This window comes from Lytechinus variegatus, chromosome 1 (genome assembly GCF_018143015.1).
Source record: "Lytechinus variegatus isolate NC3 chromosome 1, Lvar_3.0, whole genome shotgun sequence".
Taxonomy (NCBI): Eukaryota; Metazoa; Echinodermata; class Echinoidea; order Temnopleuroida; family Toxopneustidae; genus Lytechinus; species Lytechinus variegatus.
This window is the reverse complement of record NC_054740.1, coordinates 51,998,536-52,142,714: the sequence shown is the minus strand read 5'-3', so window position 1 is coordinate 52,142,714 and position 144,179 is coordinate 51,998,536. Positions and strand designations below refer to the sequence as shown.

Genomic DNA, 144,179 nt, shown 5'->3' with positions numbered 1-144,179 from the left:
CTTCTAAAAGATGTCGACATGACGAGATCCGGGATCTTGTCATCTCTTCTAAAAGATGTTGACATGATGAGATCCTGGATCTTGTCATCTGATCATCTATTCTACAAGATGTTGACATGATGAGATCCGGGATCTTGTCATCTCATCATCTCTTCTACAAGATCATGAAGATGTTGATATGATGAGATCCGGGATCTTGTCATCTCTTCTAAAAGATGTTGACATGATGAGATCCGGGATCTTGTCATCTCATCATCTCTTCTAAAAGATGTTGACATGATGAGATCCGGTATCTTGTCATCTCACCATCTCTTTTACAAGATGTCAACATGATGAGATCCAAGAACTCGTCATCTGATCTTTTGCTATCAAGATGTCGACTTCCCAAGATAATTATCTCAACATCTCGGTGGCACTTTTAAGCTTCCATACATTGAACACACACTTCGTTTCCTATCATATCCACGTCTCAATCATGATCCATGTTGCCGTTTAAAGGACAAGTTTACATCAACAAAAAGTTGATTTGAATAAAGAGATAAAAATTCAACAAGCATTGAACGCTGAAAAAATTACGTCATTTTTAAGTTTCGCTTAATTTCACAAAAAAGGTTATGTGCACATCCTGGTCGGTATGCAAATGGGAAACTGATGCTGTCATCCACTCACTATTTCTTTTGTATTTTACATGATTAGATGAATACATGAAATAGGCTCCTCATTATCAAGTGAAACAAAGATTAATTCTACCTGACATGTGGAATTAGCATTATGATTCAGTCAAGTTGGCCCTCATTGTCAAATCTACCAAACATGAAATATTGTATAATTCAAACAATAAAAAAACAAAAGGAATAGTAAGACTCATTTGCATGTCACTGAGATGTGTGTACGTGTATAAACCGTGACTGTTTTGTGGGAAATAAGCGGAGCTTTATAATATCATAACTTTCTTATTTTAAATCCGATTTTGATGAAATTTTCAGCATTATGCTAGTTTGATTTCCTCTATTAATTCAAATCCACATTTTTCTGGGTTGGACTTGACCTTTAAGTTTGGAAACCGACATTGACAGTCGCTCACTCCTGCATGAGCCAGTCTTTCAAACCGGAAGGTCAACCTTTCGTTCTTCAAGACCACGTTATCTTGGACATCATGACCGAACTCTATGCAAGTAGGCATTATTAATCTTTGACAATTGAATATAGTGAAATTTGATTAATTTTATCCTTGTTATTTTTCTATACATTGATCAATTTGATATTTGTTATTTGGATGGGATACCTGACTGATCTGATATGCAATTAACTTGATATTCGGTGTACAACCAATTTAATATGTGATGTGTAATATTGGATTGATTGGATGTAATGTGTTCAACGTGATATAATGTATAATGTTCCATAAGATAAGTCACTGAATAAAAAGGGAAATGTATAGCTGTTTACAAGTATATTTTAGTGACCTATAATTGTCTTTTGTTGAAGTTCTTGGCTGAAACCTGACAATGTACAATTCTTGCTCTATGGTACATTGTTTTAAATACCTACCTACATACATATAATACATTATTGTGACTTCACATTTAATCTCATTCTTCTGTTACTTCCCTCCTCCCGGGAGTTATCGTCTTGATATGTATTTTTTCTTCCAATTATTCGTTTCTTACCTGTGGCCCATACATTATCTTGACTGAGGAAAAAAAAAGAATTCGAACTACAAGTGCTTCACAATATGATTAACATTGTCATTATATATTGGTACCAAACAGCAATCTCGTACAAGTTTCATTTGATTGTAAGTATTCTTAAAATAATGAACAAAATATCATTCTGATCCAAGTTTAGTTTTTATCTAAAATGACCATTTACCTAGACCCAGTAACCTTAAAGTATACTCAACAAATATTCCGAATCCGATACCTGTTAATACTTATATACCACTTCAACCTAATATATAGACTAACAATTTATTACCTTTGAACATTAATAATCTTTACTTTTGGTAAAGCTAATCAAGTTAATATAAGTTTATTGACCTCAAAATGACCTCTGACCTTCATCTAACGGCATGAAATTTTGTTCAGCTATTTTCCGATAGGCCTACTTGGTGGTTTTATACAAAATCATTCTTTGAAAATTCAAAATCATAACCTTGGTTAAGTTTTAGAATTCAATAACCACAACATGATTGTTGAGTATTCAACCTTCTCCCTACACTATGAGTATCCCCTGCAGAATGAAGGCATGGGACTGTGCTCCATCGCACATTTTTTTTTGCATAGGATGGGTTGCCTAATATTGAAAAGGTGGTTTTAATCGTGGAGTAATCGTAGTGGATCGTATCGGGTCGTATCATATCGGTCGTGGCAATCGTATTAACCGTAGAACTTTTTTTGAATGGTTCAAAATACACAATTCCCTAATTCCTCTTTTATATTGATGTCACATTCTTATCATTGTAATGATCTTAGCCCTCTGATATCTTATAGTGTTAGACACACGTTGATACCTTTTTGTCATCGTTTCACTCAACGCCATAAGCATAATGTAATTCATTGCTCTCATTTTAGAGTTCATTTTATCCGTAAATAAATTATACTATTAGTAGTTTCATAATTAGTAACTGTTCCCTTTTGATAACTTGAATATTTCAGTTTCATTCATATTATCATTTAGGTAAAATATTGTTTATTTATGTTACGAAGCATTGTTATCTTTGACTCAGATTTTGACTTTATTTTCAAACATGATAAGATAATTTTGGTTGTTCTCAATGTTTTCAGCAGGTCATTGATGAGAAACAGTTTTATGCTGATCTTTTGTGCCTGTCTAAATATGTTCAAATAAATAAATACAAATTTTCGCGATCAGATACGAAAGGGTTATCGTAATGATCGTGTGGTTCATTAAGGAGGTGCCGTGGCCGAGTGGTCTAAGGCGCCTGGCTTTACATGAAAGAGTCCGGGGTTCGATCCCCGGCTGCAGCACCTATGCCCGTGAGCAAGGTATTTAATCTGCAATGCTCTTTTATCCTGCTTTCAAATAAAATGGAAATGCTATATGCATTATTGGTAACTAGGTGTGAAATTGTTTTTAAAAAAAAATAATAAAAAAAAAATAAATAAAGGATCGGACGACATAGTGAACGGAGTATTACAAAGCACCTTAGGCTTCACTATATCTGGCTCAGAAGCAAAACAGGGAGGACCGAGGAGTCAATATTGGTTCAGAAATGCTGTTGGAAAATTTAAATTTTTAGACTTGAATTTAGGGCAAATTTTCCTTTTCAAAGCATCAAGAACTTCACTGCTGACAAATGAGGCCGTCCTGATTATTTCCTGCCTTTCACGGTCACAGACATCAAACTGTAAGTAGAAATGATTTTGATTACTTTTCATTTTTTGTATTTTCGTTTGTGTCATTTAGAAAGTCAAAGTCATTAAAGGACCATCAAATTTATATACAAAGAAAAGAGTATTATAAACTATCTCCACTTTAATAAATCTCATGTTCATGATGTGTACAAGACTACTTTTTATATGATTAATTGTGACGAAGAAGTTTAATTCTTCCAGGACACAGATTTTATTAACTTTGACTCTCTGAAATAGGAAAATATCTAATTAAAGCAAATGCTATAAATAAGGAAAGGTTAATTTTCTTGTTACATGTAAAACACTTTAAGGACCAATCATGTTTATTAATCAGTTGTGAAATTATAGAACAGTTTATTAAAATTAATCTTAGGAATTATAGATATGAATATTGTGAAGATTTCAAAATATTATTACTACTTAGATTTTCTATACTTTGGGTAATGTTTATTTTTAAATGGGTTCCAAATGCCGTTCCATTGGCCGTTCCGGACCCATTTTCCGGCTCCGGTTTCACCACATTAATGACCGTCAAATCCCGCTATTGACAAGACTTCTTATGAGAGTCAGAGAGGGAAGACAGATCACCTTCGCTCTCGCTCAGACGGTCCTCGAAAGGTTTCATAGAATAACAATTCATCAGTGTCACTGAACATTGAAGTGGAGTGATTGCTTTACAGAGTAAAGTGGGTTACTTTGTATTGTTTGTTCAAAGACTTAAATTTTATATTTCATTATTAGCCATTGATTGATCATTCTGCAAGAACCTGAATCAGCTGTAATGAATGTATTTTCATTGTTCATTTAATTATGTTATGTCCTCTTACTTGAGTAACTCAGGTTGGACAATTAGTTGCGAGAAATTATTATGTCCTCTTGGGTTTACTTGGATGTGACAATGATCAAACATGATCAAGTTCATGGACTCTAAATGACCTTTGACCTTGATCATATTATAACCTGGAACTAATGCCAAGTAATTCGTTATCATTACTTTATTACTAATGTCCTAGTTTCATGAAATAAATTCAGCAATGTTTTTAATGACATTCCAAATACGTCACCTTTGTAGAGATCTCGGTGACGTCATCCATTCGGAGAAAAGTGGAGCCTGTCTCGCTTCTGCTTTTAATACGAACGATATTGAAAAAAAAAACGACAGAGAGGGAACGGGTATGGAGAGACAAAATAGTGGGGGAGGGGTAATAAACTGCCACTTTATCATTCATTATCATCATTCATTCAATTCTCATAAAAACATGAAGAAAATATTCACTGATGATATACTGTGTATATATATATATGTATGTATGTATATGTCCCGGGGGGGGGGGGCACTTCCATTCAACACGAGTGGATACCATGCGCGACCATGGGGTCTCGAAAAGCACCCTAAACACGAATTTTCCATATACTGAAAATGCGCACCACTTAACAAGTATTGGAAACAAAACGATACTCTTGGCAAGTATTCCCTGAAATGAACCCCTAACCAAGTACAGCCATGTTTAATTGTTATGTCACGGTTTCTCTGGTCGTCGGTTTTTTGGTTTAGTCCAGTACGACCCCACCTTCCACATCTCGCTCAAATCGGACTCTAAACACATAGTGTTGGGGCAAAAGGACATCCTTTATTAAACATTTTAATTTTGTTTTATCATCCCAACAAATTTGACCCTAAGCACGTAACTTTCCTAGCGAAATAGATAATTTTCCATTATTTTATTATTATTATTATTGTGTTTTTGACACCCTTATCACGTTACGTATACGTAATGTGCCCTATGTGGAAAAAGACATCCTTTTTACGTCTTTGTTTGGTCGCGCATGGTATCCACTCGTCAAGTCCCCCCCCCCCCCCCCGTATAATCCACCTGCATGTCAAAATGTCATTAGTCGTGACGACGTGCTGCTTTTGCAACTACGCCAGCTACGACGAAGGTCTGAGGTAACTTGCAGCCCCGCAAGTCAAAGAAGTTCACCCTGACAAAAGTTTGTTGTAAAAATAACAGAGAAAAATAAATACTGGTCAAGATTGAAAGGAAATCTATCGAAGTTTAAAAAATATTTCAGTTCTTTGATTTTCAATTTTTGATTTGTTACGCCATATACGAACAGCTGCCCCACTATAGAAATGCATAATTTTTAACAAATATGTATTGTTTCATGATGCCTGATATTTTTTTTCTTTCAGGAGCGGGTGTGAAATCATTTGTCTGTTGATATAATGAACGTACCGCGCAAAACATTTTCATTTTTATATGTAGAAAACGACATTTCATTGATTTTTTTTTAAATTCATGATCCATGTGAAGCTGCTCGCATAAGACGTTACAAAAAAAATAAATCCTAATAACTATAAATCTTTAATGGATTTTCCTCAAACTTTCGCCAATATTTTTGTTCATCTTTTTTCTGCTTATTTTACAATAAAGCTTTTATCAGGGTGAACTTCCCCTTTGAAATATTAACACAGATATAAAAAAACAAGAGATAAAATTTCATGACTGTAGAAAAAAAAACTTTCTCATACCATCATACAAATCAGATGACCAGAGGCCCATTTCCTGCAGACTTGTTAAAATAAAAAATTTAACAATTTCTATAATAGTTTGCTGACAGCCAATCATATTGAATGATTTCACTTGCTTTGAACTGTTAGTGGAAAGTTGTTTTATGAAACGGTCCCAATAGGCCCTACTAGTTTTGTGTTCTCTGACCTATAAGTATTATTACGAAATTTATAAAGGGGTTTATATACATGTAGTTAACAGCTGTAACATAAGCCCGCACACTGTAAAGCTCTGATGTTGATTTAACACCAACCCAGAATCTATATATGTCCACACCAGAGAAGTGTTAAACGACATAATTATGTTTCCTTTTGATCTAACACCAGAAACACCATTTAGTATTAAAACAGCATCGGTTTGATTCCAAACTGGTGTTGTTTCAATGTGGGTATATAGATTCCGGGTTCAAGGGTGTTAAACCAACACCAGTTTTTGCAGTTCACAGATCTCACCGAAATCACACTGTTCGTTTCCTCCTCTCTCTCTCTCTCACAGACTCTGTATAAATCTCTAAGTTCTCGCTAACCCCTTCGACTAAATTCTCTTCACGTCAAATATGCAAATCTTTTATGTCTGCACGTGTCTGTGTTTTCTCACATTATGTTTTTAGACACAATCCAACTACACTCAATTGAAATGAACATGTCCCGAAAAAACTCTCCCCAAATGCGAGTTACGACTCCTTTTATAGAGAGCTAGATCGAGCAAAGCATCCTTGAGCTAGTTTCTATCCTTCTCCCATGAACAAAATTCGTTCTCGGCCTAGATGGCCGCCCGGGGGGGGGGGCACTCGACCAAAAAAGTGGTAGGGGTGTTCCGCGGGCGAGACAAAAAAAGGGGGCCTTGGAGCGGGCTTATTGTAGAAAGGAGGGTCCTCGGAACGGGCTTCTGAACTACAATTTTGTGAAAACGGGGGTCCTTGGAACGGATCGCCAGCGTGTGAGTACGTGCATATGCACCCCTATGGAACGGACATCTGTGTATGATGCAGCCGCAGCGCGGCCTCCACCGGGTGCGCTCGGGCAGAGACGATGGTCGGACAGCGCTCGGCGGCCGCTTTTCACCAAAATTGCAGCAGATCAATGCAACGAAAAATATGCGAAGCTTTGGAGCGGATTTCTCTCTTCTTCTTTCTCGATAAGAACAAAATGCTATGCCTTGGAGCGGCTTTCTTTGTTTTTTTTTCTCGATAAGACAAAAATGCTATGCCTTGGAACGGAAATTTGGGTGTAAAAATGGGGGTCCCCTCCGCGGCACATACCCACTATGCATTATATACTGAGTGCCCCCCCCCCCCGGGGATGGCCGTGACTGTGTTTAGGAGCGAGCGAGACCCTGGACTCATGCAAAACCATGGTCCATGGCAAAACAGAACTGTCCTCGGCGTGAGGTCAGGCGAGGTCACACGCGACAGAGATCTGTCATCGCTGGGCGAGGTCACACGCGACTGAGAGACTATCCTCGCCATTACGTAAGCGAAGGACAGTCGCCCTTGACGAGCGAGGCCCAGGTTAGTGTCTGACCTCAGCTGGGAATGCTGAAAGGACGCTCAGGCAGAAGCTCGAAAAGGCTTTGCTCTCAATGAATACCGAGAATGTTGACATTATAGTACAAATATGAATGGGGTCCGACCACTTGACCGAAGGTCCGCGAGGCCGAGGGTCCGCTAGACCGAGGGTCCGCGAGACCGAGGGTCCGCTAGACCGAGGGTCCGCGAGACCGAGGGTCCGCGAGACCGAAGGCCCGCGAGACCGACTTTTTTCCCATCATCGGTTGCCGCGGTCGAGTGGTTTAAAACGCCTCGTTGCAGCGGCGTAACAGGTGCCTGTTATCGGGGAGGGGGGGTCAAATAATTCCCTGTAACTAAATAGAATCAGTGGCGTTGCTAGGATTTCATTTTAGGGGGCGGTGGTGAGCACGCGAATCGTGCGAAACACGTACTGCGCGCACGAAACGTCTCTCTAGGGGGTGTAGGGAGGGGGTGTTTCTGCTACTTACAGTATAAACTAACGATGCCTTATTTCACTGACACTACTTAATCATTAACTCTACTCATTTAACGTTTTTTATGGTAATTCTGCTTCATGATCTTGTGCATTTAATGTTTAACAAGAAAACTGGAAATATTATGGAAATATACAAACACCTGGAACATTGAACCTTCATTATGGGCAATCCTATCTTAGCTTTTTTTATTTAAACAGAATAATAAGAAGAACAAGAAGGTGAAAGTTCTAAAGAAAAGAACGTACATTAATACCTGTCCTCGGGAAAATGGTCCTTCGGAGGAGTTTTCATTGGGGAGTTATCATGGGGGAGTCGCCCTCCGGAGAAGTAGTCCTCTGGGGGAGTTCTACTAAAACCCATTTTTTATTGGTGTTGTTACTATTTTTGTTATGATGTCAGCAGCTGCAGCAGTAGTAGAAGTAGAAGTCGTAGTAGTAGTAGTTGTTGTAGTAGGAGTCGTATTCACATTCGTAGAAGTAGTAGTAGTAGTAGTAGTATAGTAGTAGTAGTAGTAGTAGTAGTAGTAGTAGTAGTAGCAGTTATATTATTACCGTTGTTTTTATCATCATAATTATTATTATTAAATTGTTAATATTATTCGGCATTTTGTTTTGCTTTGTTTCATTTTGTCTCCTTTATTTTATTCAGCACTTTAGTTTATTCAATCAATTTTTAAAACCGACACTCCAAATATATGGATGAATATTTTTCTAATACCAGACAACGTTTTATAAACAGTCCTCTTTGTTAAAGTTATGTATACTATGGTATGATTTCGTTAGACGATAAAGTAAGAGAGGGGATGGGGTGTCCAATTTCGTATTATTATGAAAATCATTTTTGCAAACTATTCCCAGTCTAATAATACTAATTGATATGAAAAAAGGAATCTATTAATGAATAGTTGAATAAATGAATGAATAACAAAAATGAACAATTATATGTATTAATTGATAACAACTTTGTAGCCAAAAGAAGCCACCCCCCCCCAAAAAAAAGGGGGGGGGGAACGTGAGCGAGAAAATAAAAAGGTATAGGAGAACGTAAGACGAGCGAGAGCAGACAAGGAACAATTCGAAGAAAACGTCAGAGCTTCCATGCTTCGCGCGGGAAGGGGGGAAACTCCCCTTAAAATATGGATCGCCTTTCGCGCGCTCATTATTAAGTAATTCTCACACTTCGCGTGCTCATCACCGCCCCCTAACATGCCTAAAATGAAATCCTAGCAAAGCCACTGATTCTGGACTTAGTTACCGGGATTTTTTTTTACACTGCCCCCCCCCCCTCTGATAACAGGCACCTGTTACGCCGCTGCAACGAGGCGCCTTAAACCACTCGACCGTGGCAACAGATGAAGGGGGGGGGGGGGAAAGTCGGTCTCGCGGACCCTCGGTCTCGCGGACCCTCGGTCTATTCAATTCAATTCTTTTTTATTTCATTTCCATTCAAAACATAATACAAAGTAATATAAAACAATACAAATCAAATACAATTTTACAGAAGGGCATTCTTACTTCGTAAAAAAAACAGTATAATATAGAGCATAAATGGATATGGAAATGAGGGGGATCCACTAAAAAGCAAAGCTTGTAAAATTGTGGATCCCCCTTGGAAAAGAAGAAATTATAGTCGACTTACTATATGCGTACATGCATGTATTACAGGAAAGAAAAAGAGAAAAAGAAATCATATTGACGGAAACATAAAAACTGAACAAATGCAAACCTTTTCACACAAAGAGGTCTTCGTTGCAAAGGATATGTTGCGCAAGACAGGAAAAAAAAACAGAGAGAGGTGATGACAAGACGTAGAAGACAAGACAAAACAAGAGACAGGACAGTACAAGACAACTAGTTTTTAAAAAGGAGTAAAACTAAGAATGGGAAAGGGCTGACCATGAACCAGCTTGATCTGGTGAAATAACAAAGGATATGAATGGACAATATAGATGAAAAAAGATAAATAAAAGTGAAAAATGTAAGGATTATAATCAAGATAATGAAGTGTTAGTTCCGTTGAGAAGAATTATAGGAATTAAGCAGGATACGTTTGAGTTTACGTTTGAATGAATTCAAGGAGACACTGTCTTTAACATTATTAGCGAGTGAGTTCCAGAATTTAGGACCGTTGAATAGGAATGTATTTTTGGCCAGTAAAGTTCTGTAAAGTGGGATGTGAAGTTCGTCAGAGTGTCTCGTGGGGTAGTTATGATAAAATTGATTTTTAGGGAACATGGCATCAAAAATATGGGGAAGTGCATTATTATTATAACTATACATGAAGTGCCCTAACTGTAGTAAATACAGGTCTTTGACTTTCAACAGTTTACTTTCTAGAAAAAGTGGGTCCGTATGAGAACGGAAACATGTACTATGAATAATACGAAGTGCTTTCTTTTGCAAAAGCAACAATTTATCTAATAAATATTGATGGGTATCACCCCAAATAAGAATCCCATAGTTCAAATAAGGCAAGATTAAGGATGAGTAGAGCATGATTAATGATGTGGAGGGAATGCAAAATTTTAGCCTATTAATAACACCAATATTTCGTGAAATTATTTTGGATATATTTTCAATATGATTTTTCCAAGAAAGTTTACTGTCAACTGTTATTCCAAGAAATTTGGTGTAAGGTACCATTTCTAATGGGGTATTATCAAATATAATGTTCATCGGTAACTTGTCTATGGAATTACTAAATAACATGTATTTTGTTTTGTTAAGGTTCAAAGATAATCGATTGGCTCTTATCCACTCAGTAACATTAATAAGTTCAGAATTAATAACATCAACTAAAGTTTGTGGATTCTGATGAGAAAAAAATAAGGTCGAATCATCTGCAAACAAGAAAAGGGATAATATTTTGGATGATCTACAGAAATCATTTATATAAATTGTGAAAAGAAGTGGGCCCAATAAGCTACCCTGGGGGACTCCACAGTTAACATATTTCAAATTGGAGTTATGATCTTTAACAAACACGTATTGTTGTCTGTTAAGTAGGTAGCTCCTGAACCACTCCAAGGCCTTCCCTCGCACACCATAGTGAGATATTTTTTTAAGTAGGATTTCATGATTAATGGTATCGAAGGCCTTGGAGTAGTCCAGGAAAATACCCACAAGGTGACTAGATTTGTCTAGAGCATTGACTACTTTGTTGACAAAATTCATCAGGGCATGAGTGGTGTTGTGCTTGTCGCGAAACCCAAATTGAACATCAGATAAAATATTATGCATTGACAAAAAATTTTCTGTTCTGACGTATACTATTCTTTCAAGGATCTTAGAAAATGTGGACAAAAGAGAAATAGGTCGGTAATTACCGACATCCAACTTATCACCTTTTTTAAATAAAGGAATTACCTTGGCTATCTTCATTTGATTTGGTACTGTACCATTTTCTAAGGAAAGGTTGAATATATGCACCAGCGGGGAAACAATAGAATTTATTACGGATTTTAAAATAAAATTATTAATTTCATCAAAGCCAGGGCTTTTTTTATTTTTCAAACCAGATACTATATCAATAACTTCTTGATTATATGTTGGAGCAAAAAATATTGAATTTGGATTAGGCGGGCCGAGAAAGTCCGAAAAACTTTTCGTCGCGGGAGGAATATCTTTAGCTAGATTTACGCCAATGGAAGAGAAATGGTTATTAAAAATATTTGAAAGGTTGTCACCATCATCAACAATGACATTATTAAATCTAATTTTGGAAATACTTGATTTATTATTGGAGAGATTCATGGTCTGTTTTAGAACCTTCCATGTGTTTTGCATGTCGTGTTTATATAGAGCCAACTGCCTCGCAAAGTAATTTTTCTTTTCAATGCGTAATATTTTAGTAAGTGTATTCTTATAAGATGTGTATTTTATTTTTGATTGTTCTGTACCTTTCATTTTGAATTTATAAAATAAGTTATTTTTTCTATTAATCGAACGTAAGATAGATGGCGATATCCATGGTGACTTAGAAATCGTTTTGTATGTATTACGCTTATCTTTTTTTAAGGGTATATGCAGGTCTAATTTCTCATTTATTATATTCATAAAAAGGTTAAAGGACGCATTAACATCTACAGAATTGTATACAACTGACCAGTCGACATTATCCAAAGAAGCACCTAGACTGGCTGTATTTTCGTGCGTAGGTCTACGTCTTCGTTGTTGGGAGTGTATCGGTCTTATTGGTCGTCTTAATGAAAAATGAGTAAGAATCGGGAAATGGTCCGTCATGTCAGAAAGTATTATAAAAGAATCGGGAGGAGGGAGAATGTTGCAGAAAATATTGTCAATAAGTGTAGCAGTTTCATTAACTACACGAGTTGGTTTAGAAATCAGAGGCAAGAAGGAGGCCGAAAAAAAAGTTTCAAGAAAATCTTGAGATATATTGTTGTGTTTCAATAAATCAATGTTAAAATCACCTATAAATATTACATCCTTATTAACGAGAGCTGGATTATTTGTTGTTTGGGAAAGGTAAGTTAGAAAGTCATTTGTATTTGAGTTTGGGGGTCTATAAACTACACCAATAATCATATTTTTACTACCAGGAATATTAATTTCAATAAATAGAGATTCTACAGTGGCGTTCATGGAGTTAAGATAATCACAAACCGTATACTCGTAGTCATGTGAAATATAGAACGCTACCCCACCCCCAGGTCTGTCTTCTCGGTTATTCATTACGAAATCATATCCGTTAAGAGAAAATTGATGGTTAGAATCACACGATATCCATGTCTCAGTAAGGCCAATTAAAGAAAAGGGGCATTTTTTAGAATTTGAAGTGTTATTCAAAAGTAACTGAAGTTCATCAAAATGTTTATTTAAACTTCTTATATTAGCATGCATTATGCTGAATGTATCGTCGTTAAAATTTTTTGTAAGATTATTTACCTGATGTTGCGTAATATACTCAGAAGAAGGATTTTGCAATATGTTATGATCCTGTTCAAAATCGAGATCTAATTCTTCCGAAGCTAAATTTATATTATTAGTAACAAAATTATCATAAAATGAAGGATTCATTGGGTTGTTAAGTACAGTATCCTGAAGTCTCAGTTCGCTGAAGAGGTCATCATTATCCAATGATGTAAATGGAAACTGAGGTGTATTGTCTATATATGCTAAGAAGTCAGTACATATCCGAAAGTGTTGTGTTATGTCCAATAAAGTGTCGGTCAAGGTCATATAAGAGGCAGTAAAGCAAAGTAACAAAGTGAGGGGAGAAGGCAAAGAACACAAAACACATATAGAACATGAAGAAGGACGAGGAGGCGCAACACAAAGGATTCTTACGCAAAAACGAGAACGTAGGGCAAAGACCTCTAAGTGTGAACGATGCAAAGTCAGTGAGAACGGAACGATTATCGAAACAGACATTGGCGGAGGAGATAAAGTGAGAAGCTCCAAAATAAAATTTCAATTTCGGCTGACATGATTACTCAAGTTTTAAATCATAATGAGGGGGTCATTATTCTCATCTTAATGAATGAAAAATGGGACAAGTTTAATTTCATTATTGGAATAGCTCCATCATAAAACCTGTCCAATCGGTTATCAAGTCAAAATCAATAGCGATAGCAAAGTTTTCTCTCATTTTGATGAAGAAAAACTAAAAAAATAATTGTATTTCATATGATTAGCATAGCAAATAATGGTGAATAAAAGGGTGTTGTAATAAATTAAAAATAAGGATTAAAACAAATTAAATAGCCATGCATTGTAATAACAGTTACTGTACCATTAAACAACATCACCATTTGGATGATATTGAAGAAAAAATAGATAAATAAATATGATGAAATAAAGGAAGCATGCATGACATGACCAGAGGCGGGCTGTCACCAATGTATTACTCCCATTCCTGACAGTATGATAAACCTCACAAACTACATCACTCTAAAAAATGGAATGTTAATTAACATTTTGAAAGGTTGGAGGAGTGACAACCTTTTCTAAATGTTGTATTTACCACTTTAAATGGTTCTACCCAACATTTAAAATGTTGGATTTAGCTTTATACAAAGTTGGATGTAACATTTGGAAAAGGTTGTCACTCCTCCAACCTTTCAAATGTTGATTTAACATTCATTTTTTTAGAGTGATCCATAACGGGCGCCATTATAGGCAGCTACGCCATACCAAGTTCAATCTCTTGGCCTTTTTGTGAAAGGAGTCGGGGCCGTAGTCTTCAGGTACAGAGTCTTATCGAAACTTTGATCAACAAGGGGGGGGGCTTCACACAAGACTTACAAAGTGCGACTTGCCGTTTCAATTTATGTACACAAAATCATCGTCATAGAGTTTAGACTGCATATCCAGACAAATTTCCGTTAGTTTGTTTCTATTTGCGTCATGATTAAAATACATAACAATATACATGTAAAGAGACACAAAGAGTAACATATACACACATTATGAAACAAATTCTAATTATTGATAAAAAAGAAGAAAAAAGTTTTAAACACTGATGCCGAGGAAGTTAAAAGATAAAAGACCAAACAAAAGACGATCGGGTAACCCCTATGCAGCTTCACCAATAATGTGCAGCTTTAGTCTTCCATGGGGACCAGACAAAAGTGAGAGAGAGTAATAGTGAGAGGAATATGAGAACAGAACAGAAAATAAAAAAAAGGAAAAGAAGGAAGAAAGAAAAGAAAAGTTAGAAAAGAAAGAAAGAAGGAAAATACACAGTTTGCTTACTCCCATCCAACTATAACCCCCCCCCCCCGTTAAAATCAAGGTCCCAAATGTGGCAACGCTAATTTAAAAGAACATAAGCATGATAAGGTCATACAATTACGAATATAGTGCCCCTATACATATAGCAAAATGTGCGTTTGCAGTAATTAGTTCTGGGGTTGGGTAGGCACAATATTATTGTGTCGAAAATGGTAAGGTCTTGATGTGTAAAATACATATTTTGTTACATAATTGGAAGCCAAATCATGGAGGACCTTAATCATCATTTTTGTGAAAGTTTTGCCCAGACCTTAGGGTTTGCCATTCCTTTGCCTCATGAATTAAATCAGTAGAAAAAATGCGACCGATTATTAATAACAGGGAATATTCTACCAGCTCTGTTTTGCAACTTCTGTAGCTGATATGCATATTTGTCATAGGAAGATTGCCATATTACATCAGCATAATCCAAGTTGGGAAGTATAACACTCTGAAAGGTAATTCTAATTTTCCTATTGATACATTTTCTTAATCTAACATGTCTAAGGAGAAACGAAATCATCCGACCCGCATTTTCACTTAAGTGATTAACCTGAACATCCTTTTTCAGTTCTGAATCAATATGCACACAAAAGTATTTCAGCGAAGATATACTTGTTTAATGGCATAACCATCTAATCTGAGATCTAGTCCATTGTGTTTTTCAAGCATAATGTGTCTAATTCGGAAAGCATGCACATTGTTTTATCATAATTAATTTAAAGTTTATTCGTATCCATCTATCTACAATTAGCAACTACGCTCTAATTTACGTTGATTGAACTATTGGGATCTTAAGTGAATTACAGCGTCATCTGCATAAAGATGACTTGAAACAGAGGTCAAATCATTTATAAAATTATAAAAAGCAGCGGACCTAGAATTGATCCTTGTGGAACACCTGAACCTGCCTGATTGGCAATTCTTCAGTTGCAGTTATGAACACGTCACAATTTTTCGAGAAAGGTAGCTTTGTAACCAAATCAAATTCCTTTAGTTTAAGTTAAGTTTTTCGCGCAGACATTGAATGTTAACCATATCAAAAGCTCTTTGGAGGTCAACAAAGACCGCATCCGTGTATTTTCCATCACCAAGGTTTCTTAACCAATCATTCGTGACTTTGATTAGGGTAGGTGAGGTAGAATGTTAAGGACGGAAGCCTGATAACGTTATTGAAATCTAAATGTTGTAAGAGCGGTTTATGGATTAATCTTTGAAGAACCTTTGATAAGCAAGAAAGAATAGGAATCGGTATACAAATATTTTGGATTTGATCGATCACCCTTTTTTGTGTAACGGAATAACCAATAGCAATTTTCCATTTCTTTGAAGGACACCTCGGAAGATGAATTTATTCATAAGATAGCTGACTGGACGTATAATTTATGGACATCTTTCGAATGTGAATGGGTATTCCGTCTAAACCCATGGATTTCTTATTTTTCAGTAGTAGTACTTCTTTCAGTATATCACTTTGACTTACAGTACATGTTCAACTGTCATACCAGTAACATTTTCATCACGTACTATATAAATCATATTCTGTCGAAGAGGCCAGGTTCAGCCTATTACCTATATCTAAAAATATATTGAATAAGCGGGATGGCCAACATTTGTAATGCAAAAATGCCGTTAAATCACAAGTGTACCCCCCCCCCTTGAGAGTCAAGATTTATTTTTCAATTAATATTTTTTTTGCTCGTCAAATTTGTCCTCGGGAAAATGTGCCCCCTTATGGAAATCCTGGATTCGCCCCTGATATAGATGAATCCGTTATTTTAATCCACAGTATATTAAGACTAACCACCCTTTCAGATGCCCAAAAACCCAAGATAATCCCCTTTGCCGGTAAATACCGTGTCTTTCCTCACAGTTTAAGTAACCAAATCGTCAATCTCGTTTAATTCATCACCCCCTCCTTAGTTATTTTTTAAAAATCTTTCTGTTATCCTTCTGTTCTGTACTTTTTGTTACCCTTTATTTACTTTGTTGCTATCACGATTTGTTTTTTGTATGTTTTTGTTCTATTTTGTTTTGTTTCAAAATATATCGGCCTGATGAAGGCCCTACTGGCCGAAAGCTAGCATTAAATGAGATTTATTGAAAGCTACGTCTAGCGTCAATGCCTGTATTATTTTACGCACTATATACAGTGCATCCCACCAAAAACGAAACCGAGATTTATCGATGATTTATCATAACTTACTCACAAATACAATAGACAAATGATCTACCATGGTCAAGCTTAGAATCTCCTCTTTCACCTGAAATTACTTAGATTATTTATTATTTACGCATGAGTGAGCAAAAGCAATTTGAAAAGGGGATACCAAAAAGTCACTTGGCGGGCTGTATCTGGGTTTCAAAAAGAAAACCACATTTTCAAAAAGTTCAATATCTGCTCTTTAATTTGATACCTCTATTACAGAAAATGGTCAAAAAATTAGAAAGTTCTGGTAATTTGAAACAAGGCTTGATTTTCAATAATTTCATAAAAATGAAGAGTTTTACAAGGCTAGCGTTCAAACTCATTCGACACTGGGTCATTCTCAAAAAAATGATACAATTCACAAAAAAAAGTGTCTCGACTATCATATGGCCGCTAGCTTCACAACCCTGAACATTTTCTACAAAATTTTTATCAAGAAAATGACAATAATAGACTAGTTTCACAAAGCATATGCGACCAGTGACTTGTAAAGCTCTAATTTTATTACAAAAGCCTTTTATTTTTGCTTTTTGTTAGAATAGACACTGTCTCGGGTCAGTTATAGATTTTACTATCATTCTCTTTTATAAGTACTCTGTATTTCCTACCTACATTGATGTCTGGTGAGGGCAGCATGGTGTAAACGTCTGACATACTGCGCTTATCCTAGTATTTGATGATCACTTTGTGATTAATTTCACTTTTAACTTTGTCCCAAATATATTTTAACCTCCGTAACGAATACTGCCACAAGTTCCTCCTCCCTTTCAAACTGAATTATATCATATGATAATGTGTCTGCAAGTAGAGTGATAATCAATAATAAATAATTGATATGGAATTATCATATGTGTTTCCTGTTTTACACGAAAATATAGGACTATTCTTACAAAATGAAATGTATGACTAAACAGATTTAACATCCGTAACGCACCTTAAGAAGATATGCACCTTAGTTCTGTTGAGGAGTCAGTATTATATAGAATAAGAGACATCTTTCATAATAAATACAGTTTGCAAAGTTAGGGCTGCTACATAAGGACCATGCACGTTGGACCTTAAAGCATAAAGACATTAACTTCCGTAACGCATTAACTTCCGTAACATTTTTTCTTGAATATGCTACAAATTTTTACTATATTGAATCACTCCGGATCATACAGATATAAATCATATAAGGTACCCTCCACCTACTTACCCATAAAAATGATAGCTATTCATCCTTGTAAAATTATTATTACACACCTTATTTTCGACATCACTTTGTAAAGAGGAAAATTGCCAGCAAAAACAATTTCCCGCGAATTATTTACGATATTTAATGTTTTTTGGAATTTTAAATAATTCGTACTACAAATTTGGAATATTGGCATCTTCTTTAGAACTTAACAATTTTAACTTCCTTTGCTATATAAAGTGCATTAACTTCCGTAACAATAATTGTTACGGAAGTTAATACACTTCTTCGATGTACTTTGCTGAGATTGATAGTACGATTCTAGTTCCAGAACATGTAACAAGGCTTTGTCTAATGCTGAAGTCGGCAGAAACAGTGGAAAGAAAGGGAATAAGGAGAAACAATAAAACTTTCATGGACAAGGAAACAGAAAGGAAAACTATTTGCAATGACTCATGAGCAATGATGAGGAGGGTTATTTCACCGATCAAAAATGTGAGCGCAAAGCGCGAGCTAAAACTTGTGTATAGTCTAACCTGAAAACTTGAGATTCTAAGCATTTTTTATAAAAATGATCAGGAGGATATCTGAATAAACTATTAATGTGAGTACAAAGTGCTAGCTGATTTTTTTTTAGTATTCTGACTGAAACCTTGACATTCTAAACAATGTTTGTACCAATTACAAGGATGGGTATCTTAATTGATGCAACTGTAAATTTGTTATGTTTTGATCTGAAAACAATCATTTTGGACGTTTTAATTTGAGAACAAGATATATATCCAATAAACAATTATTGAAAAGATAAAACGCCCGCTTTTTGAAGTTTAGAACCCAAAACGGGACATTCTATTAACTTTTTGTAATCATAAAAAGGATGGGTGTCTTGCTAAGGAACTGATGCGCAGCGAGTGCAAAGCGCTAGCTGAAAATGTGTCATTCCAATATAAAACAGACATTTTAAGCACGCTTTCAAATAAAGAGGATATAAATTGAATAAAAAAATAATTTCATGCAATAGAATACAAAAGAACAAGTGGGGGTTACATGTATGTACACCATCAATCAACTCTTTTAATATTCATGAAGATATGCATAGACCAAACTGTTCCCCTAAAATAATGCAAATCTTTAAAATGGCATAACTTCGTTATTCCTTGTTCGATTTTGATCATATTTGCAGTATTTTATTTTTTCAGATTATCATCTGTTCAGAACATATTTTTTGAGCCTAGATGACCCCTTTAATGCGCATGAAAAGAGCTGAAATATTTGATATAGGTCTACCTACATGAAAACGTAGAAAGGGGTATTCAAACACTCAAGGTTTGTTGGAATTTATTAATGAAATACGTATTTCGATAATCAAACATTTTGGCTATTCATCATTTTTGTAAATCATTTTTGGAACAGGATGCGTAATTGGGTATCTCGATGAAACAAAATAATGAAACAAAAATCGCGATTAGATCATACAGATTCCATTAATAATTTATGTATTTCTGATATTTTAGCCTCTTGTTTCATTCACCTCACTTTATTATTATTCGTTTCCCCATGTCCTTTTAAACGTTTTTTTTTCTCTCTCTCTCTATCTTTTTTGGCTATTGGCAAGCGGCGGGATTCCTCGTAACCCAGAGAACTCATCCTGGTTACAGGACTATACGATTGTTATATTTTGTTTATTGCCAGAAACTTTTAAGAACTTTTAAGATGAACTGCAATTCTGTGGCCCTGTTATTCGGTTTTCTCATTCCAACTTTGAACAAGAACGACAATAAGATTACAGTTTCCGTTTCATGTTATGTTTTCACATTTTTAGGGGGTGGCAAATTAAGCTATGCGCTCCACATTTATCTTTATTCAAAAAAGGTAATACCTAAATATGGATTTTCCTAAGCTAACAATAAATATTGCATTTTGTAACTTGATTTAACTTCCGTAACGAAGATTGACAAGGGTAAAAGCCACTCGATGATTTGATGGTAAAGTATCTTGGGATTCCCAGAATTGGTCATGCATTTCTTAGGATCTTGCTTAGGATTACTTGAGGCCAGAAACTTCTAAGATGAACTACAATTCTGTGGCCCGGTTATTCGGTTTTCTCATTTTAACTGTGACCAAGAACGACAACAAAAATGACAGTTGTCCGTTTCCTGTTCTATTTTTAACTTTTTATATTGGGGGGGGGGAATTAAGAAATGCGTTCCACATTAATCTTTAAAAAAATGATATACGAATACCTTGATATGGATGTTCCTAAGCTAACAAAATAAGTATTGCAACTTGTAACTTAATTTTAACTTCCGTAACGAAGATTGACAGAGTTAAATGCCATCGAGAGAATTTAATGGTAGACTATCTTTGGATTCCCAGCATTGGTCATGCATTGCTTAGGATCTCAGGTTATGGATGAAACTTATTTTAAGGTTGTCTCATTCAAATTATGAACATTATACTGAACGAAAGATGTGCAATGATTTTTATAGTACTTTTTGTTATATGTTATTTGGTAAAATCCTGCTTCTGAAAAACAATATTGAATATTTTTCCATTTTGCAAACATTTTGGCTTGAGAGATAAAATTGTTGATACCACACTGAAACTAAATTGTGTGCATTTCAATTCCAATCATTTCAAAAGTGGTTTAATCGAGTAACATAAGTGGGCAATGCTAACGATTAACCTCCGTAACGTTGATATACAGTACTCGAGTTAATCCGGTCAGTACTTCAAATTGACGCAACAGCGACTTGCCCCTTTTCTGTTGCCACTTTCTCATACATGGTACTTTCACAATATGCATCTTTCAACCCATTCTGTAGACTTCATTTTTACGATTTTTCCCCCATCAATCGGTGCATTTTTCTGAGAATGACCCCACTCCGTTTTGTTGACGATCAGCCACGCATTAAGTCTTTTGTTACCGTGCGATAGCTTCTGTGGGAAACCGGTGAAAAAACGTTTATTTAATGAAATTATGGAAATACAAGCATTGTTTTGAGGGATCATTACTTTTTAAAATCTTGACCATTTTTAGTGATTAAGGTATCAAATAAAAGAGCAGATAATGAACCTTTTAGTCATGTGACTTTCTTTTTGAAATTTAGATACCCCCGCCAAATGAGTTTTGGCATCCTTTCTTTGAATTGTTTTTGCTCATTCATGCATGAATGAAGAATAATGTAAGTAGTATCAGATGAAAGAGGGGATTCTAAGCTTTACGTTGGTAGGTCATTTGTCTATTTTATTAAATCTCGGTTTCGTTTTTTTGTGGGACGCAAAAATCTATGATTTTATTTTATTTTATTTCTACGGCATTTACTATACCTTTTATGATTATTTTATTCCATATGCCGAAGCAGACTATTTATATATATATATATATATATATATATATATATATATATATGTATATATATATATATATATATATATATATATATATATATATATATATATAAATATTTATATATAAATATATATATATATATAAATATAAGATTGTACATATATATATATACATATATATATATATATATTTATATATATCTATTTGTGGCCTTCGGTCGGCATTAAAAACACACAATATACTAAAAACAAAGTAACAGGACATTATGAGATACAGAAAAAAGGAATATATTTATATATATATATATATATATATATACACACCCCCAAATTCCACATGGAATGGCTGTATTGAATAAAATCATCCTTTATCAGTTGGAGTAGTTCTTTTACATGATAAATGATATACCCGTTATCTAACGACGTGATTTTTTTTTTCATAATTACTAATTCTTCCATGCCTTAGTCATTACCACGGTTGTATACCATTGAGGGCGCTTTTCAAAACACTAGGGTGTGGGGGGATGAAAGGAAAATCTATATATATTTATGATCAAGAATTGTGACTCTATCCTTTTATACACAATCATACTGGTATCAAACACTCGTGAGATTCCTCAACAGGAAAAAGAAAAGGCTATGGAATCGCCAAATTCGATGCAGTTAAAAAGTAATAAAAATGATATAAACATGATAAACGCACTCCGCACACACTCTTTACATAAGTCCCATATCTACCACCAATTACTCTTGGAGTACAGTCCTCTACAGTCGTTGATTAGACCTATTGTCCCGGTTCGGTTTAACCGAAGGAAGACTTGGTACTCGCTTGGCATGTTGTGCACATTCTCAGTGTGGTTCATATCTATCACTTCATAGTAATGGTGCTGGATGGTCCGGTTGTTCGGATCCCGTGGTAACGGATAGAACCCGAACATGTATATCTTGTGACAAAACTGGGTAGCGGCCGAGTAGAGCGCCAGACCGGATGACGGAAATTCGATTTTGAATGCTCTGAGAGTGAGAGGTAGAGGGTTTAGGGAAAAAAGAAAAATAGAAAAATCAGAATTTTAGAAGTCAACTGATCACTTTTTACTATGACGTTAGAGTTTTAAAAATTTACCTGAAAAGGTTAAACAGTAAGGCCCCAACTCCATAGAAGAGAGACCTTTTAAAAACCAAAAGTTGGCAAGGTCTTACAGCAGTCTTCAAGATCACTGAAATTGTCATCTCTGTGGAATGCCTCAGTAAGACCACTCAAACAACTCCGAAATAATGTCTTAGGCCCCCATTCCACAGAACGGAGACCATTGAAAGACTTAAAATTTGTGAGGTCTTACAACGGTCTTCAAGATGAAAGTGAAATTTTTCATCTGTGTGGAATGGCTCAGAAAGACCCCTCAAAGAACTCTGAAAGACTGATGGATATTAGTCTTAGACTATAGTCCTATAGAGATCTTTCAATGGTCTTACGGAGATCTTTTATGCAACAAGTTATCTTACAGAAATCTTTCCATGGACATTGCCTGGTCTTTCAATGATCTTTGAATGATCTTTCAATGATCTCTCAGGAGTCTTACAGTGATCTCCGCAAAAATCTTAAGAGAATTCCGAAAGATCCTTGAAAGACTATTAAGACCTTTGAAAGTTCATCGACCGCTGAAAGACTGCTGAAAGACCACTGAAAGACCATATTACTATAAGACTGTTGTAAGACTGTTTTGAACCGTTTCAAAAAGTTTTGGAGCCCATGAAGATCACGAAGACCACTGAAAGATTGGTCAGGAATACCATTGTAGGTTCATTGAGAGACCTCTGAAAGATCAACCAGAATTCATGGTCTTTCAAAGGTCTTTCAGTTGTCTTGTTCTCTGTGGAATGGGGGTTTTACTGGGCTTAGACTAAGTCCTATAAAATCTTTCAGTGGTCTTTCAGAGATCTTTTATGCAAGAAGTGATCTTTCATAATTGTTTCTATGGACTTTTCTTGGTCTTTCATTGACCTTTGAATGATCTCTAATGGGTCTCCGCAAACATCTTGAGATCATGGAAAGACTAGTAAGAACTTTGAAAGTTCATGAAGAGACCGCTATACTGCTGGAAGACCACCAAAAAGACCATTTTCCCAAAAGACCGTCTGAACCGTTTCAAGAAGGTTTAAAGATCATGGAGACCACAAAGACCACTGAAAGATCATTATTAAGAAAGGCCTTAGAGATCTTTGAAAGTTCATTTACAGACCTTGAAAGGTCAAGCAAGTTTCATTGTCTTACAGCGATATTTTACTATAAGATGTCTTGCTCTCTGTGAAATGGGGGTTTAAGGCAGGGGCGGATCCTATCCAGCTTACGCCAATAAGTGGGGGGGGGGGGTATTTTCATCAGCATTTTCCGATTCGATCGTTAAAATCTTATTTTTGTAATTGGTTTTTGAGTTGGTAGTCATAAACACTAAGTAATTCTTGGGGATAATTCCCATGAACAGGTATCCCAAATGGCCTAAATAAACATTTTGAGCGCGATTTTTTTTTATATTTCATTATTTAGATATGACAAGTGGAATGCCTCTGGCCGTCTCACCTGCATCACGCGATTCAAAATAACAGCAGTGCTGACTTTGAAAACTACTATAACACTTACTATATACACTTACAGAGATAGGATGGTAATTCAACAAATACCCTCAATGTGGCCAAAATTCATTGACCTCACATGACCTTTGACCTTGGTCATGTGACCTGAAACTTGCACAGGATATTCAGTGATACTTGACTACTCTTATGTCCAAGTTTCAAAAGTCAGATCAATAAACTTGCAAAGTTATGATGGTAATTCAACAGATACCCCCATTATGGCCAAAGTTCATTGATCTTTGACCTTGGTCATGTGACCTAAAATGCGCACAGGATGTTCAGTGATACTTGATTACTCTTATGTCCAAGTTTTATGAACTAGAACAACATACTTTCAAAGTTATGATGGTAATTCAACAAAAAAAACAATTCAGCCAAAGTTCATTGACCCTAAATGACCTTTGACCTTGATCATGTGACGTGATACTTGCACAGGATGTTCAGTGATACTTGATTACTATTATGTCAAAGTTTCATGAATCAGATCCAAAAACTTTTAAAGTTTTGATTGTAATTCAACAGATACCCCCCAAATCGGCCAAAGTTCATTGACCCTAAATGACCTTTGACCTTGGTCATGTGACATGAAACTCACGCAGGATGTTTGATGATACATGATTGACCTTATGTCCAAGTGTAATGAACTAGGTTCATACATATTCTAAGTTATGATGACATTTCAAAAACTTAACCTCAGGTTAAGATTTTGATGTTGATTCCCCCAACATGGTCTAAGTTCATTGACCCTAAATGACCTTTGACCTAAGTCATGTGATATGAAACTCTAATAGGATGTTCAGTAATACTTGATTAACCTTATGGCCAAGTTTCATGAACTAAGTCCATATACTTTTTTAAGTTATGATGTCATTTCAAAAACTTAACCTTAGGTTAAGATTTGATGTTGACGCCACCGCCGTCGGAAAAGCGGCGCCCATTGTCTCACTCTGCTATGCAGGTGAGACAAAAATGAAACATTTTGAGCAAGAAACCAGAAATGAGCAAAATGCATATCTTACCAAACAATTTGAGCGCGAAACGCAAACTGATATTTTCTTATACTGTTAAACTGATCCGATAGGAACCCAACCCAACCCAAGACTGAAAATAAGCAGTGAATAATGAAGAAGGATACTAAACTTACCACGTCTCCCCAAAATAAAAAAATAATAGAAAAATGCAATCACGATCGAGGCGCTCGCTGAAAATTTGAACATTTTGAGCAAGATTTAAAGCAGATATGAACCAGTAACCGTAATAGCAGCACCACTGTAAGTCCCTAACTACTCGAATCTGGCCAGGTTCCTAACCCATAATGCAACGTTTAACCAGTGTAGTCTTGTACTCTCAAACCCGAATTGATATTATTATTATTTTTAGAGTTTAAAAACCGGAACTATTTCTGCAACCGATCTTGAGAACCTACTTTGTTGCAGGTCCCATGAGGCTTCTCGGGCTGTAAGCAAAATGGATGTCAATGTTGTATTTCGGTTTGAGTACACCGAGCAACCTCCTGAACGCGGCAATGTTTCCAATCTTTTTGAAGTACCATAAAGTCGTACCGTTGGCTCGCTTTAATCTATCCAACAAGTCATCGCAATCGAGAGCCTCTCTGGGAGTCCCGTACTTCTCTTCCCGCTTCTGTAGACAAACTTGGTCCGTGGTATTGCACTTCGCTTCAGGTGGGTAATAGGTGTCCGTACAAGTTAACAGCCGCTCAAGCTGGTCCCAGTTAAAGGTATCCAAGTCTACTTTGGAACCGACGTCACGTTTGAATTCACCTCCGCAAGGAGCTAGGTTCATACGGATGACGAATTTGAACCTGTCGATCACGTCACCGCATCTACTGTCCAATAGGATACCCGAGTTGCCGACCAGGGCGCATTGATATTGTTTTGAAATGGTATGTGTTTGGTTGCGAGCTTTCAGTTCCTTTTCTGTGTGTGAAACACTTATTTTCCTCCATGATATATCTGATCGGAAAACTTGTACGGCTTCCCATCGCTTCATGTAAGCAGAAACATTCCGCCTGGCAAAGTGAAAAATAGAGACAAATATTCTGACGATTCATAGAAAAAATATATATTTCCTGTAAAGAAATCATTTCAAAAATTTATATTATAGTTTAGAGAGATTATCACTTTTAATTCCTCCCTAATATAATTTTCTGATATTTTCTCTTTTTGACGGTAGAACACATTATCAAACAGTGTGTCGTCTTTTTTAAAAGAAAATCTATTTTCTTTTTTAAATTATTCATTCTTTATTTAAATTATTCATCAAAAGGACTTTGAAATGTCCATTTCTATTGTCACAATGGAGAATATTACTGTTACTTTTACATGTTTCGGGCAGGATTATTATTTTCTATTTTGTTTCATTCAATGATGGTTTGGAGCTGAATCCCTGATTTAAGAGAAAAAAAATCGAGGTAGATGCAATTTAATCAACATACTAGTACGTAGAATACCACTGGTAGTATCGCATGTATTACATGACTGTATTAAAGCATCTGTCATGTCTGTACTGACTTTGAAAACAATAATTTTTCACAAAGGAAGGAAAACATATTCATTTGATAATAAAATATGTTAATTCTTAATCAATTTAACAGATCTCAAATGACCTGTGACCTTGACACAGGAAACTGAAGAGCCTCTAATTTGCGATACATCGAAGTCATTATTATGATCATACCCAAGTTTAATAGAATACATGTTTATAATATCAACATTATCTTGAAAATTCGAATACTTAACTTTTGGTTACTTTTCTAAGTGGATATCAGATTATCAAGCACCTAATGACCGTTGACCTTCGACTAGTGCCTGAAAACTTCACTCATATTAACAGATACTTGATAACCATTAAATGTAAATTTTAAATGTAAATTTTGTTTGCAATAGAGATTTTGTGTTTTCAATATTGAGATGAATTCAAAACGCAACATTGTCAAAGTTCATCGACTCTAAAAGACACTTGACCTTGCTCATCTAAATGATCAGTTACTGTGATACTTGATAACCCTTATGTTCAAGTGTCATGTTCTTGTGCTCTCAACGATGACATTTAAAAAAATCATCTTTGGTAAATATTGCAATGTTGATGTCGTATATTGGCCCAAAATGACATTTGACCTTAATCATGTGACCTTAAACTCATGCAAAATGACCGATGTGACTTGATTACCCTTATGTAAATAGCCCCACATTTACTTTCAAAGTTGTGATAAAATCTTTTAAAAAAATGGAACGCCTCCGGCAGACTCGCCTTCATTACGCGATTTGATATAGCAGTAATGACTTTAAAACAGCTATTGAATAATAATTCACAACATTCATAATAAAATACTATATCCATAGACCAAAAATGACCTTTGACCATGATCATGTGACCTTAGACTGTGCAAAACAATCATTCATAATCGATTGCCCAGGGCATACCCTTATATCTATGTTTCATGAACTAGATCCATAAACTTCCTAAGTTCTGATGCCAATTCAACAAATAGTAAATACCCCCAGCACGGCCAAAGTTCATTGACCTTAAATGACCTTTGATCTTGGTCATCTGACCTAAAACGCGCACAAGATATTACATAATTGCTCTTATATCCAAATTTCATGAAATGGGTCCATAAATTTTCGAAGTTATGATGACAATTCCACAAAACCCCAACATTGCCAAAGTTCGTTGACCATATTGAATATATTAAACAGAGATATTACCAGCGGATTGTTAATATCTGATATATCGGATCATTTGCCGGTTTTTTCATTTTGCGATAATGATATTCCAAAAGAAAAAATACTCAAATCGACAATGTATAGAAATGAATCTCAAAATAACATTGAATCGTTTAAAAGGGATCTTGCAATTGAAGAATGGTTGGATGTATTTCATGAGTCTAATCCAAACATTGCTTACACAAATTTTAACAATAAATTGCAGACATTTTACGAGAAAAATTTTCCCTTGACATCACAGGTCAAAAGAAACAAGGCAAAAATGCCATGGATTTCTAAAGGAATTTTAAGATCCATACGTACCCGAAATAAACTTTACAAGGCATTTTTAAAGAACCCTTCTATTCAAAGCAAAAATAAATACAAAACTTATAGAAATAGACTAACCAATACAATTCGAGCTTCTCGCAAATTATATTATTCCGAGAAGCTTTACAAAGTCAAATCAAACATGAAAGCAACATGGGAGATTATAAATGATTTGATTGGCAAGAAACCCAAAACATTACCCAAAGATAATTTCACAGCTCATAATCTTGCAATAAATTCAGAAGATGTAGCTGATACCTTTAATTCTTTTTTTGTTAACTTAGGACCCTCCTTGGCAAACAAACTTGACAGAACTGATGAAAATTTTGGAAAATTTCTTCCCACACCCATTAACTCTTCTTTATTCTTTAACCCAACAAATGTTCAGGAATTAATTGAAATAACAAAAAATCTAAAATCAAGCAAATCACAGGGGATTGACAGAATTAGTACTTCCCTTCTTAAGCAGATCATACACTATATTGCCTCTCCTTTGTGTCATATTTTCAATCTCTCAATTAGCACTGGAATATGTCCTGATTCCCTAAAAATTGCAAAGATAAATCCTGTTTTTAAAAAAGACAATCCGCATGAAATAACAAATTACAGGCCTATTTCTATTCTTCCCAGCATTTCCAAAATATTAGAGAAGATTATTTACAATAGACTTTATAAGTTTCTAGATACTTTTCATTTTCTAAATTCTAACCAATATGGATTCAGGAAAGGACATTCGACTGATCAGGCGTTAATACAAATATATGATAAAATTACAAATGCAATGGCAAATAAAGAACATATAATAGGCGTATTCATGGACTTAAGCAAAGCCTTTGACACTCTTGACCACCAGATATTACTTACAAAACTTGAAAATTATGGAATTCGCGGAATTACACTATCTTGGTTTAAGAGTTATTTGTCCAATAGAAAACAATATGTAATTCACAATAATATTTCTTCTGATTTTCAGTTTATACAATGCGGAGTTCCACAAGGATCAATCCTAGGCCCCTTGCTCTTTTTAATATATATTAATGATTTGACTTCTGTAACACCTTTATTATCATATGTATTATTTGCAGATGACACCAACATTTTTTGTTCACATAATAGCTTAGAAACTTTAGTAAATATAATTAACCGTGAGTTACCAAAACTATCTTTGTGGTTTAAGTGTAATAAGCTTTCACTCAATATAGACAAAACAAACTTTATATATTTCAAGCATACAAACTTACATGGTAACGAATTTCCTTATAATATAAACATAGACAATATTCCTCTCAAAAGGAAAAGAGAAACAAAGTTTTTAGGTGTCACAATAGATGAAAATTTAAATTGGAATGAACATGTACGTTGTATAACTACTAGTATTTCTAGAAACGTTGGTATACTTTACAAAATGAAGAATATAATTCCACATACAACTCTTGTCATACTATACAATTCATTAATATTGCCTTATATATCGTATTGCAACATAGTTTGGGCAACATGTGCAAAAACTAAAATTAATACAATATACTTATTACAGAAAAAAGCAATTCGAATCTGTACTGATTCTCAATATTTATCACACACAAATCCATTATTCCATAAACTAAAGACTCTAACAGTATTTGACATAAATACTCTTCAAAGCTTACTACTTATGTTTAAGTACGTAAATAACATGCTCCCACCGTCATTCCACAATTTTTATACTCTGAATACATCTATTCATTCATACCCTACCCGTAACTCTTCAAATTTCCATTTAATTAACCCCAAATTGCTTATTGCGCAGAGATCCATAAGACACCATGGTCCAGATTTGTGGAACTCTCTACCAGAGCCTGTCAAACAATGTTCGTCTCTTCACTCATTTAAGGCAAACGTTAAATCTATGTTATTATCAGAATACTTGAAGTAAAATTTCTGTGTCGTATCCTTTTTATCGTGAATTTATTCCTCCTTCGTTTTATTCATTACCAATATCTTCATCTTGACCATCATCATCTCCATGGCCTTCATCATCATCATCAACATCATCATCATATCACCACCATCACCCTCAGCTATTTGAAAGAATATGCCCATTCTGCTTTATCAATGTTATAAATGTATTAATTTCAATTAGTATAAGTTTGGGATTGTCATTTTTTTTCAAGCAATCTGCTTATGATGACAATCCTTCTCCTGCAAATTGTTAACATCATATAGTCAATCATTTTTGTCTGGAATTATCTTTTTAGTAATCTTTATTTACAATTTATGCCAAAAATGCTAACATATTATGTTTATTATGTTATGAAAAATGTATTATACAAATGTTATGGATGCAGAAGAAAACAATAAATCAAATCAAATCAAATCAAATCATAAGTGACCTTTGACCTTGGTCATGTGATCTGAAACTCGAGCAGGGTGTTCAGTAATACTTGATAACCCTTATCAGGCGCGTATCCAGGATTTTGGCGCCCCTGTGAACGAAGTTTCGTAATATAGTTCCGTCCCCCACCAGACAATATAGGTGCTAAGCTTAAATGCATGTTAAATCATCTTACTGCATAATCACGTAAAAAAAACAATCGAAGATCACTTTTTTTTAACGTGTTCATGAAAAAAAAATATCCATGAATAAATCGTAATGCCACTTTTTGAAAAGAATAAATGCGATCAGAAAACAGAATTTTAACACTTTGGGGTTTCAATTTAGTTTAACTCATCATATTGGTAAGCCCTACTAAAATTATGTATGCGGGAGCTGTAATTTCTTTAAAAGGGGCGGATCCACTTTTCGCCCAGATGGAGGGTGGATATTTTCATTTATAGGGCGATCGGACATTCTAAGCACTTTTTGCAACCGTGAACATCATGGGTATACGTATATCTCAACAATATCGATGCGAGTGCGAAACGCGAGCTGAGAAGTTTTGATATTCTGGAAAATGATTTAGAAAATTCATAAGAATAGGATGTGTATCTATCTCAATATTTTATGCGAGCGCAAAGCGTGAGCTGACAAGGTTTTGAATTTCCGAGCCAAAACTGGACATTCTAAGCACCTTTTTAAACCTTGAACAGGATGGGTATCTGTTTCAACAATCGTGAGTTAAAAGCGCGAGTTGAAAAAAATTATTCTGACCTAAAATTTTGACATTCTAAGCTTTTTTGGTAATAATGAACACGATGGTCATCTAACTTAACAATTGATGCGAGCGCGAAGTGCGAGCTGAAAATTTTTAATTTTCTGCCTTAAAATTTGGACATCCTAAGGACTTTCTGTAATCATAAACAGAGTGGGTATCTAACTAATCGATGCAAGCATGAAGTGCGAACTGAAAATTTTGGATATTCCGACTCAAACTTTGTCCTTTTAGCACATTTTGGGACTATGAGCTAGATGAGTTTCTATCTAAACAACTATTGATGCGAGTAAGAAGCGCGAGCTGAAAATTATTTATATTCTGATTTAAAATTTGGACATTCGAGTAAGCATTTTTGGTAACTATGAACAGGATGAATATCTAACAAAACAGTTTATGCGAGCGCGAAGCGCAAGCTGAAAATGTTTGATCAATCGACCCAAATTTGGAAATTCCAAGCACTTTATCTAACCATGAAAATGATCGTCACCCTTCTTAACAATTGATGCGAGCGAGATGAAAATTATTGATATTCTTACCTAAAATTTTGATTTCTAAGAACTTTTGGTAATCATGATCAGGATGGGCATATAACTTTAAGAATTTGATACGAGCAAACATTAGTTTGACGACCCCCCCCCCATGTGAAACATGAATTTGGCTCTCCTGGTCAAACATCAAATTAGAGCCCCAAACGTCGAACATACATTAGGCGCCCCCCCCTTGGTTGAACATCAAATAGGTGCCCCCTATGTCCAACATCAATTAGGTGCCATTAGGTAAAAAATAAATTCGCCCCCTCCTACGTTGATCAATTCGGCGCCCCCAATATCGAACTTCAATTCGGCGCCCCTTAATTCGAAGATCGATTCGGCGCCCCTTTGTCAAATTTCAATTCGGCGCCCCGCTAAAACGAACATCAATACGACGCCCCGAGATCGGAAATCAATTCGGAGCCCCCTCCCCTAGGTTGAATATCAGTACGGAGCCCCTATGTCGAACATCAATTTGGTGCCCCTAGGTCGAAAATCAATTCGACTCTCCCTATATATGTAGAATATCAATATGGCGCCCCTAGGTCAAAAAATCAGCGCCCCTTCCCTCTTCTTTTTTTGTTGTCCTTCTCTCTATCTTTCCCCGGTATTTTTTTTTCTTTCCTCCTTTTTTCTTTCCCTCTCTTTTCTTCCTCTTTTTGGCGCCCCTATTTTTGCCTCCCCGGGGGCCCCCAAAACCCCCGCCACCGAATACGCGCATGCTCATGTCCAAAATTAATGAACAAGGTCCACATACTTTCATAAGATATGATGACATTGGTTAAGATTGGTTAAGATTTCAATGTTGACGGGCGCGGCGCCTATATTTAACTATGCTATGCAGGCGAGAAAAAAAACAACAACTAGCCTTGAATAAGATATCAATGTTGGTGCGTCACTGTCGAAAAATCAAGCGAGAAAAAAAACCCAGCAATGATAGACCACATGTAATCGTAACCGAATATTCACTTTCAATGTTCCTCGTTAGTTTATATTTTGTTCAATTAATTTCATTTTTACAAATTTACGAATTTTGATTTATTTCATTAAGAAGCATTAAAATGGAGAGGAAGAATGTGGCATAGGCCTGGATGTAGAAATATAAATGTAGAAATATATAACTTACTGAATTTCCCGCATGGAACTTCTGTTGAATCTTCGACCGTCTTCAAAACCGTAAGTTACAGCTGGGCGGAGATTTACTTTTTTTGTAAAAGAATGAAAGACAAAATGAAAGAAAATTAATGTATCATTTCTTTTTTCACAACAAAGAAAAACGCATCCCATTCAGCACACAATTCAATTCAATTCAATTCAATTCAATCTTTATTTCGCAAAATAGGATAAAAATACAAAGAAACATCAAATAATGTGATTAGATAATATAATACATTGCGTGGCTTTCCATGAAGGTTATCAGAAACCTGTAAGGCTGGATCGCCAAAACATAGTAAAAAGACAACAATATTAATGAAAAAGAAAAACCAGAATATCATATCATTGTAGTGAATACAATGTAGGAAAAGGGACAGAGAAAAACAACAAAAAATACAAAAAGACACGAATCAAAGGGGGGGGGGGGGGTAGATAGGGTACAAGTAGTGCATTGCCATATCAACTGCGAAAATTAATAATCATTCACTAGAAATTTTTTGTACTGTTTTCTAAAGGAAGATATAAATTGTGAATTAGATATTATTTGGGGAATCTCATTCCATTGTTTGGGACCTACATAACTTAATGATTTAGCTTCGTGACACAAGGAAGGGGCGGTGCCAATCCCCCTTGACAAAAAATGAATGGTGTTGATACTCTAATTTGATGAGAGCTATCTTCTTTTTTTAAAAGTATTTTAATGTGCCCTCTTTTTCAAGAGAGGACGCAAAAAACTCTTTTCATGTATTTGTATGTCAAGGAATTATGGGGGGTGTTTCACAAAGATTTAAGCATGACTTAGGTCGCACTTAAATGTCGACGCGTACATGATATGCAACGCACAATCTTATTGATCAATACGCAGTAGTGCGCGTCCTCTTGGCATGATCTGACCAATGCTGCCATGCCTTTTATACTGCGCGCAACTAGACATTTAAGTGCGATTCTAAGTCATACTTAAATCTTTGTGAAACACCCCCCTGTTTGGTAATGCCTAAATGCGACTAACATTTAGTATATCATGAAATCCTGGATCCTCCCTACCAGTTTAAGCGTTATACTATTCAAAATTCATTGTACTTTAGTCCATAATTCTAGGACATCTCTCGGAGGACAATCCCCGAGGACAGCTCCCACCTGACAACTCCCCCGAGGGACAGCTCCTCTGGAGGAAAACTCTTTAAATAACCAATTCCAACAATCTCTTTTGAGTATTATAAGATCAAATTCAATTTTTATAACTGGACGGAGATTTACTTTTTTGTAAAAGAATGAAAGACAAAATGAAAGCAATGTATCATTTCTTTTTACACACACACACACACGCACACACATTCCATTCTCAGCACACACGGAAGGGGCGGTGCCAATAGAAATATTCAATAAAATCCTTGGATCAAACTCATCCCATCCGCAGGACATCTCCTCGGAGGACGGGTTCTCCCAAGAACATGCAAGTCCAACGGAGGATAGATCCCCTGGAGGACAACTTCCCTCGCGGATAACCGTCTCCCAGAGTGCAACTCCCCTAACTCTAAACGCTTTTAAGGACAAGATTGCTGATCAATGTTAATTTTATGCTAAACTTTTGGGGGTTTTTTTTCATAAAACTGGATTTTTTTTCATCTACCGCCCCCGAGTTGCCATTGTAATTTATATGTCTCGAATATCAATACATGGAATTGCTAAAAATACACGGATTCAAACTAGATTTTGGTTCTCACGAACATTCCCAAGTATATAGGCCTACGCTTTTTATTGTGAGTGCTTCGCCTCCTTGGTACACAACAAAGTCGCTTCATATTTCCGTAGTGTAGGCCTATGTATTTAGCACAACAAGGGGCCTACACAGAATAAGATGCACCGATGCGACGAATACAAGTTAATTAATTCTTTATAAACCAATTAAGGTAGCATGCTTGGTCGTACGCAGCGGATTTCCCCGAGAAATTTTGAAAACTTAAGAAATCCTTCAAATTCAATTTATCAAAATCGCCCTGATCGCTCCCTCAATTGAGTTTCTAAAAAAATATATAAAACGCGCATCCTGCAAGCCCCCTCCCGCACAAAAGGAGCGAAAATTCTGCTTAAAGCTATATAATTTCATGAACGATTATTTATTGAATGGATTGCCACTTCGGCATGCCACCACTTCCCTCGTAATAAAGGATTTGAATAATACATATCTGCATGCATGGGCGGAAACTTGGGCGGAAATCTCTCCCCAAAGGTAGGGGGACCGTGGCGGATCCAGGACTTTCCAAAAGAGGGGCGCATTCCCCCGTCCCGGTGGTAGGCGGGGGACGCGTCCCCCCTGTAATTTCCGCCCATGCATTATTACATCTGCATGGTTTACGATAAAACTGTCTCCTTTAATAGAATATACCGTAAACCTTGAAGTTTATCTCGCAAACCTACCTCTGAAATTTGGTATCAAGATGTTCTCCTCATTTTTAAAGCTGATAATCGTTAACAAGAACATTCCAAGAACGCCAAGCATACAATTCTGAGGTAGTCTCTGAAGAGAAAGCGACTGAATCAAAATCTCAAACACCATTATGAATCATTGCCATTTAATAAAATTGCGGTCCTTTTCAGATATTGCCCAGATTCATTATGAGATGGAAGATAAGCTGATCGAGAATCGATGTCATACAAGGGGTTTGTGATTTGTCCAGGCATTTGCGACATCTCGGCTCCATTGTTATCGTGCAAATATCACGTCGGGCGAGGCATAGAGATGTACATGTAATGCATCTCTGTACGTGCGGAGCTAGCTAGAGGTCAATTTCATGGTCATGCATAATTATGGTTCATGTTTGGTCGAGCCACGCGCACGCTGATGTACGATCATGGACCTACAGTACTATGTACATGCATGTATTAAATTTTGTGCGTGGGATGTTCGGTTGGGACATTTTGACGTTTCTTGTATCGGTCAAATGAGGGCGCTTATCACACTCTCTCCTTTTCACTGGGAGTTAAATTTCAATAAAAACTTATACACAGCATCATATTTTGTAATGACAAACTTTTCCATTTTGGTATAATACATTCCAATACTTGCTCTTTCTGTAGAAAAGAGATAGAAACATATTATAATGTATTTCATAAATGTGCTGGAGTGTGTAAAATTTGGACTGAAATAGGAAACAAATTACACCTTTTAAAATTCCTTGATATACAATGGCTTGAAGTATTGGTGTTAGAGACAATATAAAACACAATGCTCTATTAAATCATGTAATAATTTTGGTCAAAAATATTATTTAACAATAACTGTAAACTGGGAAGGATCCCTACATGTAAATAAATATGCAGTGCCACTAAAAAGTTAAAAACAGATCGAATATGAAAATGCAAAAAGAAAGGATAAATTGACTCTACACCATATAAAATGGGAAAAAAATCCCAATTGTCGGTTCGAGTCAATTACACTCAGGTGTTTATTTTATTCATTTATTTTTTTTCTTACTTCAGACTCTTTCTCCCACTGATCCATATACCCATCAATTTTAATCAGTATGTAAAAAAAATAAATATACCATTATCTATATACAAAGCTTATGTTGTATAAAATTGTTTATAATATAGTATTGGAATAATAGTCATTCAAAACTATAAAATATATCATGATGCCATTATGAGATAAAGGAGATATATTTCAGTTTGACTGCTCTCCTTTCACATTTTTTGTTTTTTATTTTGTTGTTTGTTTTTTGTGTGTTTAAAATATAAAGTCATTATTCAGATTCAGTTGCACACTTATTCTTTTTTTGTATTGTCTTACAAAATATGAAGATATAAATATAGTTATACACTTTTTATTATGGCATAGCCTATTCACATCTTTATTAAACAAAGTATTATATATATCAATTCAATTATTTTGCTTAGAATTAAAAAAAATCTTTGTTTGGATTTTTTCATCATTATTATACAGTATATAAACAAGTGAGAATAACTGTTTTCTCTGTTTGTATTATGGGTTGTGAGAATCTTTGTTTAAAAAAAATGTTTATCATTATGTATAATATTTCATTTGTTATATTGCTGTATACATTTACTTCACTCTATTTTGTATATTTTCTTATTACCCTTGTATGTATGAAAGATGTGATATCTAAATAAAGGCTAAAAGCATTTTAAAAAACCCTAATGATTCGGGTCAAACATGATTTACAGTAACCGTAAACTGAGGAGTGTCTGTTCATGTAAAGAAATACACAATGCCATTGAAAGGTCAAAACATATTGAATATGAAAATGCAAAAAGACTCTGCACCATACACAATGGGGGATATATATACATACATGTATTTATACATGTATATATATATATATATATATATATATATATATATATATATATATATATATATATATATATATATATATATATATATATATATATGTATATATATATATATGTATATGTATGGTCCATAGGGGGTATCGTACGTCTGAAAAGGGGGAAGTTTTCAGTTCCTTAGTATTAGTCTCTTCAGTGGCGTACCGTGGGTCACGGTATTGGGGGGGGGGGGGCACCAGCAAAAAATCCGAGTCACTTAGAAAGAGCGCTCAGTTGCCAGGTACTGACCTAATAGAGGCATTTTTCACTAAGACCGTACGTATATCACTTACTAAATGATGCGAGCGCGAAGCCCGAGCTGAAAATTGTTGATGTTGACTAATTGACATTTTAAGGACTGATTTAGGAATTCATGAAGGGCAGACATCTTACCAATCTCACCAATCAATAAATGCGAACGTTAGCACGGACAGGAAATGTTTTATATCAAGACCTCAAATAGGGCAGTCACTTTTAAGTAGTCATAAAAAAGAAGCAAATGTCACTACATGAAATAATGATAACTTGAATTGCGAGGAAATATATTTGGTGTACAGTATATTGATTTGAAAACGGGAGGTTTTAGTAGAACAGGTTTATATATTTCTTTAAACAGTCTATGCGAGCACCAGGAACAATAAAGTCATAGGCGCTGACCAAATGATGTTTCATATAAAGTTCTGAAAAAATGCTTCTTTTGTAATATAGCATAATTATTATATAATATAACATTAATAATGAACATAATTTCTTCTTCCCTACACTACGTTTCTCCTCCCTTTTCCCTCTTTTTCTCCCTTTCCCCGTTTTTTTTGGCCAGCCGATGGGGGGGGGGGGCACGTGCCCCCCATGCCCTATGTAGTTACGCCACTGAGTATCTTAGTATTTATCTTGAATGTCCAGAATGCTCAATTTTCAGGACAAAATACATGAAATTCCAAAAAAAATTACCTCGCGCTTCGCGTTCGCAATATTTAAATAGGGCTTAAGAGATTATTGCACATTTATGTTGTTTTATAAGAGTAAAGCTAAGAATTGAAAGTTATAGACAAGGGCGTTTTGCTCCTTACCCCATTTTTCACGATCAAAAAAAAAAGAAAGGAAAGGAAAGGGATAAGGGTAAAATATGATATTATTCTCTAAATATTGTGTTAAAATCTGTCACAAACTTGGATTTTTGTAATAAAAATGTCAAAATTTTTGCTCGCTCGCTTTTATCAACTTCTTATTAATTTTACGCGATACGCCGTATCGAACCCTCTCATTTCTTTTTTGTTCATTACGCCACTGGGACAACTCTTTCAAAGAAACGAACAAAAAATCAACTTTGAGTGGCCGATCGGGGAAAATATGGGTGAAAAAATATTGCCCCCCCCTGGATCCGCCCCTGGGTGGGCTGATACGTCCCCACTTATTTTGTCTTGTGTTATTACATGAAATCATATCTCACTTGTTCATACCTCTCTGTGTATATGTATGCCTCCCTTGTAACAAATTAAGTTGCACCAATGATTATCTTATGCATCAAATTAGTTGTCAATCCATTTTTTTTAATTCTCAGTGGGCAAAAGTTGAATAAATATGATTTCATAATTATGATAAAATACAAAAGCACAAGTGGGGATAGTACATCATCAGCTTGCATAATGAATATTCATGAAAACATACATAGATATCGATGAAATTTCCAGTACTTTGTTTATCTGATTTTTCTCTATCTGCTCAACCCATACAGCCTGAACCCATATACTGTCAGCAAGGAATTCCCCTTTAAAGGACAAGTCCACCCTAACAAGAAGTTGATTTGAATAAAAAGAGAAAAATCCAACAAGCATAACACTGAAAATTTCATATAATTCGGATGTAAAATAAGAAAGTTATGACATTTTTAAGTTTCTCTTCTTTTCACAAAACAGTTACATACACAACCTGGCTTGTATGCAAATGAGGAGACTATCATCCACTCACTATTTCTTTTGTATTTTATTACATGAAATATGAAATATTCTAATTTGCTCCTCATTGTCAAGCGATACAATGATAAATTCCTTCCTGAACTTGTGGTAATATATTGTACTATATGGCTCAGTCACGTTGGTCCTTATTGTCAAACTTATACAAAATGAAATTTTGTATAATTCAAACAATAAAAAAACAAAAGAAATAGTAAATGACGGACAATCATCGACTCTCTCATTTGCATGTCGCTGAGTTGTGCTTATCACTATTTTGTGAAAAATAAGCGAACTTTAAAATGTCATAACTTTCTTATTTTACATCCGATTTTGATGAAATTTTCAGCACTAGGGTAGTTTGATTTCTCTCTATCTATTCAAGTCAGCATTTTCCCTGGGTGGACTTGACCTTTAAGTTCATGAGGCCGGCATAGGACCAGACACCCCTATACCCGGCCTTTCAGGGTGCCCCGGCCCCGTGGCACACAACAAGGTGGCTTTTGAACTTTTGTAGCGGCAACAAATTTAGTACTTTCTAATGCGACGAATGAAAGTTGACTTGATCATAATTCAATCTTCAGAAAAACAAGCAATTTATTGAAATGTAGATAACCAGTTCAATTGGAATAGGTGACGTCCTTTAAACGAAGAACAACAAAAACAAAACGCATATCTGGAGTAGGATACGATAACACCTCCAAAAGATCTATAAAAAAACTGAATTTAAACAATCTCCTTGGAAAAAGAAAATCTTCAGCTGACACTAACCTCTGTAATTTCTTGTGATGTTATCCTCAATGTTGAAAATAAAAACAATCATGAAGAATATTCCAGTGACAAGAAAGCTAAACATGCAATTCTGGAGATTCCTTGGCCTTTGAATGAATAGGCCTATAACAGGCATTGTGATTTATTCTGGAATCGCTGTCTTTTACAAAATATTTCACAGCGCCTTCACGGTTTGATAATCGATGTCATTTAGTTCTGTGACATTAGCCGAGGCATTGCGTGATATAATATAATTTTTTTTCTCCCCTAACACAAGTCATGTTCTACCCTTGTCGGTTATCATAGGTCGAGGCCCCTCAGTGCAAAGACCATCATCAGAACATAGCTAGTGAGATAATTAAATGCGCAATTAATGTATGCGCGAATTATTGATTCTCGTCATAAATCCGATAATGAAAATCAGTTTCTGTCTTCGAGGCACGGGGGAGGGGGGGGGGCAATTGACTCCTATATGATTTTCATGTAGTGAAATATAAAAAAGGAGGAAAATGAGACCAAAAAAAGAAGTAAGGGTAGATAGATATAATATGACACTCGCGTAAAGTATATTATCTATTGCAACTAAGTAGCCCGTGGGCCGCATCGCCCGTATACATAGGCTTATATTGAGTGGATTTTTTTTGCTTCTTCCAGTAAATACAAATAATTTAATAAATAATACATCAAGGTAGCAGTAAAATTATGTAATTCATAAACATATACATACATTCATGAATCAGTTCAATTATTATTGATCCATTCATTTTTTCCGATTCACCGAAAGGAACATGATATATAGAGAAAAACAAGAACACAAAACTAACAATCCAAGGGAATAATCCTTGTCCTTCAGCTCTCCCCCCCCTCCCCTCCCCTGCCACACCATAGCCGCATCCCTATCCCTATGACCCAGACAAACCCCGAAAGTACACAAGGAACTCACAGAAGAAAAATAAAATAACAAACATTAGAATCTGCAAAAAACCAAGGACACAACACAACCCTATCTTAATAGGCATATAAAGTTACTAACTTATTTGAATGGAGAGAGGAGAAGAGAGAAAGAGAGGAATAAATGAACAAAAAACCCACTCCGCCGTTCATTCGGAATCCAAAGCCTTTTTTTCAGGTATAAATTTAAAGATAGTGAAAATGAAAATGAAATGAAAATGAAAGTTAAATTTTGTTTGCTGTTACAGCAGGCAGTCCGGTGTAGTGCTGAATTTTACATGTGTTTGCAACTTTTGAATAATTATTCACAAAAACATCATTCATATGAAAATAATTTATTATGTTCAATGACCCTAAATGACCTTTGACGTTGGTCATGTTACCTGAAACTCATACAGCATGTACAGGGTGTTCGATGAATTATTGCTCTTGTATCCATGTTTCATTAATCAGATCCATAAACTTTCAAAGTTTTTATGGCAATTCAACAAATATCCCCAACATGGCCAAAGTTCATGGACCCTAAAAAAATACACTTTAAACTTGGTCATGTGGCCTAAAAGTGATACTCGCACAGGATGTTTGGTAGTACTTAATAGCGCTCGTGTTATTTGATCATTATGCCTACATATCCGTTTAATGTCAGTTTCGTGCGCTGAGCCCCCCCCCCCCCCACTAGGAGAAAACCGAGGAAGTAGTTCGACCCACAAAACTTGAAACGACCGCCCAAACGTACGCTGATTATACCAACGCCAAACGGAACCCTCGATTTTGGAAAGTTTCATTTCCCAGCCTTATCCCCATCAATGATACAAACTTAAAAGCAAATAGTATTAATTATAATAATACGGTAATAATAATGATGATGATTCTGATAATAAAAGCAATAGATAACCTTTCTTATACCTTTCTTTTATGAATAATACATATAACAATGATACTATCAGATAGTTTTAGTGAAGAAAATTAAATCATCATGGTTTTAACCATTGATCATCCCCACCATCACCGTAATTATCATCACCATTATCGCCACCATCATTTTGATCATTTATTTACCATCATCAACTTCATAATTATCACCATTATTATCACCATCATCACAATCATCACCACCAACACCATCATTCTAAACACACCACTATCATCATCATCATTACCACCACAACCATCATCACAATCACCAACACCAACACCACCACCACCATCATTTTAACCACCACCATCATCACTGCAACTACCAGCAACAACCACTATCATCATCATCATCATCATCATCACTGCAATTACCACTATCATCATCATCATCACTGCAACTACCACTATCATCATCATCATCATCATCATCATCACCACTATCAACTACCACTATCATCATTATCATCATCATCATATTTAATTGCATTTCAAAAAATTAAAAAAATCAACCTTGCCATGGGACAAAACAACCAATTCACATAAAGTTAAATTTAGTACTCTGTATTTATTTCACTCTTTGAATAATGATAACATCAATCTCATTAGAAAATATCATAGTAAACATTTCTATTTACATTTTTCATTAAATGTACAAACTGTTATTCACAAATTGATGTGCAATAATTATTAAAGATGACATGTTTCCACTGATTCAATATTTCAAGAAAAAGTCTTCTCATGAACGAGTTTCTTTTCAAAATTGTTCAATTAAAAAAGGTATAAAATACAAAGGACTTAGAAAGAGGCCAAATGAGGACCTAGGTAAAGTACACTTCCTCTTTTACATTTGGGTCATTTATCCACTTGAAATTAAATAATTACTAGTAGATTACCATTACACATAGGCAAAGCATGGTTCACAGGAAATAATGAATTTTGAATTAGGAGTGTATATATGTAAAATCATTGCACAATAATATACCAATGGACCTAGTAGGTCGATGCTATAGCACAGTATATCAGTTTTTATTCATAAGTTATTACCTCCCCCACCCCATGTTATTATGTTGGAAATGAGAATTAATGAAATGAAATAAAATTAATAATGTAAACATTTTTAACATAATTTTCAACACAGTATATAGTATAGCAACAAGAATGTTAATACTTGCAGAGGAATGGGGGTGTGTGTATGGGGGGGGGGGGCGGGGGTGGTGGGGTGTAGATGTATATACATGTGTACTGTGAGGGGGGGGGTAAAGGTAAAGATAAAGAGGGTAGAAATGGGCGGAGATGACGAAGAATGGGGTTACACCTCCTAATTACGAAGGTTCGTAATTCTGAAATACGTAAATTGTCTATACCTCGATGTTCGTTAATCCAAAAACGTAAAAGGGTTTGTTAATTCGAACATTCGTGGCGTTACTCCGAAGGTTCGTTATTCCGAAGGTTTGATAATCTGAAAACGAAATAAGGTTCGATGTTCCGAAGGTTCGTTAATCCGAAAACGAAATAAGGTTCGTTGTTCCGAAGGTTCATTAATCCGAAAACGAAATAAGGTTCCTTGTTCCGAAGGTTCGTAAGTCAAAAAACAAAATAAAGTTCATTAATCATTTAGTTTTCGGACTAACGAACCTCATTTCGTTTGCGGATAACGAACCTTTGGAATTACGAACCTCACTTTGTTTTCAGACTAACAAACCTTCGGAATTACGAACCTCATTTCGTTTTCGGACTAACGGACCTTAGGAATGACGAACCTTCGGAAATACGAACCTTCGGAATATCCAAACCTTCAGAATAACGAAGCTTCAGAATTACGAATGTATGCGGAAGAATGGTAGATAAATAAAACAGTACATATCAAGATATAAGATAAAACAAAAGTAAAATAAATCAGAATGATTATCACAAGGAAAAAAAAGATGCAATAGGAGAAGAGAATAATTATCTCTAAGCATTACACCCTAATCTTGGAATGATTGAATTGCAATAAGAAACAGGAAAAAAATATGAAGCATAAACACACATACAAAAAAACACAAATTTGAGAATATCCATGTAAATGTAAATGATTTCATTGTCCTATATATACAAAACTATCCTTCATTGATTATATAGCATTATTATATTATCCATAATAAATAATACCTATGTGATATTCATAGGCCTTGTGCCAATTTTTTTTCATCCCTCTTTTTTTCTCTTCATATCACAGAGCCATTTCATTGTCAGTGGTGGTATTCAAAAATATAAATATGAATCATATTGCAAATTGATCATCTATGATTAATGCTTGCTGCACCCAACAGTAAGAAGAGAGGTCTCTTCAGTTCATAGATTAAAGGTGGTATCACTATTCTTTTTAAAGGACAAGTCCACCCCAACAAAAACTTGATTTGAATAAAAAAGGAAAAATTCAACAAGCACATAACACTGAAAATTTCATCAAAATCGGATGTAAAATAAGAAAGTAATGGCATTTTAAAGTTTGGCTTCTTTTCATAAAACAGTTATATGCACATCTCGGTCGGTATGCAAATGAGGGAACTGATGACATCACTCACTCACTATTTCTTTTGTATTTTATTATATGGTATACTTTTATTTTCTCGTCATTGTCATGTGAAATGAAGTTTCATTCCTCCCTGAACACGTGGAATTCCATTATTTTAACATTTTGTGGTTCAGGCAAGGAGGTACTAATCGTCAAATTAGTAAATATTGAAATATTGTATGATTCAAACAATAAAAAAACACAAGAACATCATCGACTCTCTCATTTGGATGTAAATGGCTCATTCATATAACTATTTTTAAAAAATAAGCGAAACTTTGAAATGTCATAACTTTCTTATTTTACATTCGATTTTGATGAAATTTTCAGCACTGTGCTTGTTTGATTTTGCTATATTGATTCAAATCAACATTTTTCTGAGGTGGACTTGACCTTTAGATAGGCACTATTAAATGGGCCACACTCTGTAAATTTGTACTAGTTGTCATATATTTATAAATTACTGGTGGTCCAGCAAAGTACACGTGATACTGACACTACAAATAGCTAAACATGTTTCAAAATAAACATTATACATCAAACAATCGTCTCTGATTTTTGGTGTAGGATTTCAGGTGCACTTAAACTTCCTTGAGCAATTGAAATAATGTTCATTAGCTTTGCTTGAATGAGATAGCTCTATGTACAGTTTACATTATGTACCAGTGACTGTAAGTTGTCACGTGTCTCATCTTGGTCTCTCTTTAAATGGAGAGGTGTCAGTCTCAGAGGCCAAAACGCCAACTGAAAAATACTCCTCAATTTTGACAAGTTAATCTTGGAGTTTAACCAAAAAAAATATCTGTTGGGTCTTATTAAGATGCATCTCGGTTTTATGGAATCTATTGCAGGTTAAGTTTTGGTCTCAAAAACATTGCAAATTTGCCGCACTGAATTAAAGGTTTGTTTCTTTCAACAAGAAGAACAAAGTGATTTGCTTACCGGTAGTTAAAGGGGAAGTTCACCCTGAAGAAAACTTTGTTGTAAAAATAGCAGAAAAAATAGTAAAAAATATTGATGAAGGTTTGAGGAAAATCCGTTAAAGTGTAAGAAAGTTATTAGAGTTCAAAATTTTGGATTTGTGACGTCATAAACGAGCAGCTGCCCCATGTGTTATGTAATATAAAATGTATGAATTTCAAATTTTGTATGGTTCCTGATGACTTAATTTTGTTTTCTTTTCATGATCGGGTGTGAAACGATTTGTCTGTTGATATACAAAAGTTACAGTGAAAACCATTTTCAATTTTCTGAGAAAATGACATTTCATTGATTTTTTACCATTCGCTATGTAAGAATGCTGCTCGCATATGACGTCACAAATCAAATACTTGAAATTCTAATAACTTTTTAATTATTTGATGAATTTTTCCCAAACCTTCGGCAATATTTTTTATTATTTTTTCTGCTATTTTTACAATAAACTTTTTGTCAGGGTGAACTTCCCCTTTAAAATGACTCTATCAATTTTACATTTGAAAGATAAGTATGCAGTTACATGTTCAAGTTTTTATTTTCATTTCCATTACTACCATGATAAACAAATACAAATTGAACATATATCATAAACATAAACAAATACAAATGAAATATGATAACAATGATTACAAATCAACTACGAATTCCAAAACGTTTGCAAAATAGTTTTAACAAAATCTAATATGGAAATGAGGGGATCCACTAAAAAAAGCATTGCTTGTAAAGCGTAGATCCCCCAAATAATATATCAAACAATGGAAAATTTGGGACTTATTTGCAAGTGTATGTGTAAGAAAATGCAATAAGTTAGAATATAATAATGGGAATAATATTAAGATGACGAGTAATAGCGAGAAATGATTGTCTTGGGATGTATAATTGTCTTGGGATCATCAATTGTACTCAAAGGTGTGCTTTTGAAACAAGAATTGCAAATTGATTTTCTTATCACTTTTTCAATTGACTGTCTTGGATTCATATGTAATTTGGTCTTGGTCTCTCTCTCTCTAGTCCAAGACCTTCTTAGTCTTGGACCTAGCACTGACATTCACATCTCTTTGTACATGTAGCTAAATTGCATACTGTCCATAATTGTTTGCTGACTGTAATTACAACAAACAAAATGTCAGAAAAACCATAACTCATTGTGACATCATTTTGTAAATATATTTTTTAACAAAGCATGATTTGACAAGAAAAACAAAAATTCAGGTCCCTTGTTAAAAAACAAAAAAATTAAAGAAATCAAAATGAGTAAAATAAAGACTTAATATATATGATGTGAGCTGTAGCCTACAAATATGACATGAAAACACACACACACAACAGTGAATACATGTAAGCATGAATTAGGAGATGAAATAGAAGAGCTTCAATTAATTATATCTATTTGCTGATTTTTTTTCTCACCTCTACATTAGAGACTGTGCTCTTATAGCCCTTTCCAAATTTCCTGACTTTCTAATTTCAAGAGTAAAAGAAAAAATATATGACTCCTTGATCATGATACACTGTAAAAATGGTGTTTATAATTCATACAACATTGTTTACTATAAGAACCGTACAGCAGTTGTTTAACAGCTTAAACCATGCTTAATTCATTTTAGAATTCCGTATTAAAATCAAACATTATTGGTTAAGATTGTAAACACTTGTTTAAACTGAACAAAAACTGTAAGGCTCACAGTTATAGACAGCATTTTATAAAATTCTCAGCAGCATTTTACTGTGTACAATTTCTTCAATGAATGAGAGCTTAATATCTACTGAGATTCATCCCAAAATCAAATTCATTTTCAGTCCAGTGCTGTGTTTATAATGAAGACAAACTTTGATCCCACATCAAAACCAAAAGGTCAATACCAAACCCATTATGGGCAGGCAAGAGACATCTGGGATAATCGGTACAAGAGGCGTTTAGAGACCTGGTCTGGTATTGACTTTCACTTGGATATTAAAGCCAAATGCTTAAAGTTGCATTCAGATCTCATCTAAATATTTCACTTTATCAAGCCAGATTTATAAAAAAAGCAAAATACTTACTAATAACCATGAAGCTTAAGCAAAAAAATGTGCAATGTATGTAATCCATGTATCCATCTTTGCCCAGTATGTATAACCGCACTTTTTAAAATTTGCACGCAAGCCGGGCTTAAGCCAGGTTGGCGGCTGACTTAGACTTAGGCAAAATACTTAGTTAGCCCACAAATACAATTGAATACGAAAGAAAGAAGAATAAGTATTTTACTTGAGCAAAAACAAAATATTGTGTACAATTCAAATTCCCGCTAAAGTTTCAAATTGAATAACGGCCCTGGACATTGCCAGTGTAGTAGAAGCGACATATGATTATAAAAGCAGAATTTTAATTTTAACAAAGCTGGCCTACAATATGAGCATTTATGTTGTGTATCACATCTGTCTCAAAATTCTCCACTAGAATTGGTCAAGGACTATTCTATATGTTAAATCATTTCAACATGAAAAAAAACCTTGGAAAAACCCATGGGGATTGCAGAATTCAGTAGTGAAATTGTCAATATCATCTATATTTTTAAGACATTGGCTCAGACTTTATGATTAACGTAACTATTATGAAAAATATTTTCAATGGACATTTACAATATGAGACATTTAAATTAGACCTCCTGTATTCAATTACAGCTTACTATGAGTTTCACAACTTGTAGTAAAAATATATTCAAAGTCAATAAGGAAATAAAATCTACAGTAACATGTAATACAATATCAAAAATAGACTGGATAACTGGTTCTATCAGTATCATTTGCATAACAACTAGGATGTGCATAAACTTTTTTGTGGATTCAAGCAACGCTTTATTCATGACTTTCTTATTTTGTGTCTGATTTTGCTGAAATTTTTGAAGTGAAAATTGGTGTTACATATGCAAATAATTTTTTTATGAATAAATCTGCATATTTCATTTAAAAAAAATTGTTGGAATTTTTCATACTGGCTTTATAGTGGCTTGTAGTTTATGTGGTAAAGAACACGTTTGCCAAATTTCAGCGCAATCGGTGACCAAGATCAGAAGGAGGTCCGTCATCCCCCCCCCCTCAGTTCTCAATACATCTCAAATAGTCCAGTCCTTTTAGGGTTAAGCTGAGATCTTTCTTTTAATCAACTTTTTGTTTGGATGGACCTGCCCTTTAATAGATGGTAAGAGGCTGCAAAGCATATTGTTTTCATTTGAATTATGAGCTTTGTATGCATACCCGGTATATGTTATTTGTATGAATATTTCTGAAAAGGAAATTACAAGTGGGGCCAAGCAACATTGACAAGTGGATGATATTTATGATATACAATTACTTAAATTTACAGACTCTCACACACAAGTTTATTGTAACTGTGGAAAAATATGAAGAATTTAGAGAAGACAGGATCTTTGATTATAATAGATCAAAAACTCCACCTCTATTAGTTAATACTATTATAATATGATGACAAAATTTTCATGCAAAATAGCATACACTGAACAATAATCTCTCGATTACAAACCAGAAATGCATATTTATATTTAAAAAATGATTTTATATTTCTATCATCTATGCATAAACTCACTATATTGTTTTGGCTTATTTGGCGGAGGACCTCGTCACATGATAGTCATGAAAAGGGAATGGAATGTTATTGAAATGTGATTGATAGACAACGAGACAATCACAATGAATTTGTGAACAATATAAAAAAAATGGATGAATATTACATTAAGGGTCAGGTTTGAAAGAATATTGAGCCACCAGCAGAAAATGTGTTGCAGTGTTTATATATAGCCTTAGAGTACAGAGGGGAAACTATATCAAAACAAAAATAATACTTGAAACCTTTCTCACAATTGCTCAATTAGCAAAGAACACTAAATACATTGCACGATTGAGAAGTGAACACTTCATCCCAAGTGATATACTTTCCAATTATCAGTCATTACTGACATCATTTGAAGTGTGACTGAGATTTGGCCTTGATACACTTCTCTCTCTCAATGACATAAAGACCTTGAGAGTGTTCCATCAACATTTGCCAATTTCATTAGCTCAGGAATATGACTATGAAATGCTGTCCTGGTAAGGGCTTAACGATTTTTAGATCACAGCTCTCCCTTTAAAGGGTTCAACTCCGATGTACATGCTATTTTAATCAAACCACAACCTTCCTTCTCTCACTACTGTATAAATGTGCAGCTTGCACGTGAAATCAATTTCATGTTTTGTTACCCTTCTTTTATTTTCCTTGAACAGGAGTGACTTAACAGGAAGTTTTAAAGTTGTGTGCAGTTCAGGAGTAGTCTCAAAGCACAGACTCAAATTTGACACTTTCACCAAATATACCAAGTCTAGAGTGAAGACTACATGTAAACACCAAGCTCTCTGTCAGTGTCAACTAACAGCCAGCCACAGTACATACTTAAAGGACAAGTCCACCCCAACAAAAACTTGATTTGAATAAAAAGAGAAAAATTCATCAAGAATAACACTGAAAATTTCATCAAAATCGGATGTAAAATAAGAAAGTTACGGCATTTTAAAGTTTCGCTTCATTTCACAAAACCGTTATATGCACATCTCGGTCGGTATGCAAATGAGGAACTGATGACATCACTCACTCACTATTTCTTTTGTATTTTATTATATGGTATACTTTTATTTTCTCGTCATTGTCATGTGAAATGAAGTTTCATTCCTCCCTGAACACGTGGAATTCCATTATTTTAACATTTTGTGATTCAGGCAAGGTCCTAATCGTCAAATTCGTAAAAATTGAAATATTGTATAACTCAAACAATAAAAATCAAAAGACATAGTGAGTGACATCATTGACTCTCTCATTTAGATGTAACTGGCTCGTTCATATAACTATTTTGTTAAAAATAAGCGAAACTTTGAAATGTCATAGCTTTCTTATTTTACATCCGATTTTGATGGAATTTTCAGCATTGTGCTTGTCTGATTTTCCTCTATTGATTCAAATCAACATTTTTCTGAGGTGGACTTGACCTTTAAATGTAGTCTCACTACTTCAGACTCTGCATTATGCACTATGCGAATCGTGAAAACCAATGTGCCTGTGCCCGCAGACTAGTTCAGGGGGAGTGGTTTCATGAAGCAAACAGTCAGAGATTTTTTTCTTTTTAACTATCTTGTTCTGAACCAATCATACGCAAGGATTTGCAGTAGCTTCTAACACTCGAATCACAGACGTTTTGTTTCATGAAACATTCACCTTTAAGTTTTCAATGAACTAAAAACTGAGATGCTGAATATTTGCTCTAGGTTTAGGAGCTCATGTCATTTACCTTGTTTAGATTTTCTCGCTGGAAATATCAGTGGTTCAGATACTGTAAGGGACCTTGGAGTTATTATTGACAACAACTTGACCCTTAACCAGCATATCAGATATGTTTGTCGTTGTGCATAATGGGGTATATTTGTATTAAAGATAGGGAAGTTAAGAAAGTATCTTGATAAATCTACTGAACGTATAGTACATGCCTTTGTATCAACCCATTTAGATTTTTGTAATGCTTTACTTGCTGGTTTACCTCAATCTAGTATAGCCCCCCTTCAAAGAATTCAAAATACTGCAGCTAGATTGGTAGCCCTCACAAAGAAATTTGAACATATCACCCCTATTCTATACTCCCTCCATTGGCTTCAGGTTCATAATAGAATTATTTTCAAGCTCCTTCTCCTTGTCTATAAAATCATCCATGGTCTCGCCCCATCCTACCTTCAAAATCTTATCTCTCTCTGTCACTCATCCTCTGCAACTCAACGTCTCCGATCTTCTTCTACTACTCACCTTCGACTATCTCCAGGACCCCGCACTTTTACCCGTTATGGCGATCATGCTTTTTCTGCTCTTGCCCCTAAACTCTGGAACTATCTCCCCATCTCCATCCGTAATGAATCCACTGTCGAATCTTTCAAAACACTCCTCAAATCTTACTTCATTAAGCAGTCCTCTTAATTCCATATCCTGTTCTCTCTCACTGTATTTTGCTACTTCTTTTTTCTCTTTCCAATGCGCTTAGAAACTATTGTATTAAGCGCTATATAAATGTTAATTATTATTATTATTAATACATCTGTTATCAAGGGCAGACTCCATTCTACTGTTACAAACAACAGAATCTGTCCCATATTTCTAGCTTTTGTGATTTGAATTGAAACTGAATTGAAGCCTTGCAGGGCCCATATTACCCAAAGCTGCGCTCACCCAAAGCTGTGCTCAGCCTTCGCCAACCATTGTAAGTCATTTACTGCACAAGTACCTTGGTCAATATTGGCTGACTACTAAATTACTTAACTATGGTATAAAATAAATGGGGGTGGGGTCACTTTGACCCCCCCTCACTTACTCTAATAATGTAACTGATCGTTTCATTACTTGTTTCAAGTCACAAGCATCTATTGGTACCACGCTTAAGATAATTGGACGAAAGTTCACAAGGTCATGGCTCAATTTGTAATTTGCACGTCAATTAGAAAAAAGCCCCTGTATTTCACAAATTTGTGTACAAATTAATGGAAAATACTGATTGTCATAAATTGCAAAAGACACTGTTAACTTAGCTGGCTAAGCAATTTGAAATTGCATAAGATAAGAAAAAATGCAGAATTTTTTTCATGCATTGCATGATCTATGCACCATCTTAATTCCTGTGAAGACCTGTATCATATAATCTTTCTCTTCCTGCCTCACAGCTTCATGCAACATTTAAACACGCTAGTCTACAAGACGATGCTGCATAAATGATACCATACTGGAGGCAACTTTGCCATCAATTTCCATGGATACCATGCATGATATCAGCTGTTGTGTGACGTTACCATGGTATCTGATGTAGATAATTACCCTCAATAACAAGTTATATAAAAGATTGTCTTGGGTCAGATTCTCTCAACTATTCATCACTATTCAAGAAATAGTCTAGTAGCCCGCGACATCATGACTCGCTACACTTATCCCATGATATTAGACCACTGAAATGTGCTCAGACTCTGACTGGGAGTCAGACAATGGGTGTCAGCTGGGGAGGGGGGGGGCCTTTGGTCGGGTTTGGCCCCAAGCTCCCTCAAAATCACCCCATGAAAGTTACAATTGAAATACCCCATTCTAGTTGCTTCTGTCCATGGTTGAATTTCAACCCTTGGACAAAAGCAAGTTTATAATGATAATAGTCTAGGTATGAATTATAAAAATAAAAGCCGACGGGCTAGGCGGCTGGAAATGGGCAGCTGACACCTCTCCATCGATACATTTTACCCAACAGAGCCAATGGACTTTTGTAAGTCAATATGATAGTAGCCTAGCTGTCTTACAAAGAGTTACAATCGATCTGATCAACCTCAAGTATAACACAAAGGTTAGCACTTTTAAAGAGCAATTCTGACTGGTTCCTGGTCAATCTACTGCGCAAAATGCGCATGCAACCAGGTCTTGATATGTCATTTCATTTAGCGATTGCGCTAAACTCTGTTACTGGGCCCAGGTTTGACTGTAAAATATAAGCCAAACCTAATAGTGGCCACTAGTACACAAGAAAAATCACACCAAACTTTTTTGTTGTTGTTTCCTTGATTATTTCCCCCACGGGAGAATGCTACACAAACATGTTCAATATAAAGACCCTTTTTCTACTCTCTTGGGTGGTCATTAAATGTCAGATTTTTTGCAATAACATCCCATAGTTAAAAGCTCTTAGTGGGTGCTAGAAGCAAATATTTGCAAATCTGTGATGCAAATTTACAATTGATAGATTCAACTGTAACTAGAGCAAATTGATTTCAACTGCTTGATGCAAGAAGCAGACCTGGGCCCCTGTCTTACAAAGAGCTACGATTGATCTAATCAATTGTAACTATGGAAATCCATCATTGTCATAATTTTTTCTACAGTATATTTGAGCAATGTTCATTGTAAGCAAAGAGAAGCACAGTGAATTTTCATGAAAACAAAGAATGCATGAATATACAAAGAAAATATTTTGAACAAACATGCATAATAGATTGTAACGTTGCTGGTCGTCTATAGTTGTGATTGATCGGATCAACACTTCGTAAGATGGGACCTAGCATTAAAATGCAAATTTGCAGTTGCTTGCCAGACTTATGATTGATTTTTAACTCCTAAATGATTGCAAGTTTATTGCAATGCCACATTGGTTTTATTACCAATGTCTGTAAGTGAATTTCAGATATACTGCATGTCATGATTAAGCAAACCATCAGATTCTGTGTTAGCAGATGCAACCCATTGGCCCGAATTCACAAAGGTGGTTTTGAAAAACATCAGTTGAACCCCATGGTTTACGCAGATTTCTTGTATAAAAGCGTGCATCAGCATTGGTAATAATTATTGTTTAACATACACATTATACATTAAAACGTAATTAGTACTGGAAATGTCATGGATTCAACTGATGGTTTTCAAGACCACCTTGATGAATTTGGGCTACTGTTATCTCTAAATGGTGTATTAGTAGTGCACCAAAATTGCGTAGTTTAGTCTGCATGATTTGACCGTGCAATATCACAGCATATAGCACGATGCACAGAAATCTGACATATTCCCCATAGGCTCATGTACAAGACTTGTCGTGCGATATCATGCCATATTGCATGGTCTAACAAATAATGGTCATGAGAAAATAATCACTTTATTTAATGGCTTTTCTTCATGGGATATCAGAGATATTTCTCTCGTGAGGGCCGATATTTGTCACTTAGGATTTGTGCAATATTCCCCAACTCGTGAAATATTTCTGTTATACCATAAATACACAAGTCTTATCTGCTACTTCTCGCACTCTAAATAGCCAATGCACCTGCCGCACTTCTATACAAGAAGATGGGTCAAAATCCAAGTACATTAATTATTCTGATTTCATTCCCAATAGACGATGCCTCTACTTTGAGTGCCCTGTTACCAAGACAGACCTTATTCATTGATGGACTGCGCTGCTATCTTAGAGGCTGAAGCTATTGTCTTGCATGTGTTGGTTATCAGAAGCTGGCCCTTCTCTGACAACTCCATTTACACACATTCTTACATCCTCCGAGGGAGGGCGCTATGAGATGATGATGTCATATGCATAAGGTCTACTAATATCTGAATATATTAACATTGATAGTCGATGACAAATTCCAGTAATTTCCTTGTCTGATTAAAAAAAAACAATGGATCACTGCTGACTTACAAGTATCCTAATCTTGATGAAAATATTTGGTACTGTCCCAGATAGATGAGTAGTTGTGCTGTTCGTTAGGAAAGACAGTCGGTTAGTCGACCCCTTTCAGTTGCTGTAAGGCGGCATGTATCCTAACACTCAGCCTCTGCTCAAAGTCATAGTCTTTGTAACCGTCCTAAAAGAGTGAAATAAGAAGATAAAATGTAATGATTTGCCATAATTTCAAGGTCAAGTCCACCCCAACAACAAGTTGATTAAAATATTCAGAGAAAACCCAGACAAATATACAATTGAAAAAAAATCATTGAAATTACATGCAAAACAACAAAGTTGTGGCATTTAAAGTTTATTTTCACACAAAAGTTAGATGCATGTCCTGACCTTAAAAATACACAGTAATCAATGGAATGAAAGATGAAAGGTTTGATAGAAAAGAACACATTTGAGGAGAAAGTTAAGATAGGGTTGCCTACTAGCACAAAAGAGCCAGTTCACCGAAATATATTTTACGTATGTATACATGGGTGTAATGGTGTATGTATGTATCAACCTACCTTTGCTTTTAGAATGAGACTCTTTCCTTTGCTTGCAGTCTGTATAAAAAGTAACAAAAATACATAAATAATTGACCGTAACTCTAATCAACTACGATAGTTTACCTAAAAAAAGAGAGAAGATATCCGAAGCACAGAATTTCAATTTATTCAAATCACAAAATTGACACAATATTGCTTCGTAATGCTGAAAGATTTACCCCCAATTTTCTAGAGCTTCAAAGTCCCTATTTTTCAGTGTATTTAGGATACTGATCATTAGACCTTGAACAGAGCAACAAATAAGACAGATTTTTGGCCTGCGATCTAGTCTGTCATCGAGGGAAGACAATACACATGCCTAGGGGCAATTTCGCTCCCAAAGTGCTCGAAAGAGCCCTGGAACTCCCCATTCACTGCAATGTAAAAGCTTATCCTGCATTTCAGATAATAGATAGGTAATAAGTTATGAAAAGTACCCCCCCCCAAAAAAAAAAAAAAAGTAATAATAATAACAAAATAATAAAAAACTAAAAATAAATTTTAAAAAAATGAAATATGAAAAATAATAAATGAATGAATAAAAATAAGAAAATAAAAATAACAAAATAAATATTTTTTTTGCCTGCTGTCATCACTCTAATATGTGCACTGAAGCAAAACCATCCCTCTAGCCTTTTGATTCATGCATTTTTCTGATTATTTTCAACACATGTATGTTTACAAATATCTTAAAGGGGAATCCAGCCTTGGCCATAGAATGTTGTGTTGGGAAGGAGAAAAATGAATTAAACAGAATGGTGAAAGTTTGAAAGAAATCAGACAAGCAATAAGAAAAATATAGCTGCTTTAAAATTGAGATCACTAATACCATGTAGATTTCAAATTGGCAACTGGGTAAGTAAATTATGACAAGGGGCAAGGACAACTTTCCCATAGGCCATGTACTTTATTATCAGGGATTTGTGGTTTTCTCCTAAGTACCCATTCCCCTGGGGCAGTAATCTAAATATAACCCAGGTAGTATATTGTTTAATGTCCTCATGAAAGAAAAATATAATTTGAAATAAAACTTTTGGGAAAAATGACATTTTAGCCATAATATGTATTGGAGTACATGGAAGAGTAGTCCTTGCCTTACATCACTATGACATCACATAAGTGGCCAATTTGAAGTCTCCATGGGTATAGTGATTACCAATATTTACAACTTTAAAAAATTCATAACTTTCTTGTTATTTGTCCAATGTTGTTCAAACTTTCACCTATCAACTTGTCTGATTTTTCTTTTTCTTATAAAAACAAGGTTTCATTTGGGTTGGATTCCCCTTTAACAATATATTCCTCAATGATTGTGAAATTTCTGTTAAGCTTTGTTTAATATTTAGGTATTTCTCAAAAAAATGAATAACCAATGTCTATAGCTTTATAGTACTGTAGTACTTTTGTTTGCTGATTTCTCTATTATGAATCAATAAATGATAAGTTTACGTTAACTCTTGTTTACATGTGGTTATCTTCAATTATGAGTAAAATGAACAAGTAATGTTAATAATATTAACAATGCATCTTTTACATTTCCTATTTGCAAACAATTGTATTTTTTTTCTCGAGTAATTCTCAATTAGCTACTGATAAATGATTGTTGAAGGTTAATGTTCAATTCAGATGAAACAAAGAAGCAAGGAAACATACCGCTTGACCTCCAGCTAGCATTGCTCCTAACTCAAAGCAGGCGTAAGGGGCAGCATGGGCTTCAGGCTCTTTGGAAGAAGACCTTGACATACAATCCTCAAAACACTGATAAAACAAATAAAGCACAGAAAGTCCAGAAGGGTGTTTCACTAAGAGTTGAGTAAAAATTAAATGTCAAGCTTGATGTAAGAACTAATGTAGAGATGTTGTGGCTCAGTGGATAGGTCACTGGAATTTGAACCACTAGGTGCGGGGTTCAAATCCCTCACCAGTACTCGCGTCCATTGGCTAGGCATTTATATGCATTTTCCACTCTCAACCCAGGTGTAGTAAATGGGCACCCCCTAGGAAGGAATTCCTTGAATGCTTGAGCATCCGATCAGGATAGCCATGCTAAAGCCCGGGTAATGGTATGCAACACTTAGAAACATTTGCATAACGCAATATATTAATGTTGCATATTATTATTATTATTATGCACATGTTATTGGATATGAATGCTGATTTTTCAATATGCAGAAGAGCACACTCTGTTTGCATAATCTGACAATGTATTGATTTGTTTACATGCCATGGTACAAAACCATGGGTTATGCAGATTTCTTGTAAGCACCCTTTGCCAACAGAATAGGTTTTTTCTTACTCTACGCAATGAAATAAGCGCAATTATGTACATACATCTGCACAGTCCACGGTTTTGTGCCTTGATACAATTGAAACGTCTTTAAAAACTATGGGCCAATATATTTGTTAATCACCCCAGGTGGTTTGATCACATATGGTAGGGTAGCTTCAAACAAAGAAAATATAAAAGTTCAAATAAAATTCAATATCTAAATTGAAACCAAGGAACATAGAGGGCAGCAACACACGGCAGTGTTGCTATTAGGACGGTCCATTTCACACAGATTTTGTGACCATTTTCTCCCAGAGCACTTTTTTGGCAGATTGTAGAGTTGATTTTTGTTTGTTTGTTCAATTTAATTTATGGATAATCAAGCCACAACGAAAATATGTTTAATAATATAACTTAAGTATTTTTGTATTTCAAAAAATGTAAGACAAAAGGAAATCATGATTCTTGTAGTTTACATAGCAATAAAAATACAGACTGATGACATTTGTGTTACCGCTCTTCTGCTCAATTTTGCTGCCCCTACCAAATCTACACAAAGCTAACCCCAGAGCCAAGACCGTGATGTTCTGGTCTGGCCACGCCGAAACTTCCCCGGTCACCTCGGTGTGCGTAGGCCTACTGCGCGAATGATATGCTGGCTGTTCATTCTAAGTCAACAGCCCATTGTATCAAACCATGTCAGTAGATTAAAATTCTAAGTTAACCTCACCTGCATAGCAATCTCAACATTTCCAAGGCAACGATGTATTGCACCTTTTAGAAGTGATATTAAGGTTCTGTGAGACTTGTCACTTTCAGCAACATCACACTCTGTGAAAGAAAAAAAAAGGAGGAACATCAAATTTTGCAAAGAGTATAAAAACGGTCTATTAGAAGAAGTAGAATGCCTCTAGCAGTCTCACTTGCATTACATGTTTCAATATAGCAGTAGCTTTTAGACAACCCCCTGCGTCTGATATATCACGTATGTCAGGGGTGGATCCAGGATTTTCTAAAGGGGGGGGGCACATTTTCAGAGGAAATATTTTGACAAGGAAAAAAAAGTCTTCACTTTCAAAGGGGTGGGGCACACTTCTATTTTAAAGGTATTTTTACATTACAAATTTTAATTGTGCCTCTCAAACGGGGAGGGGGCGGCACGGGCTGGTTTTGCACCCCCCCCCCTTGGATCCGCCAGCGACACTGACCTTGATTTAGAAACACAATGAATAATGCATTGTGTTAGACTCACATGGCCAACCAATCTGTCAGGATTAATGCAAAGGAATGCTTGATTGCTGTCATACCTGTACGATCTCATTCATATAACCCAATCTAGTTATAACCTACAATCTAATGCCAATAAAGTAATCCATATCTCAAGATGTCGAACCAATGCTGGCAAGCACGCGCTCCTAGCCACTGCTTCAAGAGCATGGAACAATCTTCCCATTTCTAATAAAGAATACAAGTTCACTCAATGCATTCAAGAAAAAAATAAAAACACACCTTTCTGCTAATGCCCGCTTGCCAGCATTGGTCTTTCAATGTCCTTTACTTTACATTCACATTCAATTTTGTTTTGTTTCATTGTAAATCTTTTTTATATGTAACACGCTTTGCACCTTTCCACAAAAAGGCACTATAGAAATACAATTATTATCATTAAAATTATTATTGAAATGAAAGATAGGAAAGAGAGATAAATATATAAACTAAACATGAAATGCACCAACTGGAACATTATAAAAGTGACAAAAATACTTTTAGACTAAAATACTTTTAAATGCAATAATTACCCTTCAGCATAAGCCTCAAGGCTTCTTCCTTGCAATCAGGCATTGCCTTCCACAGATAAAGCACTTCAATGGCCATTAGTTTAGCTTGGGCCTGGGTCGGCAGTTTCTTCTTGAACTTGTTGGATTTCCGGAGGACGAAGGACTCAAGTTGGTTGTTCTTCTTCTTGGTAAGGCCTGGAACTTCTCTGAAGAGCTCCTGGGCAGTCTCCACCTGACCAAGTGCTCCCTGACAAACTGGAATATATATTGTAGGATAAGATATGAGATCATGAGGCATAAACCTTGCTATTTAATAAAGAGGACATCATTATAACCACATCTATTGAACAGATCATTGATTTTTTTTTATAAATTGACAGGATTTGCATGTAAACCATCTTAATTAGTTGAACAAACATCAAAACCGGGGGAAAGATTGTGTTTTTTTTAACTGGGAACTATTTTCCTCCATTGTGTTGTTTCATATTTAAAATCCATCAATTAGCAATTTGGGGCTCTTTGGGCTAATCACCCTATTCCCTATGTAAATGCCTTTGTTGTTTGAAACATAAGGGACAGTGATTTTCTGTTTTAACAGAAAAAAACAACGTAAAATCTGTTTGGTTCTTATACTTTTCATGCAGAATCTCATGTAATTCACATTTGCAAAACAGAATTCAGGTTTTTGCTGTGTATGTTTTCAGTGACAAAACAGAATTTCCTTTTTAAATCCAAGTTGAAAGAGAATTACAGATTTTCTAAATGGAAAATCACTGCCTCTAAAACATCACTCAGTACCTTGAAATGTACTTTATATCTTGCAGCATCAGTAGGGGAAGGCATATACTTTTGAAGCCAGCAGGATGTAAAATGTTCTTCTAAATGCATGCTATTAGTCATCCCAAAAGACAAAATAACCATCACAACTTCCACCACCATCGAAACACTATCATCAATATATTCACCATAATTAAATAAATTCATCCTTAAAAGCTTTATTTTTCATTTTCATTTATTGGTTTCTGCAACACTTTTTTCATAAGCACATTAACAAAGAAAATACAATAATATACATATAATTGACAAGCAAAACATAGGAAAAAAAATGCATTTTCTATTAAAACATATCCATTATTAGAAGGTTGCAGGGATTGCCACTATAAGCTAAGCTTGACTGCATGGCAAGCCCAGAAAACAATGATAATTATTATTCACCCTACATATCTTATGTAGGAAGGGATTTATTTAAGGTAATTTTTTTCTTAGACTGAGGTAATCAAAATGGCTTCATACTTGCGGTGAGGTATGCATAGTAACTCTGAGCCCACCTAGACTCCTCTTTTAACCGGGCGAACGCGAGCAGACTCTCTTCCCAATTGAGCCGCATCAGATTACACCATCCAAGCTCATAAAGGCATATAAGTTGAATCTCTCTCTGTTCTGAGCAGGCTTCCAATGCAGCCTCATACGTTTTCAAGGCACCGTCCAAGTTGCCCTGTAATAATGATAAGGAAATGAGTTAAAAGATCTAATATCATAGCGTCATGAATTTCATTTTTAATGTGTGCATTTGTTGATATGGAAATAAGTAAAATGATGATCTAATAGAGTACCAAGTCAAGATAAGTGGTCTTTGCGAGCAGAGTTGCTCTGGAAGAACCGTTCTTGCGACATTTTCTTCTATTGGCATTTCTGTTTCTGTTTATGGTAATCCCGCACAGGAGCTCTGCAGAACAGCATTTTTATTGTTAAATGCCAAGCTGGTATATGACCAATTACATAGGAAACATTTTAATGTTTTTAATTTAATCAGGCAGAGTGGCTTAGTCCCGTAGATATATTTTAAGTGTTTATTGTAATTATTATTATTATTAGTTATTTATTGTAAAGCGCTTTGATCATATTTTTGGTACAGCGCTTTATAAGTACCTGGGGAAGGCGGGGTAAGTTGAGCATAGGGGCAAGTTGAGCCACCAGCCCCAGGCCAATAATGAAGGAGTCAGACATTGTGGTGGTGTCATGTATTGATGACCCATAGCATAACCCCTAACCCCACCACATTGTTTCCAACTTTGAAACAAAAACTAGTTTTTTAGAGGGAAAAATATGAATTTCAGCCAAAAAAGTAAAAAAGAGTGTGAAATAGATAAGTGCTTTATAAACACACACGTCTTTAAATATAATTAAGACATGATAACAACATTATTAGTCCAGGTATGGATCTTCATTCTTGTCATAGTCTTTTATATGATGGATGCATAATAAATGTGTGGATACAAAATTATCGCACTAAGATCGGGGTGGGGTAAGTTGAGCCAAACAGCATGGGGCAAGTTGAGCCATGGTAATTCCTATGGTCATGTATCTTAAAAAACAAACAAACCATAAAAATCGATTGAAATGCAGGCTGAAAGGAGCAAATTTACATGACTGCTTTTTCCCTTTTACAGGATGTTAGTATTTATAGAGAATTAGCAAGTGAAAAGACTTTAAACAAAAAATTGACATGCTGGTTCTCCCCCCATACATTTTGTACATAGTTTTTGTGGCTCAACTTACCCCAGAAGGTGGCTCAAACTTACCCCATATATGGGGCAAGTTGAGCCATTTGACATCGTTTTTTTCAAAGGTCACGATGACTTTCAGTGTGGGGATAGAAAGTTATATATAGGTGGAAAATATTTCAGAAGAATTAAATTTCAAGGCAAAGTACTTATTTCGACAAGATTATTAATCATATCAATTCTAACATGCAAAAAGCAAAAACTGTCACAACTTACCCCGCCTTCCCCTACCTGTTATGTATGTATGTATGTACCTTATAGACAACAGAAATCACTCTTTGGTCTTTTTATCGAAGTGGAGACAATGGCAAAGAGGGAAATCAAATTCACTACCTTATGATAATGAGTCCAATGCTCTAACCACTCGACCACACAGCTTGAATTACTTTGCCATTTAGCAAAATAATTCAAGCAAATCCAAACTTATGGTCTTAATAGACAGGTGCTTCTGTATATTTGGTCGCTGAAATAGGTTTGACAGCATTTACTCTGAAACAATTGCTGAACAACATATTATCGTTTTGGCCCATTGGGTTAGTCTCCGGGCTTTGAAACAGAGGGTTGTGGGTTCGAATCCCAGCTATAACTTAATTTTCTTCAGCAAGAAATTGATCCACAAAGTGCTGCACTCAATGCAGGTGAGGTAAATGGGTACCTGGTGGGTGGTTCATAAAGCTGTAAGTTAAGAGCGACTTTAAGAACGACTGGTGATCCTTTCTTATGGCGAATGGTATATACATTAGCGATGGTTTTGGGCATAAGAAGGGATCACCAGTCGTTCTTAAAGTCGCTCTTAACTTTAATTAATACGAGCAGCTTTATGAAATGGCCCCAAGATCGATAGACTAGCTGAACATGAATAATTTAGGAGCATCCTTGAGCACCTATATATTATACAAATACACTATTATTATTATTAAGTCTTGCAAAAGGACATATTGAAGACTGCTACAGACACAACCAAATAAAATCACTTGATGGGACAAACCTCAAGTTTCTGTACCCTTCCTTCATAGAACATCACTAATGCCGAGTTAGGGTACGCTGCCTTCCTCTCTCCGAGGATCTTCTGAGCTGCCTGGATACAGGAAGCCTTGTTCTTACTGTCAATACCAAAGAAGGGACGGACTACCGTGTGGTACCACAGGAGAGTTAACCTGAAAAGAGATATCAAACAAAAAATAAACACGGTAAAGTGGTTTTATTTCATTTCTGTTTCTGTTTATGGTAACTCCCGTAGGAACTCGGCAGGACAGCATTTTGCTGGTAAATGCCAAGCTGGTATATAACCAATTACCTAGGAAACATTTTTACGTCTACATGTAGGTTAATCAGTCATAGTGGCTGACCTTGTAGACGACAGATATTAATCTCGGTCCTTTTTTATCAAAGTGGAGACACTGGCAGAGTGAGCATTAGAACTTACAACCTTGCGATTAGGAGTCCAATGCTCTAACCACTGGACCACCTGACCCGTTTTGTCTATATCTGAGTCTAAACCCATTTGGTTTACTAGTAGATGTTTCAATTTGGTCCAACTGTCATTTAGACAGGGTTTGAGCAGGTATAATACACAATTTTCCATCCCTCTCTTCTAAGTATTCAAACTCAGACCACTGTATGATGAAACAAAACATGGAATTTTGCCTGCAAACTCAAGATCAAATCAAGGAAATTGCCTGTTTATATTGTGAGCTAAACACTGAGGATTCAAGAGTGGTCATTCTGCGAGCGATTTGATGTGGTATGGTTACCCTCAAGGTATTTGGTGTGCAAGTGCCTTAAAGGTACCTCTACTTACATGGCCAGGGGGGCCTTCATATCAGTACTGTGACTAGCCGTGTCCAGGCATTTTAGACCAAACTCTTTGTTTCCATGGAAGCCCAGGAGATTGACAACCTTCAACAGGTTCGGAGGCATCATGGATATCACCAGCTGCAGGACTCCATAGCCAAAGGACACGCCCCCTTTCAACCTGGCCAAGGCATCTTCTTCCACGGCCACAAGGTCCTTCTGGCTCAACGAGGCATCGTCCTCGAGGTCAAGGGTCGCGACCTCATTATTGTGGTTGGAGGCACTTTCGGCTGACATGGAATTTGAATTTGGCTCCATTTCAAGGGCGGCCGAGGCATCTTCCACGAGCATCACAGGTGTTTCTTCCATCTTTTCCCCACGGGCTTCGTAGACTTTACCAATGTCCCGATAGGCTTTCTCGTAGAGCTTGTAGCCCTTACGAATTAACCATCCGCCCTGTACAACAAACAGGATTTTGTCAACCAATATACTCATATCTTTTCAATCTTCAATGGGGAAGAAAACAATCGCCATGCACTAAATATAAAACAAAATTTTGTCAGTAGAAGTAAAACATGTACATAAATATATATCCAAAATTTAATCATGCAAAATTACTGTTGCATATATTGGTAATGAACAATGTTAAAGTACAGACATTTCTGAGTGATTTTAGAATATACGCATATTTTTAGTTACTGGGTGCAAGTGAGAATGTTTTTCCACTATTCAAACTTCTCCAGCATGCTTCAAAACATTCCTGATATGATATTCCTGCGAAATTGATTCTCAAATGTTTGCAATATTTGTTTCTGTTGTAGGGCCTCCTACAACAGTATACCAATTACTGATGGAGCCACCCTACTAAAATAAGACACATGAATATATAAATAAATGAATAAATAAATAAATAAATAAATAAATCAATCAATAAATAAATGAATGAACGAACAAACAAACAAATAAATGAATAAAATAAGTGAGTCAGAGTGCTTGACCTCAACAGCATATGACCTTTGACCTCACCTTGATGAACCCTGTGACCTCATTCCTTGAGAAGATGAGCATGGCCATGTAGAGCTGACAATCTGCAGAGAGGATCCTCCTCTGTAGCCTCTCCTCGACGCTGAGCTTGGACTCTGAGGAATCCTTCTTCAGGATCCTGTGTTTGAGGGACTTCATGAAACCATCCTGGTACGAATTGCACAGTTTGTCCGTCTCCTTGATGTCTTCCATGGCGGCGTCCAGCTTGTCGTCTTCGTAAGTCATCAGGGCATTCTGAAACGGGGAAGAAAAATGTTAATGTATATACATTGAATGCTTCTCTCATACAATTTTCCAAAAAATGTGATAAAGGAAAAGAAAATAACAGTGCTCAAATTTTAAAAACTAGATCAATTCCATATTTGCCTACTGCCATCACACCAAATTAAATGAAACTACATGAACTGTATGCAAAAGGAGAGATAAAAATCTTGATTTATATGATTTGAATGATTTTGTTAAATCCTACAAGAGTGATACACATCTCATTCCCACTCTCAATATCTTGACCATTGAATAAAATACACGCACATATATGTGTGCGAGGTTTTCCAGTATTATGCAATTGCAATTAACATTTCCTATTAAAGTATTTCACTTTCTATATCAATGTCTGGTGATGATAATAAATGCATTGTCGCGTTTATGAATACTTGTAAACATATATGCGGCAAGACACATGTCTTTTTAAGGACCTCTCTGAACTGGATAAAGCATTATATGAACTTTTGTTATTAGTAATGCTTCCACAGGCTGTTCATTCTTAATAATCCTTCAGAGAAAAGGTGTGACATGTCGGGAACTTGTCACTATCTACAAGTTGTACATTACACCCTTTGAGTTTGCTATACCTGTTTGGGCTTCTAGCATTACCTGTCAACAATCTGATACATGTAGCATTGAGCGAGTTCAGAAGAGGGCTTTGCGTATCATAATATCATTGCCTGGCTGAATGTCTTGCCATACAATAAACTTCTGCATACATTGTACTATGAATGTGCCATCTCTTAGAGACAGGCGAAGTGACTTTGTTGAGGGATTTGCACGCTCATTGCTAAAATCGGGACGACAATCACGACATCGCCACTTCCTGCCTGAAAACCCAGAGTTAGGACTGGACTTTCTTTTAATAAAAAATGCACATCATCTCTAAATTTGTGAAATTGTTTGACTGTAATCATGGGCGGAAATCCCAGGGGGACGAGACCTCCCTACTATTTGGAAAAGGGGGGGGGGACACAATATCAAATGTCCCCCCCAAACTATTTGTGGTCTTTTATGAAGGGAAAAATACATCATTCATGTAGGATCCTATTTTGAATGCAATGACCTTACATTTTGGGTGATACTTTTTTTTTCCTTGTCAAATTTTCCTGGAAAAAAAATCCTTGATCCGCCCCTGGTCCCCCTATCTTTGGGGAGAGATTTATGCCCATGCTACATTGTAATGCAATGTCAGTATTTTGAGCAACGTTTACCACTTACTCCACCCCATATTGTTCACCAAATTTTTTTGTATTTACATTATTAAAACGTTAGGTTTTGTCATCTTTTAATTTCAAAGCTTTTTATACTTAAAGGTCAAGTCCATCAAAAAAAATTGTTGATTTGAATCAATAGAGAAAGATCAAACAAGCATAATACTGAAAATTTCATCAAAATCGGATGTAAAACAGCTATATGCACATCTCAGTGACATGCAAATGAGAGAGTCGATGAAGTCTCTTACTCACTATTTATTTTGTTTTGTATTGTTTGCATCATACAATATTTAAATTTTTACAGATTTGACAATAAGGACTAACTTGACTTCACCATAAACTATTAAAATAATGGTAATTCCACATGTTCAGGGAGGAATACAATTTTGAATACAATGAAGAGAAAATTAGAATTTTTAATATTTCATATATGCAAAAGAAATAGTGAGTGGGTGACGTCATCAGTTTGCTCATTGGCATACCAACCAGGATGTGCATATACATTTTGTGAAATTAAGCAAAACTTTAAAATGTCATAACTCTCTTATTTTACATCTGATTTTGATGAAATTTCAGTGTTTATGCTTGTTGGATTTTTCTCTTTTTATTCAAATCAACTTTTTGTTGGGGTGGACTTGTCCTGTAAGTTCCACCTAATATGATTACTTAATTTTTATGATGTACCAAGCAACTATGGTCTACTTTAATGGATGTTTCCTGTTTTCTTCATGTAAATAATGTATATATCAATATCAATTTCAAAGTTACATGTATACATTTCTCGTTTTATATAGTATGGCTATATTTACTTATCCTTTGATTTCTGTACATACAACTCTACAAATAATTCTTTTTGTAATTTAATCATCGCAACATTAATTAGAGCCCCATCTTACAAAGAGTTACAATTGATCTGATCAATCTCAAGTATATGGAAATCCATCAATGTCATAATTTTTTCTTTTGGAAATTTGCTCAGTGTCCTTTGCAAATAAAGAGAAGCGTACTGAATTGTCAAGAAAACAGTTAATGTATAAATATACATCATTTCTAGAAAATACTTTGAACAAACATGTATTTCAGATGTTGACATTGCTGGCTTTCCATAGTCGCGATTGATCGAATAAATCGTAACTCTTTGTAAGACGGGCCCCTGGTTAACAATCTCACAATGATCTCACTCTGTCTCTCTCTCTCTCTAAATCTGAATTGTCTTGCTTTTTTCAAGTTGTTATTTTGCATGGTCTTTGCCCACTTTTAATAACATGACTTTTTGAAAATATCATTCGACAATCTATGTATTAGTATTTTTTTTTCGTACAATTTGCAGATTTACTGTTTGCAATTAAAGTTTTTTGAAATTACTCTTTTTGATGTTCAAACACTATTTTTTGTCCATTTCCCTTTTAGAATTTTAATCTTTCTTCAGTCAATTGCAATCTTTGGAAGTTGCCAGAATGACGATTTGCATAATATAGCCTATGATGTATCTAGTTTAATAGGCTAGCACTGTCATTTTTATGCAAGTGCTGTATTGTCTTTAATACCTCTATATATGTTCATGTACATGTTTTTACTTTGCAAATATGATATTGATAAGAATCTTCAGACTTTTGTCATGTAATTATTTCTCACAATAAAACCAAAATTGAATTATCATTGAATTGGACTTTGTACAAGAGCAAATACTATGGCAAACATTAGAAAATGTTGGAAAAAAAAAGAAAAATATATGAACAGACAGAGGCTCACTCACCATAAAACTGACAAAGCTAGACCCTGCACTCATCAAAGGGCTATAATGTCTGCAAGAAGAATAATAGTATACCATAAATGCATACATGTAAATTCAATGACAATCTAACTTTACATACTATCAATGACTGGTTAATATGATCTACATTCATCCTTTGTATAATTATTACAACACAAATATGTACATAAATAAACAAAGTTGCATGTTCAAACACGTCGTTCCTCAAGACGAGATAAAAATATCAAGAACTCTGCAATCAATAATTCATGCATTGTCTTATAAAGATATGTCTGGCAATATAAAAAAGTACAAACCTTTACAATTCTTTGCGTATGTTAAGAGAAAAAAATCCTAGATTGAAAAAATTGATGTTTTTAATCTGCTTTTAAAAGTAAACCCTACCGGGTATTCATAGACTGGGCTATTTCGACGTCTAAGAAGATTTGGGGGAGGGGGCTGATTCAGCCTCCTTATGATCTTGGCCGTCAATCACACAAAAATTGGTAAGCTCGTTAGCCATGGCGTAATCTACAAAACTATAGGATCAAATGCTGTGAAAAATCTCATTGCTAATTTATGCGTAAAATCAAATGTTTACTCGAAGTAACTGAATGATGCCTCTAAAATGCTGATATTTGGTTCACAGACTCTTTATAAGAATCAACATTTTTGAGCAATTCTGGGTCTGCATGCACTAACAATATGTTGTTTAATTTCAGAACCACGTACCAGGGGGTCGCAATTTTGGTCTCAAAAGTTGCGCGAGATTTGAAAGTAAACAGTCAGCGAGCGATGCGGTCAAAAACTTCTGCGCAGCAGATTTATCACAAAAAATTTGTGGGGGGGGGGCTTATTAAGTGTCAAAAAAAAAATCTTCTTTGAAATGACTTGAATCAGACTATTTGACCCTTGTCAAAGTTTTGCTGTAATTTTAAAACAAGAAATATGAGGAAAAAAGAACTTTAATATCGTAATGATACTCCTTGGAATTCTTCAAAAAACTTCCTGTCACGTTAACACTAAAAAACAAAACCTTAGAAGACAGGTAGTCTGCAGGCACAGACCCCAATTGAAACATTGATCAACAAGTGGGTCTCCAATTCCATGCAAAGACTAGAACATATATATTGTAATATAACTTGCTGTTTCATTGAAGGAGGGCCTTTAACACACAAGGCATTATAGGCTGCACAATGACACCCTTAACTTGGAGAATCATGCCATGCTATCCTAATTCTGAACTCTACATGTTTCATTCAGTGTAAAATAAACAAACTACTTGTATTTCGCAGCTGTGGTATTATTACCAGATGAACTGGAAAGTGCAGTCTCGAAAGTTCTCTAGATAAATCTGCTGCAGAGTTTCCAGGTCTATTTTTCACTATACTGTAGGTGGGCTATAAATGGGTGATACTTCAATACCAAGTTTTACATCTCATATGAGGCAGATTGATGTCCTATGATGCCACTTTCAAGAAAATTGGTTGAAAAATGGGACAGTGCAGGCGAAAAGACTATTTTGAAGGACGCGTGGCCTAAAAATGCTGAGTCATTGTCTCTTGAGGACGGAATAAGTCCTACTTATTTGAAGGCCTGCTGAACTGATATAAACCATTGGCATTGTTAACAATGCTTCATCCAACTTCCTTGCATCTTTAGGAAAAGTGCAGTATAAGTATTAAGGAATAATAGTTCAATAATAATAATGATAATTTAACAATAATAATCATAGCTAGATTTAAATTCGTCATCCGGACGAATTAGGTGGTCTGTCGTAGAAAGATACTAGTAGATTTAAACAGACATAATTATTCAAACAAATTATGAGTTGATATTAGATTGAAAGATAAATACACAGTCAGATAGACATACATATTTAGACAGATACACATAAGAAAGATAGGTAAATAGATAGATGGAGAGATAAATGATAAGTGGATAGATTAATAGAAGAAAGGTAGATATATTATGTCTTAAATAGATAGATAGATAGATATATATATAGATATATAGATGGACGGACGGACAGACAGAAAAGATAGATAGATAGAAAGATAGATAGACAGCTAGACAGATAGATAGATAGATAAATAGAGAGATAGAGAGACAGACAAACAGACAAAGATAGACAGACTGACAGACAGGCAGGCAGGCGGACAGACAGACAGACAGATAGACACACAGACAGACATATATACACAACAAAAAAAGTAAGTCCCCCCCTAAACAAACATCAATAATTTCCGAACCAATGCGAGTTTTTGATATATTTTTACATGAGCGTGTAGGTAATTTTATAAGCTACCCTCTGAGTAAATGTTGTGGACGTATCTTACGTCATGCTTCAGTGAGCACCGTCAGAAGGCAAAAATGTCAATTTTCAAAAGTCACAAGCAAAATATCATGACTTTGATTCCATTTTATTAGAACTAATTCCACATTCTCATCATGAAAAATGGTCAGAAGGCTTGAAAAAGGTACTTTCTAAAAGACAATACAACTTTTTTAACTAAATTTCACGGCTGAATAAACTCAAGTCCAAATTGGCTATAATTGGATTTTTACACATTTCTATCAATAAAAATGCTAAAATATGATGACAGTTATTTTGGGGAAGACTATCTTCAACAATATTCATCGTTTCACGGTTCAATGAACATTTATTGGAAACAAAAAATGCGATTTTAAAATATCGTAGGCAAGTATTGCTTCATTTTGGTAACTGAAAATGATCTTTTCTCAACTTTTTTGTTATGTTCATGACCAATTAACATGCTTCAATGATTCAAAGGTGTCAAATTAAACATTTACGCTTGAATGAACATGTGGAATGTGATTAGCTCTTTTTTACGTTATTGGAAAAAATGCAGTTTGTAACTATGGATATCTGTCACAAAACTCCTTGTACAGTTCATTTGATTTGATTTTTATGAAAATCCCGATGTTTAATGCATCAGTGAGCACACAATATTCGAAAATTATGCAAATGAGAAGAAAGTTCAAGGCCTTGGCCCCACTCTGTACCGTATCAAATGGTTATTTTGGTGTGCGCACCTTTTGGATAGTGTTACTCAGAAGCCATGTGCGAATTTTCATGAAATAACTGTTAGCAGAAGTAACAAAAACCGTCCATGAAACAAACCCTCATTTCATATTTGTTAGAATTTTGACTTCCTCTCTCATAGACTTGTGTACATTATGGGTGCATATGTTTAAGCATATGTAACCCCTTATTCAATATGGTGGAACTTTTTTTCAAGGCTGTCTTTAGCAATGTCGTTTGGCAGTAATGTTTATCAACCTATGGGCAGAATTCTGTGCAAAAATGAAATCGATCTGTTTAGTTATGGATGAGTGAGCACGCATCAAAGTGGGAAAATTGGTATTTTCAATGTCACAGACTCATTTTAAAGGGTAATAAAGTAAGTATTGGGGGCAAATTTGGTTTCAAATGTGTCATCATTTCTATCACCAAACACTTTCTGAACTTTAACCATTTTCATGGTTGAGCGAGCTCATTTGAAAACTTAGGAATGAATACACTATACTGCATAAATGTATTCTTTTCCTAACAATTTCTAAGAATCAGTTGAATGTATGGACAGATCAGTGGTGGATCCAGAATTTTAAAAGGGGGAGGGGCCTACAATCGGGGATCCATCAACATGTTCAAATTTTAACATGATCTAACAAGTTGTAGAAGATACTACCTCCCCCTATGATGATACGTCACAATACAGGGGCCACAGAGCAGTTTTCAAAGTGGAGGGGGGGGGGGGGCTGACCATGCCAAAAATCAAATCACAATCGTATTACATTTTTGCACTTGCTTATAAAAAAAAGTGGGGGGCTGAAGCCCCACAGCCCCCCCCCCCCCCCGCTTCCGCGGCCTCTGCAATACATCGTGCTCACTCAACCATGAACATACGATATCAAAATTTGGTCTGAAGTGGTTAAATGATGGATAGTAAAACAGCAAAACACCATAAAATTCACCTAAAAACAATTTTTGCCCAATATTTCTATTTGCACAATCTGAAAAACGACACTTGTGACTTTCAAAAATGGTCATTTTTAATTCAATCTTTAATTACTCATGCATGACTCAACCGATCGATCTCATTTTTCCCCAGGAGTTGCCTAATGAGTGTAGAAAACTACCCATGAAATACCATATCTCAAAATAATTTGGTTCAAAAGTTACAGCAATTTGATTTAGGGGGGACTTACTTTTTTTGTTGTGTATAGATACAGACAGATAGACATATTCAAACAGACAGACAGAGAGAGACATGTTTAACATGCATTGGGGATCATATTCTGGCAACGGTTTGACCTGCGACCGATCGCATGCAATGTTTTGAAATTGGCCGTGAATAATGTGTGAGGAAAAAGATACTGGCCCAAAATCACCAATTTTTAGGATAATCGGAGGATGGACACAGAGTGAAATACGGGTGAAGAGTAAGAAATTAAGCTACCTTACTTTCTCGTTATATTTTTTCCTATAATTTTCACAATAAAGAACATTTCCATCCCACCTTTGACACTCGGAATATGAATATCCGATCGAGTTCACCATCCCCAAGTTCGGGTAGGTGGAGCGTAGTGTAGCCATGGTATTACTATTAGCGGTTATTGATGGAGTAACAAAAACTCACCTGTATTTGGAAAATATTTCCATCGCTTCTTTAAAGCCATTGTTGAGCAGAAGGTTGATGCCTTCAAGTGATAACTTCACATCATCAATTTCCTCGGATTGAGTCCTACCGGTACTCGCTGCCGCCATGTCCGAGTCAGAGTCTGATGGGTGATGTCAATGCAACTGTCGCCGAAGTTCCCCGTTGTAATCGATTCTGTCACCGCTCATCAGATATTGCAGATTGTGACTGCGGCGTCAGGATGCGTTGTGCGAACCGTGTAGCTACTCCCAACTGTCTGAATGTGAGACAAAAATGACAAGTCAATAATAATGGCCTACAGATATTAAAAAGGCAGGATAATACTTGTAAAAATGGTTCTATTCTTATTCTTACTCTTATTTAGTTTTCTCACCAACTTATGTTATGAACGCCCAATTCGGTCGACCGCCATCTGTCGTTAGCGTGAATGTGTGTGGGATCGGATCGATCGGATGAAGGGAATATATAAGAAAGATCTATACACTAAAGCTAGGCCACTGGTACGGTCCTACGTAGTATATGCATGAGATTACTACACGAAGATTGAGAGAAAGATATCTCGATTCGCAAGTTCTTTACATCAGAAAAAAAAATAGGCCTAGCGGATTTAGCATCATCATCAGCGAGAGAAGTCGCAGTCCCACACTGCCATTTTCCCTTCAAATTAAGGAATTATACTACGAATTAAGACGACCCAAGTAGCAGATGGTAGATTTCTATTTGGGTACCTCACCAGCAATTAGGGGGCAGATTTCAAGTCATGTAGTGGTATGACTTCATAATCATGATTAATTCATTTATACATTTTTTCTTTTCTAAATTTTAATCTTCGCACTTCGTGCCTCGCTCGGCTTGCGTTGTTGCAGCGAAGGGAATGATACGATGCACGCTGCGCTGTGCATGCATTTATGGAACGGTAGTTCAATATCTTATGAAGTCAGCAACGGTCAACTGCACTCTGTCAATGTCATAACAAACGCCTATAAACGTTAAAGCCCGGCCGTCGAGTCTCACACACTATGCGATCCGGTGCCGTGCAATATTTCAAGAAATCGCATTTTGTATTCCAGAAAGTTCCAAGACCAAGGCAAGAAGTATTTTTTTAAATTTAAGTTAGAGCAAGAAGTTTCTATGATTGGAGTTCCAACACAGCCACAGGCAACAAATTTATTCAAGCAGCTGTTCATTTCTAAGTATATAGAAGCACGAAAGAAAGAACGGCAGTTAAGACCTTTTTGATGTCCGCCTTCGAAGCCGCCAGTTTCAGTGAAGAAATCCGAGGAGTGAAATCTTGCGAATATACATTTGGATCAAATTTCCATCTTATATCAATAAACAAACAGAAATTTGTACGCATGACAGGACATCAATAACCAAGCACTATTATTACACTGAGATATTTGCCCAGATTATATCAATTTACCTCTTTAGGCCTACATGTACATTGTAATTAGTGGAAAAAGTAAGAATTAGACCTTTACTGAAACCAGATTTTGACACTTCTCTGGTCATTTGCGGCAAATGAAAATGTCAAATGTGGTCGATGGAGTATTGCTATTCATTATTGTATATGCCAGATGAGTGCCTGCACATGCCCAGTCGAGGAAATTTGAGTCATATTTCAGGACATAGTTTATTTTTGCATCACAATAGCATATTTCCCTGTAGCTATAGCTGTGGAGTCATGCGGGAATCATTTGTCTACACAATTGCAAGAGATGTTGAGCAAAGTGCATGCCTGACATACTTTCTGCTGGCGGCTTCGAAGCTTGTTCAAAGGATTTTGTTTGCTGTTACTCCATCTCATTTAAAAAGAGTGTGCAGGCATACACATGATTGATATAGTTACTAACAAGTTATTTAGGAAAAGTAAAATCATATTATTTTTACTTTGTGACAAGCCTTAAGTTGTGGTTGGAGTAAAGTCTAGACTAAAGACAAAGTAAAGACAGTCCAAATTGGCTTCAAGTTGCAGCCGACAATGATGTCATTACATTCATGTTACATTACAATTTTGAATTGAATTTGTTTTTGTTACTAGACTGAATTTCGATTTCAGTAGTCCTACCACTATTCTGAACTCTGATCCATAATATTTTTTTAGTTTGAATATCCATATCAAATTTTATTACAATTAATTTGAAATTCGGATCGCATACATGTTGTAGATGGGCATAACGTTTTAACGTGATCCATGTCCATGGCATGATGATGTTATAGAATAACATTGTTATTGTTATGTGATGATAAGACCTATCTCACATATTCAATAATATATCAATTCATAATCAATACTTCATCCATACTTCTACAGGAAGTATAACAAGAAATCATATGTTTACCAACTCCAACCTTTCTTATGAAAGTATTACTCATTCTTCCAGCTAAACTTCTGACGCACACATTTTTTATGGGTTTCTTCTTCACTACATTTCATGTTCTCCCTAAATGGCAGGTCAACTCCCCAATTCAGAGTAAATTTATGATGTACAGATTGTTTTGGTCAAGCGTCCAAGGTTGACCATGGACCTAGTCCATGGGTTGACCAACACCTGTTTGGTTGTAAAGAGTCTGGACTAGACCAATATAAAAGGGGTTCACTTCTGAACCAAAGCATATTACTTTAGAGATTGTTCCAGCATACAGATAGATTAGAGGTTGGAGCTTAGAGCTACAGAAAAGTATACTACATTAGTTTGCAGCATTTATATTATCTTCATCTTCAGAGTATAGTCACCATCAGACTTAACTCATGTTCCTGTATTATTTGTTATCATTGTCATCATCAAGTAATCATCTTTAAAGAGAAATTCCAGTAGTTGCAGTAAACACTGATTTCATGAGAAAGTCTGTAAAACTTTGTGAAATCTAGAAATCTAGGCCTAAAAATGTTCAGACTGAAGATCCCCAACACAGATAAGCGCACGTGGGACAGTGTATAATTATTGCTTTGAATGTCGGGCCCGACGCTCTATCCGAATCCTGTGCTTATTTGCTGATTTCTCGGCAATTACACAATTTCTTCCAGAATCCTTTGGCACATACGTTTTATTTATACAAACAGACACTTTGGTGGTCATTTCATTGGATTCTGTACGAACTCATTTTGATATCATTACCAAAACTATCATTTACCTTTGATTAATAAATGTATATATATAAACTGTACATCCTGCATCCATTTGTCTTATTTAAGTCTAGTTGAAAGTAAAGGAGCATTAGATCCAACCCCCAAGACAACATGGTGGAGAACCCATATTTCAACCAGCAATTAGTAAATAACTGCATAGATAATACTGGTGATCATGTCATACATACATGACAAGAGATGGAGGATTGCTTCGAAGACTCCTAATATTATACCAACTGCCTCTACCTCTTCCCGAATCAAGTTTGGCATTGAAGTTTTATTCTAAGGAGCAGGACAAAAAGGATGAAAATTGAGGGCAATGGATACCCTCAATGACGCCGAATCAGACAGTGATCATGGAAAGGACAGGTCGATGTACCGTCAAGGCGGAAAAGCAGACGGAAGAAACAGATGGACGAACAAGGATAGTAACATAAACAACAAGGAAAGTAACATAAACAACAACAAAGACACGATACAACACAGCAATGGCATAACGGACATCGGTAACGACAAAGACGATGTATATAGACTGATATGAACTTGGAGATGGCAGAGAGACTGCAACCATTTATGACTTCAATAAACTTAACCATGTTAAGACTGAGCAGAATGAAGACCATTAGCACTGTGCTCGGACAGAGGACAATTTCTAATTCTGTTGATGTTTCATGTTCATGTTTGATATTTCTTTTGCTTCTAAATTTACTTCTGATATTTGGATGGCTCTGGTAAGTCAGACCACTTTTCGTACTATTTTGTGATAATGCATACTTTTATGTTCGAAGAAAATATGTATGCTATTTTTCACTTACTTAAAGATATTTCCAGTTGTATGAAGTGATGGAATTTCAACATGATGTTTGTTAGCATATTTGTGTATATTAGAAAGTAAAATTAATAACTGATTCTCTATACATCGCTATGAATTAATGCAATTATAAGTACTTGTATCATACATGTAGTTCAATTACGACTGGTTTTAGTATTGATGATTTTTCTTTCATACAGTGTATGTAGCTTCTTTACTCAATACAAGGTTTTATCAAATATGTTCGGAGAGAACATAAATCAAAGTGATGAAGGATTTACAAGAGAGATTAGCTTGAACTCCCAATTTGGGGGAAATATTAATGCATTGATGAAAATAATGCTAACACGTATTAAAAGTTTGAATTATAATTCAGGACAAAATTACATTACGGTATTATCAAATGAAATGTTGCTAATCAGTAACTTTATATTTATTTCAGTCGAATCTATATACTGTAATATCAAATGTATGCAACACTGTAGGTCATAGGCGGCGGAAGCGGGGGGACGGGGGACGTGTCCCCCCCTAAATTTGAGGAGGGGGGACGGTCCCCCCCCTAAATTTGTTGTTGATGACCTTTTTTTTTTTTTTTTTCTTTTTTGGTTGTCCCCTCCTAACATTTTTGGCTTCCGCCGCCAATGCTGTAGGTACACCTACCCGAACCATTGGCAAGGGTAACAAATACTTGCTTTCAAAAACTAGTGACAAACTGTCACTTTTTGGTAAAAAAAGCATACTCTATAGTGACTAAACTTACTATCGAACACAGACTCACTCCTTCCCCTTTCTTGTAAACATCTCAAAATTGGTGATTTGAAGCCGGTTTGCACTACCCCATACCAATGAATTTACCTCCTAATCCAATGGCGAATTTCGCGCGGGGCATGTACATGTAGCCTTTGGGTAATTTTGCTTATATTCTCTCGAAATATAATGTTAGTGCATAATTTTTGGCATGTCAATAGACAACTTTAATGATCCATCTGATGCCTTGCTATGGGGCTGGGCCATTCTACAGAGGACTTCAAAACTAATTTTCTTGCCTCAGTTTCCCCTAAGACCACAACTTTTTTTTATTTGTCTTCATCAGTATCTCATGTTTATATATCCACATTGTCGTCTCGTTTTTGTTTTATATTTCATTTTGTTATAATTCTTATAATTTTGTCTTGTTGTGTGTGTTATCTTGTTCTTTTTATCTGTTACCAGCAAGTCTCTTTAGGCAAATAGCAACTATTGCGTCTCTCTCTCTCCCTCCCTCCTCTCTCCTTAGGAAGATTGATTATAAAAGCTATGCTTTTGAGTGAATCTCCTATTTCCACAGATCCTTTTTTCTATTTACAGTGCATATGTACATGTATAAATTATGTCTACAAAATGTACCATATTATGTAAATACCTGTGTTAATCTTCATTGATGTTATGGAATGTAATTCAAATGACAATTATTCATATTGTAAATGTTTCCTATAAATGTAAGATAATAATTTGCATGTTCTTTATGTTCTGTTGGAAATAAATCTGAATCTGAATTTATTCTTTACAACCATGACAGTTGAATTTTCTCAATGTAAAAAAGTCTTTATAAAGAGTGTGTCAAACCTAGTTCATAATAATAAGCTATAAGATGATACATCATTTTCTTGCTACAGAAAGGAAGGCGCAACCATGGATTTTCTCTTGAACAGGACATCCCGAACCACTCGCCTCAGCATGTCCATCGAAGCAGGTGAGAACCTCTGCCATTCCCACTCGATCAACATACTTGGCCCGTCGGCCTCCCAGCCTCTCTCTGTCCAGACTGTGAGGGCGAACAGTGGCTCCGCTCCTTCGACGCTCTACAATGCAGCCTTTGCCAGGAAGCTGGGATGGTCCCACATTGCGTGTGCTGCCCTCTGCATCCTCTTGGGCATCGTGACGCTCATCTTGAGGTGCCAAGTGGCCTGGTTGGGTTCCCCGCTCTGGTCAGGATTAGCGGTAAGTGGCCGGGCCATGCATTGGCAAATTATTTTTTGTTGGGGGGGGAGCTTGAGAATAATGTGTACAATTTTTGAAAAAGACGATAGGAAACTAAATAAAATTTGTCCCCTCCTTGGCATAAGGTGGGGGAACAGTATGAGTCGTATGATGATTTGTTTTTTTTTTGGGGGGGAGCTGTAACATTTTTCTTTTGGAAAAGTGGGCCCTCCCACTTCAGTAGTCCGGTAGTTCATTCATTCATTATTAAAGTAATGTATGATTTCTGGTGGGAAGAGTGTAAATGTGTTGAAGTAGTAGACTGATGTGCTGGGAAATGATTTTTCTTCAAGTCATAATTGTGTTCTACTTGGTACTTGACATATTTTATAGTTTTCAGTTCTTTCATTGTAAATATATTAAGCTTCGGTGTCTGTTGTGCAACAAATCTAGGCATCAAATTCAGTTTTCTTTTTTTTCTCTCTTTTTTTTTGGGGGGGAGGGGATCGAAGGGGGTACATTTGAAGGCCACTTTAAATGAGGGCACCTTTAAAAAGCTTTCTATTTTAAAGTTAAATTCAATATATGTTACGACTATACCAACCTTCAACTTCATGGTTGCAGCAATAAATAGATAATGAAATATAATTATGTAATTTTGTACATGTTTTTACCAGTATATTATTCAGGTATATTAGTGAGTGGGTGCGAAAATTGGTTATTTTGTACCCTTCCATTTTCCTTTTCCACAGTTCTTAAACTGGTAACATTTTACTTTTTCAATTTTTCTGTTTCCACAGTTTTTCCTTGTTGCTGGGATATTTGGCATTGCAGCAGGCCCAAATGACACATGCACTGTAAGTGATCGCTGTTAATGTATATTGATAAGGCTTTAAATTGTAGCCTACGCTTTTAGAATTTGGACGAAGGAGTGAATTATCAGAGGCAACAGATACATTTTGTCACTACCTGTGTCTATCTGCCTCTTTAATTACCAAAACGTTTTTTTTATAATCATTTATCCAAATATGCTCATGAATGCATGTCAATAGGTCTACATGACGAAAATCTTGCTTTGAAGAGCAGTATACCCCAGTTTCCCTTATCATCAAATCTCTTCTCCCAATACAACAAACCCTATTGCCCTCAGGCATGAAATCTAAGTATAGAAACACCTGTTTCTTGACCTCGGTCCGAAGATAATACACCCCAGCATCAACGGTCACAGCAGGGGGCCACACACGATGGATTGCAATGTGTGTAGTTCTGGTGAGTGCATGGAGTTCCATGTATACACGCGTTGATAGAAACTTTTTTTCTTCCTTTCTTTCTCTCTCCCTCTCTCTCTTCCTTCCTTCCTTTCTTTCGTTAAGACTGTATCATTGCGCGAGTGAACGGCATGCATCCCATATTTTCTTGCTGGACGGACGGAAACTATATGGGATGCATCACGGTCCTTGCATGCTAAGCATACCGTAATTTTTATTCCGCTTACTTTCCTTATTTCGAGGTCGATTTTCTTCATTCGAAATTGAGAATGGACTAGTATTGGATGTCTGAATGTAATATGCCTTTGAAAACGTGATTAATATCGATTACAATAATTTCATTCCGAAGATCCTTCTACAGGCAGACAAGTCTTACGTAATAGCACAGCTGTTATTTATCATTTCGTCCTTGGCTCAACGCTCGTTTAGCTGGCCCGTGGTGGTGAATTGAGACAAGGGGATTACCTGGCCAAGATGGGTTATCGGGGTTGGAACGGTCGAGAATCAAACAGAAAATTTTGTAATGACAATTACATATATATATATGTGCATTTATTGTGGGGGATGAAAAATGAAATATTGGTATGTAACTTTGTTTGGTAACAATCATTGAATGAATGAACATAATAATTGAGTTGAAACTGTATATCATCCCTAAATAAGATAATACAGTGTATGTGTGAATTGATTTGTGTTTAATTTGGTCTATCCCTCATAACCCTTCCAGCAGTGTCATAAAACTTCTTCAATCTGCTGTGTTCTCTCATTACCAAATTGAGTGCATGTTCTAAGTCCATGATAATTTATTCTCAAATATAATAGGAAAAGCAAAATTACTTTTCATGTGTGTCCAATTAGGATTTTGTTCAGTTTAATTTTGGGCACTTGGTGGAATTCCAGGATATGAAATAGGCCTACACACAAGACAGGCTCATGTCTAGGCAACCGTTTATCATGTTAACTCAATTTGACCAAGAGATGGACTTCCATTCTCTTAATTCAATTCAAATAAAAAAAAATAAGTACAGAATAGAGAAATAGCAAGGTACAACAATGAAAAGGCAAGCAAATGTAAGATAAAACAAGGGAATAAACAGATACATGGCAATAATAAAATACAATATAATTTGATTTGGGTTGTTGTATAAAACTTAAGTATTTGTGGAGACAACCACCCTGTAGTAAGTCTCATTAAAACTACAATACAGCATTTAATGCTAATTTAAGTGATATAATATAAAATTTGGGAATTGAAAGGATTTAATATCTGTACTACAAAACATTATGAAAGATTTCTGCCTAAATGAGACAGAAAATCGTGTACAACTCTTGAACGCACACACAGGTCACGGAGTGACCCTGAGTGCAAACAGCTGACTGTGTTACAACTTAGGGGTGATACATTTTCTAAATAGGGGTGATCAAACTCACTGGAGGGACTTTAATTCACTTATAACAAAGAAATGTGTACTACAGTACTCCTGTTGAATGCTCTGATGAAAATTATATGAGTTTCACATTCATTTAAACGGGAGGACAAGATTATTGTATATATCGAGTGCATTATGCATAAATCATACTACCATTGCGACCCCTGCCCGGCCGATGGTTCAGGCATGACGATCCTGAGTGACGTCACCGATAGAGACCTCAAATGCCAGGAGAGCCTATTCGACAACTAACTTCATCTAAAAAACACGTATTGATCTAACATCCAATGGGGTAATGGCTTTCATTTTCGTGAAATATACACTCCATTCTTCAATAAATCTTTCACCCCGTCGTTAACTGCCCGTTCATTCTCGAGCAATGGGGGAATGAATACAGAGTGTCTCAAAGTTTGTGTGAAAAAAGGTGCATTTTCCATAGAACTTCTGCCAAAAAGCAATGCGCAAGGGAAAGATTAGCCCCAAAACACGAATAGATGAGTTAATCAAATGGAATGAATCATGAAAATCAGTGAAATATACTTTCTCCTGTACTCATTACTGAATACCCCGACTTGAGACGATTAATTTTTCCCCCTCTCCATCAACTTTTAAGAAAAAGGGTGCATATTTTCATAAAAATATAATGTGTTATATCGACGGACGCCCGTGCGTACGAGCAGGAGGAAGCCAAATGTCTCGTATTTTTCATAATGCAAGTTAAAAACACATTTAACCGGACCAACCCATCACATAATAAGCCAGTTCGTAGTTCCTTTCTGCGCATGATCAAAAGATTCTACGCATGATCAGAAGAAGGTCATTTGTACTAAAGTGACATGGCGTTTTAAAATCTAATGAGATAAGCACCAACTTTGATGTCTTGATTATTCATATATTCTTTTGAATTGTCGTTTTCATTTACATCCACAAAAAACGACAATACTTCCACGAACGACTGGTATTTCACAGTTTGCAAAGTACATTGTGCAACATGCTAAGATATGCATTCAAAGAAGTTATGCAACAAATGCCTTCATTAAGTGTTCATTTGTGTGCTATTCTAGTCACCTGGTCTATTCAATTTCTTCATCCTGCTATGTAAGGCAAGCTTACGTAATATCTTGCTTTGAAATCTGCCTATCATAATGAAAGAAATGAAAGGTCATTTGACCAAAATTGTCCATGAAGTAATTACGAACTGGTCTATCACACCATATTGTTTCATTTGTTTTCTTGAAGGTGGTCTCGTTCATGGTGATGTCGGTGATGTCATCCATAGTGGCCTTTGTGATGTTGATTGCGATGCTGGTCGCTGCTAGTACGGAGTACGCATTCTGCAGACATACCTGTAATGCTGCCTACTGCACTACTGTTTGCAACGGACAGGTGAGTGTAGTGGACGATGTTTACATCTCCCAGTTAGAGCTCTTTGTTGACTTTGTTTACATTTTTATTTGTAGTTGTTTATGTGTATACATACATGTACATATATATCCAAAGCAACTGTAGCTGCGCTAGCGCCATGAGCGACTGGACGGTGTGTGCGCTCTAGAAGACATCACCATTAGTTCTAGAACAATTTTTGACGAAAGACCTTTCCATTTCTTTCAGTTGGGTTGGATACTTCATTGTAATTTTCTAAAAGAAGATGTTTAGTATAAAGCTTTCCTGGTTTACATGAACAAGTCTGTAATATTCAACTTTGTTCTTGTCGCGATTGTCGGTTGATAAGGCTATATGCTCTTTTTTGTTGGCCCCTCATTCTCATAAATATGTTTTTCTGTATGTTGTGACAATGTATTACTTATGTATGTTCATGTTTTTATTGAGAATGTAAATACACTGTAAATGTTAATTTATGATTGGGAAATCTATCACCTTGTCCACTTTGAATTAATTTGCATAAAATCAATATAGCTGCTCAGAATGTTGTTTTGTGGGTTACATGTAGGAACATTAAGTAGTTGAGGACTTTCGATTTGTTGAACAAGGTTTAGTGGTTGGTATAATTTGCATATAATATTGCCATGTTTCAATCATTCATGTATCCAGGCTGGTAGGATCTCAGTGGATGTTCTCGTTGCGATTGTTGGTCTGATAGAGTGCATCATCTCCATCATGTCTATTTCTGTCTCCTGTCGACGTACGCAGGCCTCCGTGTCCACACAAACTGTGGTAAGTCTCTTCACTGTAATGCCACTTTCACATCAAATCGATTACTGACTATTGGTTAGTGGAGTCGGTTTTAAATAGGGGCTTGGTGCGATTTTGCCCCCCCCCCCCCCCCATGCCCAAACGAGCCCCTGAAAATCCTCATTCACAGGAATTCACTGGAATCCCAACCATGGCATAATTTCCTTCAGCAAGAAATTTATCCACATTGTGCTGCACTCAACCCAGACGAGGTGAATGGATACCCGATAGGAAGAATGCTTGAGCGCCTAGGCAGCCCAGCTAAAGCTGGGGTAATAATAATAGTAGGGCCTGTTGGGAGAACAGTTTTCAGAACTGAAGTGGCTTCCCTGGGTAAATATATTATTACTATATTTTATATTATAATGTTCAATCTTATACAATGGATGATTTCACGTTCAGTTTGACCTTTTGGTGTTGGTGTTGGGTCAATCTTTACACGATTATAACGCTAAACATAAAATCAAGATGGTCCCGTAAAGTCACTCACTAGTTGTTGAGATGTCAGTAATGTAATCTGAATCAGTTTTCCAAACTATGAATAAGTTTTGGAGCAAGGGGAAGCAGTCCAAATTTTAACACCAAGGCCAACACCGGACTTGAAATCACCCAATGATGCAGATTTAGGCAGTAGGTTGTGAAAAGTAGCCCCCAGATATTTAAAAAAAAATCATATTTTTACCTTGTTTCATTAGTGTGACTGTGATAAGACATTGATCAGCTTTTGACATCTTGTATCTCACTTTTTTCTAATTATACAAAATTTCAGGACTGCTAAGTATACCATTCTATTTCAGAGTTATCACGCAAATGCATATGTGTCAATCGGTATTCTTGGTTGGGGAGGGTGATTGACACAAATGTTCTTGTGGATGGGGATCTTTCAACATTACCCCTACTAAAATCACAAGTTAGGACATTTGGGAGTGGTTGATATGCGTGGTGTTCTTTGAAATTCCTTCATTGTTGCAGTGTAGTGTACTTTTTTTAAACTTCAATTTGTGTTACAAGTAAGCCTATTCTGAATTCACATGAAAGAAAAAATGGCAAAAAATTGTCTGGACCATGTACAAAGGGATCTTGCACCGGACTTTCAGATTTCTTTCTCATTTCTTTTTCTGCTTTCTTGCTTGGGGTTGCTTGAAAGAAGTTTGTTATTTTGGAATACTTTTTGCGCGTTGCATCCATTTTTAGCCTCAGATATGTCCGCGATATAATCAATAATTTGCTCAAGAGCTTTTACATGTTTTATGACCAGCGCGTTTTGTTAGATATGTGCAAAGAGAAATTCTTGGTAGCTTGTTAATTTTGCGCATTGGAATTTGGTTACAATAACTTTTTATGACAGCGATGCCTGGCGATTTACTTATTTTACATAACAAAAATGAAGTGATATTCAAAAGGGTTGTAGATTAAATGGGACAAACATCATTCACTTGGATGTGGGGAGGAGTAAATCTGAGAAAAGTAAACGGTACTTTTTAAAGATCTATCCCTCTGGGATTTACATCCATGGGGTTTTCCCCATTTATCTTGCCACCCTTTTACTCCCGTTTATTTTCCACCCTTTTGAATTAATTGATTTATTACAATTTATTTATTCACCACTGGTGGGATGGAACACCCTATCATCAAAAGTTGTTTTTCGTCAGGGTCCTTTTATATCATGTGTTGAAAAATATCATATACATAAACATTTCATTCTTTTTCATCTTGAACCTCCACCCATCTGTTTAAAAGTCTTGGAAAAGAATGTTTTTATTTAATAATAATATACACGAATTGCGAGGGAAACAAACTGATTGATGGCATACTATAATCATCACTATAATCATCATGATCAAACTTTTCATTTTTTCATCATCATTATTATAATTTTTCTACCCTAAATTATTGGGGGGATGATAATATAGGCCATCCCCCCACTTGAAATATTGGGGGGATATATCCCCCCATCCCCCCCCCCCTGTGATTGACACCCATGCGTAAATGGCAACCTTCTTTTGCCGAGGAAGAATTGTCTACAGAAATAGGTTAACTGTCTTCATACACAGTTGCTACAATTATTTCTTAAAATGGTCTATAATTTAGAATGATTTATTTATTAAGTTTCGAGATCTATACAAGGTTTTACCACCCGATGAAAAGGTTGCTAGAAGTCTAGAGAATACTTGGCTGGTACAAAAGCATCATACTGCTTTAACCCTAAATCTTCCCGGGTATTTTGATTCTTGTCATTCCGGGGGAAAGGGGGGGGCATTATGGCCCCCCTTAAGATCTCACCTGAATTAATTATGCTAATTTATTCATGAAATCATACTTTTTGCTCTGATTCACTAAATAACGCTCCTAGAATGCTATTTTTGGCGAAAATATTTTTCATAGCATTCCTAACAATGAATGAAAACAAATTTTTGTTACCAAGACTGATCTCTTATATTTTTTATTTTTTTTTAAATTTCTTATGTTTTTTTTTTTGATGGAAATCGTTCCAGACTTATTTCTGATCATAAACCATACACCTCGCCATGTATTATTGCACAAGCCTCATTGGAAGGGTAGTATATTTTTCTAGTCGCATGACTCGAAGAACACCGGCTTTTCGGGTATATGCGCCTTCATGATGAAGCCAGTATTCCAGCTTTTCGGTTCAAAGAGTTAAAGTTTAACTCTTCTACCTGAACAGTAAAGTAACCGAGTCTTTTCTGCCATTAGGTACAGCATTTTTTCCCATCATCTGGTGGTCGGGTGACAATTTACACTTCTGGACAGAATGCGAGCTTGATGACCAATGAGCAACAGCAGCAGCAAAATCATGCTAACTTGCCATGTAAGTTTTTTTTATTCCGATTACCGATTACCATGGAAAGAAAAGCCCCCCACCCCTTTCCACTAAGAAATAATAATTGAGAATTAAAAGATGATGATAGAATTAGATGAATAAAGTAATAGAAAGATAAATATTGAAATTAATAATAAATATCTATTTATTTAATATTTGTGGAGCGTTGTGGCCCAGTGGATTAGTCTTCGGACTTTGAAACAGAGGGTCCTGGGTTCGAATCCCAGCCATGGCGTAATTTCCTTCAGCAAGAAACTGATCCACGATGTGCTGCACTCGACCCAGGTGAGGTAAATGGGTACCGGTAGGAAGTAATTCCTTAAGAAGCTGTGTGCGCTATGAACGCCTAGCTTAGCCGGGTAATATAGGAGCGCCTTGAGCACCTAACAAGGTGGAAATGTGCGCAATATAAATATCCTATATTATTATTATCTATGAATACCAAAAATGATAGAATAAATTTGATAAACTAGAATTAATTGATAGATATAAAATAATAATATTAAAGATAGACAAATAAATGAATATATAAGTAAATAGATTAAAAAGAATGATAACCCAAAAATGAAGGCTGCAACCTTATTTTAGAACAATCGGCATTTTGAATATTTTTTTGAATATTTGTATTAAGAAGTAAAGTCATGGTGATGGTTGTTAAGAATAAATGTTAATGAATTCTAGTCATTTAAAAATTGCAGACTATTTGAGGTGTAGTACTTGAGCAAAATTTAGCTGCAAGACCCCTCATTTCATTATTTACTGGTTTCTCAAGTAAAGTCAAAATTTGTCAAAGATGGTGTAATGTTATCAGTTAAGAGATAAATCTTGACAAGATTGATTGGTTTGTTCGTTCTTTACACAGGGTTTGGGGTAATTTTGCCCTAAAATTGCTCACCAAAAGGGCCCCAGAAATAAATTCCCTATTCACTGTACTGCAATAATAAAGCTGTTCCAATGATCCAGATTATGCAGTAGTGCATGGAAGTAGCCCCTCCCCCTCAAAAAGAAATTTAAAAAATAAATAAATAGAATTATAGTAATAAAATGAATGAATGAATGAATGAATAAATAAATGAATTTTAAAAAAATTTAAAAAGAAAATTTTGCCTGCAGAGTCAGCCTATGCAGCCATCTGTTGTCTCTTGATATTGACCTTGATAAAGACATGGCTTTAAGAAGTGTTTTCAAACTTGGGTTTTGTCTCTACCACAATGTCATTGTAGTGCATGTGTACGACCAACCGTCGGTGTACCCTGTGACCCTTCCCGGTAGCATCATGACGTACCCAGAGGATCACAGCCTGCCTTTCCACGCCACAGCCCAAGCCCAACCAACCACCCACCCGCCTCTGCATACCAACGTGGACACTCTTCCTTCGACTGCACCTGTTGTAGGGATGTCTCATCAGGCCCCATATCCCTCAGGTACTTTTCCTAGCTGTTTGCATGGTAAAAGAAGCAATCGATTGATCAAGAAGAGTGCATTTTTTTTTAATGGAACCCTTTGATTTTTTTAAAACCAAAATTCTTTCTTGTAGAGAATTAAAAGTATTGTTTTCTCCATTCATTGGACTCATTAGTACTGGTTGATATTTGATTTCAATGTTCGTCGATTATCACCGGCAAATTATCGCCAATAACATGATATAAAAATCTTAAAATTCATTACATACGTTCATTATGAGCTGCAATTCTGCGAGAGCAGGGAAGAGAGAAGTGAAAGTAAGGCTTCCGTCAGTGCCTGTCCATGACAAGTGGGTACCAACTTACAAAGATCTAAGATAGTACAAAGCAATACAGAAATATATATCATACAAATAATGAATGTTTATGAGTGCAATGGACGGAATACTTCATGAGCTGAAAGATGAATGGATCATTATTTTGTCTTTCACCGAATGAAGTAATCTGTCGATTGCACAAATGAAAGAACATTCATTATTTGGTTTATATGACACCTGAAAATTGATATTTTTTTTTCATGTGAAATTTATGAATTTCGATGCAAAACATGCTCATGCAGTGCCAGTTCGGTCTGTTGATTGTTATATCATTACAACATGCGTATTGATGTGTCTATGAGCTGCAGTCTTGGTGCACGTGTGCAATAGACAAAATCGTAAGGATCCAAAATTGCACGATGAATGGATCCAAAATTGCACGGTTGATGACGTCATTGCAAATGGGCTGAATGAACGATATCAAACAACCAATCAAATCACAAGGATCTATCTAGGTGTCATATAAATATGTGTATTTAAATCTGCAGTGAAGAGGTGAATCTGTAGTTGAGATCGATGGTGAGAATTTGCACTGCGCAAAAGCCACAACTTTTCTAGCTAAATAAAACATGAATTGGTACATATTAAGCAAAATTTATTTCTATTGTATTTTCCAGAAATTTGTGCCAGGCGGCACATCCCATTTTAACCCAAGAGCCAGGAGGTAATTTGGCTTACCATGCGGCTATGCCCGGCTTGGCTAAAAAAAATATATATATATAAGATGACCTCTAGATTTCATTTTATGTGTGGACTTAATTTCTTCTTGTTTTTTCCTGTACCTCTTGCCACTGCTGGGCCGGGGGCCCTTGACTGCTTTCTTGGAACCTTTCTTGGCAATTTCACCTGTTGGAGCCACCATGATGAATGAAGTAAGCTGGTCTGTGAAGAATGTGCCGAAGCCCGTGCACCGATCAGATATTCCATTGCTAATCTTGTTTTGTCTTTATAAACCATGTATGTATTTTCCTTCTTTTTTTTTCTTTCTTTTTTCTTTCTTTTTTTGCAGCTGGAGACATTGTTTATCCAGTTGGCCATGGGGAAGTCCTCTCACAAGAGGGAGTTGCCTTGCCTCCGTACTCTGTGGTGCAGCAGGATGACACCAACACCGAGAGGTCACCACCACCCCCATTCACATCTTACATTATACCAGACACCGAGCTTACACCGGAAGGCACCATGGCATATCCTTATGGAACCTCTGTGTATTCGTCCCTTCCACCACCTTACCAAGCCAGCAGGGAGTTTCAGAATGTGTAAGGTGTCACTGAGAGTGTACCTTCCAGGCATGTTTAGACTCTACATTCAAAAACCCACAAACACTTGACACCAAGGTTACACCATATTGCATCTTGTACCACAACCAAATGGTACCTCTATGCATCCATCCCCACCACCACAATAGCTATTGAACCTGCGGGTGATTCTGTAATCCATGAGTTTAGCATTCAAAACCTACACAACACTCAACTAACACCAAGGTTACACCAGATTGCACCTGGTGGTACCAAACGGTGCTTCTGTGCATACATTCCTAGCTATTAAAATGAAAGATGATTCTGTGGTCCATTTTTGTGAATGAGATTGAACATTACACATTGAATACTGATTGCCTCAAGTGAGATGTGTCGTAATTCTTGCTATATGGACAATAACCAAAAGATCCCAGGGGCCTGTTGCAGAAAGACTTGCAATCGAACACAACTAAAAAAATCTTGCATAATTTGATTTTCAGTCAATGAAGCACCCGTATTCGGGACTTGTTCTTGGTAGTTTGACTTGCGTTTAAAAGCAACTCTTTCTGCAACAGGCCCCAGATGTAGCACATGGTGTGAAATTTCAATTCATTTTGTGCACTGAACTATAAATCCTGCTTCTTGTTTTATAGTGATGTAGGACCCAACAACTTCCGTTCTACGCGTACTGTAGCTAGGACTAGGCCCGGGGGGGGGTCACTTCCATTTACGAGTGGATACCATGCGCGACCATGAGATCTCAAAAAGCACCCTAAACACATATTTTTCATATTCTGAATATGCACCCCTTATCAAGTATTTGCGTGTGAAACCCTACCCTTAACAAGTATTGGAAACAAAACGATACAAAAATTGGCAAGTACATGCAGCGATATTTCAAACACTGTCCTCGGTTTTACCTACATCATATTGGGTTTAGTACAGCCCAACTCGCACAAATCGTACTCTAAACACGTCGTAGTGTTGACTCCTGGGCAAAGAGTACATCCTTTTAGTCTTGATTTCTATACCCTTGCAAATTTGACCCAAAACACGTAGCTTACCTAGCGAAATAGATACCTTTTTTTTCATTATTTTAGTGTTTTTTACACCCTGATTAAGTTTCGTACGTAACGTGCCCTATCTTGAAAAAGATCCTTTTTACATGTTTTTTTGGTCGTGCATGGTATCCACTCGTCATTGTAAGTGGCCCTCCAGGGGACTAGGCTGGTCGCATCTGTGCTTTCACCGTTTTCCGTCTCTTCTTACATTTCGAGGAGGAATCATTGTAAAACCTGCTACTTGTTATCCCTCTCGTTGTATACTATTTTTACCTTCAAGCTACCAGAAGTTACTGGGTCACACCAGTACACAACATGAACTACATCCAGGAACTATTGGTTATTGTCAATAGCAAAGAATTCTGTCGTCATATAAAAAAGGGCCAGTCCTTTTGATTTCAGTTCATAATGGGGACTTTTTTTTAATTACAGAATCAATGGCATATTCTTTATACCTCATCCATGACAGATACAGAATCTCTCGCCTGACCATAATTCTTGGCATTTTGTGTACAACATTAAGAGTTACAAGTAATCGTAGATTGATTATACCTTTTTGTGCTTCAGGGCACAGATGTGATGTACACTATGCAGTGGACATACTGTTCAGTCTAGCGTACATGTAGGTGCTTGCATTCCAATTTAATCAGCTTTAATATCAAAATCAAAATTGTATTTCGTGTTTATATTTGAGGAAAGAATTTATTACCCTTTTCAATTAATGATCATTCCAGAAATCTATTTAGAAGTATTCATGCTAGAAATACCAAAGGAAATATGACAGATGTGGTTCTCAACAGTATTCTCTCAATGTAATGGTATTTAGATATATTCTTTAATCTAAAGGATAATTTGTAACAAAATCATGTCAATTTACACGGTTTTATGTGCAATACATATTGATTAAGGTTTCAGTGCAACATTTGGTAAAAGAGATAAAGCATTTTTATAAACTGTAAGATTTTTAATTGCTTTTTAACATTGTTGTTCTTGTTGTTTTATTCAACAATTTGTAATTCTTTAGAATTCAATCTGATTTATTTGAAATGTGGTTTATGCTATCAAACTTCTTTCGAAACCCCCCAAAAAACGAGGATCATTTTATAAAAGAACTTGCAAGATTATTCATTTGACAAAGCCTTTTCCTTATTTGATAATCCTGTAGCAACAGTCAGATAAAAAAATGGTCATCAAAATCAATCAGTTGTCAGATCTGACAACTTGTTTTGTTGATGAAATGCCCCTAGGGGAGTGTTTCATGAACTTTTGTTGTTTTATATGTTGTCAGATGTGACAATTTTACTTCCGAGGTATATGTGTCTGACTGTTACTACGGTAACTGTTGGATAAAACAGACTTTAGTACACTCATCATCATGCGAGCACAGTTTCACAAGGCAGATGGAACCAATAATGTATTTACAGGGTATAATAGCAATGTTGATCACTGTAGTATGATATTGTGTGGTTTATGTAACAAGGAAACAAAACAGATTATATACATGTATGTGTATGATAATCATAGATTATATACATCGTTGCCTTCCAGCACAAAGGCCATTAGCACGTACTGTTCACTGCACGCTAAAACAGCCTTTGTGCGGGAAGGCGACGTGCAGTGCGCGCTAACGGCCTTTGTGCGGGAAGGCACACAGAGGCTTGTATGAGTCATTCAAATGTGATACATGCCAGTATTTATATCCATGAAGCTCTTGTCAAGTCAGTTATATAGTACTAGTTTTCTATAAACCCAAAGTAACATTGATAGTACTAGTATAAAGAACAAGACTATCCTATGTAATATAAAAAAAAACAATTGCAATGTTAGTGTTTATTTGTGCATTAAACAGGAATTCCTCCCTGACAAAGATTTTATTGTAAAAATAACAGAAAAAAAGTCATAAATATTGGTGAAAATTTGAGGAAAATCCATGAAATATTTTAAGTCATTAACATATCTTTTTTGGTAACGTCATATACAAACAGCTTCCCATGAATCATGAATTCTATAAAATCAATGAAATGTAATTTTCTCTGAAAAAAATGAAAATGGGTTTTATTTTACCTTCATTATATCAACAAACAAATAATTTCACACCCAATCTTGAAAGAAGAAAGTCTTTTAGTCATCATGAACCTTAGAAAAATTGAAAATTATGCATTTTATATTACATGACATATGAGGCAGCTGCTCATATACATATGTCATCACAAGTAAAAAAAAAAAAAAAAGATTCAGACAACTTGATCTTTAATGAATTTTCCTCAGGCCTTCACCAATATTTTTTTTCAGCTATTTTTTACAACTTCCCCTTTTATAGATAAGATTGTTATTGTTTGTGTATTGCGGATTTCAAATATTTTTAAGAGAAATATTACACTGCATATTTTATTGTTTGTGCATGTACTTCTTGCCATGTAGGATCAATGGTGCTTATAAAAAAGGTATTACTCAACAGGAGATGTTTACCATTCAATGTGGCTGATTTAAAATTCAAGTGTATTTCTCACGTAGTATTTATTTTTGTGGTTTGTGCTCATGCACACTTATTAAATGATGTAGATTCTGTACAATAGAAATTATATATAATTATATAGTTATATATTTCTATTTGTAGTTTATGGAGAAGGATCTTGCCACATTGCTAATCAATGATGCTTTTGATTATGAAGGTAAATAATGTGGAAAGGGAACATAAATTTAAAGGTATTAATTCTCTATAATCTGTATTAAAAAATTATTTGATTTTTTTTCCTTTTCGTGCATTTTTGGTTTGTAAATCTTTTTAAAATGGTTTTCCGGGATGGAGTTGTCATTTAAATTGAGCTTGTTCACTAGTTGGTGTGGTTATGGTAGTTATGAAAAAAAAATATATGTCTGATGTATTCATATTGCTTCATTTGTTTTGTTGTCTCACCTGCGAAGCAAAGTGAGACTATAGGCGCCGCTTTTCCGACGGCGGCGGCGTCAACATCAAATCTTAACCTGAGGTTAAGTTTTTGAAATGACATCATAACTTAGAAAGTATATGGACCTAGTTAATAAAACTTGGCCATAAGGTTAATCAAGTATTACTGAACATCCTATTAGAGTTTCATGTCACATGACCAAGGTCAAAGGTCATTTAGGGTCAATGAACTTAGACCATGTTGGAGGAATCAACATCGAAATCTTAACCTGAGGTTAAGTTTTTGGAATGTCATCATAACTTAGAAAATATATGGACCTAGTTCATGAAACTTGGACATAAGGTTAATCAAGTATCAATGAACATCCTGCATGAGTTTCACGTCACATGACCAAGGTCAAAGGTCATTTAGGGTCAATGAACTTTGGCCGAATTGGGGATATCTGTTGAATTCCCATCATAACTTTGAAAGTTTATGGATCTGATTCATGAAACTTGGACATAATAGTAATCAAGCATCACTGAACATTTTGTGCAAGTTTCAGGTCACATGATCAAGGTCAAAGGTCATTTAGGGTCAATGAACTTTGGCCGAATTGGGGATATCTGTTGAATTCCCATCATAACTTTGAAAGTTTATGGATCTTATTCATGAAACTTGGACATAATAGTAATCAAGCATCACTGAACATTTTGTGCAAGTTTCAGGTCTCATGATTAAGGTCAAAGGTCATTTAGGGTCAATGAACTTTGGCCGAATCGGGTATCTGTTGAATTACCATCATAACTTTGAAAGTTTATTGGTCTAGTTCGTTAAACTTGGACATTAGAGTAACCAAGTATCACTGAACATCCTGTGCTTGTTTCAGGTCACATGTCCAAGGTCAATGAACTTTAGCCGAATTGGGTGTATCTGTTGAATTACCATCATAACTTTGAAAGTTTATGGATCTGATTCATGAAACTTGTACATAAGAGTAATCAAGTATCACTGAACATCCTGTTCCAGTTTCAGGTCACATGATCAAGGTCAAAGGTCATGTAAGGTCAATGAACTTTGGCCATGTTGGGGTTTTTTGTTGAATAACCATCATATCTCTGTAAGTTTATTGGTCTAGTTCATAAAAAGAGGACATAAGAGTAACCATGTATCACTGAACATCTTGTGCGAGTTAGAGTAGTATGCAAAGTCAGCACTGCTACTATATTGAACTGCGTGATGCAGGTGAGACGGCCAGAGGCATTCGACTTGTTTACATTATATATCTCAATAAAGTGGAGACAATAGCAGAGCAGGGATTAGAACCCACAACCTTATGATTATAAGTCCAATGCCCTATAACCACTAGACCACACAAAATGTACTCTACCTGAGTATTTAAAACACAAAAGTTGACTATAATATAAGTTCATAATTTCATGATGTATTCCAAGAGTGGAATCTGGAGACAACGAATTAAAGCCAATTGAAATAAGGTGATCGATCGATGTGGATTGAAGGCTTGGGCAAGTTTCCTATCAAAGTTTTCTTATTTTTGTACAATACAAAGGGGGTATTTTGCTGCTTTATTATAAACATGTAAGTTGATTTTGGTTGGAAAATGTGCCATGGTCCTAGACTGTAGGGCCTTGGTCATCTTGAATTTGATTTTATTTCATTTCCCATGTCATGATTTGTTACACAGACATCATTGAATTGAATCTAAGCATTTGGGGAAATTACAGGAAGTAATACATCTTGTAGAAGAAAATTAACAGAAATTTATTTGAAAAAAAAACCCTGTTCATTATTTGGTGCAATATGTATTTATTGATATCCTATATAATTTCATCTACCATTCAATACATTTACAGTCTTCATTTACAAAAAATATTTAAGAATAAAAATGGTTATTATTCTTGTTAATGGGAGCCAGCAAAAGCTGAATGAGATAGTTTTGTTTTGTGGCACGCTTGTATGTATTATCAAGAGATGATTCTGTTTTGAGGCCATGATATAACATTAATTTTTACCTTATGAATTACTTTCTAATAAAACTTCTAGTACTTGTGCAATATTTGAAGATTAACTCTAGTAGAAAAAAATAAAAGACTTATTGAATTTATTTGATGATTTATTTAAGGATCAGGTACTTTCCAGCCTTTTTACAAAGTGAAGACAGAGGCTTTTTATCATAGGAAAAATATCAGTATACAGTTGAATTTGTGAACAAAGAACGTATTTCAAACAAGGATATATGCTGGTCATATTTTTATTCAGCTACAATTGTATGTCAATATTTTTACCACCTTTTTTTGTTTGTTCGGCAAGTTTTTTTTGACCACATTGATGGGCTTAATTACTATATATGTACACCTTGGATTTAATAGTGTATTATATGTACTTGTATCCAGTCACCTTGCATGTTCGTAATAAAGCATATAGGCTATTTGTTGTGTGGTTATTATCCAGTGGGTTTTTTTCTCACTGTGCTGTGTAAAGATAATGTCATACGCTGTATATTTCAAATAGGCTGAATTGAAATGTAGAGGAAGTTTAATACATGAAGGAACTAATATTTATTTTTATGAACTTATATTTATTACTTATATTTATACTTATTATTGTAGCATTAGTTTCATCTCATCTTTGCTTATCATTCTTCTTCTTATCATAATTATCATCATTATTTTTAAGTTGTAATCTTTAAAGGGTTGTGCAGTCTATTTTGAAGATGAAATCTAATTTGTGTGCAAATTATGAGGACTTGGGGGCATTATCTAAATATTTTTGAACAGGAAATTCCAGAATCTGCCAAGTGAAACTTAATTATAACAACTTGCTTTCAGATCATTGGGCATAGGCAAAGATTTGGATGGTATGTCTGCATGAAGGCATGATTTTTCTAGTGACAGAGGTGCTTAAGGAGAAGACTTTGTCTTGGGGTATTGCAACAAGGTCATTCACAATCCTACACAATATACTGAGTCTGCTTGTAATGCGTCTTGAAGAGAGGCTAGGCCACGTCACCTGGGAGGTCAATCAACCAGGGGGGGGTGGGCATTCAAATATATTGCTGTACACATGCGTGGCCAAATTATTTCCTAACTCACCCTAAACAAGTTTTCTCTGTGTGCAAAATAACCCCAAAACAAGTTTTTTGCAGACTTTATTTACACATTTTGGCCCCTAAACAAGTTGTCGCCAGAATATGACCCCAGGGAAAAAAACATACCCTAAACACGTTTGACCCTGCGATTGACCATTGACGAGCCTTTCAAAACTTAACTACCCCCTTTTATTTTTAAATCAGTGTTTTTGATACCCATAACGAATGCATGTGCGGCCCTTGTCCAAAACTGAAAAAACACCCCTTTTAACGTGTGTACAGCAATATATTTGACTGCCCCCCCCCCCCCCGGTTACACTGCTTGTTCTTCGGTCATCAGCTGGGATGTAGAGAGCCGCTTGTCTTTGGATCCTTTCAAAACAAAATTGTGATTATCTGCGATAGGATGAGGATCCCAACAGTGGTGTATAAGGGACTTGTTTACTGCCTCTCTGAAAGTATGAGGCAAAAACCTTGTATTAGGCCTGACAAAGTCCAGCTGTTGCATAAGCTTTCTTGCAGATTAAAGATATATGATATTACCTTTTGAAAGTGTTGGAAAGGAAACCTCTAAGAAATTTATCACTCTTTCAGTCTTGAAGAACTTGTATTATAGATGTAATAACAGTAGTCTACTAAAGACTTTTAATAAGGCAGAACCTAAAAACAAAGATTACATTTGTTCTGATGTCTACTACCGAAATGTTTTGTGCATTTATGTTAAATATTGTTTGAATATTGTGTGTTTGTGATCATATTCATAAATAATTATAGGTAGAATGAAAAATTTATTATTACTGAAAATATTGACTGCATATTGAGATCATTGTCAACACAGTCACAAAGCCTTAAATGTAATTTTATCTCTAGCAATTTCAGTGGAGTTAAAACCCCAATTTTATTATGGAAAGAGACAATGTGTAATATGAGTTATCCAAATATAACTTAAAGGTCAAGTCCACCTCAGAAAATTTTTGATTTGAATCAATAGAAAAAAATCAGACAAGCACAATGCTGAAGATTCCATCAAAATCGGATGTAAAATAAGAAAGTTATGACATTTCAAAGTTTCGCTTATTTTCAACAAAAAAGTTATACGAACGAGCCAGTTACATCCAAATGAGAGAGTTGATGATGTCACTCACTCACTATTTCTTTTGTTTTTTATTGTTTGAATTATACAATATTTCAATTTTTATAAATTTGATGATTAGGACCTCCGTGCCTGAAGCGCAAACTGTTAAAATAATGGAATTCCATGTGTTCAAGGAGGAATGAAACTTCATTTCACATGACAATGACGAGAAAATAAAAATATTTCATATTTCATATAATAAAATACAAAAGAAATAGTGAGTGAGTGATGTCATCAACTCTCTCATTTGGATGTAACTGGCTCGTTCATATAACTATTTTGTTGAAAATAAGCGAAACTTTAAAATGCTATAACTTTCTTATTTTACATCCGATTTTGATGAAATTGTCTGTGTTATGCTTTTTGAATTTTTCTCTTTTAATTCAAATCAAGTTTTTGTTGGGGTGGACTTGTCCTTTAAACAGGCATTCTTCACAAAAATTCTACTACTGGTACATTGAATCAAGTACTTAATTGTGTGGGATATTGTTGATCCAAGTTATGTATCATTTTAATGCTCAGGATCTGCTTCCCCAAACTTCATAAAAATCTCAAATTTCTTTTTGCCTTACAGATTTTGTGGCTGATGGTTACAATTACACAGATGAACTTGATTTTTTTTTCTTGAATTACATGCTACATCTCGGTATATTAAAATACTCAAGGGGATTTCTGATAAATAATATTCAGTCCTGCATGGGAAACATTGATCAGAAAAAAAATGTACAGTACAGTTATCTTGGTTGATGTGCATTTTTTCAAAATCATGATTCAGAATTATTTTTATCTACCCTTCTTTATTTTTCACATATTCTTGAAAATGACATTTTGTTTTACAAATGAAAGGTAAATTTATGGAAATATTCACAGATAATTTGAAATTATAGTACTACAAGGGTTTTGTAGACGCCATAATTCAATACCATTTGACTAGCTTGCAGTCATCCGTTCCATCTTTGATATAAGTGTAATTATGGTATTATTTTGTTCCCTGTGCACAATGTCAGTAAAAATATGTATTCATTGAGATTTCTGTTCTTCATTGTGATTATTTTATGTTTCAAAATGGAGTAGTACATCCGTGCGAAAGAAAGAGAAAAGCGAAAGGTATAAACTGAATGAAGAGGTCATTTTGTTAAAATTATAATTTAGTCTACAATCGCTTCATCCATTTACCATTAATTTGTTCTCTTCCCAATTGGCCCAACTCTATAATCCTATGGTTTATCAACGACCACTTCGTCTTTTTTCCATACAGCAAATTTACCAATATGTCTAATTTCTAGTTTTCAGACATTCCCAGTTTGTCAATTATCCTTTCCTTTAGTAGTTAAAGGAGAATGAAACCATTGGAACAAGATAGCTTGTGTGAAAACAGAAAAATCAAAGAAACAGATCAACAAAAGTTTGAGAAAAATCGGACAAATAATGAGAAAGTTATGAGCATTTGAATATTGCGATCACTATTGCTATGGAGATAGCAAATTGGTAATGCGACAAAGATGTGTGATGTCACTGATGAACAACTCTGCCCATTACTTTAGTATATATTTCACTTGAATTGCCTCTTTTATCACATCTATCCATAGATCATGTGTTCTTTCTACATGAGGGCCTGTAATACATATTTTTAAGAATACATAATGGATAAAGAGTTTGTATCATCGTAAGAAAAAGCAAAAAGAGACATTTTGAGGGTATTTTATAGTCCACCAAAGGGAAAGTTGTTCATCAGTGACATCACACATCCTTGATGCATTGCCAATGGGAGGATCTCCATAGCATTAGTGATTGCAATATTTAAATGCTCATAACTTTCTCATTATTTGTCCGAATTTTCTCAAACTTTCTTTATTCTTATTCTTTGATTTTTCTGTTTCTACACAAGCCTATTTGTTCCAAAGGTTTCATTCCCCTTTAAACTCCTCTTTGCCTACATATATGTTTTCTATATCACCTTTATTCAATATAAAACTGAAGTGAAGTACGATGAAAGAAGTCCCAAATGTCTGAATGTCTTTTCGACCACTGACATACAAATGGGGTATAGGGGGCATGGACCCACTAGAAGTTTAACAACCTAGGAATAAATGGGCAAAAGAGAAGGAAAATACAAAGGGGTGACATATATTTATTTTCTGAAAATCGATTATGTCAAAAATTAGACCAACTCTTGTAGACCAAGTAGTCATGACATTTGTGGAAGGAATTGTGATTTAATGAGAAGCAAGGAGTAAGATTAAAGGTTAGACCGGGAAAGGGAAATTACCAGAAATAGGCTCAGTGAGGCATGAATGTTGTGTGCAATTATTTGAAAATTAACATTGAAAAGAGAGATCCAGACATAATTCAAAGGGAAAAGGAATGATGTGAAGGAGAAAGAGATATTAGGTTGCACCCTCTGCCCCAAGAGAAAAAAATAAATAAAACTGAGACCCTTTCCTGCCGTTGCAAAAAAGAGTGCTTGCCGAGTGTACAAACGCAAACTAAATTTGATACTTGATTTATAGGAAGGAAGCCAGTCTGGATTGATTAGTTTACATTTTTATAAAGAAAAGAAGGCACATAGTAGCAGTTTTTTTTTTAATATAAATTATACCATTTTTATCATAAAAGAGAATGAATATTTCAGGGTAATTTGCCAATTTATCCACTGCCAACTTGTCTACTCACCACATTATCAACTGGTTCTATGCTAATGAATTAGTAATCGATTATGAAAAGACAACTATTATGTATATTAGTAAAGAACATATAAAACGTGATATTTCGGATGTTAAAATATTTATGAATCAAATCCTCTTGAATTGTTAAAAAAAACAACCAAGTTTCTCGGAATTACTTTAGATGATACACTGTCCTACAACAGCCACCGTTCTATTTCAGCTAACAAGATCTAAAAAATACTGGTATTTTTTTTTTAACTTCGCAATTTTTCACCACAGAAGGAATTATTTCTAATATATACACAACAAAAAAGTAAGTCCCCCCTAAATCAAATTGCTGTAACTTTTGAACCAAATTATTTTGAGATATGATATTTCATGGGTGGTTTTGTACACTCATTAAGCAACTCCTGGGGAAAAATGAGATTGATCGGTTGAGTCATGCATGAGTAATTAAAGATTGAATTAAAAATGACCATTTTTGAAAGTCACAAGAGTCGTTTTTCAGATTGTGTTAATAAAAAAAATTGGGCAAAAATTGTTTTTAGGTGAATTTTATGGTGTTATGCTGTTTTAGCATCCATCATTTAACCACTTCAGACCAAATTTTGATATCGTATGTTCATGGTTGAGTGAGCACGATGTATTGCAGGGGCCGCGGAAGCAGGGGGCTGTGGGGCTTCAGCCCCCACTTTTTTCCATAAGCAAGTACAAAAATGTAATACGATTGTGATTTTTGGCATGGTCAGCCCCCCCCCCCCCCCACTTTGAAAACTGCTCTGTGGCCCCTGTATTGTGACGCATCATCATAGGGTTTTTTTGGTAGTATCTTCTACAACTTGTTAGATCATGTTAAAATTTGAAAATGTTGATGGCTCCCCCGATTATAGGCCCCTCCCCCATTTAAAATTCTGGATCCACCACTGATCTATCCATACATTCAACTGATCCTGAGAAATTGTTAGGAAAAGAATACATTTATGCAGTATAGAGTATTCATTCCTAAGTTTTCGAATGTGCTCGCTCAACCATGAAAATGGTTAAAGTTCGGAAAGTGTTTGGTGATAGAAATGATGGATGATAAAAACAATGGCAATTAAAGACACATTTGAAACCAAATTTGCCCTCAATACTCACTTTATTACCCTTTAAAATGAGTCTGTGACATTGAAAATACCAATTTTCCCACTTTGATGCGTGCTCACTCATCCATAACTAAACAAATCGATTTCATTTTTGCACAGAATTCTGTCCATAGGTTGATAAACATTACTGCCAAACGACATTGCTAAAGACAGCCTTGAAAAAAAGTTCCATCATATTGAATAAGGGGTTACGTATGCTTAAACATATGCACCCATAATGTACACAAGTCTATGAGAGAGGAAGTCAAAATTTTCACAAATATGAAATGAGGGTTTGTTTCATGGATGGTTTTTGTTATTTCTGCTAACAGTTATTTCATGAAACTTCGCACATGGCTTCAGAGTAACACTATCCAAAAAGTGCGCACACCAAAATAACCATTCGATATGGTACAGAGTGGGGCCAAGGCCTTGAACTTTCCTCTCATTTGCATAATTTTTTAATATTGTGTGCTCACTGATGCATTAAACATCGGGATTTTCATAAAAATCAAATCAAATGAACTGTACAAGGAGTTTTGTGACAGATATCCATAGTTACAAACTGCATTTTTTCCAATAACGTAAAAAAGAGCTAATCACATTCCACATGTTCATTCAAGCGTAAATGTTTAATTTGACACCTTTGAATCATTGAAGCATGTTAATTGGTCATGAACATAACAAAAAAGTTGAGAAAATATCATTTTCAGTTACCAAAATGAAGCAATACTTGCCTACGATATTTGAAAATCGCATTTTTTGTTTCCAATAAATGTTCATTGAACCGTGAAACGAGGAATATTGTTGAAGATAGTCTTCCCCAAAATGACTGTCATCATATTCTAGCATTTTTATTGATATAAATGTGTAAAAATCCAATTATAGCAAATTTGGACTTGAGTTCATTCAACCGTGAAACTTAGCTTAAAAAGTTGTATTGTCTTTTAGAAAGTACCTTTTCCAAGCCTTCTGACTATTTTTCATAATGAGAATGTGGAATTAGTTCTAATAAAATGGAATCAAAGTCATGATATTTTGCTTGTGACTTTTGAAAAGTGACATTTTTGCCTTCTGACGGTGCTCACTGAAGCATGACGTAAGATACGTCCACAACATTTACTCAGAGGGTAGCTTATAACATTACCTACACGCTCATGTAAAAATATATCAACAACTCGCATTGGTTCGGAAATTATTGATGTTTATTTAGGGGGGGACTTACTTTTTTTTTGTGTATATAACAGTCTTTCCTTACCTTATCTTCAATATTGTAGTATTACTTGGGCGAATGCTGGAATAACAAAGTTAGAACCCCTCTATAAAGTGCAAAAGATAATTTTAAGAATATGTAACAACTTTAGAGCTCCTTCAAGACGGCTTTGTTTTCAACCTCAATGCCCTTGATATTCATAATTTCAGATAGCATCTGTGATGTTTCGTACTTACTATTCATAACATAATTCCTTTTGATATATCCCGTATGTTTTTAATAAATAATTCCGTTCATTGTCACAATACTCGCTCAAGTAATAAATTTCATTATCCCAAGGTAAAAACACAAATTCTCCTAAATTCATTAAGGCATTATGGCCCACGTATTTGGAATAATCTCCCCGATGGAATCAAGTACTCAACAACAATTACATCATTTAAATCGAAGTTAAAAAGAATGTATAAAAGTGAATATGCAAAATAATTTGTTTCGTTTCTCCTTGCAGAGATCTCATACACTTACCGCCCCACCCTCCCTGTGTGTTTGCTGGTGTTTGTTGTTGCTGTGTGTGCATTTTTTTCATTCAATGTTATTGTCATTCAATGTACTGGGAACTACTACTCACAAGTTTTTATAAACTTTTTTGTAGTTTCCAAATTTCTCTGATATTATTTGTCATTCCTGTACATATTGTATATACATCATTCGTATGCTGAGAAAATAAATGAAATTGAACTGAACTGAACATGGTCTACATTCATTTAGTCTAATGCCATTCCGTCCATCAACATTTCATCTAACCCCTTGCGTACCTAGGATTTTCCAGGGGGGGGGGAGGCAAAATCGTCCGCCAAAAAAATTGACAAGCAAAAAAAAAAGAAAAGGTCTTCAACTCCGGGGGCCAGGGGGTCACTAGTTGTGACTCGTCATGGGGGGGATGGATACGTCCCTTGCATGGGTTGTGTCTCGTCAGGGGTCAGTCTGCCCCCCCCCCACCCATAGGTACGCTAGTGCGTCTAACAACCACTTGGTCTAATACCCATTTTCTATTCATTCATTTTGCACAATAATAGCTCTATGATAACACTTTAGTTATTGGACCAACTGACGGAGTGGCATTAAACTAAAGTAGACCATGTGGTGAGTGGACAAACTGATGGTAGACCAAATGATAGTAGACGAGACGGTGGCAATTAGACAAATTGGCAGACGAATCGGAAATAAACCCCCAGCCCATCAAAGAAATTCAGTCAGGGAAAAAATCAGAATTTTGATCAGCCCAAAAGTCAAAAGCATGGTAGTCAGTCAGACTCTGTTATATTTAGTTGCTTATCAAAACAAAATCCATTGGATGACTGTTATGGTGGTACTTGTTAGTTTTTCATTATTGCTTTTATACTGCAAAATACCTGCAATTCAGGCTCTGCAACAACTTAGAAAACATGTCATAATTTTTTTTTTTTTTTGGTTGCGCTATACCCCGGCGATGCCGGCAGGTCGACTCTGGACCGTTAGGTATGGCCGTACCCTCCCTTTTTCGGTTAATGGATCGTCCTGTCGGCAGCGCTGGGGTACAATTTTCTTGTAAATTAAGATTATGTTGTATGTACTTATACAATGTTCTTTTTTATTGAAGTGCAACGATATGTTTTGTATATTTTGATTATTTTTTATGACGAATAAAAACTGCAAAGATAAAAAAAAAACTTAGAAAACATGCCATCTGGGAGTGATAACTATCAAGGAATTTTTTAAACGTCATCAGGGAATTTTGTTTTCTTGACCTATAGACAATATAAGCTGTAATGAAAATAGTAAATTGCAATTTTAAAAATACTTTATTGGGAAGTGATAAAGGAGAAAGGTTTAGCATTTTTGGTTTTAATCACTTGAAAGTTCCATAATGGCAAAAAAAAAATAACTGATCCTCATTTTATTTTTCTGATATGCAATAGGTCTTTTGCCAGAAGACCAAGTGACCAATCAGCATTCTAGGGCTAATCTTATTCTTTACTCGGTCTAACCACAATAAATTCATTTTTGGGTCTATGCTAGTAGCCTGTTTGCTTTAGCAAGGGGAAATGAAATAGGCAGTCAAACTCCTTTATTAGCTAGGAATTTATCCACTCCAACAAAACGTTTATCTGATTAATTAACAGAGAAAAATAGGGCTATATACATGTAGTAGAACAATTTATTCAAAATTGGATGTTTGAGTTAAAAAAAATCACTAATATTTCACAAAGAATAATATGCAGTGATATGACGTAATAAGAAAGAGGTTTTAGGTCTTTGAAAAGGGTCTTTGGACTTGGACCCTCCCCAAAATGCCACGCCCACCATCGGATCACGTACGGTATCCGGCCCGATCAAATAACCGGTACCGGTATTGATAGCAGCTCAGCTGCCAGTAAATTTCCAGATACGGACGTCAACATTCTTTCACATTTCGTCTTAAAATTAACACACTTGGACTTTCTTGTATTTTCAGCAGCTTAAATCAGTGAACAGTCATTTGTGGTCGGGCTGAATCCATTATTTTAATAAAATGGCAGAAGAAGTACCGACTGCAAGCGTTCGTAAGAGAAATTCGTCTGCAGTTGCAACGGAAAATCCCGTTTCGTCAGTTTCGTCGTCATCTCAATCTCGACAACAAGAAGAGCAGATTCCAGGAGAAAATCATGAGTTTCTACAACGTCACCGGTGTAGCTCGATGGCAGAGTACTATGAAAGACTCAGGAGGTGGCTTTTCATGTACAGATCACATATGTATATGCAACAACATATGATGTTAATGATGCCATACATGACATTTGCTTCATTTCTCCAACAACAGCAGCAGCAACATTCAGCGGGAACGGGAACGACAGCCAGCCAGACCTCTGGCGAAGTGACGCGCGAGCAACCCCTTAACAATGCTAGACAGCAACAGCAGTTTGGAGGTCAAATTCATGGACAAAATCAACAGATACAAAATGACATACGGTTAGCCCATGGTGTCCAAAATCAACAGAATGTAACCCAGGCTGGAAACAATATTCCTCAGATTGCAGGTAGCTAGAATTCTAAGTTCTTTGACTAGTGTAGGGGCCGGTTCATTCACTTTCATAATACTAATAGACAAGGCTATAAGCCAAGGCAAAATCTGTAATTTAAGAATAAGAATGAGTGGTGGTCCTTTCCTACGCGCTAAATATTTATGTTGAATGTCATTTACCACAAGAAAGGATCACCAGCTGTTCTTAAAGTAACCCTTAAAGTGATCATTTCACTTTGTTCTGATTTAAAAAAACTCATTTTCATTTTGGTTCTTGAAAATGGGCTTACCATTATGCTTATAAGTTATATTGTAAAAATACCATCCCAAAAGGTTTCAAAGTATCATATCTACAGGATCAATGTTAAAACCTTGGAGATGTAAACCAAAGTTTGAAAGTAATTGGGAGTTGGTTTCAACAAGGAGATATCACCTCTAACTCTCCTTGGTTTCAATGACTGTGTATAGAGCGAATCTGTGCAGCACAACTACATACAGTGTGTACAAGTAGGTATACACTGAATGTCCAGTGCAGCTAATAATAGCGTGTGTATAGGAGATACACACAGTCAACATATAGCCAACAGACTTTTTGAATTGGAGAAAACTGGTCATAAGCTGGAACCCGTCTACTAGACTGTTCTCAAAATCAAGAGCAAATAAATTGCTACGTGTATCTAAATTAGAATTTTCATCCTATATTGTGGTCTGTTTCACGGTTTTTGAGGACAAATACAGGTACTCATACACATGTTTCGTCTCAGTTTGAGAATTTTTTAAATCAGCTGCTCACAAAGTTAAACGATCCCTTTAACTTATGAACAGCTTTATGAAATGGCCCCCAGATCCGCTGGGCTCCAGGCCCACTTTTTTTTTATGCATCTCAATGTTCATTCTCAGACATCAAGATCTTGATCTATTGAACATAATTTGAAATATTTTCTAGACAGACTCTGAGGTAGATCTTAGTTTAAATGAAGATGTAGAGTTAGATCTACATCTTCATAAATCTGACCTCTGGCCCTGCATCTAATTCTTGAATTTTATTTTGAAGAAAGGAGTAGTCTGCTACTATTATCAGATTGCGTCCCCAGAGAAACATCCAGTGCCCGAATCCAGTTTTGTCTTTATTATGAAATATATTGTTGCTGCTCGGATTATTGTGAAGCGTATCTCTTTCTACGCATCCTCAAATGCCTGGATGTGAGACCAAGAAAAATACAAAGGTATATTTTGTGTTGTCTCTGCAAGTCAATACGCGCATAGAGACTGAGCAAAATATAAACAATATACCTATCCCATCCCGATATTCAGAAAATCTAGGGCAATACGGTTTTGTAAGTTACAAGATCAGATGTCTGATGCAGGTAATAATCAACATTAGTGAACCTGTACCAAAGCATTGTAGGCAAACTACTATTAAAGTTGTAAACCTAATCTTTGATTTCTTTGCAGTCTTAGACTTTTCAGTGCCATCAATATATCGACGTGTCATTGCAGAGGTGATTGACTTCTTCCTCCTTTTCTCTGCAAAGTTAGGTTTGATGTTGATCATCATCGACTACCTTGGAATCAGGTTAGAATCAGTTCATTTTAATTCTAAAAATGTTTTAAAACGGACGTAACATCCAAAGTCTAAACAAACATGTGCAATTCAAAAGGATATATAAATGAAATGATACATAAATTACATACGGTACATGAAGTCGCATAAGTGGAAAATAATAAGTCCTACTTTTGATAATATAGTCTTGAAATATATTGTTGAAAAGTATGAACACGAAAAAATATACATTGTATCAAAGCATAAAATTTCACAAATTAATATTCTTCTTCAAGTTTCAAGGCAATGAAGTAGACTTTGATTAAAGACACATCTAAACTTCCCTGCTTTGAATAAACAGGATTTGTCTACATCTTAAAGTTATTGGTTATTTTTTTCCTCTGTCCAAGTTAGATGGTTGCCTGTTGTGGATATGGCAAATTATCACAAAAGGAATAGTATGTCTTTTATGTGATTTGTATGAAAACCTAAGTACTCTGGAGTCTGGACATGTGACAGAATTAAATGTGCTAATTCATTATTATAAGATATTGCTACATAATTAAAAGAGTCTAATTTTTATGTTTGGGGTTTTCTTTTGCCTGAATGATGATTGACAATTAAGGCAGAGTCAATCAAGTTGTCCAACAGTGCCTGTCCAATGCTGGGGTCACTGGCACAATTTCCTGCAGACTTATAGACCAATGAAATAAAAGAGTACATAAAAAATTCACAATACTTTTCAGAACTAAATTTCCTCAAAGTTTAATACAAGAGTATTGAGTGGGACCATGGATATTTCCATACAGGACCTTGAACCTCTTTTCTTGCTTGAATTTAATATTGGCCCATAACGTGATATTGTTGCATTCGCGGTGCAATATGTGTTTGAAAATTAAAGCTACTACCGATACCATACTTTGCTTCTGGTTCCAAGATGTCACTTTAACCCAAGTTGTCCATCGGAGTATGATAATTTGCAAACACGTAGAATGAGTATGGCCCAGCAATGCAATGATATCACACATTATGGGCCAATAATTATACAACTTCAGGCAAGAAAATTTGAATTCCAGCTCAGAAATATAGTTCTAATTGGTTGAAATTGAATATCCTGTGAAAGTTTTCATATGTAGGGCCTAGATAAAGAAATACAGTTCTAAAATTTGCAAATATTCAGTCATTGGTGACACTTTGTTTTTCGCTGATCCACCAATCTCTACCAAAAATTTCTGGCGAGCTATGGTGAAAAGAAAATATGACTCCTGCCTAAAAATAAAGATAAATGATAATAATAGAAATTGATAATAACAAGTGGTAATAATGATGAGAATGATAATAATGATAATAACTGATTGTAATGATAATTTTAGTAACAGTGATGACTGATGATAATTATGACAGTTATGATAAAAATATCAATAACAAAAATATAATAATGATAATCAATGTGGTATACTTTAATTGTTTTATGGAAAAAATTGTGCCCAGTTATAGACAGGAATCTAAAAAATGAAAATGCAATCACTTAAATCTTACACTTTAAAATTCAATCATTTATGAAAGCTGTTTATTTTCTTACTCCCAGCAGTGATACCACAGGTTTCATGATGCGATTCTTGGTTGAAGAAATTGAAGAGGACACATCGTTGGAAGAACTTCAGCAGATGCTTCTCTTTGCCTTCATCTATAGAATCATTGTCTGCATTTATGAGGTGAAGTAGACGTATACTGTAAATTCCGTAGGTGACAAAAAATATTTTGGCTCAATTTCTTCTAAAAGATAACTATTTTGTTTAAAGAAAGGTAGTAACTTAGTCGAGATGGGTGTGTCATAAAGCTATTTGTAAGTTAAGATCGACCTTAAGAATGACGGGGGATCCTTTCGTGCAATGAATGGTATATTCATTGGCCATGGTTTAGCGCGTAAGAAAAGGTCACCAGTCTCTCTTAACTTACAAAGAGCTTTATGACACGGCTCTCTGTATCCCAACAAAATAAATCACTGATGATTATGGTTGCTTTATAGTCAATCACGATATCAAATTTCCTTGGAAGAAAGGTGATGGATTACATTTTAGAATCAAGATGTTATATACCTGAAAATATACTCTTCTTGCAATAATGAACTAACTTAAAATGAAAGTTCCATCATAAATTTTTTTTCTCTCATTCATTTTTCCAACAGACCTTCTTTTTATGCAGCAGTGTCAATCGGATTCTTGGTGGTGCTACTCCAGGCAAGTTCATCATGCGATTGAGGGTAATCTCGCTGGAGCAGGTCCAGTCAGCAGGTCCAGGACGGGTCCAGGTCACGTTACCTGACAGTGTTGGTTTTACGCAGTGAGTAATGACCATTGCTCAAGCCTTTGGGCGCAGGGATAAGGGGTCACCTTCAGGAACAGGTCCAAGGAATTATGCAAATTTTTATATCCATCCGACCTGAAAGTTGACAAATGTATTATGTTTCTAAGTTGTCCGTATGTCGTTTGGGGGTGGGGTACTCATGAAATAACGCTTATGGGGATGTGCCGCTGGAATGGGTCGCTTTTTTGGAAGAAGTTCGTAAACATGGGGTATGGTTTTATGCTGGAAAATCCCTAAACATGGCCCCAATATTTAGATACTGGCCTTGAACATGGGTCCATAACTCCTTCAATTTTGGTGATAACCTTCCTTTTTTTGGGGGGGTGGCATGTTAATAAATCTTTAATAATGGGTACCTTTTCAGCCAAAATGGCTCATAAATATGGGTATGGGTTTTGAACCTTCAGCTGCACAACCCCCGTACATGCTCAGGTCATATCTTCCTCTCCATAGGGTGTTTTTTTTTGGGGGGGAATACTTATTCAGGAGTGATTGTTTTGCAATTTCTTTACTTCATGATATTGAACACTTATTTTGTCAAATAATATTGTAAGCCATAAGCAAAGCCTTTTGTTTCACCTCCAATTCCCATTTCCTCATTTCTTTCTCAGTAATTATAGAGGCTTAAATATAATTCTGTGACCAATACATGTATGAGGTAAAGAGATGTGATGATTTTGGATCTTCAGTGTGTGATCCTGTGTTCTAAAATGCAACTTAGTTGTTAACTTTTCTTATGCATTCTTTTCAATGCCATAGAGCTTTGCTGAGGTCGTTAGTGAAGAACTTCTCCATGGCGTTCTTCTTTCCGGCATGCATCACCGTATTTTTCAATCCCCACTTCAGGGCTGCATATGAAGTGCTGACGAGGACCATGGTTGTCGGCACTGAAAATTGGCCTTTGACCTTCCAACAGAGGGGTCAGAATCAAAGGGTCATCAGATGACATGGTATTAATTGATATTTGTCTTTTTTTCCCAAAATCATTTGCTCTCTTGCTCTCTCCCTACTCAATTTCGTCTCTCTCCCCTTTCCTCTTTTCTTTCCCTCTTTCCTATCCCTTATTCACCTCCCTCTTTTCCTTCTCCCTCTCTTTCTCCCCTTCCTCTTTCCAATCTGTCTCCCTCATTCTCCCACCCTTTATCTCATTGTGTCAGTGTAAGAATGCCTAACACCACACTTTCACGCCCTTAGCAGTACACATAATTGCAATGTGTAAGTGCGTTTCTGCACTGATGAGGTGCGCAGAATTTTTTTACTAAGAGCCTTCTTGCACTGACACAACAATCTAATGTGTTCCCCCACATTTTCTGTCATTGACTTCTCTTTTGTTTCTTCTGACACTTCTTTGTATAACTTACTATAAAAGCTTTTAATGATTATGATAAATCTGATGTTATCTAAATGATAAGATATATTGAGAATACTATGATTACATTCTATTTATGAACAACTTATGGATTGGAGTAAGTTTGCTACTGACTGATTTCATTATTTGTATATAAAGAGTAATTTAGATATGCAATTGGAAACTATAAGCAAGATAATTGTGTGTAAGCTTCTAATCCTGCGAAGACAATACATGCATTTTGTTTATACATTAAATATGCCATTTATGTACATGTTGCAGTGTTGCAATAGCTTTGGCCATTTAGAATTTGCAAATTAATCAAACACTGAATGGTGGAGATGGTACATATTGCCTACCTAGAATTTGAATATATCATTTGTTTCCCAGACAGAGCTTTATTTTTCCCCAAGGGATAATATTTTGCCCAAAGCGCACTGCAATGAGGGAAAATGTACTCCCAAGGGGAGAATAGCTTAGGACAATTGAAATGTTATTCATTAAACATAGAGACCAGGCAATATCTGTTGTATTTTATAGTCCATGTATATCCATCATCAGTCTGCATTGGCTTCACGATATGCTTGCAACATTTGCTTCAGCTCTGATTCGTCTACATCATGATAGAAAAACGCAGCCAGCACACTGCAAAAACACTGGTGTTGAAACACCTGCCTGGAATCTATATATGTCCACACCAGAGAAGTGTTAAACAACACCAGGTGTGTTTTGGTCATAAAGCTGTTCGTAAGTTAAGAGCGACTTTAAGAACGACTGGTGATCCCTTAATGCGGTAAGTGGTATATTGTATTGGTGATGGTTTAGCGCGTAAGAAAGGTTCACCAGTCGTTCTTAAAGTCGCTCTTATCTTACGAACAGCTTTATGAAACGGCCCCCAGGTTTGTTTTGGTCTAAAACCAGATAGGTGTTTATACAACACCAATTAGTTCTAAAACAGCATCGGTTTGATTCCAAACTGGTGTTGTTTAAATACTTCTCTGGTATGGACATATACAGATTCCCAGCTGGTGCTAAATCAACACCAGAGTTTTTGTAGTGCACATGCTTCATGTAATTTATGCATTCACACTAGTACATACATCAAGAATGAAATATGCAGCTTATAGGCAGTTAGTGACGTCACCTCAGCAAATATACCGTCGTCAGTCTTAAATACAACTCAAAACAGATATTTTCACTGAGGCGATGTCAAAGTCAAAATGTACACTGCAAAAACTCTGGTGTTGATTTAACACCAGCCCAGAATCTATATATGTCCATACCAGAGAAGTATTGAAACAACACCAGTTTGGAATCAAACCGATGCTGTTTTAATACTAATCGGGTGTTAGACCAAAATGAAACTGGTGTTGTTTAACACTTCTCTGGTGTGGACATATACAGATTCCCAGCTGGTGCTAAATCAACACCAGAGTTTTTGCAGTGTATAACCAAAGCGATTCTTGCATCTGTAGTCATGATGACATATCACTGATTCAAATCTACAGAACCTATGTAAGATTATATCATATTGCAGTGCATGGGCCAGGGGCATGTCATTTCACTTACGTCACAATGGTAAAGTTCAGAGGCCCAGCCTGCTCAACATGACAAAAACAGATTCCCATTCTTAAACTATAAAATATCAGAATTTTAACAATTTTTGCTCTAGATGTCTGATTTGGTTAATAATAGCAATATTGACTGGCCTCGGGGCGATACGACATTTATTGCCCAAACTTAATCTATATCGCCCAAGTTGTAGACGAGAGTGATTTCAATTCAGTGAGGGCGATGTCCTTTTGCCCCCAGGCCAGTCAATATTGCTATTATTAACCAAATCAGACATCTAGAGCAAAAATCGTTAAAATTCATATATTTTAGAGATTAAGAATGGAATCTATTTTTGTCATCTTGAGCAGGCTAGGCCTCTGAACTTTACCATTGTGACGTAAGTGAAATGACACGCCCCTGGCCTGGGGACGCAGTATCCCGCGTTATTTCAACTTGATTAACATTGTGTCGTATAGCGCTACTTAGTTCAAGGACGCATACAAAAAACATGTAGAGTACGTGGATGTAAGCTCTCTGCCTTATTATAAACCCGCTACATTTCCACGCATTTTCTCAGACTTTCCTGAGCGGGCAATAAATTTGTCCGTGGTTAAACAAGTGGAAACTTATTGACCGACCACTTGATCACAGTCTTAAGCAGGCAACAATGTATTAAATTTACCCTGCTCAGATGTCTGATGCGGTTAATAATAATCTTTATTACATTGTGTTATTTTTTTCCGAAGAATAATCACTTAAGAGGGTCAAGGTGCTATGTAAAACAAGGGAAATGATTACAATCACAAACAACATAAATACAATGTATAAGGAAAACATAAAGGATTATTATAATATTCCAATATTTCTGCGAGAAAGGATATTTACTCTTGATGGAAAGGTCTTTGGACTTTCCTTTTCTAATACTGCTAAGAATTTTTAACAGCAAGCCCGATGCATGACAGAAAATGTCTCATGTATTAAATGAATCCTATGTGCATAGTACAAAAGTATGTTTATTGGTGAAAGTTGGTGAATTGACATTGATCCAATTTTCGTTGTAAAGCCACTTTAATTTGGTATACCGGTAATTGGAAACAATTGAGTAATCTGTTATATAAAAAAATTGTGCTATATTTGTAATGCATCCTGATTATTAAATCAAGTTTTACATACAAACCTACATGTATTATTGAAATGGGGTTGCAGTATGCTGCATTTTCAGTGTCTGATTTTACATCATTATTTTAGTTGTTACGTATCTCATATTGTTATTCCTGCGTTCAGTGTATTTAGAGGATATCCGGCAATCAAGTGTATGTGTGTAAACTTTGCATATTAGTTGGTAGAGAAAGGGGACGTATGATCTAGTGATCAGTGTTCGAAGCAAAGTGCACTAGAGCCCTGCAGAAGGGCATTATTAAATACACATTTCATTGTCCCTCTGATAAGATGTAAATCACTTAGTCCTCTGGTTGCTTGCTCTTGTGAACCGTAATGCTTTATCAATTGAGACTTATATACCATTTAAATGATATATGGTATATGTTACATTGTGTTCAATGGAGTCACAAGTTCTTTGCTACAATGAATTATATTTCTATGATACATTTTTCAGACCTTTTTTATTGCCTAGATGCTTTTTTGAACGATCGGCTACTTATTTATGTGACATTTGTGTTTATTTTAGCAGATCTATACATGTGGTTTTGTTAACTCTTTAAAAACAGTTTTCTGCTTACCTTTTATTTTTACTCCTTCCCCCCCCTCCCTCTCTGTTACCCTCACATTCTCTCCTTCAACCCTATCTTCACAAAAGTATTGTTCTCATTTCCAATTATTTAAATGTCTCCCCACATTCATTGTATGACATTCCTGCATTTAACGCATCATTAAAAAGAAAATGTCATTTAATGAGCCACTTAAGTCTTGATTGATTCTTCACGTTCCAGTGTATTGCATATCGAGTCTGGGGGCAAATGGAATTAATAGCTAATACCTCGGTCACATTTGCTCTACGGCGCGCCGCATACGGCGAGTCTAAAACAGCCATTTTAACATTTTTTGTACCAGCTACATATAGGTGGTTTGAATAAAAATAAAACGGCTGTGTTCAACTCGCCACACGGCCGCCGTAGAGCAAATGTGACCGAGGTATTCTCTAGCTGTAAAAACAGTGCTCAATGCAAGCATCTGATGTTGGGGAAATCACTGATACCTCACCCGTTCTGGCCTGCCAACTTATCCGAAAGGATTTTTTTTCATTAGATTATTAAGAAGTCATTTCCTTTATTTAAAAGTTTTTTAGCCCTCAAAAGTGGCACGTTGGGCACCCCCACCCCCCTCCCCGATAGACCATTGAAAGGAAGTTACCATAGAAGGATAGCTGGATCTTGTGGGAGAATGAGAAAATCTTCTTGTTCTTTATGTCAGATACTGGACCCTGTGGCATAAAGGTTCATCATTTTGGTAACTTCACCATCAAGTGTTTACTGTCGTGAAATCCTTGATTCTTATTGGTTGTTGAGCATTGTTACTGTGTTATGTGCAGTATCAGTGGATGGCTAAGTTTCCATTATAGTAGTAACTTTTATGGAACAAGGCCCTGATGTGTATGGATGTCGAAGAAAATAGATATCCTGATAAAACTAAAATATCTGTAAGAAGTGTTATAAGAGCGAGGGAGAGACCAGAGATAAAGAGAGAGAGAGAATTAAGAAGTTAAAGTTTCATGCCATGAAACTAAAATAAACTTTTGAAGGACAAAATTCTATAATTCTTAAAAGAAAAGTTGGTGAAAAGATTTTTCTGCATCTGATAAACTGAAATAGTCGTACTATACAGGTCAATTAGATCATTCTTCTGAAATGACAAATTCACTCAAACATAGTCAAGTACAACAAATCGAATGCATGGTATATATTTAAAACAGGTGAACGATAACACATTTAATTCCATGACAACCTTGACATCGATATAAGAAGTATTACTTTACAGTGTATCATCCATATTTACCCAACAGAAACTGTCAAAATGTGAAACCAAAAATAATCCGTTTCCTTTAAAAGAGTATAGTACCCACCCAGCATAGATCATGTACACCTAAAATTCATCTCCCTCAGATTCAAGGCACTGAGGCATATGAATTCCACAAACATTGTATATTCAGTATCCTGCTTAACTTACACTGAAAGGCACAAAATGGTTGAAAGCCGCTATTTCTATCCCACATCAGCCTCCGTGTATCAATGCAAGACCCAGTTAATATAATTCTGGGTAAAGTGTTGTATAAAATAGGAAGAGAGGCTACGATCGTGCTCACATTTATTATTGCATAATTTGAACAACTTCAATTTTATCAACATATTTAATTTGAAAAATAGCACACGAATGGAAGGGAATATTAAAAAAGCACACATTTGAAATAACAATTGTGATCATTTTTCAAAAGCCCACATCTGTATCAAATCATAATTTGAAATAAGGTATATTGTATTTTGAATATTACATTTGGTATCAGTAAATAAGAAATATATGCTACCACTGAAGCTAGAAATGAAATATTCATGGCCATACGCATACATTTTACCGGGGGGGGGGGGGGGCTGCGTATGGCCATATCAATATTCAATCTTAGAAATACAGAAAAAAATGAAGCCCATTGCACACATGTATTAAGGAAAGTCTTGCTCCTGCGATTTGCATATTGAGGTTTTCTTATGCAAATTAACCTTGCATCACTCTTCATGCCACACAGAGAAAGTTAACATGTTATTTGTATTGCCGCTCTCGTTGTCTTCTGTGAACCTTTACCTTTTTTTCATAGGAAAGTGACATATTTTCAAGTATATTAAAAACTTGTGACCAACAAGAGGCGGTTAAAAGTATAATGGGGTGAGGGTTTTATGATCCGAGCAATCTCGGCTGAAACAGACACTGCAAAAGGAATCCAATTCTCCAATGAAGATATACACTATGTACAACAGTTATTTTTTATCTTGGCGTTAGAAATATGTGGATGTGAGAGAGGGAGAGAGAAGAGAGATTGAGGTTTGGGGGTTAGATGGAGAGGGGGGGGGGGGGGGGTTGGCATATAAGATCATTTTGTTAACCCCGGTTAATTCGATGATTGTGTAAATTCAACAATACATTATAAATAACAAATAATGATGGAATCTGCTAACTAATGGGAGCCATGATAGACGACCCATTCAGCTTTTGATAACCGAATATACTAATGATGGACTTCGATGAGTCGGGTGTCAGTAAAAGATGAAAACGGGTCACAAAATATTTGTTTGTTTTCGTCACGCGCTTATCTGGTTAGGGCTGGGGTGTCTCCATCTAAAAATATATATATCATAAAAATAATTGTACTGTATATTTACATGCTATTCTTAATTGAATTTCATTGAATTTCTCGCTGATTCGACATACAAAAAAACTTTGGACAAATTGAGCAATAATTCAAAATTGTTTCTTTTCCCCGCTTACCTACTCACGTTTTGTAGGATTAGCTCACCATATCTGCAAAACAGGCCTTCAAAATTTTCCCAATTCAATGCTTTTAGTAATAAGTTTCTTATAAAAATAAAACAAGCTGCTTTGTGTAACTGGTATTTTTTCTGAAGTCAATAAAAGAATTATGTTTTATCTAGTGTGATAATTTTCACTAGTCATTTGTAAATGCATATAGGCCTATATATTATTCAGAGAGTTTTCCGGTATATAAATGAAAGAATCCTATGCATCTAAATCCATTTTCTTCTGATAAAGATTATAATTGTTGCTTGCTATTTTCAAACACAATCTTCAAAGAGTTATGATGATTGTCGGACGTTAATTGAGAGCAACGCTGTACATATTCTCACTTAATTTTACCAAACATAATTTACATTCACTGTATAATATTTTACAATACAGATTTTTTTTCTCCTTTAAATTCAACAGATACAATTTACCTTCAGTGAATAAATAACATTTTGCAGTACAAGTTGTTTCTCTTTTCAATTCGACAGATACAATTCACATTGAGTGAATAACATTTTACAAGTATACTGTTTTACAGAACGAGTAAATTACGAGTTGCTTTTCAATTGGACAGACACAATTCACCTTCAGTATATAGATCGCAATTGACATGAACATCTTATCAATATCACATCAATACTTAAAATTAAAACTCGGAAGACCTCTTAATATCTGGATATAGCGGAGGGAACCAAGTTGGCAGGAAGACCTCAACGAACCACTTTTAAAAATCAAAAACTTGGATTTTGTCCTCGAAAAAAAATGAGAGAATCCCACAATGTTAGGCATCAGACGGGTACCGCGTATTCAAGAAAATGGATTTTAAAAGTTGATTTTGAAATTTATTGAGTTAATGAAAATGGATCGTGTTAGATGAATGGATAATGGTACTTGAAATTCGGCCGTTTGGTGCCAATTATGATTATGTAGAATTTATTTTTCCACCATGATTGAAGGAGAACTTGTTGTTAACTGGCTGGAGGCGCGCGTTCATATCAGTCTGCAGTCATTTATGAAGGAGTTATTTTGATTGCATTGTCACCTGCTTCCGGGCCTGTAGATACAGGCATGGGGCTCATGAATTGCATTTGTGATAGAGACTGTCTTTGTGCTAATAATAATTCTTGTATAATTATCATCCATCAGAGAGTGTCAATGCTGTCCTGTTCCGTGACAACGCCAACCACTGTGGCAATTCTGCAGTTGATGCTGGGAAATGCCCTGTCGGGTGTTTTATCCGACAAAGTCAGCTGTAACCAACAGTTATCATGGCAACAGTCAGACACCAGTGCTTCTCAGCCAATCAAAATCAAGGAAAGTTGTCTGATCAGACAACTTCTCACACGGCACTTTTTAATGAGACGCTGTCCCGGGGGCGTTTCATGAAAACACCTGTCGGATGTTTTATCCAACAGATGCTGTTTTATCCGGCAGTTACCATAGTAACGGAGCTTTTCGGCCAATCAAATTTTAATGGAAGTTGTCTGATCCGACAACTTATCATACGACACATATTGATGGAACGCTCCCCATGCCAGAACTAAAATGTCTGATGATCTCAAGCATGAAGATCTCATGCATGATGGTGGTGGTGACGACTGACGCGGTACCCATTTGATGCCAAACAAAGTCTTTTACATTTGCATATTTTTAAAACTTATTTAGATACTATTGGTTTTACAAGCTCTTCGTTCTGTTGGGTATTCTGCCAAAGAAGCTCCTTCACGTCTACGTCACTGAGAGGTTTGACGGCAGGTATGACGTGGAGGCTGAAGGTGGTGCAACATTCTCCCCGCTTGTTGCGGGCCTTGAAGACGTAGAGCCCGGCGTCGTCTTCTTTGGTGACGAGGATCTGGCAGTAGCAGTCGCATTTGTCGTTCCAAACCTTGAACCGACCGCCGCTCTTCAAGTCTTCGTCATCCAGGATCCAGTGTACTAAAAACAAGAAGAAAGCAGAAGAATTGGTGAGGGATGTATAGAGATTCGGATCAAAGATGTATCTTTGGCACTTTTTTCTCTTTTTGATCCCAACCCTTTCTAGACACAAGAAGATAGCATTCAGAACTTGTTACAATGTCAATTTTTAATGCTGTCCCTCGTCTCTAAACTCTTTGCGTAACCCCATTCGAAAAGATCAAGGTCCTACTAAACACAGGTAAGACGCCCGAAAATTTGCAGTGACATGAATGTTGCCACTGAAAACTTGTCATTACATTGGCTGAAAAAGACCGTTACTTTGGTTACTGTTAGCCAATGAAAACATGATTTTCATTGATGACACCTTATGAAACGGTGCCAGTAGGTCTGTTACATCTGTCTGCCTGTCGGACTATGATTCGTTTTTAGCAGGTTATTACACGCGACGGATTCAAGAACAAAGTAAATCTATTGAAAATCCCAGCCATGGCGTAATTGTGCTGCACTCGATCCAGGTGAGATGAATGGCTACCCGGCAGGATTAATTCCTTGAACGCACTGAGCGCTAAAAGGCAGCTCGAGATAAAGCCGGGGTAATAATAATAATTACAATGCGCCTCTGAATAGATTATTTCTAGATAGATGGCGCTATATAAATGCCTACTATTAAAATTAGTAGTAGTAGTAGTAGTAGTAAAATACCCGTCAAATGACAATGAACAGCTGGCAGGTCTTTGTCGAAAATCGGTGAACCGGAACAGAAGTTTCGTCCAAAGTTTCGGAGCACACACAAAATTGCAAATATGTCAAGAATCTAGGCAGGCGCGCCGGAACACTTTCAGTTTTGGGGGGCAAAATCCCGAAGGGGCACAATATTTTTGACAGATTGAGATACCGAAGCGATCAAGCCGGAGAGGGGGTTGGACCCCCCCCCCCCCCCCCCCCGTGAGGACTTTGTGTAAAAATGGAGTATAAAAGTTGCGTTTTTAAGAGAATTCAAAAATAAATTTCTTGAGAACTAAACATAAAATTCACTACGAAGACTATACTCAGAATTTATGAGAACCTATGAAATCTACGCGCAAAACGATCGCTTCGGAATGTGGTTTTCGTGTCTGATCAATTAAATTACGTAATACGCTTATATTGACTCAAAATACCGGAAATTACATTTTTCATGCAATATCCTTTTAGAAATATTTATTTGTGTACATTTACATACACGGACGACGCGAGAGAGCACAATTATCGTAAGTTTTAAAGGAGTGTATTAAGCAGAAGAAGCGTAACAACAAATACAAAATACATTCTAATTAATGTCTTTTCAAATTCAAAATATCATACTATTCTGACGTGGCAGACGTCGATAAGCACTTAAATCCCCATTCTATGCAAATCATTTCTGACCTCAGCATTGGAGATAGACCCTGATTATCCATGCATAGGCAAAACGTTTCATATTTTGTAACTGGAGGAAAAAGAAATATGACCTGCTTAACTATTGTCTAACAATTTAAAACTTTTCTGAAAATTTAAAACATTACTCGATTTATGTGTTTCCTTTGGCATGTTTTGTATGACTGGGAAGCACTTTTGGATGACCCCTTCAAAATCTTCTTTTTTCTTTACATATTTTCAGGGGAAAATGTGACCATAACTAGGAAATGATGAATATCAAATTCCAGGAAATATTCATTTGTAAATAATCATGAATTAACAAACTACGGCAGTTCATAATGTACATTATGTAACATTGTTTAGAAGAAAACAATTACATTCCAATAGCGGATGTGGTTGACGGTACACCATGTGGAGTTTTCAAAAAAGTGGATAGAGGAAGAAGTGAAATTAATAGGAGGAAGTGGACAGTTGATAGTCAAGTAATTTTTTTGTTCAAATGAGCGTAGTCCTGATAAAGACAGTAAACCAGAAAAGGTTGAAGAGTTGAAGAGGTTTGATTAGTTGATAGATGAGTACTCCTGCTCTGCACTCCATTCGCCGACTCAAGCTAGCATCTTCTCATTTATCCAATAAGCAACTACTCAAGCCTCTAAACTATATACTCAAGCCTCTAAACTTTTCGGTTTACAGCCATTTTCAGATTCCATATGTTGCTCGAGTAACTATCGTTCACGCGCGTTGGTGATATCGGGTCCGGTCTGAGCGTTTCTGGGCGACCGCGAGTTTGTTAGCCGACACAGCCAGCATGCATTGGTGAACCACTTTCAATTTGCCATTCGGTTTTAGTCTGAAATGTATTCATTAAAAGGTTAAACGTTATCACACTGTAATAAGATGGAAAAGGGGCTTATCAAAGGTATGTTTCACAGAGGGACATGTTCGTCAAAAGACGCAAGGCTTACTATGATATGTAATTGCCCCGTCAGGGGCGAAATTTTTTCATTTTTGACAATGGAAATGACAATTCTTAGGCAGAAAAGTGCCTTCATCCTTTACTTTTGTCCTTAAATGATATCATTTTTCTACTTTTAGGGGGGCACATTGGGGGGGGGGCAAAATCTCGTTTTGCCCCCCAAAATTTTCTTTGGGGGGGAGGGGCAAGTGCCCCCCCCCCCGCTTCCGGCGCCCTTGAATCTAGGACGAAACTGCTATTTTTTATTCCAATTTTGGACAAAGAATCCTCGGTTGCTCATTGTCATGAAGGGTATTTGACGATCCATTTTTCATGTTGTTGAAAGCGAACACTCCAATGTTATGCAAACTACTCTCGAAAGTACTGAAAACATCAAATGCGATTAGTTGAGAATATGAGAGGCGAGCATAAAGGAGAATTGAAATTGTTGTTGCTGAATATAACGTCGGACTTATGCCAAAAGGGCCTTAACCCGATTTTAAACGGGAACGTGTCTTAAGTTTTCCATGTCTTCGGGCTCCTACAGGATATTCGTAGTATCACTAACCTGTTTCGGGTTCTTCTGTAAGTCTGCAGAACAGGTTGACTCTCTTGCCTTCTTCAATCGACCTCGACTGTTGACGGACCTCGATCTTGGGCCCCTTGTAGCTTGGCTTGTTACCAACTGAAGGGAAGAATGAAAGCCAGAGACAGGCGGACGAACAACCAAAAACCGGGAAAACGAAAGTCAAGCAGAGAGGGACAAAACGAAGAGACAGAATAAGGGCAGGTAGAGCCAGATCAGGAAAAGAGACCAACGGACAAATCGGAAGAGAAACGGGAAAGGAGTCAACCAAAAGCAGAGGAAGAGAGAGAGAAACAGCCACGTCAAAGACATACGAAAAAGGAAGGATAGCATTTTCAAACGCCAATGGGCAGAAGAAAGGAAGAAGTGAACACACATGCAAAGGATAACCAACAGAGGAACATACACGGATGACAAGAAATGGGGTAGGTGACGAATGGGTGGAGAAAAAGGATGAGAAACAACATGGATGGAGTGAATGAATGAGTAAATTATGGTATGGCGATATGAACAAAAGCAACACTCATAGACAGTTGTGTAAAAATAAAATGCTCAATACGCTAATTGAACGTCTTGCCAAGTTGACATGTAAGATAACCTTTCATTTTTACACAACTTATTTTAATTTCATGTACAAAACATTAATGTTGATATTTTTATGGACACGGTGGATGTAGCTTGCAATACAATCACATCAAACTTAATTGCATATAACCATGTTTTTACAAATAAAATATATACATTGTGTTTCATTGCAAGCATTTGTATAGATTCTTTTTTCATAAAATTAACTATGATTATTTTCAAAGATTGGAAAATGTGATACATTACCAATATGAATAAAACATGGTCGTGAAATGAGCCGATGAGATTTTTTAAAATAATTTTATTTTTCATTCAAACAGTATTAGGCAGGAATGAATGATTAACGAATGGTGATATACCTTTTATATACATGTATATTATGTATGGATTGATGAATTGAATTATAGAATATAGAGATTTCTGAGAACAAAATAATGTAAATGGTATCATAATCCTTGATGACAACGTGGCTAACAGCAAACACATTACTTTTTGATGGACAAAACTGGCAATTAAAACAAAACTGTGGACACTTAATGCAGCAGACGTCGCTTAAAAGAATGTCAGAGATATTAAATGATATTGCGGACCAAGACAGCTAGAAATGATGTATTTTAAGAGGAAAGAGAATATCATCACAATATTGCATTTCATGGAGCCCATCCGTTTGTTTTTGTTTTCGTTCTGTCGCAAATATAAACTTCTTTTTTTGTCTTATTTTGATTTTTATGTTTACTTAAAATTTGAGGTAACATCACATAATTTTGTCATCCCCCAAATCAACTAATTTGCTGCATAGTTCACTTCTAACGTGTATAAACAGGGTGTTTAAAAGGCCTATAAAAGGTAACCGAATTTTAAAGGTCTGCTATATCAGGAATGCATATTTCATTCTTGTGATTCATATTCTACACCCTTCAGTATCTGATTAAATTTAATTAAACATCTTGCGTCCGTCAATGAATTTTGAAGGAAAAACTCTCATGCACTGTAAAAACTGTGGTGTTAAAATTGACACCAATTGGTGTTAATAGAGGACCACACCCTGAGGTGTTAAAATAACACCCTAGAGATTGAACATAACACCAAAGAGTGTACAACCATAGGTGTTGTAATAACACCTATAGGTGTAAAACTAACACCACCAATTTAACACCGGTGTAAAATAACTGGTGTGGTCCTCTATGTACACCGGTTAACACCACAGTTTTTGCTGTGTGAAACAAAAACCTTGCACCAAACCTTGCACCAAATTGGCTTCGTGCATGTAATGTTAAAACCCAACACTTGGAAAAAGTGGGTTTTGTACCCTTCGCCTTCGATGGACCTTAACTATGTGATCCATGACAAATCTGATTCAAGGTATAGTGTCAAATTTAAGTTACTCAATTATGTAAAATAGAAATTACAAGAATAAATTATGTAGTATTGATATAGCTGACCTTTAAACTTCGATTCCCTTTTTTTTCAAAGAAACATCCTGTATTAATCCTGCTATTCTTTCCATGCGACGCCCTAAATGAAAGTTTTAAAATGATTAAATTTGGTAGGGAACGCTGCAGGTACAAATGACTCGTCTTCTTTTGGCAGACTTAAGCTCAAAAGAAAATTTATACAACAACCAAATCTGTCACTATGGCAACAGATTGGTTAAAATTTAAAATGAATTGGTTAAGAACGCCAGAAGATGACTTTGTTTTTCTGTCTGAGCAATAAAACAAAATGGAGGATGAACACGTGGTCGGGTGAGCTTATTCCAAAGATGCAGACCAAAAATCAGTGAATTCCATTTCGTTTTTAAATGTGTGATACTTACTTGCTTTTGCGCAGAATTGATATTTCGGTTTTATTATAAGGATATCAGTGGAGAGGAGAAACAAAATAAATACAGATTTATCATTATGAAATCATGAAGATTCGGGACCAGATTTGCTACACGGGCCTAATTTCAATCGTTTACATTGCAGAAAAACACAAAATGTATTAAACAACTTTTAAAAAAGTTACAGATGCTTGAATGATATATTGTTACAGCCCAAATATATTTCTATCATATAGCTTATTAATAAACTCTAAAAATATAGGGTAATTATGCTCTATGAGGGTAATTATGTGTCCAACCAACATTGGGAATTTCTTTTGGGCATTTTTTTTCAGGAAGTGTGATGAAAATTTCACCCATTCTAAAGCAACTGCTGCTTATATGCTTCCCGCATTGGGTAAAATACTGCCCTAAATTGGTTGGACACATAATTGCCCCCATGCTGATTTAAATTCTACCCAATATTTTTTACATTGTGGATTCTACCTAAATTTGACCGGAAAAGTACAACATTAACTTTTCCCGCATTTTGAAATGAAAACTTCTATATATACATGTATATAAACGCTGTTAAAACAAACCTGACATTATTCCTTCGCTAGATTCTCCTCAGTGGCTGAATTTCTTTAAGTTTTAAGAACGTTAAATCAAGTTGCCTGCCTCTTCACGTTCCCTGGTAATGTTCTGCAAAGAGGGAGAGAGAGAGAGAGGGAGAGAGAGAGAGATTTGACAAAAATATGGCCAAATAAAAGGGAATAGTAAATCAGTAAGATAGATAGATCATGGATAGATTAAAAAGTTATTTAATTACAAGAGTTGAAATACTCAGGGTTTGACATTTCCAAAGACGTTTTATTTCGAAAAAAATAAGGTTCGTTATTGCCAAGGTTTATTAATCCTTAAAACGAAATAGGGATTAATAGTGGATCCGCCCCTGATATTGTATCATATTACATGGTATTTGTTTCATGTTATGCAGCCTATAAGCATCGTAACACACATAATTCTCTAGTTCTAAGTACACGGCTGTCGTGTTTTTAAAATGATTAATTTGGGTATGGAACGCTGCAGGTAAAAACGACTCGTCTTCTTTTGGCAGACTTAAGCCCAAAAGAAAGATTATACAACAACCAAATCTGTAACTATGGCAACATATTGGTTACAATTAAAAATGAATAGGTTAAGAACGCCAGAAGATGACTTTGTCTTTCTGTCTGAGAAATAAAACTAAATGGAGCATGAACACGTGGTCGGGTGAGCTTTTTTCAAAGATGCAGACCAAAAATCGTGTTTTATTAATGATTTAGTTAAACTTCGAAGTGTCATAGTTTCTATTTTCCACCCTAGTTCTTCGGGTAACTGAAATACACAGAAATAAGGTACAATTTGTCTCATTGCTTTCGAAGTATGTGAAAACTCCAGTGAACAAACGAATCCCCCCCTTCACATCGGGAGCTATAACAATTACTAGTATGCTTCCAAATATACTAAGTCCACATCTCACTAAGATCCGCCTCCAATAACAGACCTTGACATAAGGGTGCATGTGCAAGAATACGCCTATAAAACTAATGTGATTGGTTTCTGTTTTCTCTGGACCATGATTTTGATTGGTAAGTGTAAGTTAAAGGATACACACAAAGAAAATTCACGAAAGTGATGATTATAGACAAATTATATATGAATGGAAAGGTCTTGTCTTTTTATACACAAATATGTCACTAAAAAGTCTTACAGATGTTGTGGAAATGCAAGAAATGACATTAATAGAGACCCTTCTCAGCCCCCCAGCCGCCCCCAGGCAGACATTCACGCGATCGAAAACAGTCGAGAATAATGACGTCACATGATCGACTACACACTATCTCTCTGTGCATAATACACTGATACACCTTCCTGGTCTCTATTTTTCTTCGAATTTACCGTTTTCTTAATGTGTTGTGATATCCGATTTCGACATCTTCAGACTATAAGAGAACCAGAACTGTGTTACTTTGTCCATTTTTATTGAATTATGAACTGGAAAGACCGATTTTGTCCACTCGACAGTCTTCGTTGTGTTGCTCTGATTCCAAGCTGTACGGTCCCATTCACTTGCTGCCGATGCAGGTTACGCTGTTTGATCCAGTCAAAAGTCAAGGTAAGCATGTTTGGAAACTGTAGTCTGTACTTGTTCTGACGATGCATTCAGGTCAGATGACAGATACAGATCTGATATAATTTTAGAATCATGCATTTTGGCATGACTACTATTAAAATTAAAAAGTCTTTATTTTAGAAATAATGTTTTTGCACAATTCCAGCAGATTTTTCTTCACAAAGACTTCAGACATGTCAGTCAGATTTCTAAATAAACTGGTCAGGACTCAGGCGATTAAATTATTTAGGAGCACTGGCATGGACCATGGCTGAAAATATGCTGTTTCAGAGGAATGTTTGGCATTATCGTAGTTTTTGTCCCCAGTCCATTCACTGCCGTTTATTTCGTCAACGGCGGTGATCCACTCCCATTGACTTTGTACACAACGAGCGCACAAACACCAAATTTCACGATAAGGCCGAATGTTTTCACGATAAGGCCAAATGTTTAAGTTTTTATTATACACAGGTCTAGTACCCAATGCGTTTATGCTCAGGAGGGCCCTGTATCGTATACATCCAGATACACAGAATTATATCACCATAATGCCGATGTCATGAAGCAAGACAAATTTTCAGCAGTGGTTACCGTGATCATGCTGATTCCTGGCCAAAACTAGAGTCTGGTGTTTCTTTCTGATTAGAGTGCTTCTACATATGAATGCGTAGTGCCTTCAACATAAAACAATGAAGATAAATGCACTCTTTGTAATGACACAGAGTACCGTACCTCAAGTGATTCACTACCGCTAAGTGGTAAGTAGAGTGGGGCCTACACAAACATCACTTGAGCGTTGAGGTAGAGCACCAGTGTTCTGAGTGGAATTTTTCAGGTGTCTAAACCTACTATTATTTGTTGTTGACCGGGAATTACATGCCACCGCACGTCGTCAATCATCAAGATAATGAAATTCATACTTTGATTTGATTATTTAAATTATTTCTTTATTTTTTCTCTCTTCTACACACAGATCTGCACACTTGCTGACTCTGGTGACTTCTGGTCTCTGCTCGCTACTTCAATCTGGGAGATTCCATCATGTCTTCTTACTGATTTGGATATAGCCATTTTTTTTTTTCACTCTTTCCAGGAGCTACGATGCAAGTTTTGGACTGATAATGATGCAACAGAAAATTTATCTTTATCGATCTTGGAAACGATTTTGAGCACAGTTTTGGAGAGAACTAAAAAAATTGACTTGGACAGGAATACAGCTTGTCGAAAATAAGAACACACAACTTAAAACGAAAAAAACAATTTTAATGTTATTAGGGCATTTTGCAAGAAATTTTCTAATCAATCACACGTCCCAAATCAAGGGTAAGTCCTTTGATTAAAGACAAACATGTACATGTAGTTGAACTGCTATTGCAACTCAACCTTATTACGCTTGAATTTGAATTTAAGACTTACGCTTGATTTGCAATGGAACATAAGTTTCTTGCAGTGCCCCATATTTGTGTTTTGTTATCAGATATCTAACGTGCTGATTTTTCTCGAAAGGTATAATATATTTGTCCTTTTAAACGGTATTTGAATATGGGTACGCCTTTTATTTGTTTTCCACAATATTTATTGCATGAACATGTATGAACAGAAGTGAAATATTTATTGTGAAGCACTGAATGTTGTGTGCTGTTGTGTGATGGTTCATCATTTTTTTTTGTTCTAAGACTGTAAGCCTGGTGGGTGTGAGGAAGTGGCCTGGATGAAAGAAAAGTGAACATGTGCCCAATTACAGATTTGCATATTTTAAGACAATTTTGTTTCTGGATAAATATTGCTATGCATTCCCTACATTAAGAGTAAAGGAGAAGTCCACACAATCAAAAATTCATTTGAATTTAAAGAAAAATAAGATATTGCAGGAAATTTCATAAAAACTTTGATTCATATTAATATAATTACTACTCTAACATTGAGAAATTTTGCCTAATTTATAAAACGATGATATGCTCATCTGTGTCGATGTGCAAATTACACTAACCGTTATGTCACACGCACTAAGTTCTTTTGTATTTTGTTGTTTGATATATTTACATGACATGTAGATTTGATATTTAATTTTCTATTTATTTTCTGAAAAATTTTCAGAGGGATTTTAATTCCTCCAAATAACATTTAGAGTTACAGTTCCGTAAATGTAACCTATTGTGTTCGGATGAAGAAATTCCTATACTCAAATCTGCAAAGAATTAAAAAACAAAATGCCACAAAAAAATTAGAAACGAATGTGATGTGACAACACTAATTTGCATATCATTGTTTTGTGACTGTTTTGAGTAAAAACAGCAAGGGAAATTACTCTATTCAAATAATTTTTAGTTGATGTGGACTTGACTTTTAACTCATCCTGTACCCCTCCCATCCCAAATAAGAGTAGAATCTAATCAAGAACTTGAAAATCAAAAGCAGCAATTAAATAAGATTTGATAAATACAGGTCTGAATGGGATTTCACAAGAAAAAAAAGCTGGGTAGGGACGAGAAGGAATAAAAAAAAAATAACCAAGTTAATCCGAGTTTTGAACCAGGGTCCTCGCACACGACAAAACGATGGCCAACACGTTTGGCCACAGACCACTCCCTACATTTTAGTGTGCTTTTAAGATATATCAAACAACGTCCGCTCGCCGCTGTGGGCTAATCATGTTTCGGCAATTCAACTGCAATTTCAATCATTTCGCGATGGATATTGCCATGTTATTTTGTGGTTCCTGACTTTGTTACGTAATGAAATTTCATAATTTTTTTTCAGTCGTGACGAAGAATGTCTATGCTTTATATTGATTATAATATCAATTTGTGGCAAGTGTGATTTCTAAGTGAAAATATGCTTTGTTTATTCAAATATATTTCTTGAAAAAAAATCATTTTTTCTAAGCTAAATATCGGTTACCAAAATACGTTAAATGTGCGCTTTATTTCACTGTTCAGTAAATTCAAACTTTTATCTATATAACAAGACCAATCTTGTGAGGAATAAACAATTCTAAGAGCAAAAAAACGCTGATTGGAAAGATCGTCTTCAATGGGCTGCTGTCAGCTCAGCTGCTCACGCTCATTGTGTGGGGGGACGTCACTCAGCTGGAGCTCGCAAGAGGACCGATGGAAGGCAGAAATATGGCATGAAAATAAATCATTTTTGAGAGCTGATTTCTGCAAACTCTAATGACTATTTTGAAAAGTGAAGTTATATATCTGATTAGTAATACTTCCCCTTTACAATGATGACCACAAAAAGGCATTATAAAATACTTTGGATTCTTCGAGTGTCTCCTTTAAGCAATTATATATCTATCTGTTTTTGTATACGTCACTGAGCCCTAAACTCTAAATTGCAGGTACTTACAGGTGAGGTTCGTATTTCCGAAGGTTCGTAAATCCGAAAATGAAATAAGGTTCGTTAATCCGAAAACGAAATGAGGTTCGTAATTCCGAAGGTTCGTTAGTCCGAAAACTAAATGATTAACGATTCTTATTTCGTTTTCGGACTGACGAACCTTCGGAACAACGAACCTTATTTCGTTTTCGGATAATCGAACCTTCGGAATAACGCCACAAATGTTCGGATTAACGAACCCCTTAACGTTTTCGGATTAACGAACATCGAGGTATAGGCAATTTACGTGTTTCGGAATTACGAACCTTCGGAATAAAGACCCTTCGAAATTACGAACCTTCGGAATTACGATGTGTAACCGAGCTGTAGGGGGGGGGGGGTCGAAGTCTGAATTAAGTTTTACTCGTAGAGAACAATTATTAAATCGCGAGGGATCTAAATCCAAATCCTCGAGATTTAAAAATTAAGTTTTAGGATTAAAAATAGATCCAGAATTTGGTTGGTCCCTAAATTGCACAGTCCGCATGTATTTAATGAATCCCAGCAATTTAGAGTATGTTGATCGTCACGGCTTTGAACAGGATGGGATATAATACCCGCTCGGCTTCAAAAGCGTGCGGAGAAAGCAGAAGGAATCAATAAACGGTTTAAACCTGCCCCTTTAAGATATCTCCATCTCTCTGAACCTTAACGGTATTCGCAGGGCAAGCAATTAAATGTTTTGATTAATGGCTGGTTATAGGTCAGTGGACACATACACGTCATTCAAGGAGCTAGACGGGTGTTTATCGAAGCCCTGTAGGTCGATTCTTCCCACCCCTCACGATAGACTACCCCATTGTTTGTCATGCTTGTCATCAAAGCCTTTTTGACTGTGATTAGGGGGTTACTTTCATTTTCCAGGATTGAGTAAGATTGAACGAAGACCAGGGGCCTGTTTCATTAAACATATTTGCAGTAACAGTGAAAAGCTACTGAAATCCTTCAATCTGATTGGCTGATAGTAAGTTTGTTATAGAAATTATGCATTTGTTGTTAAACAAGTATTTGTGAAACGGAACCCTGGAATGGAAAGGGTTGGTACCGGAATTATTCCAATGGGGGGGGGGGGTGCGATGGGAGCAGTGGTGTACCTGGATAACCTGCCGGGAACCTGGGCAAAACATATTTGACAACTTAAGCATGTTAAGGGGGAATAATCTGAAGCACCATCGCCATTTCCAGAACATTTTGCCTTCAAAAATAAGAAAGATCTTAAAAATTCGATCGTGGCAAAAATACTCCAAAGAAATAAACAAAGAAGAAAACTATGAAGGAAATTTTGTAATGCCTGCTACCCCTCCCAAACATGTGCTATTTCAGAATCACGTGGTATTCATTCTGTTCGCAACGTTTTAGATCAGTCAACTTTGAAGTGACATTTTGAACAAATTAGATTTCCAAATGACCTCGATCCCAGCTGTCTATAACTACCTATTTTGACAGATCATCATGAACACATTATTATACAGAAACGGGCAATTTGAACGATATGATTAGCTTAAAACTTTCGGGTAACTCTTTGAAATTTATATCATCCTAAGGTCTTGATTGACAGGATTACTGCCGAAATTGAATTGTATTCTAATACCAATCTTCCCCGGAAAAGGGGAGAAAATCAACAATTGATATATTAAGGCAACATTGAGACATTTAATGGAGTCATTGTTTGTAGCACAAGCCGGTACTTAACAATGCGTAGAAAGGGAACTTGCATGTTTGCTGTGTAATATTTTTACCCCCTATAGGGCTATTTCAACGCAACATTGCGTAAAATTTGCGAAATATTTAGAATCTCTTCACCCAACCAACATGCATGTTCCCATTTTACCCAATATTGGGTAAATCTTTTTTTAGAGTGATATTCCATTTTCAAGGATACAGATTTTCACGCTTCCCAAAAATAACCAATAATGAAGATAAATAGAAATATAAGCATAGTAAACAACAGCGTTATACATACCGATTTGACCCTGTTCTGTCCGTATGTCAGATTATTGTCTGTAAAAACATATTAGGAAACAATATTGCGATAATTAATAATTCGTGCTTTAAAGATGCTATCTTGACATTCACTACGCATATTTTAAATTTGCCCATTGCAATGCCTTCTAATTTCTGTTTGTGATCTTTCTTAATGTTTTATGCATCCTCTAACCGAAATAAAGTTGTATAAGTTTATCCAAGAATTTATACATTAATACTTTATTTATTTTATAACGCCATTTTTGAAACTTGACTGGTAAATATAATATGTGTAAGGGGTTCGACACCTACCTATTGGATACTATTTCGCTTACTTATTAATTACATAATCAATAACCAATGCTTCTGTAGTTGTTTGACGTTTTGTTTCATGTTTTATTTCACAAAATATGCATAAGAAGAATACCGAACCCTGAAATCATGTTGATTAGAATAAAAAGATGGGATGTACAAAACAGTTACCATGGTAATCGGTTGTTTAATAATACATTTCAATAGTATTTGGGAAAATACATTTATGTTTCCAAGACATAGTGAACAAAACTGTGAGCAAATGAGGGGGGAGGGTGGGGGTGATAATGTCACATTTTTTTATCTGTTGTATATATTATTTCAGATGTCATAAAAATTAAACCCACTAGATAGGTCAACTTATCAGTTGTTGAATAACAGCTCGACATTTACATATAAGGCCTAATGTACAATTCAATACTTTTCTTCTATAATCCATTAAACTTGAAACACCATAACTAAGTTATGTATCATCCGATTAGTAATATCATAATGGCCCATCGTTACAGACAGACCTATTCAACAGTTGATTAAGTTTTGATCTATCTCATATTGAAGAGACAGATGCTGATCGGAGATTCCGTTATAAGTGGAACAACACCAATAAACATGATAAATGCGGGCCCTAAAAGTAAATAAAACAGGGATGGCAGGAGGTTGAAAGACGACTTAAATAGACATGACTGTTTTTTTTTTAAAGAAAATTGTAATAGTTAATATAACGAGATCTCCCATTTCATATTCTTCCTTTTCTTTTCTCCACTTCCCCTTGTGTATGGGTGTGTGTGTGGTTTGAAAATCGGAAGTCACTTTGAAAAATAGTAAATTTCTTCTCTGACTTGTTCCAGGCAGAATTCACTTTCTCAGACTACGGTGAGGATGTGTGTGTGTGGGTGTGTGTATGTACATGGTGTATAAAAGGGTGACTGTGTGTATGTGTATTGGGGTGGGGTGGGACCGGAGTGGTACCCCCGAATGACCTACTGAGATGAGCGATACAATTATACTCCAGTGACATAGCTTACGTCACTGTGCAGTGTACCTCGTTAAATGATTAATGAGTAATGTGTGTCGCACATGCATTGGTAACGACAAATCATACACAGACAATATGGGTAAGGGTGCCCCATGACCATTTCGACGGGGATGTTCTGTTTTCAGTTTAATAATTGTATAATATCATAAAGAAGAAGCAAGAACCAGTTATGCGATTAGAACCTTAATATCCCAAATCTCTTCATATAAATCATCCTCAAAACCGTATAAGCGAATGAATTCATTTGTTTATGATATGCTGATATCATTTTGATAAGGGCGGGCAAATATCAACAATTTGGGGCATCTCTTTGTAAAAGTACAATGCATAATTCATACAAATGAAACTACCCGACTTGTATCATTACATAAGGAGCACACATGGATGGTATTGGAAGATATACGAATATATTTGAAGGATATACGAAGAGGAACTAGTACACTCTTAAAATAGTTGGGCAAAAATGCCAACTTTTAACCAACCCTGGGCAATATACTGTCCACACAACTAATGGTTAAAATCTGCCCAAATTGGGTAATGATATATATGTATATATATATATATTTATTTATTTATTTATTTATTTATTCTTACTAACATACATTACCCTACACAGTGGAAAGTATGTTGCCCAACAATATAAGTGTGTAGACAAATAAGCATGGAATTCGATAATGTAAAAAAAAGCGACTCGTAATTATCTGCATTCTAAATTTCAATATAATGTCAGCCATTCCGATATTTCTGGATCCATTGTGTGTAGATTTTTTTATTTATTCATCTATGATTGATTAACTTTTTTTATTAATTTTATTCATTTCATTATATCTATTAATTTATTTATATATTTATGTATTTATTTTCTTAATTTTTGTATTCATTTGAAGGGAATTATTTATTCAAAACGAACGTGATAATTATGCATGCGCCTCACAGATTAATTAATTTCAAAGTTGTCATAATTAAGATTCCACATACATTTGCTCCTTTATCCTGTCCATGGAATGGAAATTATTCGCGATTATTATGATGATAATGACGATGAGTAACGTTAATCTACTTATCATCATTAAACTGATTTTATTTTAGCAAATAAGTAAAAAAAGTTCACTCCTCATCAATAACTGTTCCGAATAAGCCCAATATTTGTCCATTCAATACTCTTTAAGGTAATAGAAAGGCACTGATGACGTCAGTGGTAAAAGAGCTGTAGGATGAATTATCATGTTCACGAATTGACTTGCGGTCATGTCAAAACTAAGTAGAAAGTAATGATGTCTAGTGCAATAGAATTCCTGTCTGTCTATTGGGACCATGCTCGATATACCAAATGTATCTAAAGGCTCACCCATTGGTAATTGGAAGATTAGAAATTTCCTGGTTTACCTTAAATGTCCTGAGCAAAATTGGAAGCACTAAAAGTAGTAGGCTACAGACTAACAACACCAGTATACAGTAGCAAGTGATAGCAGTAGTAAAAGTAGTAGTAGTAGTAGTAGTAGTAGTAGTAGTAGTAGTAGTAGTAGTACTAGAAGTAGTAGTAGTAGTAGTAGTAGTAGTAGTAGTAGTAGTAGTAGTAGTAGTAGTAGTAGTAGTAGACGAGACGTTGCTTGTGACGATGGTGGCGATGGTTGTAGAAGTAGTGGTAGTGGAGGTGGTGATTGAAATTTAGAAGAAGTAGAAGAAGTAGTAGTAGTAGTAGTAGTAGTAGTAGTAGTAGTATAGAAGTAGAAGTAGTAGTAGTAATAGTAGTAGAACGGAACTCGTCGTCAAGTATGATACTACTAATAACGCAGTTCTTGTATAGTGCATATCACACTATGGCATAATGCCCATGCTTCCAAAGGACTTGGATATTATTAATTTTGATACCCGGCAGTAGCTCAGGCAGCCTTCAAGCGCTCAGTGCATTTCAAGGCATCAATTCCTGCCAGGTACCCATTCATCTCACCTGGGTTTAGTGCGGCACAATGTCGATGAATTTCTTGCTGAAGGAAATTACGCCTTGGCTGGGATTTGAACCCACGACCCTCTGTTTCAAAGTCAGAAGACTAATCCACTGGGCCACAGTAGTAATAGCGGTAGTGGTAGTAGTAGTAGTAGTAGTAGTAGTAGTAGTAGTAGTAGTAGAAGTGGTAGCAGCAGCAGCAGTAGTAGTAGTAGTAGCAGTAGTAGTAGTAGTAGTAGTAGTAGTAGTAGTAGTAGTAGTAGTAGTAGTAGTAGTAGTAGAAGTAGTAGTAGTATTAGACGTAAAAGTGGTAGTAGCAGTAGTAGTAGTAGCAGCAGAAGAAGAAGTAGTAGTAACAATAGTAGTAGAACTAATAGTAGTAGAAGTGGTAGCAGTAGTAGTAGTAGATGTATAGTAACAGTAGTAAATGTAGTAGTAGTAGTAGTAGTAGTAACTGGATAGGGCCTGTTATGTCCACATTTGTCATTTGAACATGTAAGGCATTGTGATATATTTTTAAAAGGGTTTTCGTGAAGTTTGAGCGGATCGAATATGTTATTTGTACATACAATCAGAGTACCGTATGACGACAGTATGATAGTAGATGTGTATAACGACTGTATGCCATGGGAATACCTCATCGGATGGTACTGGTGACTGGTGTCAATTACATTGCGATGCACAGTGGGATACCATGGATGGTATTTGTAGCAGACTGGTGGTATGTATTATGTTGGTAGCCATGGTGGTAATTGTGGGTTACTGGTGTGTGAGTAGCGATAGAGTGGTGGCGGGAAAGCGTAGGGGTGGAAAAGGTGGTGGAGGGGTTGGTTTTATCGCAGATTGAAGTCGTGGTAGAAGTAGAAGTGCATTGGGTTAATTTGGTGGTGCTGGTGGTAGTGGTAATGGTGATGGTGGTGGTTTTGGTGATGGAAAAGGTGTTGTTGTGGCGATGACGGTGGTGGCGCATCTGTTGCTACGATGAGGGTGATGTTGAAGGTTAACATAGGCCTATGTGCATGACATGTATATTGTTTAAGTGGTATATTTATGAATTTATTTGGGATTTGTGGCGTTGATGACTCGACGATGGTAGGCCGGGTGACGCCGATCGGCAATAATAACGTAGGCATTGGTATTGATGTTGCTGGCGGTGGTGGTGGTATTGGCGGCAAGAATGGTTGGTCTAATAAATTGAAGGTGGTATATGCAAGGATGACATAGGCCAAAGGGGTAGGGTGGTAGGATTCGGTAGTGGTGCATGTTGTAGATGCTCTTATCCCATCTTTTCGACAATATAGATAACAATGGTGGCGTGTAAATAGTGACATTAGTTATTCGCAGCTGTGAACGATTGTCACAGGTTTCTTTAGAGAGGAGATGGGGAACAGTTCCCACACCAATGAACCCGGTAAGGTGGGGGGGGGGGGTTGAAAGGGAAAATGAATAGGGAGGGGGGAGTAAAAGAATTAAGGCGAAAGAAAGAGGTTTAGATTTAAAGAGAAGGAAACCCTACACGGACTCTCCATTATCAAGAATTTGATACTGAACTATTCACTATTTTTTTCTTGTATAAAAGGCATTGAATAAGCTGACCATTCTGAGGTGTTAAATCATTGTTTTACTGGTCCAGACATGGAGTAGTGTGTGTGTGTGTGTGTGAGCAGCGCATTGTAACCGAAATGAAAAGGCGCTATATCAAAATTACCGTTGGAATGGATTGGATTTATATTTAAATGAACCATGTGGAACTTAACTCTGACTTCATTGTTTCTACAGAAAGATATAACGTTGATATATTTGCATACATTGCATTTAATTTCATTTTCTTTTTCTTTTGATTATGTATACGTACTACCAATATTGTTTTATCATTACTCATAATTATTTCCTTGTTTTCCTTGACAAAACCTAAGATATACATAAACTTTCTCATGCACTTCTTTCAAATCTGTGAGCATTTATTTTCCTCTCCTTTTTCTGTTCATCACCATTATAATGAATAATTTTCGTTTGATAATGTTCTATTTTAATTTTCACCTTTTTTTTATTCTTTCCATGTTTTATTATTATTTGTTTTTTTACAGCTTTAAAATTGATGTGCGTCCCTTTGCATGGTTTATATTGTATAGACCCCGCAGGGCAATAAGATGCATTAGAGTACTTATGAAAAATATCAGACGTTCCGTGAAGGACTTTTTTCGACATGTAGGTCTACCCTACATCCGTATAAAAGTGCATTCAAATTCGATAGGCATTTATACAAGCTGCAATGATGTTTCATTTTATCATTTTCATATCACAAACATTAACATGCATTATCAGATAGGACTGGCAATGTTTTATCTCATAGGTATGTTGAAGACAAACAATTTAAAGACGTCATGGCAATATGAGATATACATTAGGGCGAGGCGATAGACAAACATTAGATAACTGAAACATTCATAAGCAATGAAGTTTACATCTTTACGGATTGAGTGCATAACAAAGCGTGCCAGGCACCATTCCACCTTTATTCACTATCTGCATCAGATGTTAACTCATTATTGAGCCATCACTTCCGAACATGCTGTATTCAAAAAGCAAAACACCTACCTTGGATGCTTAATTCCTCGTGAGTTTTAATGAAAGCGTCCCGTCGGGCGTAGTTATAATGTTTTCTTTTCGTATGAAGTCCGCTACCAGTCAACTGGTATTCCAGAAAGGTTACTTGGGTCGTGTTATGCCCTACGCCATGAGTTCTAGCACAGAAAGACCGTGGATGATCCGCATGCAAGCGAGACAGCGATAAGCGAAAGACGGATGGGAGAGTATACTGTGCGTGTGATATAACCGACGATATCCCGTTCTCGCTCTCGCACGCGTTGCACTAATCGAGATTCCAGCCCCGTTAATAATGAAGTATTTGGGTCCGACATTCGATCGCGAGGTATGGTATGCGTTAGGGCATCCGAAGGGAGTCGATAGGGTCCAGCCCGCCATGTCTTTATAGCTGTCACCGGTCGCTGATCGGCTCGCGTAGACAAATAATCAACCCTCCCGCGCTCCTACTCTAAATCATTCGTCAAATTTACCCAGTAATGCATGTTAACAAATATTTCTGACATACCAAATGGACGGGATCAATTCAATGTAGATATGTCGGGAGATAATATGTAGATGCTATTGCTGGTCTATCAGCCACGCTTTACTCTAAAAACGTTTAGACCGTTTATACTTAAAATAGTGAATACATATTATCATAGGAGCTGATGTATCATATTTATTCGTGTTTGACCTGTATCGGAGATCTGCTTTTGGTTTCATAGATATAATATAATTTCTAGAAGATAATGAGAATTTGTTGATTGGGAATTAGACACGTGAGATGCCCCCTTAAAAAGCACATTCCCTCGTTATTTGACCGATATGAAATTTTATGTAGTTTATATATCTTCCTTCACATTTTGATATTTCAAACCTGTTTATAATCATTATTCTTTTGATGTTTCATCATGAAACATTGGCATATACATTAACAAAACATAAATGCACTGTATTTAAACATATTTTATATTTCACCATCGAAGAAATATATCAAACATTCAAAACATATACTATAAACAAAACCATTTGTACAAAAACTATACGCTTTATAAGAACTATTATAAATAAAGTATTGGCACATAATGCAACATAAATGTATGTATATATATATATGCCTATAAACATATAAACATATAAAATTCATGATTAGAATATGATCAACCACTCTGTTTATATTGATATTGTGGTTTCTTCAATGGCTCTAGTCAATGCTATTTTCTTCATCTTGTACATATTCTTGTTGTCTTTTGCCTGGAAATAATTAATGAAATAAATAAATAAACTACGGTATTAATATTTAAAATATGCCAATATTAATTTTTACCGTATTAATACGATTACTGTTAAGGGAGGCCTTAACTTTTCTTATTATTATTATAGTCCGTTTGCGAAAGGAACTGATTTTGTGTGCGCTAAAATGATAACGTAGGCCTACTTGCTCTTCACCATCCTTTAAATCTCTTACTATTAAATGTCAGCTTTGGAAGTGATAACAAACGGACAGTTGGTGTGATCAAAGGATTTGCGCCAAAACAACATTGAACTTGCAGTTCTCACGTTTGTAAAGCCGAGCAAATAGAACGAGATCCAACGGGATTTTATTGCCAGCATTAATTGCCTCTTAAATCATGGCCTAGTATGACGGATAAACAGGGGTGAATGGCAGATATTGGGAGCATGTGACTGTGTGTGAGGGGGGGAGGGGGGAGGAAAGGAATGAGAGAGAGACAGGGGGAGGATGAGGATTCGAATCGAATACTGAAACTCTAAAGAGACAGATTCATTTCCTGTATGTGGATGTGCATGCGTGAGAGAGGAAGAGAACACGAGGGAGTGATTGATTGATTGATTGACTTTATTCATTCATGGTTCAAAACAAAATATAATAGTTACCCGCAATCAGCATAACAGGGGCCGCGGAAGCCCTCCCCCACACTTTTTTTTTCCAAAACCATGTACAAAAACGTAACAATGACCATATGATTGTGATTTTTTGCATGATCAGCCCCCCCCCCCTTTGAAAACCGTTCCGCGGCCCCTGCATATAGCTGTTTTTCGCTGTTTTTGTTCGTGTGTCTGTATATGTGTGTGTGTCTTTGATAATACATGTCCCATATTTTTGTCACCTTATTTCCATTTTTTGCTATCATTTCCTTTCTTACTCTAAAATAGTTTTTCCTATTATATTTATCACATTTTACTTTCCCATTTTTAAGATATTGTATATTCGTTCAGCCGAATGAATTTCCATATTTACTTAATTTGTATTGCTTTGTCTTGTCTTAAATGCTTTATATAAATTATTTATTCAACTAGCTATAGGGGATCCACGCTCTACAAGCAATGCTTTTTTAGTGAATCCCCTCGTTTCCATATACGCTTTTTTTTATACAAGCGTTTGTTATATAATTATGCTAAGTTAAAAATTATTTTGTATTCGTACTTTGATTTGTATTTGCATTCGATTTATATTTGTTTTGGAAATGAAATAAACTTCTTGAATCTTGAATCTTGAGGCCGTGATTAAAAGAGAATACAAGAATACATAAGCACTTTTTCTAGTCAGACATTAAAAAATAGGTATGAAAATGATGTGATAATTCAGCCTGTTTTTAATTCGCTATTAATGATATCACAAAAAACCACTTTGAAAGATGTACAAGATGTGTATGATGGTGTGTTTGTGTGTGTGTGAGGGTGTGTGTGCGTGTGTGGTAAAGATGAGGATAGCCATTTGCGAGGGCGGATGGTAGTTACCTCCTTTTCCCCTATCAACAATGAGGAATTAAAAATTACCCACAAGCAGGAACTGGAAGAAGGTCGGGGTCAGATGATAATGAGTTAAGACATTGAGGGGGTTGGGTTACAGGTCACCCAACAAGAGGAGATGGTATTACTTACAGAACCAATACCAGTGGCGGCTCAATTGAATCTTCAGAATGAGGAGGGAATGGGGTATTAAGACATATCCTTTAGAGACTCGTTACATATCTAAACATTTAACATTAAAAACACATTGTGGGTGTTTCATAAAGCTGTTCGTAAGTTAAGAGCGATTTTAAGAACGACTGGTGATCCTTTCTTGTGCAAAATGGTATATTCATTGGCGTAAGAAAGGTTCACCAGTCGTTCTTAAAGTCGCTCTTAACTTACGAACAGCTGAATGAAACGGCACCCGCACTATACGGAAGTTGTGAGATTTTAAAGGAAAAGTTACTTGGGCAGTAAAAATAGATAGAATGTGAAATCAAAGTGAGGGAGGGGCAACATGCATGCGAACAAGAAAAAGGACATAGATATTTTATGAAAACTGGCCATCTTGCGAACCGAAAGAGGAGGGGGGACCTGAAGTTGAAAAAAATCATTGTATGCGGTATTCTCTTCTTGAGTCTCTTAAAGTATGCCCGTCTCTTTACTTATCAAAGTCAAACATTAAATCCATATTACTACCAGCATATTTTAAGTAAATTTTCCGTGTCAATGTTTCAGTTTATCATGAAATCATTCCTCCTTCGATTTAATCAGCATTATTATTTCGACCATGAGCCATCTAGCCTTCATCTTCACCATTGCCACCATCATCATTAGACTGATTAAGGATTTTAAATATTAAAAGAATATTATAGTCCTATCTCCCATGTGGAAGATAAACAAACTGGTCCATAATCGGATTATATAGTCGCATTGCAGTCGAGAAATTATCGCGATTATATACGATTTGCTCCAGATACATAGACATTGTTAAATTAAAAAAAGTAAAGAAATAAAAATTTATTTCAATGTAATTTAATCGTCATAATGATTCATTTATTCGAAAAGAAATCGTACGAGGGTCACACGGTGATAGTGCGGTCACGAAAAGGGAAATTAGGGGTGGCGATGTTATCTTCAGTAGATCGCTCGCGCGGATAACGCACCTCGACTCCACGGTCATGAATACAGTCGCACACAAATCTAACACGGAACCATAGAACTCTATGCACGGAACGCACACACGCCCACACCCTCGACACATACACTACAAGTGCAACACATCGACATGCTTACGTTGACGGGAAAGAATACTCAAAGAAATGTGTGTAAGATTGACAACGGCTGGGGTCTCGTGTAACCCAAGCCGTGTCACGTGATGTGTTGCAGGGGTAGGGTGTCTTGGGTTGGCGGGGAAGTATAGCCTATCGTGCCTGCCCAAATTTAGTTCAGCAGCCTATTACTTTTTCGTCTGCGCATGACAAATGGGAAGTAGTGGAGTATAGTGTAGGCCTAATCACTTCGTGTTAAAGGGAAGGTCTTTTACTTTCTGTTTCAGGACTACGCGCATTTAAACAAAAAACTACTCGACTATCAACAGTACTGTTCACTTCCTCCCCTATCAATTTTACTTCTTCCTCTATCCACTTTTTCGAAAACTCCACTTGGTGTTCCGACAACCATATTCGCTATTGGAATGTAATTGTTTTCTTCTAATAATGTTACATAATGTACATTATGAACTGCGGAAGTTTGTTAAAGGGATGGTCCGGGCTGAAAGTATCTATTATAGTTTAATAAATAGAGTAGAATTCACTGAGCAAAATGTTGAAAATTTCATCAAAATCGGATAACAAATAACCAATTTATTTAATTTAAACGTTTAGCAATAATTTGTGAAAACAGTCGTCATGAATATTCATTAGGTGGGCTGATGGTGTCACATCTCCACTTGTTCTTTTGTATTTTATTATATGAAAATAGGTTTATTCAATTTTTTTCCTCCAAGAACTAGCAAAATTGGATTGACATCCGATTTAGTGCATTAGATATTTATTGCTGCAACTTATTTCATCATAAGAGCGACATATTATTCACACAAGTATGAAATAATGAAAAAATATGATTTTATGTAATAACATAAGAAAACAGAAAGTGGAGATGTGACATCATCAGCCCACCTAAAGAATATTCATGACGACTGTTTTCACAAAATATTGCTAAATTTTAAACGTCAATAACTGTTTTATTTGTTATCCGATTTTGATGAAATTTTCGGCATTTTGCTCAGTGAATTCTACTCTATGTATTAAGACATAAATATTTTCAGCCCGGACCATCCCTTTTTCATGATTATTTACAAATGAATATTTCCTACAATTTCATAATCATCATTTCCTAGTTATGGTCACATTTTCCCCAGAAAATATGTAAAGAAAAAAGAAGATTTTGAAGGGGTCATCTAAAAGTGCTTCCCAGCCATACAAAACATGCAAAAGGAAACACATAAATCGAGTAATGAATGTTTTAAACTTTAATGATTTTCAGAAAAGTTTTAAATTGTTAGAGAATTAAGCTTGACATATTTCTTTTTCCTTCAGTTACAAAATATGAAATGTATTGCCCATGCATGGATAATCAGGGATTATCTCCAATGCTGATGTCAGAAGTGATTTGCATAGAATGGGTATTTATGTGCTTATCGACGTCTGCCACGTCAGAACAGTATGACATTTTGAACTTGAAAAGACATTCATTAGAATTTATTTTCTTTCTGTTGTTGCGCTTCTTCTGCTTAATACACTCCTTGTTCTGACAGGAATTACTTGAAACTTATGATTGTGCTCTCTCGCGTTGTCCGTGTATGTAAATGTACATATAAATATTACTGAAAAGATATTGCATGAAAAATGTAATTTCTGGTATTTTGAGTCAATATAAGAAATTTAATTGATCAGACACAAAAAACACATTCCGAAGCGATCGTTTTGCGCGTAGATTTCATAGGTTCTCATAGATTGTGAGTATATAGTCTTTCGAAGTGAATTCTAGTCTTTTGTAGTGAATTCTATGTTTGAATTTCAAGAAATTTATTTTTAAATGCTCTTAGGAACGCAACTTGTAAACTCCATTTTTACACAAAGTCTCACGCTGTCAAAAATATTGTGCCCCCTTCGGGATTTTGCCCCCCCCCAAAAAAAAAAAAAAAAAAAAAAAATGAAAGTGTTCCGGCGCGCCTGTTACAAGGAACAACATTCAAATAAGTAGGCCTAATTATGAAACAAAAAAATCAACTTCACAGAAAAAGACTGGAGAATTCCCAACAGACAATGTTGCAAAGAAATTGAACGTTTATGCTTATATCGTTCGGATGTAGAGAGGGTGGAACATACAAATTTTATATGGAGATTTCTAAGTTTTTAGCGATGATTATAAAATAAATTGAATTGAAATAGGTCAATATAACTTCAGGAAACTAAACTGTTAAAAAACGTGATTTTACAGAAAAAAAGAAGATTTTGCAGAAAGCAATAACAGAATCATTCTGTAAATTCATAAAACAGGAATTTTTCTGCAAATTTAACAGGACATGTCTGTTTAAAAAGGAAAAGGGTGTTTTATTCAAGCAAATTTGTAAGATTCCATACACCAAATTCTAATTTGCTGTAAGATTACGCAATCTGGTAAGATTACAGGTGTTCTCGAGACTCTGCTGCAGGAACTGCTTTTATTTTAAGGATAAATTTTCTAACAGTGTACCCCCAAAGTCAAATGTCACTTGAGGTCAATGAGCTGGTATCTACTCATACAAAATTCACACAAAGTTAAAATTATTAGGTCATTATAGTCTGATTGACATGGATATGATGCTTGACGGCCAAGTACCATCAAATAGTTAAATATAATATTTGCTCACTTGGTCAAGGTCCAGGGCCGTTTCATTACTTTGATACAAATTTTAATTTTTTTGTATTTCTTTGATAAAGAATTAATTAAACTTGTGTGA

The 144,179-nt window shown here is 35.8% G+C and overlaps 5 protein-coding genes across 10 annotated transcripts; 2 read left to right on the top strand and 3 right to left on the bottom strand.

Annotated features, from left to right (window-relative positions):
• Positions 1–21,697: 21,697 nt before the first annotated feature.
• Positions 21,698–35,702, bottom strand: LOC121416274 (CMP-N-acetylneuraminate-poly-alpha-2,8-sialyltransferase-like). The gene is made up of 4 exons (XM_041609808.1): positions 35,349–35,702; positions 32,902–32,977; positions 25,483–26,085; positions 21,698–22,439 (listed from the first exon to the last, which is right to left on the bottom strand). Exons 1-4 carry the CDS (start codon positions 35,485–35,487, stop codon positions 22,160–22,162), a joined length of 1,098 nt encoding a protein of 365 aa, XP_041465742.1. The 5' UTR covers positions 35,488–35,702; the 3' UTR covers positions 21,698–22,159.
• A 14,693-nt stretch (positions 35,703–50,395) lies between these two features.
• LOC121416268 (tetratricopeptide repeat protein 39C-like) lies at positions 50,396–72,988 on the bottom strand. The gene is made up of 12 exons (XM_041609796.1): positions 72,920–72,988; positions 72,545–72,821; positions 67,884–67,932; positions 64,629–64,880; positions 63,610–64,058; positions 62,797–62,965; positions 60,538–60,739; positions 59,266–59,499; positions 58,197–58,297; positions 56,851–56,955; positions 55,177–55,215; positions 50,396–54,797 (listed from the first exon to the last, which is right to left on the bottom strand). Exons 2-12 carry the CDS (start codon positions 72,670–72,672, stop codon positions 54,714–54,716), a joined length of 1,812 nt encoding a protein of 603 aa, XP_041465730.1. The 5' UTR covers positions 72,673–72,821; positions 72,920–72,988; the 3' UTR covers positions 50,396–54,713.
• A 183-nt stretch (positions 72,989–73,171) lies between these two features.
• On the top strand, positions 73,172–92,126 carry LOC121416249. 3 transcript variants are annotated; one of them, XM_041609774.1, is made up of 8 exons: positions 73,172–73,273; positions 78,162–78,486; positions 79,266–79,322; positions 82,403–82,549; positions 83,216–83,338; positions 86,072–86,186; positions 87,422–87,622; positions 88,985–92,126. In XM_041609774.1, exons 2-8 carry the CDS (start codon positions 78,178–78,180, stop codon positions 89,236–89,238), a joined length of 1,206 nt encoding a protein of 401 aa, XP_041465708.1. In that variant the 5' UTR covers positions 73,172–73,273; positions 78,162–78,177; the 3' UTR covers positions 89,239–92,126. The 3 variants fall into 3 exon arrangements, with proteins under 3 accessions (XP_041465708.1, XP_041465715.1, XP_041465701.1); XM_041609781.1 differs by having other exon boundaries at positions 73,172–73,333; positions 88,988–92,126; XM_041609767.1 differs by having other exon boundaries at positions 73,172–73,333.
• Positions 92,127–104,864: 12,738 nt separating this feature from the next.
• Positions 104,865–110,390, top strand: LOC121416236. 2 transcript variants are annotated; one of them, XM_041609754.1, is made up of 5 exons: positions 104,865–105,465; positions 106,905–107,025; positions 108,584–108,707; positions 109,181–109,335; positions 110,119–110,390. In XM_041609754.1, the coding sequence occupies exons 1-5, from the start codon at positions 104,961–104,963 to the stop codon at positions 110,303–110,305; spliced, it is 1,092 nt and encodes a 363-aa protein (XP_041465688.1). In that variant the 5' UTR covers positions 104,865–104,960; the 3' UTR covers positions 110,306–110,390. The 2 variants fall into 2 exon arrangements, with proteins under 2 accessions (XP_041465688.1, XP_041465681.1); XM_041609747.1 differs by having other exon boundaries at positions 108,581–108,707.
• Positions 110,391–116,555: 6,165 nt separating this feature from the next.
• LOC121416215 (titin-like) lies at positions 116,556–137,790 on the bottom strand. 3 transcript variants are annotated; one of them, XM_041609720.1, is made up of 6 exons: positions 137,432–137,790; positions 131,536–131,573; positions 124,633–124,735; positions 124,046–124,048; positions 121,627–121,743; positions 116,556–118,723 (listed from the first exon to the last, which is right to left on the bottom strand). In XM_041609720.1, the coding sequence occupies exons 3-6, from the start codon at positions 124,637–124,639 to the stop codon at positions 118,446–118,448; spliced, it is 405 nt and encodes a 134-aa protein (XP_041465654.1). In that variant the 5' UTR covers positions 124,640–124,735; positions 131,536–131,573; positions 137,432–137,790; the 3' UTR covers positions 116,556–118,445. The 3 variants fall into 3 exon arrangements, with proteins under 3 accessions (XP_041465654.1, XP_041465669.1, XP_041465661.1); XM_041609735.1 differs by lacking the exon at positions 124,046–124,048; XM_041609727.1 differs by lacking the exon at positions 131,536–131,573.
• Positions 137,791–144,179: the final 6,389 nt, after the last annotated feature.

Bases quoted from the DNA above. Each gene is read 5' to 3' on its own strand.
- LOC121416249 (XM_041609774.1), top strand. From the start codon at position 78,178: ATGGATTTTCTCTTGAACAGGACATCCCGAACCACTCGCCTCAGCATG. The intron at 86,187-87,421 runs GTAAGTTTTTTT...ATGTCATTGTAG, and splicing joins AAATCATGCTAACTTGCCAT to TGCATGTGTACGACCAACCG. The intron at 87,623-88,984 runs GTACTTTTCCTA...TTTCTTTTTTTG, and splicing joins TCAGGCCCCATATCCCTCAG to CAGCTGGAGACATTGTTTAT.
- LOC121416274 (XM_041609808.1), bottom strand. From the start codon at position 35,487: ATGGTGTTTGAGATTTTGATTCAGTCGCTTTCTCTTCAGAGACTACCT. The intron at 32,978-35,348 runs GTAGGTTTGCGA...TTACAAAAAAAG, and splicing joins CTTGATACCAAATTTCAGAG to TAAATCTCCGCCCAGCTGTA. The intron at 26,086-32,901 runs GTAAGTTATATA...TCACTTTGCCAG, and splicing joins AGTTCCATGCGGGAAATTCA to GCGGAATGTTTCTGCTTACA.
- LOC121416236 (XM_041609747.1), top strand. From the start codon at position 104,961: ATGGCAGAAGAAGTACCGACTGCAAGCGTTCGTAAGAGAAATTCGTCT. The intron at 105,466-106,904 runs GTAGCTAGAATT...ATTTCTTTGCAG, and splicing joins CAATATTCCTCAGATTGCAG to TCTTAGACTTTTCAGTGCCA. The intron at 107,026-108,580 runs GTTAGAATCAGT...TCTTACTCCCAG, and splicing joins ATCGACTACCTTGGAATCAG to CAGTGATACCACAGGTTTCA.
- LOC121416215 (XM_041609720.1), bottom strand. The intron at 118,724-121,626 runs GTTAGTGATACT...TCTTGTTTTTAG, and splicing joins TACAGAAGAACCCGAAACAG to TACACTGGATCCTGGATGAC.
- LOC121416268 (XM_041609796.1), bottom strand. From the start codon at position 72,672: ATGGCGGCAGCGAGTACCGGTAGGACTCAATCCGAGGAAATTGATGAT. The intron at 64,881-67,883 runs GTGAGTGAGCCT...TCCCCGTTTCAG, and splicing joins CTAGCTTTGTCAGTTTTATG to AATGCCCTGATGACTTACGA. The intron at 60,740-62,796 runs GTTTGTCCCATC...TCATTATTACAG, and splicing joins GAAGGGTACAGAAACTTGAG to GGCAACTTGGACGGTGCCTT.